We start from the raw sequence: 144,179 nt of genomic DNA, 5'->3' as shown, positions 1-144,179 counted from the left end.
CAACACAGTGAGACTCTGTCTCTACAAAAAAATTTTAAAATTAGCTAGGTGTGGTAGCTCACATTAGTAGTCCTAGCTACCCAGGAGGCTGAGGTAGGAGGACCCAGGAGTTCAATGTTACAGTGAGCTATGATCATGCCACTGCACTCCAGCCTGGGCAACAGAGTGAGACTCTGTCACTAAAAACACTTTAAAAATAAATAAATTTAAAAATACATAAATAAATGAAATCATAACTTATTTATTTATTAGAGATGGGGAGTTCATTCTGTCACCCAGGCTGGAATGCAGTGGCATGATCATAGCTCACTGCAGCCTCCAACTCTTGGGCTCAAAAGACCCTCCTGACTCAGCCTTCTGAGTCTCTGAGATGAGCCACCACAGGGCTATAAAAGTTGTTTTAAAGGTGAAGATTTTGCACACCAAGTACCAGTCAAGATTTTGACTCCAGTGACATAATATAACATAGATTTTTATTTTTAATTGCACAAAGAGACACCAAGCCTTTCAAGTATCAAACAACTATCTTTGCAAACTTTTTTTTTTTTAAATGCTATCTTTGTATTTTCTATTCATAATGCACAAACTTTTCTGCTCACAGCTGACTTAATCATCTTCCTGTGTTAGTATGTTTAAGAAGGCAGTCTTGGTGGCTTGCGCCTGTAACCCCAGAGACTCCAGACGTTGAGGCGGTAGAATTGCTAGACACCAGTGCAAGACACCATCTCTATAAAAAATTTTAAAAATTAACCAGGCAGGCCGGGCGCGGTGGCTCACGCCTGTAATCCTAGCACTCTGGGAGGCCGAGGCGGGTGGATCGCTCAAGGTCAGGAGTTCGAGACCAGCCTGAGCAAGAGTGAGACCCCGTCTCTACTAAAAATAGAAAGAAATTATATGGACAACTAAAATATATATAGAAAAAATTAGCCGGGCATGGTGGCGCATGCCTGTAGTCCTAGCTACTCGGGAGGCTGAGGCAGTAGGATCGCTTGAGCCCAGGAGTTTGAGGTTGCTGTGAGCTAGGCTGACGCCACGGCACTCACTCTAGCCAGGGCAACAAAGCAAGACTCTGTCTCAAAAAAAAAAAAAAATTAACCAGGCATGGTGGTGCGCTTCTGTAACCCCAGATACAGATACTCAGAGGCTGAGGCAGGAGGATGGCTGGAGCCCAGGAATTTGGGGCTGCAGTGAGCCAGCCTGGGTGACAGACTGAGATCTCATCTCTTTAAAAAAAAAAAAAAAAGTCCCATTATATATTGTTGGTTAAAGAAATTTGAAAGGCCAGCGCAGTGGCTCACGCCTGTAATCCTAACACTCTGGGAGGCCGAGGCGGGAGGATAGCTCGAGGTCAGGAGTTTGAGACCAGCCTGAGCAAGAGTGAGACCCTGTCTCTACTAAAAAAAATAGAAAGAAATTATATGGACAGCTAAAAAAATATACATAGAAAAATTAGCCAGGCATGGTGGCACATGCCTGTAGTCCCAGCTACTCGGGAGGCTGAGGCAGAAGGACTGCTTGAGCCCAGGAGTTTGAGGCTGCTGTGAGCTAGGCTGATGCCACGGTACTCTAGTTCAGGAAACAGAGCAAGACTCTGTCTCAAAAAAAAAAAGAAATTTGAAGAGAAACGGTGCCTAAAAGTGCAGTTTATGTCCTTTTGAAAAGATGTATAAGTGCATGTTCTTGTATACCTTCTTCTATAGCACTTTTTTTGAAAGACTATTTTTTTATTTCAAAATATTAAGGGAATATAAATGTTTTTGTTACATGGCATGAGTCAGGGCTATAAACGTGCCCATCACCCTATAGGACTTTTTAACAGATGTACTTTTATTTTTATTTAATGACTTGAGTTCATTCCCTTAATTTAAGTACCTTGGCAATTATGAGCTTTATACCAACACCATATTAAGGAAATTCTTTTGAAGAAAGTTTTCTGATTATTGTCAAACTTCATAAATGATTAAACTTAATTTTTACATATAAAAATGTCTAAAAGGATAATATGATCAAGAGCATATAAATTGTACATTGCCATAGGAACTTGCATGATTAAATTACACATAAAAGCATATTGTTTGCCAGGTATGGTGGCTCATGTCTGTAATCCCAACACTTTGGGAGGCTGAGGTGGGAGGATTGCTTGAGGCCAGAGTTCAAGACCAGCCTGAGCAATATAGTGAGACCCCCATTTCTACAAAAAAAAAAAAAGCATATTATTTTCTACTTTTAACTCAAATAGAGCTTATAAGAAACAAACAAAAGCTATTAGACTTTAGCTCGTACTATGGTCTGACTGAGTCAAATACCCAAAGCCCTCAGCAATCTGATTTTCAACCCCTTTCTGCAAATGGCTCTGCTCTGCCAGTAGAGGGCACCATGTGCATACTGGGCAGAGAGGGCCAAAGGCTTATTATTGAGTACAAAAACCCAAAGAAACCAGTTTGCACATGATTTCTTTCTCTTGGAAGGAGTAGCCCAGCAGTGTGGGTGTGAGTGAAGACTGGAACTGGAGGGTAGGTTGCTACAGCAATTATGCAGAACTTCAAGCTTTCTTACGCCACCCCTTGGCAGTTCAGCATCCAGAAGAGCCTGAGTTCAGACTTGGCCTAAGGGGGTCACAAAGTATAATTATAATCAAATGGTTGTTTTTAGAGGTTGGTTACTGGCAAAATGAAGAAGAGTGAGAGCTTAAGGAGGGTCTTTTGTGTTTTTTGTTTTGTTTGTTTGTTTGTTTGTTTTTGAGACAGCGTCTCATTCTGCTGCACTGGGTAGAGTGCAGTGGTGTCATCATAGTTCACTGCAACCTCCAGCTCCTCGGCTCAAGCGATCCTCCTGCCTCAGCCTCCCTACAGGCACACTCCACTGCACCTGACTTTTTTTTTTTTTTTTTTTTTTTAAGTAGAGACAGGGTCTCGCTCTTGCTCAGGCTGGTCTGGAACTCCTGAGCTCAAACAATCCGTCCACCTCGGCCTCCCAGACTGCTAGGATTACAGGCGTGAGCCACCGTGCCCAGCCGAGGGTCTTTTGTGTTTGAGGCAGTCCTTGTAGCAAAAATCAGACCAAGCTTACAATCAAGAGACCTAGTTCTATTCTTAGTTATATCAATTCCTGAGTTACTTTGTACAAACGATTAATAACAGGGAAAACCAAGTTCGATCGGTTCAACACATTAGAAGCTTTGCTTTGGCTTTTATTACACATGCTTAAATAAGAATTACTCATAGTTTTAGACTTTCCTGTCATAATTATGGAAATTTATATTTCTACTCAAGTAGTCATTAAATATTTGATTTGGAAAAATATATTCGCACTCTTGTGCATAGTGTGTTTAAAGATTTAATCCCAGCTAACATTTATTTTAACTATGTAATGTTAACATAATTCAGATTAACCTAACTAATTTTTAATCTAGCAAAGAACAGATAGCAATGGCCGAGGTTATTGCAGAAACTTGAAAAATTGTGTGTATTTCATTTAAGATTTGAGACTCTCCTAAGAGCAAGTAAAATACCCAGCTTTCCAGAGGCAGAATTTTATATGGAAAAAAAAGATATACAATGTAGAATTGTTCAAAATGTTAGAAACAATATGCATGAAGTGGCTCCTGTATACTCAATAAATGGTCTCTTATTCTGCTTTTTAATAACATTATTTTGGAGCGATGGCTGCGGTTGAAGTAACTCCCTGTGGCTCATAAGTCTAACCTGAAAACAACAGAGCCATCTCCTGTTTAGGTTCCCTGCAATGTCGTATCTGTAAGGAACCAAATCCTGCCACGAAGGATAACGAAGAGGTTACACAGGTTTTAACTCTGGGTCTCACTGAGGCAGCAACAAAGGAATTTCGTTGCACAACACAGAGCAAATCTTCATAAACATCCTCCTTAGAGAACACCCACCTCTCCTTTTCTACACAAGTCAGGTAGTTGCCTTAAAACACTCACCATTCCAGTCTTCCTCTCAGTTTTCTTGCTCCCTATTCTTTTCTTTCCTTGGGTTGTTCCTTGTCCTTGCTTCTGTAGATTAGTAATTCGGCTCTCTGAAAAGAGATACTTTTCAAAACGATGTTTGCTTTTATTGGATTAGACACCAACCAAATTATTGACTGAATTTGTCATTATCTGGCTAAACTACATTATCAAAATCACAAGTAGTTTCAGAAACCTCTCTGACCTAGAAAGAGATCAACAAGTCCAAATCTCATATTTTACAGATCAGAAAGCTGAGACCCAGAGAGGGTAACTGGATTGTCCAAGTTTCCTTGATTAGTTACAAAGCTGGGATCAGAATCTGGATCCATTGATCCCAGCCTGCTTTGGCCTTTAGTGCACACTGCCTTGAGCTAAGTTTTTAGTTATAGCATTTGCATTGTAATGAGGTCTTCCTTAATGCAAGAAAAGCTAGCATCTTAAAACAAAAATAAAATGTTCTTTCATAGGATTTTCTTTTCCCTTCACAGTTATGGAACAACTTTTCTGCCCATGTAGAGAATAAATAATCAATATTAAATAAAGCATTTATTAATTGTGAACATGTTTCATCTAAATGATAAACTGTAAATATAGTGTATATATTTTTATAAAAGGTAATTTTGAAAATATATTGAGAAAATCATATGTAGGTAACATTACACTAGTTGACTCAAAATATAACTATAGATCTTTTTTAAAATTGAGATTTATCTAATCATCTCCATTTCTTTGATAGAGACATAAAGAACTTTTTATCTTCTTTACCATCTCTGGTTTTGTATGCAGACGAAGCACAAGTCTTTACGAGAAATACTAACTTCTGAGTAGAACATATTTTTCAGCACTATTACGGGCAATAGCAGTACAAAGATGAGTAAGTCATTCTCTTGAGTACCTCAGTGTAGTAGAATAACCTCGCCATACTCCTAATTATTGAAACCATCAAATCAACCAAAATGTCATCCTCCTCCCTAGCATCTTCTAAGTAATTCCACCAGAAATGGTTCAAGTTTTTTTTTCCCCAAAGGGTGAAGAAAAATCTACTTTAATAATACCTCTACTTTATGAAACACAGCAATATGACACATTTCCATCTTATCAAAGTATTACTGCATGGAATCACTTATCTTGACTTTCCTGACAGCATGCCTAAGATACCCACAGAAATAAACAGTTGTTGAAAATATTCTTTATCATCACAGCAAAAGGCCGAATGGGCACGTTCCTTCACTGGAAAAAAAAATGTGTGTGTGTGTGTGTATGTGTGTGTGTGCATATATATATATATATATATATATATATATGGATTGAAAATATTTATGGAAGAAAGTCAATAAAAAACAACAATACTAGCTGAGCAAGAGCGAGACCCCATCTCTACTAAAAATAGAAAGAAATTATCTGGCCAACTAAAAATATATATAGAAAAAATTAGCTGGGCATGGTGGTGCATGCCTGTAGTCCCAGCTACTTGGGAGGCTGAGGCAGTAGGATTGCTTGAGCCCAGGAGTTTGAGGTTGCTGTGAGCTAGGCTGATGCCACGGCACGCTAGCTCAGGAAACAGAACGAGACTCTGTCTCAAAAAAAGAAGAAAAGGAAAAAAAAAAAAACACAACAATACAACAATAAAAAATAATGCAAATTTAAAAATACAGTATAACTATTTATATAGCATTTACATTGTTTTAAGTATTATAAGTAATCTAGAGATTATTTAAAGTATAAGGGAGGATATATGTAGGTTTTATGAAAATACTGGGCCATTTTATATCAGAGACTTAGGCATCTGCAAATTTTGGTATCTGTGGGGAGTCCTGAAACCAATCCCTTGCAGATAGCAAGGAAGGACTGGTTGTCTGCTCCAGGTAAGTATTATCATCTGCAAACTGAGTCCAGGATGGTATCATGGTTTTTGGTGTGATTAACAAGGAAAAAAAGATACTTGCAAAAATAGCTCAACTGTGGTTGTCTTTATCTGCAGACAAACGAGACCAGTCATGAATCTTTGCAACCTAAGTTTGGTTTAAATTAAGAAAATGTGTGGTGGTAAACCACGTACATTTAAGCATAGAGGTTGAATACTAATATTTTTTACTTATTACATTGGCAAAGATTTTAAAAGCTAACTCCCCATGTTAGTGAGGACCCTGGGAAATTTGCTCTCTAACACCCACTGGTGGGAATGTATATTGTCATAACCTTGCTGGAAGGCTATTTGGCAGTGGATATCGAAAGCTTTGACACTAGAAAATAGTCATGACCTTTGAGTCAACAACTTTGCTTTTAAGAATTTGCTTATGACAACAATCAGAGTTAGGGAAAAAGGAGGTTAATACCACATGACTTATAATAACAAAAAAACTGAAGAACACTTAAGTACCCAACAACAGGGGGTTGGTCAACTAAATCATGGTATAAGCAAGGGTTGGAATACTATGCAGCTGCTAAAAATATTATTAAATAAGATTTAGTGGTATAAGAAAATGTGATGTATTTTAAGAAAAAGAATATACACACAAACACATAGAATCTATATAAACATATTTTAAAAGCTGTAAAGAATATATAACAAAAACTTCACAGTCATTCTCCCTGAATGGATATATGATAAATAGTATTTATTTTCTTCTCTGTATTTTTCTGGACTTTCTAAGTTTTCTATAATAAACATGTAGTACTTTTATAATTAGCAAAAATATGAATATATTTCTTTTCTTTTAAAACCAGGCCTTTCTCAGTTGATTGCGCAAATGTGATAAAGACATACATTTAGGAGAAAATATGCAACAGTGCTTCAATGTGTTCATATCACACTTGCATACAAATAGTTGTATGCAAACTATTTTGTCAAGCCTCAAGTACATCCCTGGTCTTGGAGCTCAGCACAGTTTCCTTGCCTTTGGCAGAATGCAATCCAAAAAGGAGCACCTCAGTGGGCTGTCCCTGAGCCATGAAACCTTCCAGAATCCTGTTAGCATAGTAGAAAGGCCAATTCCCCACTGAACAGGCAGATGGTGAAACATCCCCTTGGCTCTTGTACATCTAGCCATGTGGGTGCAGACACAGCTGAAAAAAGGCAAGCAAGCTCTCCAAGGCTAGGCAAAATTAGTCCTCTCTCAAGGGACTGCTGTGCCATGCCAGCTGGTATTTCCTGCGATGCCCCCAGGCCAATCCAAGGGTGGGTAATGGGCAAAAAACAATAGGGCTTAACCTGAAGGCCTGAGTATCCCAACCAGTGAGGAGCTAGCTGGGCTTTGAATATTGTGAATACACTGTCAGCAAGTAACAAGTCTTTCAGGAAGCAAAGAATTCCATGTGACAGCAAAGTGGAAAGAGGCCTTGACCAGGAGCGCTGGGTTATGGTTACTTCTCACATGCCGCCCTCTTTGAATTTCAGTTCCTTCTTCTATAAAATACTGGGGGTGGTATAGGGAGTAGCTGGATGAAATGAGCTATAAAGTTGCTTCTAGCCTTCAAAACCTTTATAATGATTTATAATGAAGTTATACAATATACATTTCAGTCACTAAAAATTTACTCAGTACCTGTTGTACCTGGCCAGGAGGAGCCAGGTAAACAAAACACTGTGCCTACAACCCACAAGACTCACAGTCCAAAGCATCGAAAAACTTCCTGGTTCTGATATGTATAATTATCCACTCTACCAGTTATATAAGAGAATGTTTTTTATCAAAATCGAATTTTCTCTGTTGCCAGTAAAGCTAATTCCACTATTAGTGAGAAATGTGTATACTGTATACTGGGAGGTAGTATAGTTTTGGGTTAAAATCATGAGTTATAGAATCAGAGAGTCCCAGTTAAATCTTAGCCCCACCATTTTCTAACTGAGTGACCTTGAAAAAATTATTTGAATTCTCTCAGCTTCAGTTTCCTCATCTGTAAAAGGGGAATAATATTAGTACCCCATGTCCTGGAACTATAGTAGGGAGTAAATGACCTGAGTTATTTACAATAAGCTCTCAGTAAATCATTGTTATCTGTTGTTAATATAGAAAGTGTAAAAATAATTTTAATATCAGTTTTAAAACAAGCACAAAATCTTGGAATGTCAGATTGAAAAAAAAAAGACCTCAGAAATAATTTCATTTCAATCCTCTCATTTTACATAAGGAAATCATTACTCAGAAAGGATGAGTAGGGCCCAGGCATCCCTAAGAGCTATTTTATTTTTTTAGACCCTAATAATTAATTAAGAAATATAATGTGCTTTTCTGAGAAACTAAAAAAATATATTTTATAAATCATGTGGCAATTATTTCAATCACTACTATTATTTTGAATTGTCTATTTCCTGCTTACTGAAATTTGACTGCCATTTCCGAAAGTCTTTCCAAGAAGAATCTAGCACTTTGGCTAAATAGCCCAATTGACCTTGCCCCAGCTTCACAAAACTCAAATTGTGATTGATCCAAGTAGGCTCAGAATTGCCCTCCCAGTGCAAACGTGCCACTCATACGTTTTCCCCTCTTGCTTTTTCTAGCCACTTTTGGCTAGTCAGAAAAAATAATTTCAAGTTTGTTTCATTGACTCCAATCAGACAAAAATATCGTTTCTAGAAATCAAGACTGTGGATATACAACAGTGTCTGGAGAGCAATAAGAAAGGAGAAGGAAATGGAACTCATAGAAGTTACAGAGAAAGGGAACTAACATTTATCCCATGCTTTCTACGTGCCCAGGGACTCACTCAATCCTCACAACAACCCTGTGAGTTCGAGATGACTATCCCCATTTCAGGTAAAAAAAAAAAAACGGAGGGTCAGAGAGCAACTTGCCTGCAGTTGCACAGCCAGGAAATGATGGAGTTGGAATTTGAACCCAGGCCAGTCGGTTTCCAAACTCTTTCCATTAAGTCGGCCGTGCTCCAACCCACAGTCTTAATGACAATCGAATTGATAGAGAACCTCTTGGAGCAAAAAATATATTTTAAAAAATAGTTCCTATAAAACGATTTAGTCACATATTTGGAGAGAAGAGATCCATTATGCAATTCACTAAAATGTGTTGAATGTCTAGTGAGTGTTACCAAAGCACTGAATTTCAACCGTCAAGACTCATCCCCAGTATCATAAGTAATGCTCTAGTCCTTCCTAACATGGTTTTCTTATATTATGTGTTATGATTCTTGTATTGTCAGAAAAGAGGGTGAAACTTAACAGATGAAGATGAAGACAGGATTATACGCATTTTATTTCTATAAGAACTTTTCTCTACATCCAATCTCTTTGTAATCAATTGATTCATTTTTCATGGCCTTTTGGAGAGTGAAGGTTTTGTGTTCTCCTTCACCTCCCTCCCCTGGCTTTTTTTCAAAGCATTTTTCCAGTCCACTTACAGTTCAGAACAGATGTAGATTCTGGCCTGCTCCCAGAATCTTGCTGCTAAATCATGACTCCACCATTCCCCATGGACTGAGTAGTGCCGAAGTAGAAAATGACTTCAATCCACAGCAGAATCTGTGTTGCTGCCAATCCAATTTAAGCCCAAAGGAGTCAATCTTATTTGCAGCACTTTTTTTCATTTCCAGTTCAAGCTGAGAATATATAGTACATCATATTTTGATGATTTATGAAGTATATCTTAAGGCTTCTCTCTCCCTCACTGGCCCACATTGTCATTTGTCAATTCCCCAGACTTGAAGAGCAGCAAAGGAGCAAAGCCTTCAGCAAATCTGAGACACAATAGATAAACAATATCTAGACGTGGCTGCCATGCAAAAAAACCATGAACTCAAAGAGAAAATAAAATGAGTCTTTAAAAAAAATAACTGCAAATCACTTAAATGTGAATAAAATTTTGAGCATATGACTGAGAAGATTAATGCAACATAACTTTGGGTTACTCACGTATACTAATGTCAGCTGGATCATTTCCCCATCACTGATGAGTACAGGAAACTGTATTGTGTTGATAAAGAGCAGATGAGAGAAGTGATGGCTGTGGGTAACTCAGCCCTTTATTACAGTAAAAGCTACTCCAGAAAACCCCAGGCTCAAAATACTGCAACATGCAATGGCAGGAACACAAAGGGAACAGAACATGCTGTTACAAACTTCAATTTCAGGAATATTTAAAGAATATCCACCATGAAATGGCCTTGACTGGGTGTAGCTTAACGTCTTCATTATAGATAAAGCAGAAGCACCAAGTATCCTCATGACAAATTTGGGGGCTCCCAGAACCTGTCTATTCAGGGTTCTTTTTTTCACTTGCTTAAATATATTTAGGTTCTTTGAGCTATGACATTCCCCCAGATAAGCTTACTAACTTCATTCATTTATTCATTCACCAAATATGTGCTGAGCTCTTCCTATGGGTCAGTCATTGTCCACGGCATTGGACGTAGAGTGTTGAACAAGGAAGACAAGGTCCTTGCTATTATGAAGCAATTAATCCAGAATCACACTTATATCCCCAACAAGCAAATTTTAAACGTGTGATTTATTTCGTCAGTGTAGAAAATGCTCAGTACTTACAAATGATATTTCAGAGTGAATGTGTTTTACTACCAATTTCAAGATTTTTCTTCTCCAAAGGATCCTTTCATTTTTTTAAGCTGCAAAACAAATAGTCTTGAATGATATTAAAAACAAGCAATGAAAACTTGGAACTTTTAGAAGAGCTATTTATTGCTATAAAACTGTGCAAAGCTTACCCTACCCTAAAAATCTCTGTAGAACAAAAATGTAACAATCCAAAAGGACACACATTCACCAAGAGTGCAGTTCATTAGTCTTTAATGTACATAAGTCTAAAGAAATAACTTGTTAGTTTCTATTAACGTTTGATGAACTTTGACAAATTAGCACAAAGGATTAGATCAAGTGAATTATCTGAACAGGAGGTCTAAGCAAATAACAAAAATTAAATATAACAAAAGATATTGGACTAAGGTCTATCCTCTTTATAGAGGAGGAAATAGACTTTCAAGAGGTAAAGCAACTGGCTCTAAAACACAGAATTAGGGTAAAGGGCAGGAGGTCATGAGGAAGGCAAAGGTGGGAGTGAGATCTATAACTAACAATGGTGACCACCAGATTTCAGCACTTCATCAGTACAGGCTCACTTCCTCCACATGGGGAAAAAGTTAAAAAGAAAAAAAATACATAGGGAAAGTAGCTGGGAGCCAAGCCTCAGCTGGGAACAACAGGAAGCAGCAGCACGTTGAGTGTCACTGTGGCCACTTCAAATGGCAGAAGGTGAGGAACCAGCATAGTCGGCAAATATAAATGGATGTATGTACACAAGAGGACAGAAATCAGGACAACGGTCTCTGAAGCTGCAATAATGAATAAGACATAGGGAACTCTATTCTAGCAAACTGAATTTAGAAGAGGACACAGACTTATTACACTACCTGAGAAAAGGGGATAAGAGTCAAAATGATGAACACAGTGAGCCCAGGAGAGGTAGGTGATTAATTCAGTTGAAGAAACTAAGAAATTTCACCCCAAAATATGACTCCTTGGTATAAAGAATTTTTTGAATTAAAGGCCCTTAGAGATCAAATGGCCCTTGGAAGGGGCTTTACTTCTAACTGCATAACCAAGACCAACCCATCAAATGAACAATGGACTTCCCTTCCCTGTTATCTTTCTGTATTGCCGCAAGAAAATCAAGAATGCAAACAGACCTGGCCCAAATCATTTTAAACATAATCCCTGTCTCTCAGGTTAATTTACAAGTCAATCTGTTTCCCCCCATTCATTTATTCTCCCAAGTATCTATTCATCCTCCCTAGCAACCATTTATTGCCCTTAAACAGAATTACCTGTATTCCTCATCTCCTCCCCTCTCTGAAAGGATGGTATAAAAATATCTGGATCCCACTGGGATATTGAGTAACACTTTGTGATTCTCCCCACGTGCAAGTTAAAAAACCTCTTTCTTTTGTTAATCTTAACTGTGAGTTAATCTTTCAGCAAACTTTCGCTGGAAAGGAAAACTTCCCCTTACCCATACACAGTCAAATAACATAGGTATCATAAAGGAGGGATTTTGCTCTGTGTACTCAAGTATATACACAGGAGTTTCCCAAGTAAACAAGTGGGGAAAGATCATAGCATGCCAACTTGGAAAACAGCAAGTCCCAAGGTAATGAACTAAAATCATGTATTATGGCTAAAGCTTAAATATCAAGGGGGAAAATCGGTAGATGAGTCTAGATGTAACAGAGGGAACAGCCTGCTTTACAAGTTGTCTCTTTAAAACTCCCCCCACTCTTTTTGGGAATTAAAACCTACATCCCTACCTGAGGCCAGTAATCAGAGGGGCAGGGAAATGTCCTTTTTTCTTTGTGCCAGGCTCAACGAATTATCTGGGCAGAGGTCATGAGATTGTTTCGCTGGAGATGGGACGGATCAGAACCATCAACTATGCTTAAACAGCAATAGCAATAGTGTGAAGCTGAAAACCCTCCTTTTAGAAGCTCTGCATTTCTGCTTATATTTAGAAAAATGGTACTTTAAGACTCGAGTCTGCCATGTCCCTCATTTGCTGGCAAATTAATAAACCTCCCTTTCCTTCTCCTCAAACACTTGTCCTAGTTCTTCTGATGCGGCCTCAGGGACAAGTGCTGACCTTTTGGTAACATGGAGAAGTAGGTAAGGGTTTTGGGCATTATTCTGAGAAAAACCAGTGAAGCATTTTGTTTTGTTGGTGTAACTTCCTCTTGAAAATCATTTTAAGCTTACAGGAAAGTTACAACTATAAAAAAGATTACATAGAACACCCACGTACAATTTACCTATTGTTAACATTGTCTTCCATTTGATTCTCATTCATTCTCTCTCTCTCCCCCATATAATACATATATACATATAAAATTTTTTGAACTTTTTGAGAGTAAATCACATACAGCCACTGAAGTGATTTCATTAGTGGGAGAACGTTATTAGACTTGTATTTTAGAACAATCACCCTCATGGAAGTAGGAAGATCCTGAGGAATATATATCAGAGGTCTGGAAGTAAAATAATGAAGCCTGGCCAGCTGGCTCATGCCTGGAGTCCCAGCCACTTGGGAGGCTGAGGCAGGAGGATAGTTTCAGCCCAGGAGTTCAAGGCTGCAGTAAGCTAGGATCGTGCCATGCTAGGACCGTGCACTGTACTCTATCCTGGGTGACAGAGCAAGACCCCATTTTTAAAAAAAAAAAAAAAAGACAGTAAAATAATGAGAGATCAAATGAAAATTGCCTCTGTGGGGATGAGGAGAAGAGAGTACACTGAAAAGAGAAATAAGCATTGCCAATTGGACGTGGTATCTGTGGGACACTGGAGAAAAGAGTGGAACCTGGGTTTTGGGACTGGATAACAGAGTGGCTGGAGGCCCTGCCACGACATAGAATAATGATAACACAACAAGAATATGAGTAGTTTATATATAAAGAATGCTAATTATATGCTGGGCACTGTTCCAAATGCTCTATGTGTATTCATATAACCCTCAAATAAATCCCAGGAGGTTACTTCTTTTATTAACTTCATTTTACAGATGAGAAAAAAAGATATTTCGAGGGGAAAGAGGATGGAATCAGTTTTTGAGATGGTAAGCATACCTTCTCTTTCTAGAAGCTCCCCCCCAAAAAGCAAGAAAAATGTGGGACCATGGGTCAAGGATTGTCTTAGAAAATCTGGACCATTTAACTTTTATCACATCAGGAGATAGCTTGACATTTTATATATAATTTTATATGCCTGTAATGCTGGAGATTATGTGGATATTATATTAATTAATACAGCTTTAGCTCACTCAGCAGAAAACTAAACCTAAAATACCAAAGATTAAGAGCTACTTTCAATCACGGATTTCTCTCAAATGATGCAAGGCAAAATTAGGTATGGAAATGGCAAATCAATTTTATTCCTATTTTAATTTTCAAAATAGTTAAAAAAAAAAAAAAAATCACTGAGATGAAAATCAGCGTCTCCCAGGCGCCCCCTTGTGGCTTGGATTAATGATTCCCAAGTTTATCTGATGGACAGAATTTACCTGGAGAACTTTATGAAAATAGTTGCCAAGGCTGCAAGCACATATTATCAGAGCAGGGTAGGAAGAGATCTATATATGGCTGAAAGCTCTCCCAAGTGATTTTGATGACCAGCCACTCTGAAAATCTGCAGCTTAAAAATTCTTTTTTTTCTGAAACAATTTCGGAAACAAAGTTTTTAGAACCATAAAAAAAATTAGGGATCATTTTGTCTCGTTGTTACATTTTACATGTGAAAAAACTGAAATCAAAGACATGAAATGGCATGCCCAAGTCACAGAGAATGTAAATGTCAAAACCAAGAGCAGAACCTAATGTCTCCTGGTCCTCAATTCAGCATGATTAATTGGAACAGTGCTGTCCATTCCAATCTATCTCCACATGTCTATCCCTGAACTCACTGAGAGTTCGGCAATGTCCCCGACCCCCTACCTCACCTCTGACTGAGGAGAGCACAGACAATGTTGCCAACAGATATTCTTTGGAGGTACATTTTTTTCCTTTCTAATATTTGGCATACCTTAAAGATTGATTTTAAGGAAGCACAGGGAAATAAGCAGGAGAAAGTGCACCATATAGGACAAGCCTCTCGAATAAGTTGTATCCCTTCTCTTCTCCAAGATTTGCCCATAACCAATCTTGGGGAAGTGCTGAGCAGGGAGGACTCCCTACAAATATCAAAGTATTGATAAGGAAACCCCCCATCTATTACTTAGCACAGCAGCCACCTGAGACCCCCACCCTTCATGGAAGACCCACATTAGCATAATACTAACCTAACACCTGGCACATCAGCATAACACTAAACCTATTATCTGGCACATCGGCATAACACTAAACCTATTACCTGGTGCAGAAACTAACCTAACCTATTACCTGGCGGGCATTAGTCACCTGAGACCCCCACCCCCTGGCTCACCCCAACTTAATAAAAGTGGGAAAAATCGGGTAGACGGGGCTCAGAATTTGGTGGCGAGACCCCTCTGAGCCCGCCGGCGAATAAACCTTGATTCTCCGACTCTCCGTGTGCCGCTCGGTTTGTCCTCGGGACCACTCGCTGTCATTCCACATTAAACTTTCATTCATTTGGGACTTGAAATTTGAAAGGGCATCTGAAAACACAGCTCCCCAGGGAGGGGAATGAGGAAGGTATAACAGGAAAAACCACCTTCCAGTCTGCCCCTAGGCAAGGATTAGTTGACAATCTGCAGAAAGATGGACTTAAGGCCTGAGTTAGGTTCTGAATGATGAAAGGAATTTGGAAAGTAGAGAAATAGGCCCGACATCATTTGTCTACCTCACCATTTCGCAAGCTCTAGTTCTATTTATCCCCAACATAATTATATTTCTGAGATTCCTTTGGGTTCTTGGCCTCTGATCTCTTTCAGTGCCCACATCTACTTTGAGAAATTCAGAGTTCACCTAAACTTTGCTTTCTTAGAAGTCAGACCAGCAGCGTGGATATCCCCTGGGAGCATGTTTAAAAAGCAGAAACTTGGGGCCCCACCCCAGACCTACTGAAGTAGAATTCGCATTTTAACAACATCCCCAAGTGATTCATGTGCCCATTAAGGTTTGAGAATCACCACTCTAAAAAATAAATTTCAGAATCTTGTGGCTGAGTAAGATACAAAAGGTTACCTAGGCCAATTCAGAGTTTTTTCAACTGTATTGAAATCAAGAGTTTCATGGAATGTTTCCGTGATTCCAAGAAGCACCATTATGTTTTGCTGAAGTTTTGCTGAATGTCTAAATGTTTTAAGTTGGGAGATTATATCAGAACCCAGTTTCTTCTCTTTCTTTAAATCACACGCTTAACTTCACCTATGGGAGTACATTTGTTTCCAAATGAAACCAGAGAACTAGATAGAAAACAGTGCAAGCATTGTCATTTGAAGTAGAAAATAAATGGCAGTGGCTCTCAGAATGTAAGAGATATGTGGACTTCAGCAAATTACTTGGTTTTCTCAAGTATTAATCACTACATCGATAAGATGGAGACGATACTGTCTGGCCTGTGTATCTCCCAAGAATGTTAAAGGAGCAAAAGAGTTCCCAGTCTCTGCAGATGGCACTGCTGACTACCAAGTGGCTCAGATCAGAAACGTGGGGGCCATCCCGACTTCCCACATCAAGTCCATCCCCAATTATTACCAAGCTTATCACGTCACTCAAAGCCTTTTTTCTAACTAAAGGAAGAAGCCAAGGCACAAAATATAATTTTAAAGAGTTTACTTGAGCCCAGGTGAGGAGAGCTGCCCAGGACACACTTCCCAGCTGTCTTGGGGAGTGCTCTGGTGGCCTTTGTTACAAGCAAGTTTTTAAAATCAAAGGGGAACTAAGATTGGGCTGATACAAAGTTGTTTGACAGGAATTCTTGTTGGCTTACAGAAGTAACATCGGTTAGTGTTTGGCTATCCACTGTCGAACTACAGGGTCTGAGTTACGCTGTGTCCAGCATATGGCATTTTATGGCTACTGTCCTCAGTTGGTCTAGGCCCCACACAGCAAGTGGCTTCAAGAGGTAATTATTTAGCTCAAGGTGGTGGTGAGATATGATTGCAGTCACATTTTAAATGCCTGTCTGGGCCCTATAATTTAAAGGGACTCACATTCCCCAGATAAAAAGTTTCTTCTCTTTCTCACCTTCCAGTTTATTCTCTTTCTCACCTTCCATTTCTTTTATCCTCGCTGCCACTACTCTGGACCAAGCCACCAACATATTTCACCTAAACCATGGCCTCCTTTGTTGACTCCTGCCTCTATTACCCTTCAAATCATCATTTAGCTTGAAACCAGGGGATTTTTTGAAAAATAATAATAATAATAATAATTTTGGTCACAAAATTCCCCTACCTCAAATTCTTTAATGGCTTTCCACGAAATACCCTTAGGTAAAAGACCCAAATCATGGTTTGACTCTGACTTCTGCCTTCAGATCTGGCCCTTAACACCTTCTCTGTGATCTCCTCTCTCCCCACCTTCTAGTTATATCGTTGTTGAAAATCAGGATTCATAGAACATAATCAGGAAACAACTGAAGGAAACCAAAGTATGCTACCCCCAAATATACTTCTTTGTCATGTTTTGATATGGTTATTCAGAGAGGTTGCAGACAGAGGAATCGCTCTGAAAAGCTGTTCTTTTGTGGGAGAGATTTGCATCTGTAGAGGAAATCTACATTAGTGAGGTAAACAGCAGATGCAAATAGGCTTTCTCTGAGGTCCCCCGTTATCTGCTTTTTCCAGGTGTAGGAAAGATTAACTCACAGGAAAAGCAGTCTAAAAGTCTGACACTTTAAAAGGCTGATAGAGAAGTTTACCACAGGCTACCCCTCTGATCTTTCTGAGGGCCACTGCCTATGATGCTTCATTTGCATAATAAGCCTGCTTTTGCTCACTGACTTTCCTCTCCTTCCCTCCCCTAACCTGCACCTGGGCTCCAAGCCTCTATTCCTTTCTGTACAGCACAAAAACTTTAGTCATCTGGCTCCTCTTTGAGTCTCATGTTTCGAGGACACCTGTGTCCATGTGCACATTAATGAATGTTTGTAGTTTTTTCCCATTAATCTGTCTATTGTCAATTTGTTTTATAGACCCAAATTATCGAATCTTGAGAAAGGGAAGGGAAGAAAATTCCCTTCACTTCTACATAACCTAATATCTGTCTTCCACTGTCTCTTTAACCCTTCATGTGACAGTTTCTTCTCTGATGCTTGGATGAAGATGCCAGCTGTTTCAATAGCTTTTTGGTTCCTTTTTGGGTAATAGAAAATATTATAGTCATTTCCAGTGGCAAGCATATTTCCAGTTCAATATTTTCAAATATCTAATCCCCATAGCAAAAAAAAAAATAATAATCAAAAGAGTAAATAGACAGACTACAGAATGGGAGAAAATATTCACAAACTATGTATTCCACAAAGGACTAATATCCGGACTCTAAAAGGAACTCAAACTATTCACCAAGAAAAAAAAATTAAAAAGTGGGCAAATTACATGAATAGGCATTTTTCAGAAGAAGATATGCAAGTGGCCAATAAACATGAAAAAAATGATCAAATCATTAATCATCAGGGAAATGCAAATTAAAACCACAATGAGATACCATCTCACTCCAATTTGAATGACCAGTATAAAGAAGTCAAAAAAACAATAGATGTTGGTACAGATGTGGTGAAAAGGGAAAACTTATACATTGTTGGTGGGAATATAAATCAGTACAACCTCTTTGGAGATCAGTATGGAGATTCCTCAAACAATAAAAAGTAGACCTACCATTTGATCCTGCAATCCCACTACTGGGTATTTATCCAGAGGAAAAGAAATCATTATATATCAAAAAGATACCTGCACTTGTATGTTTATCTTGCAAAATTCACAATTCATAATCACAAAGATATGGAATCAACCTAAATGCCCATCAACTGATGAATTGATAAAGAAAATGTTGTATATCTATACCATGGATATAGATATACTACATACACACACACACACACACACACACACACTACTCAGCAATAAGAAAGAATGAAATAACATCTTTGGCAGCAACTTGGGTGGAACTGGAGGCCGTTATCCTAAGTGAAGTAACTCAGGAACAGAAAAATAAATGCTGCTTGTTCAAGTGGGGGGTAACCTGTGGCTACCCAGGACACACAGAGTAGTATATTGGACATTGGAGATTCACAGACGAGAGGTAGGCAGGGAGTGATGGACAAAAAATTACCTATGGGGTACAATGTATACTACTCGGGTGATGTGTACACCAAAAGCCCAGACTCCACCATTATACAATATGTATATGTAATGAAATTTAACTTGTACCCCTTAAATCTATTAAAATGAAAAAAGGAAAATAAAATACCTAGTTCCATGTAACCATCAAAACACAAAACTTGATTTCAAGTTAAATTGTGCTCCAAAGAGGTAGGTATGGCCCCATTCTCCCACTTGGTGACCCCACCTTCCTCAACCCCCTCCATACCTCCATCATGCCAAATCTGGCTTCTGACTTCACCAGAGGTTGAAGCAGAGGAAGAGAGGGGAGGTAAAGAAAGGATTAAAGTTCTCTTTTGGCTGACATACCCATAAGATGCCATGCCAAATGTAATTGTCAAGCCACCCCTACTTCTGGCTTCTCTCCTGACTCTTCAGATGCAGATGACTCCAGCCATTTTGCCTGTGGTCTTTTAATGCATGAGTTGACATCAGTGCACCATGTCCCCAAACTCCTCAGGATACATATCAAATTATCCTACTGGTCCCATTGAAGTCTTTTGCTCTTGTTTTGAGGAAAGTGTAGGACCCCATCCCTTTCTTCCTTGGAGGTGTTGGAAGAAACAGCTCTCTCTCCCAAAAATCATCCCTACAAATCTTTCTTACATTTCCATTCTCTCAACCTTTTTATATCCTTATGTGCCTTAGGGATTCACAAGTTGTGTAACATAACAACTTTCTAGACACCTACCTACCTTGAAATTATTATAGGATAGTCTGTCTTGGAACTCATTTCCATTTCTGATCTCTTGCTCCTGTTTAGGTCAATGCTTGTATTTTCACATTGTGTTGCATGGGATGTTTGTTGATTTCTCAAACACACCACATTCTCACTGACTCCTGGGCTTTCAAACATGGTGTCTCTTCTTGGAACACTTATCCCACCCCATTTCCCTTCATTTGGCTCGTGGATACTCATGCATCTCCAACTCCTCATCCACATTGTGGATAGAAAAGAGTTGAGAGAGTGAAAATAAAGAGAGGATTTGTAGGCCAAAAATATGAACTGGTATTTACTGCATAGCTGAGGAAATAAGAAAAACCAATCAACACATGAAAATCTAATTAATTATGTAGAAACTGCAAGTAAAAACTATGAGACACCATTTCCACCCACCATACTGGCAAACATGAGAAAATGTGACAATATCAAATGTTGGGAGGAATATATATATATATATATATGATTAACTATTGCTGGTAGCAGTATAAATTGGTCCCAAACTCTTTAGAAAACAATTTGTCATTACCTCTTCAAGGTGAATATGTGCATATTCTATTACTCAGCAATTCACTTCCAGCATATACCTGGAGAAACATTTATACATGTGTGTCAGGAGACATGTACAAGAATGTTCATTGTATCACTGTGATGGTCAAAAACTAGAAAGAATCAAAGTGCCCATTGGCAGAGTGGGCAATAGATCATGGTACATTCATACAGTGGGATACTATACCGAAGCAAAAAACAAAGGAACCACAGTTCTATGAAACAAAATGCATAAATCTCAGGAACCTAATGTTAAATAGAAGAATATTTGCAGTGTAATATCTTATGTATAAAGTTCAAAAGCAAAGTTAATATATTTTGGAGATATATATATATATATATATATGTATATATATATATATATATATACACACACAGAGATGTAATAAAACCACAACTAGAAGCAGAGGAAAGACAAACAAAAAATTTAGGATAGTGTTTTTTTCTGGGTCAAGAGGTATAGTGAAGAAATGATACACATATTCATATGATGGACATATGAGTGTTTGTTTTATTCTTTATAATGTATCTATATTTTATACATATCATATATATAAATGACATTCATAAATGGTTTTATATGTATGAAATATTTGGCAAAATTTAAAAAGTGGGGGTTTAGTTATTTCGCCTTTTATTATCAAATGTTTCCACCATAATCAATATTCTCTGTTATCTCAAGGTACCAATGGGGCCTGTGATTCTTGAATGTCAACCCATTTCAAGGTCACCATCTGAGCCTCAGTTCAGAGGAACCATTCTGCCCATGTACCAAGTCCAGCAGTAGACAGTGCAGGAAGTTGGGAGGACAAGAACCAGGTTCTAATCCTGGCTTTGCCATTTACCAGCTGTAAGATCGGAAGAATCTTGGCCTCAGTTTTCTCGCCTACAAAATGAGAGTAACAACTCCAACTTCACAGGGTTGTTGTGAGGATTAACTGAGGTAAACATGCACCACGTACTTGGGACATAGAAAGTACTCAGAACATGTTAATTTCCTTCCCTATCATGAAAGATACAGGTAAGTATGTGTGTTCAAAATGCTATAGAACTATCGTCGTTATTTACAAACCAAATTTAAGCCTGTGCACTATTTAACTCATTGTTTCATTCAACAGAAATTCATTAAATGGTTACTATGTGCCAGGTTGATGATAGATCAGTAGCTTCAACTTTACAGATGAAAAATGGTGTCTTCTCTAACCTCAGGGCTAGACCCAATGACAAGATTTCTGACCCAAGCTTTGCACTACATAAGAATGAAGTCACAGAGACTTAGGCTTTATGCAAGTAATATGTTTAATAAATAATGACAATATGACCCTTGGCGCCAGTTTGGTACTTAAGGCCATTCATACTCCCTGCCATCTGCTGAATCATTGCTAAGCTGGGAAACATGAGTTCCTAAAGCTACCTGGAAGGCTGGTTATGTCACCTCTGGTTGAAATGGATCCTGAAATATATGTCATCCCCTGGGTAGGGAGGAAACTTTTAAATCCTGGGAAGTGAGATATTATTTTGTTCCAGTTTACAAAAAAGATCTATTAGACTTCATTCCCAGAAACTGTCTCCTGAATGACTTAAGGCAGGGCTAAGGAAACAGAAAGCATATTTTTAATTGATTCCTTCTTTGATCTGAGCTCCAAGTCACCTAATAAATTTTTAAATTTCCAAAGAGCTAGTTGCATTCAGAGTGACTCCAAAAAAGATGTTCTAATTTTGGATGTCACAGGTGTCAGTGCCATAAATCATTACAAGCAAAATTGCTGCTTTGACTAATTGTGAGCTATAGGAAAGGATGTCCTCTTTGTCCTCCTCATTTGCTTTCTCCTTCTTCACTTTATTGAGTATCAGTTCTCAAAATTAGGGATATGAATCCAATCTATCCTCTCATTAATAATTCAGATGTTAGGTCACAGAAGTACCATAGGGTTTTAGAGCTGGCAACTGGAGCTCAGAGTTGCTGCATGCATTGCTCAAGGTCACATGTCTTAGTTCAGTGGTTCTCAAACTGTAGTGTGCATCAGTCACCTGGAGGACTTGTTAAAACCCAGATCGCTGGGCCTCATCCCTGAAGTTTCTGGTTCAGTAGATATGGAATGGAGCCTGAGAATCTGCATGGCTAGGGAATTTCCAGGTGTTTCTGTTGCTTCTGGTGTAGTAGCCACACTTTGAGAATGACTGTCTTAGTTAATTGTAGGACAACGTGTGGAAGCCAACCCTCAAGTAGTGCAGTACTTTTTTCAAGAGGACCCTTTTCTAGGGTATAGATTTTATGCTAAAGCTATGGAAGCCATATGTGCACTTTTATAATAGGAAGGATTTCTCCTCCTCCAGGCCTCCTGAAAGGGGAGGATTTCATTGAGAGTAGAGCTAAAAGCAGCAGCTTTGGAATCAGACAGATCTGGGTAAGGAATTAGGTAGTCCACAGTTTAGCTTTGTGACTTTGAGCAAGTTACTTAATTTATTTGAATTCCAGTTTCTTCATCTATAAATTAGGAATTATTAGTTCTGAAGATTTGAGACTTCTGAAGAATAGTCCAAGAACTATTTGACGTAGTGTTAGAAGATTGTAAGCGTCACACTAATAGAGCATCTAATTTAGCTTCTTCACTTTTCAGATGTGGAAACCAGGGAAAGTAAGCGTCTTAGCCAAGATCTCATGGTATATGGCAGAATGAGGACAAGAACCAGGTCTTTTAAAGAGTTTTGTTTTGTTTTAATCCTTCACATTATATGAATATTTTCAAACTAGACACTTCAAAACTACATATTTTGATAGTGGAAGTACCTTCATGTGGCAAGACAGAAATGTAGGTTTATGACAAGTGTTTTGGAGAGCCATCTTAGCTATCTTGCAATTTAATCTAATTTTCAAAATACCATTCCTTATACAATGTTGGGACACAGTATTAGTAGGAAGATAAAAAATTTATTCTGCTCACCCCTAATTAATAAAAGAAAACTTATAGGAAGTAAATTGATTTTATTTTTCTTTACGGTAAATTTTCAAAAAAGAGTCTTTCTTTTGTCATAATAGTATCTTGTAAAAGGCGTATGGCTATTTATAGAATTCTTGATTACGCTGTTACAAATGATTACGTTTGAGAAAGAAGAGATTAGTAGATGGGAAATCAATTTCCACAAGAAGGAGAAAAGAGTTTTAAATGGTTGCTAAAATGAAAGTAAATGTTTGAGAGGAAAAAATACAGCTCAAAGGATTCACCAAAGTTGTACTTGTACTTGTTTGGAAAATATAAAAATTAGAGTGTTTTAGAGGCAGCTAAAGGCCCTCATCTAGTAGACATGGCCCCTGGGGTGGTGAGGTGTGGAGAGATTTGCTGAACTGCAGCAAATCTAACGGCGGAGGAGAGATAGAGCTCAGGACTTCTCAACTTCAGGTCAGTGCTTTCGGTACTGTGACTAGCTCATCTTCCTCATTTTAGTTTTTGAGTTTCATATTTTGGAGAAGTGAGGAAATAAAGGGTGGTCAGTGGGTTTTGGTTTTGTTTTGTTTTTTAGACACAGGGTCTTACTTTGTCACTCAGGCTCGAGTGCAGTGTGGGATGATCATAGTTTAAACTCATGGGCTCAAGCGATCCTCTTGCCTCAGCCTTCTGAGTAGCTGGGATTGTAGGTGCACACCACCAAGTCTGGCTAAACTTTTTTTTTTTTTTGGTAGACTCAAGGTGTCACTGTGTTGCCCAAACTGGCTCAAACTCCTGGCCTCAAGCTATCCTCCTGCCTCAGGCATGAGCCACTGTGCCCACCAAGGGTCAGTGTTATATTTTAAGAGACCACGGTATGTTTTGATGCTTCCTTGTTATTTGTCTTGATATGAGCCAGCCGTTTTATACCTGTTAAAGGAAAACAATTATCCATATACTTGTTAAAGATGGTAAGGCAGACTAAATTCAAGAAGGGCTGTGGTGATAGGTGCAGGGACCACTATACCAGGGACTCACGGCAGGGGAGAGAGAATGGACCCAACTCCAGCAAGGACAAGCAGGGATTTATAACCAAGGAGCAGAGTGCCAATCAGTAAATAGAAAATTACTAAGAGGGAACATCAAGTAGAGGAAGTTTCTGGCTAAACTCACTTGATAGGATTATTGCTGGATGCAGGCCAGAGCGGTAAGATATCAAGGTGATCAGACACCAAGGGTGAGGGGGTTTCAATAAGCTGATTTAGCAGAATTCTTCCTCAAACTGGATTCTACAAGGATAGAGAGGGGGCCCCAAGATTAGGCCTCGTCTAGCAGAGAACTCAGAGGAGACTGACTGAAGTTTTGGTCAAAGGAGACAGTCTTTGTCACATGTAAGTCAACGTTTGGTTTATAGTAAGATTAGGACTGATGAGTTATTTTATAAAGTTACTTTGATCCAAGGAACTTAAAGCTCTTACTTATTCTGAGAAGAAATATATTCATTAAATGGCCACTAGCTGGCTAAATAGACAAGGAAGAGACCTCTTTACACAACTATTTAATTACCCATTTGAAGCTTCAGTATCTACATTTATTCAGTGATTTAGACTCTCTTATATGGCAGGGATTTTCAATTGCCTTGGAAGGACATACTTGGGTGTAACATGAAAAAGAAGGGGCGCATTCGCAGGTCAAGGGCAGAGAATTGTGCGTATCAGGAGCCTATGTTACCTATCCAGCACCTGATAATTAGCAATTCCTCAATGGGCTGGTGTTGTCCCAGGGAGACAATGGAACATCCCTTCAAAAAGCCAATTTGATCCTGGTCAAAATTTGCAAATGTGTATGTCTTTCCTCTGATGATTTCCAGCTCATTTTAATTAGTCCTGAAAATCTGAAAATAAATTATTTTGAAGTGATGACATAAATTATGCATGAGTGTCAATTGAATATTCAAGTATAATGAGTTTATAGAATACAAGAGAGTGTTTCTTTTGAGATGTTGCAATACTGCCATTGTTAGGTTCAGGGCCCAGCTGATTGCTTATAGGAAGCCTTTGTGTAAATTTGAAAAAGGCACCCCCTCTGAGTAATGCAGCCCTATCGGTACATGATTTGGCAAATAGAGCTTGGGCTGGATCTCAGCTCTGTTTTGTCCCATTGGCTAGGTGCGTTTGCGTAATGCACAAACTGCACTTCCTTACATTGCAGCCCCAGTTGCTTTTGGAAATGTGTGCCAGCAAAAAATGTAAAGGTCTGAAGTGCTTGCGTTGGTTGCTAGAGAGTACCTTTGAAATATGTAAAAGTGATTGGCTCCTTCTCTTACTCCAGCACAGAATTTATTTGCAAGAGATTGTCAGTTAAGCTCTAAAATTCCATGAAAGCAGATGGAGACTTCATGATATAGAATTGAGATCTTGTTTTAGCAAGTATGTTCCCTGAAGAGGCATAGCTGGTGGGCCACCCTTCCCAAGCCAGAGCAAACAACCAACACCAGAAATTTATATTTTTGGCACCAGAATTGCCTCATTTTCTACCTGTTGCAGTGATACAGCAAGAGGAAAACTATAGTGTATTGGGTGTCGAGCTAAAACCCTTTACACCCACCTAGACAAACTGGAACTTAGGGGTAGTAGATGTTAGCAGTAAAAAGCGTATGCATTTTAATGTCCACGTTCCCTCCTAGAACCACTGCCTTACAGTGCCATGGCCGTGGGCGCAAGAATCTGTTACAGAAACCTAACACTGAATTTCTGGTTCCAGGAAAAAATGGAATAGATACCCATCTTTCTAGTCCTTCTACTAAGTACAGCTAAAGGCCCTGGATATTGTATATAAAATGAGTATAAGAAGTTTCTAAAAGGCGGAGAAAAGATGGGCTTGGCTAGCAATTTCAGGACCAAAGGAATGACATGACAACATGGGTTTTCTCCTTGCTTTATGTATCCCCGACTGAGTGCCAGAGAAGCAGGCAGTTTGAAAATGTTGACAGGTACAGACAAAAAAGCCCCAATCAAGTTCAGCTCTCTCTAGCTACAGGACAAGAAAAGGGGCAGCCTAAACAATCAACAGATCAGGCCGGGCGCGGTGGCTCACGCCTGTAATCCTAGCACTCTGGGAGGCCGAGATGGGCGGATCGTTTGAGCTCAGGAGTTCGAAACCAGCCTGAGCAAGAGCGAGACCCCATCTCTACTAAAAATAGAAAGAAATTATATGGACAGCTAAAAATATATATAGAAAAAATTAGCCGGGCATGGTGGTGCATGCCTGTAGTCCCAGCTACTCGGGAGGCTGAGACAGGAGGATCCCTTGAGCTCAGGAGTTTGAGGTTGCTGTGAGCTAGGCTGACGCCACGGCACTCACTCTAGCCTGGGCAACAAAGTGAGACTCTGTCTCAAAAAAAAAAAAAAAAAAAAAACAGATCAAAGAAATAACATACAGAATGGGAGAATATATTTGCAAACTGTGCATTTCATAAGGTGTTAATATCTAAAATATATAAGGAACTCAAATGACTCAACTGCAAAAAAAACCAAATAACCTAATTTTTAAAATGTGCAAAAGACTTGAATAGGTATTTCTCAAAAGAAGACACACAAATGGCCCACCAATATATTTAAAAAATGCTCAGCATCACTAATCATCAAAGAAATACAGATCAAAGCTTCAATGAAGTATCACCACACTTCACTTAGAATGGCTACTATCCAAAACTTAAAAGACAGAGGGGCACAGTGGCTCACACCTACAATCCTAGAACTCCTGGAGGCCAAGGCAGGAGGATTACTTGAGCTCAGGAGCTCAAGATAAGCCTGAGCAAGAGTGAGACCTCATCTACCAAAAAAAGTGTAAGTATATATATATTTATCATTTAAAATTGTTTTTTTTTTTTTGAGACAGAGTCTCACTCTGTTGCCCAGGCTAGAGTGAGTGCCGTGGCGTCAGCCTAGCTCACAGCAACCTCAAACTCCTGAGCTCAGGCGATCCTCCTGTCTCAGCCTCCCGAGTAGCTGGGACTACAGGCATGCACCACCATGCCCGGCTAATTTTTTCTATATATATTTTTAGCTGTCCATATAATTTCTTTCTATTTTTAGTAGAGATGGGGTCTCGCTCTTGCTCAGGCTGGTCTCGAACTCCTGAGCTCAAACGATCCGCCCACCTCGGCCTCCCAGAGTGCTAGGATTACAGGCGTGAGCCACCGCGCCCGGCCTAAAATTGTTTAACAATCAAGTGAAAATAAAATTCAGAGTTATTATTTTAACCAAATACAATAACCACATATGCCATTAATTCCATCTAGAAATAAGACCAGCTTCTTTGCCAGCTTCTAGAATTAAATAACCCAAAGAGATGAGACTCCTCTTACAAACTTGAATATTTGTCGATGTGTTATAAGCAAAGAATGTTGTTAATTTTCTCATAAAAGTGACACATGAAAAGTACTTGTTTAAAAATTAAATACACAAAATAAAACAAAACAAAAACAAAAGGAAAAATGCTAGTTGGTTTATAAAAGTGTTTATCAAAACATTATCTCCTTTAGTCCTCGTAGTAATGCACAAGATGACATTGATCTTTTCTTTCTGGAGAAGAACAAAGAGACTCAGAAAAATGGAGGATTATGCTGGATTCCTCTGAGATGGAGCAGTCACACAATTGACACAAATCTGATATCCTTTTTTCTCATAAAGCGTACAAACGTCATCTCATTATGAGGTCTTAGTTTCCAGTTTATTGGGGGGCGGGGAGGATATCACCTGATTTTATTTTAATCAAAGTAAATTTTTCTGTTGAATGACATAGATTATAAATGAGACTATGTAGTGTTCCAGAATAAGTATTTTCATCACAAAGTTAAGTCATGTTCAATATTTAATAGCTTTAAAGTTTGCTCTTCTTAATTACTTTCCTCAATTTAACAAATGTTTGTTACTGCTGGGTGCGGTAGCTCACGCCTGTAATCCTAGCACTCTAGGAAGCTTGAGGCCAGGACTTCGAGACCAGCCCTAGCAAGAGCAAGACCCCTGTCTCCACAAAAAATAGAAAAAAAAATTAGCCAGGCATGGTAGCACATGCCTGTAGTCCCATCTACTCAGGAGGCTGAGGCAGGAGGATCCCTTCAGCCCAGGAGTTTGAGGTTGCAGTGAGCTACGATGACGCCACTGCATTCCAACTTAGGAGACAGTCTCACAGTCAAACCAAATATTTGTTACTATGTTCCAGGCACAAGAATAGTTCCTGTTCTTGAGGAATGAGTCTCAGTAATCAGAGCTTTAATGGGTGTTTCACAGCCTTTAAATAATATTCATTAACTTTTTTCCTCCTGAACCACAAAAATCAACTACTCATTATGTGATCCTCAGTTTAGTATTCAGAGTACTCCTAAGTACTTTCAACCAGAGGCCTGATGAACAGTTAACTCCTAGCAAATCTTTGTACAAAATGGTGTAACACCTTTTGGGAACGTACATAGTTTCCTTACCCTTTTTCCGTGGCCAGTCATAATGGCCCAACTAGAAATTGTCTGAGCAAGAATATATCAATCCATTAATGTCCTCTCCCCCAAGAATCAAAAAATCAAAACATCATCGCTTTACTATGTCTATTTCTTCTTCTTCCTTTTTTTTTTTCTTTTTCCTTCTCTTCTCCCATACAAATGAGCTTCACCACTTAGTATTTTCCAGATGTTTCCCTCCTCTGCCCCACTCCCCTACCCCATTTGATGACAGGACTTTTGAGCACAGGCTGTAATCCTCAGGGTATGTGCAAAAGCCTTTCAGCATGGGTTCAGCTGGTTTCTCATCTTGTTCACAAGAGAGTCTGGAAAAGCCTTTAGTCCCTTCTGAGACAAGGTGACCTGAATGTGATGAGGTTGCGTCAGTTAGATTTGAATTTGATTTTATTTTGTGGCATTTTTTTCAGAATCTCTTACTTTTCTGAAGTTATGTTTTAAAATGCTAAGGCTTGGGCATGGCCAATTGTGTTTGAATTAAAAATAAGATGTAAATCGATGTCATGTTGGACAGGATAGTAAAAAGGGAATGTCCTTGCATGTCCTCTTTATTTGTCAACCGAGTTGAAGTTTGGCAACAGAAGAAAATGTATTCTTTTGGCAATGTGCCTACCACATGCTTCTTAGACATGCTTTTTAGGGGGCCAAAAATTCAATCAGTTAATTTAAATAAACAAAATCTGACTAGCCCCACCCTACCCAACACAGCTGTGTTAGAGCAGATTGGACCCTGTTTAACTTCATGATGAATCAACAAATCAATTAGTTATTTCCTGATACCAGAGATTTCACTTTTCACCATGACATAATACACATAGGTTATTTAGTGGTTGATGATTAGTTTTATTTTTCAAGTTAGAATGACATAACAGCTTGCCAAAATTATCTATTATAGACTTAGCAGAGCAAATTTTGAATGGGATATAAAAGAGGGAGGGAGAAGGGGAGAAAGGAAGGGAGAGAGGGGTAAAATCGAGAGGCTAAAGACAAAACACATATTTTTTCATTTGTGGAAAGGAGAGGAAACAGCTATAGAGAATAATATAGAGCCGAAGCCAAAACTTCCTAGATATTAATTAAGTTCCTTGGCTGGGCGAGGTGGCTCACACCTGGGAGGCTGAGGCAGGAGGATTGCTTGAGCTCAGGAGTTCAAGATCAGCCTGAGCAAGAACAAGATCCTGTCTCTATTAAAAACAGAAAAAATTTGCTGGGCATGGTGGTGCATGTCTGTAGTCCCAGCTACTCCGGAGGCTGAGGCAGGAGGATCACTTGGGCCCAGGAGTTTGAGGTTGCTGTGAGCTATGCTGATGCCACGGCACTCTAGCCTGGGCAACAGAGTGAGACTTGTCTCAAAGAGAAAACCAAAAAACAAAAAAACAAATTATGTTCCTTTAGGAGCAAAAATGTTTCCTTTTTCATTCTTATTGAAAAGCCCACTCCTTTCTTGATATGCAAGTAAAATAGCTGACTAATCCAAATACAAAATAAATCAATACACTTGCACATAACATCAAAGGGAAAACATTCAAGAGCCTGCCTGCAACATTTTTGCATAAGCCCATTCCTCTCCAGCTCCTCTACAATCATGATATTATATTAGATTGGTACAAAAGTAATTGCAGTTTTAGCATTGTTGAAATTTCCCCTTTGATATTGGAATACGTTGTTATATAAATGTGGTTATGTTATACATCATTTTAATGTGCATTTCTTGCTTTATGTTGTTTTGCTAATGACTTATTACTTGCTGTTTATTTTATATTTATTATAGACGATGGAAATGATTTTAGACATAAAACAAATTCAAGTGATTTTCCTTTTTCTTTTTTTTTTTTGAGACAGAGTCTCACTCTGTTGCCCAGGCTAGAGTGCTGTGATGTCAGCCTAGCTCACAGCAACTTGCAACTCTCAGGCTCAAGCGATCCTCCTACCTCAGTCTCTGGAGTAGCTGGGACTACAGACATGCCCAGCTAATTTTTTCTGTTTTTAGTAGAGAGAGGGTTTCCTCTTGCTCAGGCTGGTCTCCAACTCTTGAGCTCAAGCGATCCTCCTGCCTCGGCCTTCCAGAGAGTTAGGATTACAGGTGTGAGCCACCACACCCGGCCTAGATGTCCTATATTATATCTAGCAACTCTACCTCCAGGCAGGAAGCCAGGACAATTGTAGGGCTCATTTCAATTGTTTTTCTTCTCTGAGAAGTCAAAATCTTGAACATGTTGTGATTCCAATGTCTGAAAATGGTTGTTTCATGTATATGGTACAGTTTTCTAGTTGTTTACAGTGGGAGGGTAATTCTATACCAGTTACTTCTTCTTGGCTAGAAACAGAAGCCCATAGTGCATCTTTAAATTTAAAGCAAGCAAGATAACACAAATATAGGACAGCCGGCCTAATCTGGAATTGTTCAGGGAATCATTTTAAAAAATAGCAAATGTGTCACTTCTACTCATCCTGGAGTATGCTACATTGTGTGAAAAAAACCTAAATTATAATTCAGAGCATCTGCCTTTCATTCAGTGTTCTTACTGGAAATCACTATTTCTCTTCTGCTTTATGGTCTTAAACAGACTTGAAATGTACCTCAGTTTCAGCCGCTCTGGAGAAGGCAGCTCCTTTGGGAAGCCACAGAGGTCCTGCAGTGTGAATTCTGTGCACTTCACACATCCTGTATTGTTAGAAAGAGCATCTTAAAAATATTTTCAAAAGTTACGAAATGTTATACAGGCATCTTCAGAGGGCAGAGTTCATTTTATTTACATAGATAAGTACAATGATGGCTCACAAATCTTGAGGAATTCAAATAGTGTTCATTATACAAAAGTTGCATAGCATGGTAGGAAGAACTCATGACTAGTGAGAATGAGAAGGCAACTATTATTTGTTGAGTATCTGCTATATGCCAAGTGTTACACATTCAGTGGTGTACTGGAGCTGGCCCGTGCTGGCTCATATGGGATTGTGAGAGGCAATTGTTAAATTGTCAGGAATCTTGCCAGCTGGTTGTTAAACCATTGGTAGCTTGAAATTGGCCACAGGAAGAATATTTACACCATGAAAATAATCAAATATTACAAATAGGGGCTTCTCCATCAACTCCAAGAGCCTATTATTAAATATTTACCAGCACACCATTGTAATCACATTTTTCATTATATTTTATCCTCCAAACAACTCTACAAGGTGTGTATTAGAAGGCAAAGTTTAAAGAGAGAGAAAAAGACTCAGACTCATAAGTAATAAGTCCAAGTTTACCCAAAGAACAGTAACAAAAGCAATTGTGTATAACTTCTTATCTTTTCTATGTAACACTCCTATACCTTTACCCAGGATGCTTAAGCTTTAACATTGCCTTAACATTGAATGTATGATCTTGGACCAATACTCCACCACTCTGGATTGCTATTTCATCCATAAAGTTGGGAACACTGAATTACTTAATCCCTAAGGTCTCTTTTTGGAATAATAGTCTCTGTTGTCTTCCAATTCTACCTCTCCCTACAATAGCAGAGACACTAGTGAGCCCCTATATCAAGTGGCTGCTAGAAAAAGGAGTTGTATTGCTGAGGTCCCTCTGGAGCTTAAAACTATGATGTCACCAAATTTGCTTTGTTCAAATGTTCAACATCAAGGAGCTGCAATAAAGAGAATGTGTGTAGTAGGAAGATTTATTATTTGACAGAGTACAACAGTAACCTACTGTAAAATTAACTATCTCATTTTTCTCCATCTTAGACTTGAGAGTTATTCACCACCACTCTGATCCCAGAAGGATAAACAAGCCTTTATGTCATTGATGGTCTTATCCCTGAGGACAACTATGTACACCTTTGTTGTCAAATGATCATTATGGAGATTAAATTAAAAGTGGAAAAAAATCAACCAGGAGAGGTGGCTCACGCCTGTAATCCCAGAACTTTGGGAGGTGGAGGCAAGAGGAATGGTTGAGGCCAAAAGTTTGGGACCAGCCTGAGCAAGAGTGAGACACTGACTTTACTACAAATAGAAAAATTAGGTGGGAGTGGTGGTGCATGCCTGTAGTCCCAGCTACTTGGGTGGCTGAGGCAGGAGGATTGCTGGAGCACAGGGGTTTGAAGTTGCAGAGAGCTATGATGGATGACACCACTGTACTCCAGACTGGGTAACAGAGTGAGACTCTGTCTTAAAAAAAAAAAAGTGTTAGAAAATGAAGGAGTACTTCAAAGATAAAAGAGGGGAATAATCCCATTTTAGAGAATAGATATATTCCTAAAAACTGGGAGAAGAGTTACAGGCTTATAAGTTTCAGAAGACTGAATTATTTATGGGTTGCTTACAGGAAAGACTGCAGGGCTATCTATATAGAACCTCTATATAGAACCTATATAAAGTACTGAGTGCTTTGGCCTTAGCAACTCAGCAATGTTTCTGATAATGTGGCATCAAAAGAATAGAGCCACTAGTCCAACCACCAGCCTTTGAGTGGATTGAGCAGTGATTTCTGAAATAACCATAGACAGACGATCAGGACCTCCTTATTTTCTTTAGCTTAGGAGGAGAGGAGTGAGTTCTTCATCGGTTGTTACATTCGGTCCTCCATATTTGTGGGTTCCACATCTGTGGATTCAGCCAATCACAGATGGAGAATATTCAGAAAAAAAAAATTCCACGGAGTTACTAAAAGTAAAACTTTGAATTTGCCACATGGTGTGTACTATGTTGAATCCACATGAATGATGTAGGCACATGAATGAATGTATAGACATTGTATTAGATCTTACATGTAAGCTAGAGATGATTTAAAGTATGCAGGGGGATGTGCATAGGTTATATGCATATACTATGCCGTTTTCTATAAGGGATTTGAGCATCATGGGTTTTGTTATCTGCAGAGGGTCCTGAAACTAGTCCCCCACAGATTCCAAAGAATGACTGTATTTAACTTTGGTGATTGGGCCTCCAACCACATTTAATCTGGTTGACATGGGGAAATGTATACCCGTGATATACAAATGATATAATTCACACTTTCCAAATATTATAAGCAAAGAGATTCCATGATTATACCTCTGTGTCAGGGTGGGGAAAAATAATGATCCTAAAAACTAGCATCATAATTCTTTCTAGGGAGTGTTCTAGTTCAGATCTTCCAAGAAGCAGATGGAGTTACATATGCAAGAGATTTACTGGGGAGAGGGTGAGATGTGAAAGATAAATGGGGAGGGCGGAGTAGGCAGGGTGAGCCTGCAGATTGTGGGGAAGGTCTAACATCTGTGAAAGGAGACCAGAAGGGAGAAATCGTAGGGTGGGCCTCAGACTGCAACACAGTTCTGAGAAAATCTGGCCGTGTCGATGGGGAGTCTCTGAGCAGAGACCCCATGAAAGTCCTGGAGGGAAGTTCCCTGTCAGGGAAGAATAGCCCACTCTAGTAGGCTCACTATGTGCACTCGCCAGCTGGGAGCAGCCGTGGGAAGCACAGTCCCAATGTGAATGCCACCGTGGAAAGCTCTGGCTGCTGGAAGCTGTCAGTCAACTTTGCTCCCACAGCAGGTTCTCTTGAAGGGAGGTCGGTGGGGGGGGGGGGGGGGGGCACCTCCATGCCTGCTATGTTTTTAGAAGTTTATGTTTTTTAAAAAAATACCATGACGCACTGTTTTAGGGTGCAAAGTGAGACCCTGAGGCATGAGCCCATCTGGGAGAAGGAAGCAAAAGACATGCTAAAATTTTCACCTTGATAGGATCAGAAATTTGGGAGCAAATTCATGAATAAGGGAGAGGCAGGTTGAACAATATGGCAAGAAATGGCCAAGGGACTTTTACAACAGGGCTATCTAATATTCAGAGTTAAATTTTTTGTGTCCTAATATAACCCTTTCTATCACTCCAAACCTTCAAAATCTGACATATGTACAAACACCTCACGGGGGACAGGTGGGAGAGAAAGAAAGAGAGAGAGACAGAAAGAGAGAGAGAGACAGAGAGAAAATAAAGGCTGTGTTCTCTCTGGGTCAACAAGATACAAAAAACAGGGACATTGTACATGGAAAAGAAAGACAATTCATAAGTGAATTCAGTCTGTAGAAACAGGAGTTCAGAGCCAGAGGTGGTCACTAGAGAGCATAATTACCCAGAAATTCATGGAAACCTTGGGGAGGGCATTGGAAATTCCAGAATGTGCAATGAAAGCATTGGACCAATTCTGTCTAGTTCTGCTGGGGTCCAGGCAGATTGACTGTAACTTTAAGGCCTTCGTGCCTATCCACTGCCAACCCACAGAGGTGTGTGGAGATGTGAAATAGTGGTAAGAATACATAAGAGAAGCCAGGAAGTGACTTGGCTTCCCAGGGTTTTCCTCTGTCTTCTGTGCAATTGTTAGTGTAAGCTCCATAATGTCTCTTTTCTTCATCTCTGTACCTCCTCTATAGCATGTAATGGTTTCCATGGTCTATCACATAGAATCCCACACTTCAGACTTGGAAGGGAAGAAATTGCATAATTTTTAAAGTACTATACATTATTTTTTATTATTTTTCTCCATTTACTTCATTCTGCAAATTCTTTGTTTTAAATCTAGCTGATTGCAGGGCACTGTGGCTCACACCTGTAATCCTACCACTCTGGGAGGCGGAAGCAGGAGGATCTCTTGAGGTCAGGAGTTCAAGACCAGCCTGAGCAAAAACAAGACCCCATCTATATAAAAAATGGAAATTTTAGCCGGGCATGGTAGCAAGTGTCTATGGTAGCAAGTGTCTATGGTCCTAGCCACTCCGGAGGCTGAGGCAGGAGGATCAATCACTTGAGCCCAGGAGTTTGAGGTTGCAGTGAGCTACGATGATGCCATTGCACTCTAGCCAGGGTGAGCCAGACTCTGTCTCAAAAAAAATCTAGCTGACCTATTAGCACTGCTCTTATAAATAGCCACCTGCCTTAGACCTGGAATGCCTTTTCTCTTCACTTATTCCAATTTCAACTGGTGTGTTGAAGCGTTCCCCCACGGATTAATAATTATAGTAATAATAATCTGTATGAAGAATTCTAAATTCTTCACGTGTATTATCTTATCAAGTCTTTTTTTTGAGACAGAGTCTCACTCTGTTGCCTGGGCTAGAGTGCCGTGGCATCAGCCTAACTCACAGCAACCTCAAACTCTTGGGCTCAAGCTATCCTCCTGCCTCAGCCTCCCAAGTAGCTGGGACTACAGGCATGCGCCACCATGCCTGGATAATTTTTAATTTTTTTTGTAAAGATGGGGTCTCACTCTTGCTCAGGCTGCTCTCAAACTCCTGACCTCAAGTGATCCTGCCTCCAGCCTCCCAGAGTGCTAGGATTACAAGTGTGAGCCACCAAGCCTGGCCTCTTATCAAGTTTTTGAAAAGACCCAGTAAAGTAGGGAGGTAAGTATTATATTGCAACCACTTACAGACGAAGATATTGAAGTTTAGAGAGGATTATATAAAGCCACACAATTAGTAAGTGGTAGAGCCAGAATTTGAGTCCAGATATTTCTCATTCCAGAAGCCTCCCTCTCTTTCTAACATACTGCTTTTCTAAGGTTCCTTCCATGTAGGCCTAAATAGTCCATAATTCAATAGACTCTGGGACTTACAAATATGTTTTAAGCAATGGCAGTATCTTTTTAGGGATCCCCCAGGAGTAGACCCCTGTGACAAAGATTTGAATGCAAATAACGGCATGCCTTGAAGATATTGCGGGCTCAGTGTCAGAATACCACAATAAAGGGAGTTAACACAATTTTTTTTGTTTTCCAGTGTGTAGAAAAGTTATGTTTATACTACAACATACTCTATTAAGTCTGCAATAGCATGTCTAAGAAAGCAATGTACATACCTCAATTAAAAAGACCTTACTAGAAAACAACAACAAAAAAAGACCTTATTGCTAAAAAATGCTAATGACTATTTGAGCTGAAAGAGCTCAAGAAATTTCGCCCCAAAATATAACTCTTTGGAATAAGGAGTATTTTGAATTGCAGACCCCTTGAGATCAACAAAGCATTCCAGGGGGCTTTCCCTCTATCTGCATAAACTGGACTGACCAGTCAAAAGATCAAAGGGAGCAATTGGCTTCCCTTCCTCTCCCTGTTATCTCAGTTTATTGCAGAATGCAACTAGACCAGGCCCAAGTCATTTAAAATATAATACCCGTCTCTCAGGTTAATTTACATTGTCAATTTGCATTGACTTGTAAATTTGCCCCCATCCATTCATCCTACCCCCTAGCAAACTCTTTTACCCCGAAACAGAATTACCTATACTCCTCATTTCCCTCCCTCCCCTCTAAAAGGACTGTATAAAAATACCTTAACTTCATTGGGATATTGGGTTAGCACTCAGGGATTCTCCCCACGCGCATGGTAAATAGACCTTTCTCTTATTAATCTGCCTTATTGTGAGTTGATCTTTCAGCAAAGTTTTGCGGGAAAGGGCAATTTTCCCCTCACCCCTACAGAGCCTTCAGGGAGTCACAGTGTTTTTGCTGGCGGAGGGTCTTGTCTTGATGTTGATGGCTGCTTCCTGACCAGGGTGGTGGCTGCTGAAAGAAAGAAGCCTGTGAGCACTGAAGTGGTGGGGGTGAGAGCACAGGAGGAGGCACCAAAACATCGTACTGGATGCATCAATGGAACAGCGTACACACAGTCATCACACTTGCTTTTCTCTAATAATAATGATTAGAATTGAATATAGCTTTACAGTTTAAGAGCCCTTGCACATATACCATCTTGTAGGATTTATCACAGAGCACTTTGATGCAAGCAGCATTATGAAAATGGAAAAGTCAGAGATAAAAATAACTTGGCCATTTGTATTGAACACTCTCTGGGATGTATACATTTTGTCTCCTCCATGAGGATTTCCTATAAATTCAAAAGTTCTTCTTTTCTTATATATAATAAGTTGATTATTCTAAGTTCCAGTCTTCCTTATTTTGGGAATCGGCAGAGAGATTTTTTTGGTGGGGCAGGCATGGAGTAGGGAAATTTAGGAGCTGTGGCTGATGAAGGACATTTTTAAACCTTAATCTAAAACTCTCTTTTTTAGAACTATACAAGCTACAGTAGCATTTTACAACTTTGTTACAAAATAAAAGGAGATACTAGCTGCTGGAATCAAAAAACCTAAACCACATGCAGATTAAGTTAAACAATAAAATTTGTTCACTTATACATATTTTATATGACATCACGTAGTAGAAGGAATATTTTTTCATGAAGTAGTTTTTTTGTTTGTTTGTTTTTGAGACAGTCTTGCTCTGTCACCCCCGGTAGAGTGCAGTGGCATCATCATAGCTCACTGCAACCTCAAACTCCCTGGATCAAGAGATCCTCCTGCCTCAGTTTCCTATGTAGCTCAGACTAATGTGCTTGGCACCACGCCTGGCTAATTTTTCTATTTTTAGTAGACATGGGGTCTCACTCTTGCTCAGGCTGGATGAAGTAGCTTAAATCAAAGTGCTTTTCCTCCTCTCTTCTCCAAGGTCTGCCGAGATGAACTTATTTCAACGAAGCCATTACTGAGAAGTATTGGGAGAGCTCCAGAAAAGTCAGAAGTAGGAGATTTTATATTTATTAGTTTGTGTTGTAGTGGAGCTGAAAAATCACTTTAAAGGGATTTGCTTTTATGGTTTGTATTGCTGTTTTAAAAAACCCTCCCATCTAAATCCATTGATTCCTAGTTAATGCAAAAGAGTAACCCTACAGTCACTTTAGAATGAGAAAACAAATACAGATTTTGATAGGAACTTGGTCAAGGTGTAGAGTTTCATGTATGTCATATTTTTGTGTCATCATAAAGAGAAATATATTATGCTAAGAAATTAAAGTGTTTACACTTTTAAATCTTCCTTAAAAGGGATTAAATCTTATAAACATGCCAGGTTATTACATTTTTTTTTTTTTTTTTGGAGACAGAGTCTCACTCTGTTGCCCTGGCTAGAGTGCCGTGGCGTCAGCCTAGCTCACAGCAACCTCAAACTCCTGGGCTCAAGCAATCCTCCTGCCTCAGCCTTCCGAGTAGCTGGGACTACAGGCATGTGCCACCATGCCCAGCTAACTTTTTCTATATATTTTTAGTTGTCCAGCTAATTTCTTTCTTTTTTTTTTTTTTTGAGACAGAGTCTCACTCTGTTGCCCAGGCTAGAGTGAGTGCCGTGGCGTCAGCCTAGCTCACAGCAACCTCAAACTCCTGGGCTCAAGCGATCCTCCTGTCTCAGCCTCCCGAGTAGCTGGGACTACAGGCATGCACCACCATGCCCGGCTAATTTTTTCTATATATATTTTTAGCTGTCCATATAATTTCTTTCTATTTTTAGTAGAGATGGGGTCTCGCTCTTGCTCAGGCTGGTCTCGAACTCCTGAGCTCACACGATCCGCCCACCTCGGCCTCCCAGAGTGCTAGGATTACAGGCGTGAGCCACCGCGCCCGGCCTTCTTTCTATTTTTAGTAGAGACAGGGTCTCGCTCTTGCTCAGGCTGGTCTTGAACTCCTGAACTCGAGCGATCCTCCCGTGTAAGCCACCTCGCTGGCCGGTTATTACATTTTTAAAGTTAAACATCAGGCCAGGCCGGGCGCGGTGGCTCACGCCTGTAATCCTAGCACTCTGGGAGGCCGAGGTGGGCGGATCGTTTGAGCTCAGGAGTTCGAGTCCAGCCTGAGCAAGAGCGAGACCCCATCTCTACTAAAAATAGAAAGAAATTATATGGACAGCTAAAAATATATATAGAAAAAAATTAGCCGGGCATGGTGGCGCATGCCTGTAGTCCCAGCTACTCGGGAGGCTGAGACAGGAGGATCCCTTGAGCTCAGGAGTTTGAGGTTGCTGTGAGCTAGGCTGACGCCACGGCACTCACTCTAGCCTGGGCAACAGAGTGAGACTCTGTCTCAAAAAAAAAAAAAAAAAAAAAAAAAAAAAAAAAAAAAAAAAAAAAAAAAAAACATCAGGCCAGGAAGGGTGCAGTTCACACCTGTAATGCTAGCACTTTGGGAGGCCAAGGTGGGAAGATTGCTTGAGGCCAGGAGTTTGAGACCAGCCTGAGCAAGAGCAAGAGCAACAGCAAGACCCTGTCTCTACAAAAAATAGAAAAATTAGCCAATGGTGATGTTGTGTGCCTATAGTCCCAGCTACGTGAGAGGTTGAGGCAGGAGTTTGAGGTTGCAGTGAGCTATGATGATGCCGCCACCGCACTCTAGTCCAGGTGACAGATAGAGACTCTGTCTCAAAAAACAAAAAACAAAAACAAAAAGCTTAACATGAAACCTCTAATGAACTAAATTTGAATAATTAATTATTATGTAAGTGGAGAAACATTGAGATTGAAAAATGTATTGAAGATTTTTTTTTTTATTTTTAAAGAAAAGTGAGCAGTAAGGATTTGCCACTAAAGATTAAATCTTTCTGAAGCCACGGGATTTTCCTTTCAGCTGTTCCATTGTTGTTTGTCTTAGCTCGCCTCCAGCTTTTCTAGTTTAAGCATCAAAACTAAGAGCACAAAGGCAGCATGTTTGGGGACAATAGGACACATTTGGAGCCAAAGTGTCATGAGAACAGGGCAGGACTGATTTTTTTCTGGTGTTGACAAAAGGTGCATTTGCTCTCATTTGCTGTGGTTCATCCAGCTGCGCCAGCTTCCTGGAGAACCATCGCTGTAAGTCACTGCAGACAGTAACTTTTAGTTTCTTTAGATTCTGCCAGTCATATACAATACATAAATATAATACATGTTGGGTCCGGAGCTGAGAGGCAGACACGCGAATAATACATATGGTACATATATGGCCAAAGTAAGAAATGGGCCAACTTTAATCACAGAGTTCCACAGACTGAAGAGTGTTCACTGGTAAATTGGCACATTATCAAAAATAAAAACTCCCTAAAAATTATCTAAAAATTAAGCCAGGTGTGAGTAGTCCCAGCTATTACTTGGGAGGGTGAGGCAGGAGTACCACTAGACTTTGAGTCCAGCCTGGGCAACATAACGAGACCGTGTTTCTTAGAAAGAAAGAAAAGAAAAGAAAGAAAAAGAAAAAAAGCAATTCATAGCCTGACACTCTTCATTGCTAGGCACAAATCTACCTACAAAACATACATAATCCCTTAAATGTTAATATGCCTTTAGAGCACTGTTTGTATTCCCATTTAGGATTACTATTTAATCATCACAGTAAGCCTGGATCCAAGGTTAACAGAAAGGATACTATCACTATCTACCTTTAATTTGTAATGAAACTGTGGCTCAGAGATTGTCTAAGATTTCAAAAGCTAACCTTCCTCTCCCCTTGTACTGTTAATTTTGCTAGTTTTTTCTCTAATATAATAATTTGAAGACACACAAGGAAAATATAAAATCACAGCTTTGCATGATGAGGCTGTGCTATTGACTTAAAGCTTTCAAATTAAGAAAAAAGAAAAAGTCTTACCTCTTTGGAACATTTTCTTCCGTTATATTAATTCAATTGTCAGGAAGCTTTTAGTTACCAAGGGAAGGGTAAAGAGATAAAAAGGAAAGACACATTCTCTGCCTTTCAGAGTTTCTAGTCTAACAGAAAAGGTACCAGATAGCTTCTAGGAAGACAGATCCAACGCAGAGGGCCTGCGTTTCTGGGGATCTTCTTCCTTTACAACACTCTGCATGGCACTAAAGAACTACCTAGAACCAGTAGGATTAAAAGGGATAACGTATACAGTACAAGCTCTCAGTGTCTCACTCCAAGTCTTAGGAGTGAGGCTTTGGACCTGGCACAGTGGCTCATGCCTTTAAATCTAGCACTCACCTGTAATCCTAGCACTCTGGGAGGTCAGGAATTCAAGACCAGCCTGAGCAAGAGGGAGACCCCGTCTCTATTAAAAATAGAAAAATTAGCCATGAGTGGTGGTGCGCAACTGTAGTCTCAGCTACTCAGGAGGCTGAGGAAGGATTGCTTGAGCCCAGGAGTTTGAGGTTACAGTGACCTATGATGACACCACTGCACTCTACTCCGGGCAACTGAGTGAGACTCTGTCTCAAAACAAACAAACAAAGAAAAAAAAAAAAAGAAAAAAGAAAAAAAAAAAGAATGAGGTTTGAGTGGATGACTCCTCAGGAAACACTGGGAAGGATCTAAAAGACTGGTGCAGCCACACAGCTATTGTTAGGTTTTCCTTATGTCCTCTTACATTCTTTTATAAGAATATCGCTTGAGAAGGAGTGTTGCTTTTTTGCCTAGGCTGAAGTGCACTGGTATGATAATAGTTCACTGTAACATCAAACTCCTGGGCTCAAGTGATCCTTCCACCTCAGCCTCCTGAGTAGCTGGGCCTATAGGCCTGCACCATCATGCCCAGCTAATTTTTAAAATATTTTTGGTACTGACAGGGTCTCGATAAACTCCTGGCCTCTAGTGATCCTCCTCCCTTAGCCTCCCAACGTGCTGGGATTACAGGCATGAACTGCCACACCCAGGCTTTTAAAATATTCTTTAAATCATTATTTTTTGCTTATTTCTTTTAGGCATACCCTGGCTTCTCTGAAGCACAAAAATTCAGAGTCCACATGTGACCAAAACAGGGGTTGTAGCATTGAAGAAAGCTGAAGAGAGAAGACTAATTCCTAGTCCTATTCTCATCAATATAGCCTGTTTCCAGCATTTCAAAAAATAGTTCCACACTATTTATTCATATTGATGACTCTTTTTTTTTTTTTTTTTTTGAGACAGAGTCTCACTCTGTTGCCCAGACTAGAGTGAGTACCCTGGAATCAGCCTAACTCACAGAAACCTCACTCAAACTCCTGGGCTCAAGCGATCCTCCTGCCTCAGCATCCCAAATAGCTAGGACTATAGGTGTGTGCCACCACGCCATATATATATATATATATATATATATATATATATATATATATATTTTTTTTTTTTTTTTTTCAGTTGCCTGGCTAATTTCTTTCTATTTTTGGTAGAGACAGGGTCTTGCTCTTGCTCAGGCTGGTCTCCTAACTTCTGACCTCAAGCGATCCTCCCACCTCGGCCTCCCAGAGTGCTAGGATTACAGGAGTGAGCCACGGCGCCCGACCAATGATGACTCTTAAACCGTGCTAAGCTCAAGGCTGGTTGATGCATACTACCACTTCGTATGTTCCTCCACAATTTCTAGATTGGTGATGAGTCATTTAGAAGCCACTGTTTCAACACTGCCAAAATCTGGGAATGCTATGTTAATCTGTTTCTTGAAAATTCGTGACTTAAAAAAAAAAATAGAAGTCAATAGCAGTAACATTCCACCAGAGAAGCAGACTCCTGGGCAGCTAGTAACTGATTCTTACCTCAGAGTAAGGTAGTTTTGGTCTTGGCTGTCTGGCTATAGCTCATAGCATAGCCATTCAGGGCATTAAGCAGAGCTATTTTACTCTTAATTTAGGCATAATTTAATAAATTCAATTATCTGGTTTCCTAGATCATCTGAGTAGAAACACACAAACAGCAAGTTAAAGTATAAGAAACAAACAGTGAATAGTGACAGTTAATAGGGTAAACGGGCAACAAAGGAGATTGGAAAACAAACATAAGAACCTAAAAAAAGCAAAGCAGCCTGAGGCTCATTAACATAAGAGCAGATGTAATGCCATAACCTTCGAGATGAGAGCACCAGGACAGGAGAGAAAAGAAAAAGTATCTGGAGAAATAATTGCAGAAAACGTCACAATTTTATTAAAAAACAACCACCTACATATCCAGGAAGCCCAATGAACTCCAAGAGTAAATGCAGAGAGACCCACAGACAGACATATTCATAGTATAAACGCTGAAAGTCAAAGACAAGGAGAAATCTTGAAATCAGCGTAAGAAAAATTTAGAAGGGAACCTCATTAAGATTAATATCTAATTTCTCATTGAAAACAATAAAAGCCAGAAGGCAGTGGGAAAATACATTCAAAATGTTCAAAGATGCGCAACGAAGAATCTTATATACAGCAAAGCTCTCTTTCAAAAATGAGGGCAAAATAAAGACTTTCTCAGATAAAACAGAATTTGTTGCTAGCAGACTCATTTTACAAGAAAAACTAAAGGAAGTTCTTCAGGCTGAAAGCAATTGACCCTACGGTAATATGAATTGCAGGAATATGCAGGAATAGACAACATCAATAAAGGTAATTATGTAACTATAAATGCATATTTCTTCATTTCTCCTCTTAACTGATTTACAAACCGATTTCATAAAGTATGTATATAGTGTATTGTTCTATAACACATAGAAATGTAATATATGTGCAATATATTTGCCAATAATAGCACATATGAAGCGAGTACAAGCAAAGCTGTAATGGGCTAAAGAAATTACTACAGATAGTAAAGTAATAATTATAACAATGTATTGTTGAGTTTGTAACATTAATGGATGTAATACGTAGGCATTGCCTAGAAAACACATTAGACCTGGAGCCCATTCTACTAAGTGAAGTATCACAAGAATGGAAAAACATGTACTCACCATCAAATTGGCATTAACTGATCAACACCTAAGTGCACATACAGTAATAACATTCATCGGGTGTCGGGCAGGTGGGAGGGGGGAGGAGGGCATGGGTATACACACCCGTAATCGGCGCGGTGAGCACCATCTGGGGGATGGACATAACCTAAACATTTGTACCCCCATATTATGCTGAAATAAAAAAATAAAATAAAATAAAATAAAATAAAACAAATGTGAACATGATTGCCAAAAAAGAAAATGTTAGACCTGGTACTCAATAAGGGTAAGTTTCAGATATTATCCAATTGTTAGACTCTCTGTCAAAACAAAACAAAATTAAAAACTCTATGTCACCCATATACATGAAATTCTCCTCTTTGGCTACTTGTATTTGCTGCTCTAAGCCAGGCTAAAAACACATTTGAGAGTCACTTGCCCTTCACCTATTCTGGAGTCTCATGATTTCAGAAGCCCAGAAGCCAGTTTCTAAGAGTAAAAACCAGTAGACAGTGAAGAACCAGTTCTTTTTCCTTCTTAAGTCACGTAAAATAACAGCAAAACAAAAGATACCTAAGAAATAATACCTCATCCATAATCCTGTTACCTCAACACAATAATTTTTTCCATTTATTTCCTTTTGCTTTTATTCCATAGGCATTCACATTTCATTTAAAAATTTTTTTTCAAGCCGGGTGCGGTGGCTCACGCCTGTAATCCTAGCACTCTGGGAGGCCGAGGTGGGTGGATCACTCGAGGTCAGGAGTTCAAGACCAGCCTGAGCAACAGCAAGACCCCGTCTCTACTAAAAATAGAAAGAAATTATCTGGCCAACTAAAAAAATATATATACAAAAAATTAGCTGGGCATGGTGGTGCATGCCTGTAGTCCCAGCTACTCGGGAGGCTGAGGCAGTAGGATTGCTTAAGCCCAGGAGTTTGAGGTTGCTGTGAGCTAGGCTGACGGCACGGCACTCACTCTAGCCCGGGCAACAGAGCAAGCCTCTGTCTCAAAAAAAAAAAATTAAAAAAAAAAAAAATTTTTTTTTCACATTTCATTTTAGAGGTGTAATCATTTATACTTTTTTAAAACTACTATATCAAATGCTTTTGCAAGTTTAATTATCATTCTTGATAGCACCACATGTATTCAGGGATATATAAAGTATTTTCTTGTGTCTCTCTCCCTCCAGCCCATTCTATTTTCTAGTGATGGACGTAGAAGGCCTGGAGCACACAATTCCACATTTAAAAGAGCCCCTAGAATTCCAAAATCTCTAATTTTGGTGAAGTAATATAGATGGTTCCATGGTCTCTGACTTTACCAAAGTTATTACGTATTTAAATAAAAACACAAGTTTCATCTGAATAAGATTAATAACAGAATGCACATTAGAACCTTTGATTTATAGTCCATGAATCCACCATACTCAATAGGTAATTTGGAAAGGAGCAGTACATTAAAAAAATTTTGACTCAGATGCTCCTATAGCCATAAACCTGCTACCCTCCCTATTTCAATTCAATAACTGCCTTAAGCAGTTGTTTTGGGGGGAAAAATTTCAAATTCTGAATTAATCAAGTGGTATAGTGGCTGAAAATTATATTTTATCAGTAGATAAAAGAATAATTTAAAACCAGCATTTCCTATTTTTCTAATGTAAGAATCTCGCACACTATTAAAACTTTTCCCTTGCTGTTGTGAAAATGAGGATTAAAAATTAAGGCTGAGCACAGTGGGTCACACCTTTAATACAAGCACTTTGGGAGGCAAAGGCTAGTTTGAGGCCAGCCTGAGCAAGTGAGCACCAGTATGAGCAAGAGACCCAGTCTCTACAAAAAATAGAAACATTGGCCAAGCATGGTGGCACATGCCTGTAGTCCCAGCTATCTGGGAGGCTGAGGCAGGAGGATCATTTGAGTCCAGGGGTTTGAGGTTGCAGTGAGCTATCATGATGCCACTGCCCTCTAGTCCGAGAGACAGAGCAGACCCTGTCTCAAAATAAATAAATAATTTTTTTCATATTAAAACTTAAGAAATGTTATAATTGCACTGTGGAAATTTAGTACATAGCCCACAAGAGGAAATAAAGAGAAGAAGTAAAATCATTTCAAGTCCATCTGGCTTCATATGTAAGAACGAGTTTAACAGCTTTCATGTCATTGACATTTGCAAAGACTCTATTCTTTACTTAAAAACAAAACAAAACTCTAATGTCAAGTGGGTCATTTCCAGGATAGAGGTGTTTGTTTCCTTCCTTAGCATTACTCATCCAACTAGTCAGTCAGAGGCACAATCCATTTGGAGATGTGGCACACAAATGCCGTCTATGTTCATTCTCCAAGTTATAACTCAAAACCTAATTCCAAGTATCATATGCATAAATTGTTACTTTTTTGGTTACTGGATATTTGGGGTGTACATTATCAGAATATAACACACTATCAAAGTGTTTGAATACATTGCTTATTTTAAACCAAAGCAACACATTAAAAGCCAATTAGTAATAACTACTTTGATGCTTTTTTCACTGTAATTGCTTCGTCTCTGTACGTTACAATTTGTAGTAAATGGGCTGCTGAAATAAATACTCAACTGTTTATTCATGTGACCATGTTATTACCATCTTCACTAGGTTTGTGTTTGTTTGTTATTTTTTTTTGAGAGTCAACCTGGTTGGAGTGCAATGGCATCATCATAGCTCACTGCAACCTCAAACTCCTGGCCTCAAGCGATCCTCCTGCACTTGCCACCACACCAGCTAATTATAATTATTTTATTTTTATTTTTGCTTAGGTTGGTCTTGAACTCCTGAGCTCAAGGGATCCTCTGGCCTCCACCTCCCATAGTGCTAGGATTACAGGAATGACCCACTGTACCCTATCCCTCACTAAGTTTTAACACAAGTAAAATGCTTTTAGTGTGCCTAGTAAAATGAATCAGTGTTAACTACTTTAAATATACCAGTTTACTATTCAATGAATAAGCAACAAGGAAGAATCCAGAAATTATTGGAAAAATAAACAAGATTATGCTGTATTATAATTCAAAAGGATCACTGGTGTATTACTGAAGATAAATCTGGTAAAGAAAAGATAATGGGATATAGTGCCACTGTTGACAACTAATAGACCTTGAGAAAGTCACTTCTCTTCTTTGTTTCTACACCTGTAAAATGAACGGATTAGGCTGTACCATCTCTAAAGTTTTTAAAACTTATGTTTATCTGATTTTCCTTAATTGATGAAAAACTGCTCTTAAGGTTTTATCATATAGAGTATCTAAATAGGCGTATCACCATTGACATGCCAATTGCTGTCAGTCTACAATTTCTCAAATTCATGTATCAAGTCTCTATATTTATAGAAAAAATATACAAGAAAAAAAATCTGTTGAATTCTATTCCTAGGTAGGATACAGAACTGGTTAAATCTGTAAAAGTGTGAAGATGATAAACTAGTTTATGAAACTTCTTACGTACCATTCTTTTTTTTGTACTTGCAGGATGTGGCAGGAGCTATGTACACTGCTGACCATTTTCTGAGGATTCATGTTACCATTCAGGTTGTACCAAGTTAATATGCACAAAAAGCCAAATATCAGAACAAGCTATCTGGGGCTACTCTAGCCAAGCTTAAAAATTGATAGGAGCCATTGCCTGTGAGTATGGCTAAGAGATTTTCATATTACATTAGAAATGTAAGGGATTATATTACTCAATTGGTTCCACTGCCTCATTTCTAGTTGAGGAATCTGAGGTCCTGAGAAATGACCTGCCCAAGGTTGCAGATCTAATTAGCGTCAGCTGAGAAAAAAAGCCTAGCTCCGACTGCCAAATCAATTCTTCTACAGTATATGGTTTCCAAAAACCCATAAGGCAAGTGATGCTCTGAGTAAGTAGGAGAAATCTGAATGGAATATAAAATCTTGGCCGGGCGCGGTGGCTCACACCTGTAATCCTAGCACTCTGGGAGGCCGAGGCGGGTGGATCGCTCGAGGTCAGGAGTTCAAGACCAGCCTGAGCAAGAGCGAGACCCCCATCTCTACTAAAAATAGAAAGACATACGGACAACTAAAAATCTATATAGAAAAAATTAGCCGGGCATAGTGGCGCATGCCTGTAGTCCCAGCTACTCGGGAGGCTGAGGCAGTAGGATCGCTTAAGCCCAGGAGTCTGAGGTTGCTGTGAGCTAAGCTGACGCCACGGCACTCACTCTAGCCTGGGCAACAAAGCGAGACTCTGTCTCAACAACAACAACAAAAAAAATCTTAACATGACCTCATACACAATACAACTAGTTTAATCTCCCATTTAAATCTGGAACTTCTTCTGCGGCACCTATGACAGATGTCAGCTTCTGCTCCACTTCCAGTGGTAAGATATTAATCCTTAGAAGGCAATCCCTTTTCTTGACGGACAAATAATCACAAAGTTCTTTCTTGTATTGAGCTCTCATCTGCTATTTTGTAACTTTCACCTAGCTCTGCTCTGAGAGAATAATTGTATATTCCTCTCAAATATTTAAAAAAACAGTTATCATTCCTTTGTCACATCCTTCATCTAGGCTTTGGGTTTCAGTTTATGGGCCCTTTTCCAACTTGGTAAAACACCTCAGAATTTGCTCTAATTTGTAAATATCTTTTCATTGTATCCTGCAATGATACTATTTATTGCAGATGTGGTTTGACCAGCATTTTGTACATTGACATTATTTCCCCATGATGTATTTTTCAGCACCCTAAGATTAGATCAGTTGCTAAACAGTTGGCTTATTTCTAGCAAGCCATTAATAAGATCTCCAGATTTTTTTCATCTATACTTGACAGTTTCACATTTCTATCAATGACTTTCAGTTGTTTCAAGGATAAAGATCAGGTCCATGATGCCACCCAGTTTTTTTTTTTCCCCCCAGACAGTCTCACTCTGTTGTCTGGGCTAGAATGCCATGGTATCAGTGTAGCTCACAGAACCTCAAACTCCTGGGCTCAAGTGATCCTCCCGCTTCAGCCTCCCCAGTAGCTGGGACCACAGGAATGTGCCATCACACCCAGCTAACTTTTTTTCCTAATTTTAGTTGCCCGGGTAATTGTTTTCTATTTTTTAGCAGAGACAGGGTCTCACTGTTGCTCAGGCTGGTCTCAAACTCCTTATCTCAAGCAAGCCTCCCACCTCAGGCTCCCAGGGTGCTAGGATTACAGTGTGAGTTGCCTTGCCAGGCCTGACGCCACCTATTACTGTGCTCCTAATTAGCTTGCACCAGCAGCATCCCTATGCCAACCTTTCCCTTTGACCTCTGATCAGTCTTCATGCATTTCAAACACACCTTCCTTCCTATAGGCTTCCATATACTATTCATTCTTTTCAGCCAGGAATGTTTCCTCTGAACCACCCAGATGTAGCCAGTTTTTAGTCATCCTGCAAAGCTCAGTTCAAATACCACTTTCTGGGGTACTATTCCTTGCCCTGCCCCCATGTTCCCCATCCAAATGTACTTTTTACCTGTTTGCAGGCTGAAGGCCCTTATCAAAATAGTAATATTTGTACAATGAGGTGTCTGTCTGTCTCCCTCCCTTTTACAGCTACACTGTAAAATCTAAGGGGACATGGTTTATGTCTGTCTTTACACCTAGCACAGGGTTTTGTATGATTCAGACATTCAATAACTACATGTTGAATAAATAAATACTAATTAGCATAATCAATATATACATTTCCCTAGGTAATCAAAGAAAACATTTAGGTAAGCCCTGGATTGTATGCTGTACAAAGAATAAACTGTATAGGTTACAAGACAATCTTAAAAAGAAAAACCTCTTCAATAGAAATGATGATAAAATTTGGGAAACTTTAAAGTCAGGCATGGTGGCACACACTTATACCTATAATCCTACCTACTTGGGAGGCTGAGGTGGGAGTATCCCTTGAGTCCCAGGAGTTTGAATATAGCCCTGGGCAACCCCAGGAGACTCTGTATCTCAAAATAAAAAAAATAATAAATAAAAATAAAAGAAAATTAGAAAACTTTAGCACTATGTCCTATGAAGATGAATGGTAACTTTTTTCACTCTTTCTAGAGTCAGGGAAGGATGCGTGGAAGAAAGCAAACAAACACAGCTGAGTGGTATATTTGTTGTTTTACTGTTAATTTGACACATCTGAACCAAAGCATTCACAATACTTGATATACTTTGAAGAGAATCATATACTATAGTCTTAGACATAACCACAGAACAAGCAGAACAATTAAAACTACATAAGGCCTTAAAATATATCCACAGTGTGTATTATTTCAATATTCATTCATGTACAAATTAGACTACATACCGTTAATTTTATTTTTATTTTTCTTTCATTGTTTTATTCAGGCAGGGTTCATTCAAGGAAAGGCAACTTAGTTTTTGTGTGTGTGTGTGTGTGTGAGCTTTGTTTTTTACTATATTGGTTAATATAAAAGTTATGAATTAAATGTTTTCCTATCTCCTGTATCCAGGAGTGAATCCATGTAATTCTCAGATAGTAATTCAAAACAATAGTTCCTATTCTTAAAAATAGCCAAAGTGAAAAGGGACCAAATAGCCAGTCTGTTTGTGGTCTTGAAGAGCAACTAATGGACTTCCAGGTTTTAATATAATGAAGACTACTGCGATTCCATGAGGATAGTCGAAATTTCAAAGAACATTGCATATAAAAATCATTCTTGAAGCTCTAAATACCTTTTAAATAACCAAAATGAAAATTTTAAGTAGTTGCCTCACAGTACCAAACTTATAAATCAAAACTAGTTAAAAGTCAGTGCTATCACAGACTTCTCATTTACAAGGTAGCTAATTGGTAAATTAAGAGATGAGCATAAAAATTAAGACTTACATCATTTTTGGGGGGATAAATGTATAATAACCAGTGAATACAGAAAATCCAATGTATATTACAATAAAATAACCATTTAAACCTTTATCCCTGTACAACAGGGTTTAGGTTAACTCTAGTGAACTTGGATGTTTTTAATTTTTTTTTACAGTTTATTCTGAGTACTTGAATTGCTTTAGATATACAGCTTTTTTTCCAAAAGAATATTACATTTGTATACCAGGATAAGATTTATTTGAGATGTTTTAAAAATATTTATAAATTTGTTTCTAATATGCAAAAGCATCTGGCAATACTTTTACAGCACTTGATTTTATAGAATTAAAATTTCATACAGTACTCATTTTGATGTTTAAAAAAAACTTCACAGAAAAAATATAAATTACACAGCCTGACTGCATGATACTGTTATTTCCAGTTCCAGTTCTGGTAATTAAAACCTTCATTAAGTCTGTTAACAAATCATTACCTGTACATTTATGAAGGCAACTGACATGATTTGCAAACAAAACCTTCAGGTTTTATGTTATTTACCAAAGAGTGCAGTTCAGCAAGAAAAGAAAACCCAGTATGCAAATTTACAGAATATTTTACAAATTTACCAGTTCCTGTGACACAAACTGTTTCAACCTTTCAAGGTACTGTCCATAAAGTTCGACATCATTGTGACCTGCTCCTTCAACCCATAGAGGCTCCACAGGTCTTTGGCAACGCTCAAACAATGCAAGGCCATGTGAAAAGTCAATGACTTCATCTTCAGTCCCATGAATTATTAACACTGGGGAGGTTATCTTAGAGATTTTGTCAATGCTGTAGGGAAAAAGGAAGGGGAAAAAATTCAATAAATTAACTATGTAAAGGAACATAAAACAAATTTTCTTGTGCTATATTAGATAATTCAGACATCACGACTGTATGAATCAGTTCAGAAGGGATGATGCCTCTTGGATTTCCAGTAAGATTCAAAAGTTGCCATTTATATACTCCTTATCTTAAGATTATCTGTTCTGGTGGAAACATTCAACGCTGTCACTACTGCACACCTTTCTACAATGTTGACTTTTAGCATGGAAAAACTTAGGTTTCAAGAAGAGGAAACTAAAGACCACATCACTTTCTGTACTTATTACATTTCTTTCTCTCTCCTATGAAAATGACAGCAAAACGTTTTGTTTTTTTTGTTCTTGTTTGAGTATATAAACATAAAAACGGAGAAATTCTGGAGCTGGAAAGCAGATGAATGTGTGAGAACTGATTAAAGGATAGAAGAAAACACAATTTTAAGCAGGTAGAAGGTAAAGAACCAACCTAATCTATACCGAAGAATACTCCAGAAGGCTAAGGAATTGCCATGGAGATGAAGGCAGGTTGTTTTTTTTTTTTTTTTTTGGAGACAGGGTCTCTATCTGGAGTGCAAGTGGTGTGACTACAGCTCACTTCAACTTTCAACTTCTGGGCTCAAGCAATCCTCCAGCCTCAGCCTCACCAGTAGCTAGAGTACAGGCATGTGCTACCACACCTGGCTAATTTTAAATTCTTTGTAGAGACAGGATCTTGCTATGTTGCCCAGGCTGGTCTTAAACTCTTGGCCTCAAGCAATCCTCTCACATCAGCCTCCCAAACCGCTGGGATCATAGGCATGAGCTACTGTGCCCGGCCCCTTCTGCCTCTTTTAGAGCTGGGTAACTGCCCTTCCTCAGACTGGGGATGTATGTGGACTAGGAGATTGCCAGACTTTATGGCAGGTGTATCACAGAGACCACGGAAACACAAACTTACTGGCTGCTATGAACCCACATTCCCTACTTGGCTCCTAGAATGCTGGTAGCCAGGCTTTCATCCTCCAAAAGGGAGCTTTAGAAAGAGCGTTCTTTGGAGATTATATCAGATCAGCTCTTTAGCCCCTCACTCTTACATATGAACAGAAAACCAAGAATTCCCAGACTTCAGAGGAGAATACTTCAGATAAGACAGAGATCAAAACAAACAATTTTTAAAAATGCAACTTGGAGGAAACTACACAGAGAAGAAACCTTACAAACAAACAACTCTTTAAGAATCCTGAGAGAGAGATAAGATATTATAAACACAAAATGAGAATGAAATCTTGAAAAGAAGAAAATCATCAATGAAATCATTTAAGTCTGCATTTGGTAAGAAAAAATACTTGGGTATACTATCTACAATTACAATAAAACCTAAGTAAAAAATAAAAATATATAATTTTTGATGCTACTGCATGCTGGCCGGGGCAACAAAGCGAGACCTTGTCTCAAAATATGTATAAATGTATGTATAAAAATTTTTTCAAATAGTTTATTGTTAATGTTGCTCTACTGATGTCCCAGAAATGAAAGAGGGTGGTAGACAGAGATATAAGTTGGCAACAGTATCACCTCAAATACTTCGCTATCATTGCTACCATTCAGCTAGATAGAAAGAGTAATACATACACTATGTATGTAATCATAATAATACATTATGATTATTTAAAACACTATGTAAACCAACCCCCAAACAAGAAATTCTTTGTATTGCTGCCAATTGGGGAAAGTAAAGAAGACTGAAATCTGCCAGCTTCTCTTTTCTTGCCTTCTCCTTCTTTCAGAAAAGGCCACCAATTTTTTCCCAACTATGACAAGGAGCAGGTGGAAATTACTGCCTGTTTTGAGAAGCATGAAGGACAAGTAGCTGCCTTTGTTTTAAATCCATCTAATACAGTATGTTTGCAGACTTTGTACCAGCAACACTTACTCTAATTAAAGACTCAACTTCGTTGTAATTAATGTTTTATAAATTAGATATCATTAATTAGATATTATTCACTCCTTTTCCCTTCTACCTGTTTCTCTCTCCTCCAGTATTATGTGTCTCACTGAATGGTACCCATCATCCATTAGCAGCTCAAGGCAAACCTGGGAGTCATATTCAAGTTTTCTCTTTCGTATCCCTAATCCAGTCTGACATTCAGTTCTGTCAATTTTATTTCTGAAATTCATCACCTTGATTCCAATACTAGTGCAGTGGCATAAAGCCCTTAGCACTTTTCATCTGAATTAACATTGCTCAAATATTTCAGCCTCATGACTGGTCAGCTGCATTATGGAAAAAAAATTCCTTCAAAAATTCTTGGTATATAACTATTTTGAATATTGTTACTTACTTTGGGAATGCATCAAAACAGTATGTCTTCTTGGTATCAGGAAAAGCAACTCGCATTCCTGAGGTCAAAGGAGAATGAAGAATAACAGCAGCACTCTCATACCGAGCAGCAAGGTCCACAGATGGTACTGTCCCTATACTTTGGCCATATATAATCACATTTTCAGGGCGAATGCCATATCTACAAAGTTTAGAAGTTAAAGAAAAAAAGAAAGTTGGAGTGGTATGAAATGTTCCATTATGCCTAAGGATCTGATCTTAGAATGAGACAATGGCAACTAATTTATACTTAAAATTAAGTTTTTTTCATCATCATTTTTAATATTACAATAAGATCTATATTCTCAGCTTATTTTATGTGTTTCAATTTTATCTTAGAAAAATAATTGCTGAGGTGTTTTAAAATTTCAATCACAAATAATGAATTTATTAAATCATTTATTATGCTATAGTAATTCCACCTAGCATACTGTTGACTAAGTTTGGAATACATTATATCACTAATATTTTAATGAACTGATATTGAATGGATATGTAATGTTTCTTTTCCATTAAATATAACAAGTTTATTTCTCCAGACATCAAGAGTGGCTCATTTAATTTCTTAAACCGGTCATTCTGATGAAATGCTACATACAGTTACAGCATGGAATAAATGTGTATAGTTTTATTCAAGAGCAAATTACTATTTTTCTTGAAATTTGTCTTTGCTTAGATGCAGAAATAGACTAATGACTGAAAAGATGAATAAGAATTCCAAATGCCATATGGTTCAGTTATTTATGATTAGACTTCACGCTAAAACCTTGAGAGTACTGTTTTACCCCCTTTAAAATGGTTGCAGATTTAAATGTATGAGTTCATTGATTCAATAAATATTTATTGGGTACCTATTATGTTCAAGGAATTACTTGTCTACAGTGTAACTGTCCCAAACATAAACTACTGCAAGCGTAATAAGTGAGGTGCTACAGGAACTAATGAATGTGGGGTTAAAGGTTGTAGTGACAATAAATACACCCTTCCACGTAGAAGGCAGACAGCAGTCACTTCTGGCAGCTAACAGCCATTTGCACATCTTCTAGTCTTTTGGAAAGGTAAAAGAGCTTTCTGAGAATTTGAACATTCACCAGGAAAATGCAAGGCAAACTGTCCGTGTGTTCTCTTCCAGGGCACAAGACTATTTCAACCATACAGGTAGCAACATACAGTTTCTTCCAACCCTACATAAGCATTGGGTATGACCCAGATGGGAAGCTCCAGACTGACTCTAAATGTTAGTAAACTCAGAAAAGCTTTTTTCTTTACAGCTGATCTAGTTGTACATACTTCATGGGAATGAAGAAATTAGGAGAATGAACATTTGTGGCATAACCACAACTCTTGTGGCTGCACTATTGCTGTCAGCTGAATAGCATTGTTGGTGACAACTAAGGGATTTGGGCTAAAGCTAGCAATGACAAGGCTATAGGGTAAAGTAACAGGGGTAGCTGCCAATTAAGCACCTGAGGACTCACAAGAATAACAATTTCACTTCAATAGTAAGAGTTAGAAAGAACTTTAAAGACCATTTAATCTACTCCAGCTGCTTAATGAGCAGATGTTCAAAGTCATAGTAAGTTAGTGACAGATCTATAATTAGAACTTTATAACTCAGGTATACTGACTCCCAGGGCAGTGTGTTTTCCATTACAGCACACAGAGGAGGAAGATCAAGGACTGAGAGGAAGTGGCACAGTGAATACCAGGCCCTTAATTTTCTGTTTTCCTGAAAAGGACATCATTCAAATACTTGGTTCATTACTTATTTTCCCCTTCCTGGTTACTTAAGTTTTAACTTCTTACTTTTATTAAGTAATGGAAATAAGAGGCAAGTATTCTAATTACATACCTTTTATTAGATGACAGAATTCCAGAAGTAGAAAGGATTTGAGATCACTGAACTCAACTTCTTCATTACATAGAGGCTCAGAGAAGTTAAATAAATTTCCCCAAACTACCTACACTTAACTCTAACTCTTCCAACTGTGTTTAGGGTTCAACCTAAGGGAAAATATAATTCTAAGATTCTAAAATATAAGTGCTAAAAGTGTATGTGGGATTATTTATGTATCTGTCCTTGTTCCCTATTAATACTGGTCAAATATGTTTTAAAAAGATTGATCAAGACAGGAAATCATTTTAGAAAGTTTCCTTCGAACTAATATCTGACAAGATTAAAAAAGAAAAAATAGTAAAGCTGACCACTTAAAGAAGAATTTTCTTTTATACACAGACAAAGAACGCTGAACTGAATACTAATGTTTTCAGTAAAGGGATCCTTTTGTGTTACTCAGAAGCACTAATAAGGCTTTCTGTTTTAACTTAGCACCCTTTAAAACCATATTATTCCACTGAAGTTATACTTTGAAAGTGTAAACTTTATGGTATCTGAATCATATCTTAATAAAGCTATTATTTTAAAAACACTACAATACTTTCTGACTATTATACCTCATTCAAGTGACTCTGAAAGTGACTGACTCTGAAAAGTGGGTACTCATTTTTTGTTAAAGGCCTGATGGAACTGATATCAGTATACCTGAAGATGATTTTGATTTAAAGCTGTTTTTAACTGATAAATTAAACAATAATTTTACTACCCTCCCCGTGAACGCTTTACCTATTGCCACATAACTTTATTATATTTCTTGGAGGGAAAAATAGTTTTAAAGACACTTTCTTCTTCTTAAAAAAACAAACAAACAAACAAACAAAAACCCCCACAACTATGCCTATTAATAGAAATGAGGAGGTTCTCCCTAAGTGGAATCATTAATATTTAAACATTAAATTAGAAACACTGAGCCTTCTTTGTCCTCTAGCTTAAATCTAAAATATTCTGGAAGTCAGACAGATTATTGACATAATATGAAAAATAACTTATACTAAGGTATCTATGTATTGTACACTAACCTATTAAGAAAATACAGTAAAGTCTACCATATTGTGATTTTTGAAGAAAAATTTATAAGTATCTTGGTGATGAGAAAGGCTTAATGCAATTTCTAGTTCCCCAAAATGCACTGTTATATCAAAGAATAATTGACATAGTAATAAAATTTTCTTAAACAATTTGTCATAACAGTACTTTTGTTTCTTACTTGAGATCATCTCCCCAAATGTTAGGCATTCAGAATGTAAAGGAATATCTCACTTCTACACAATGAATTCAATTTTAAAAATTGTTCCAATAAGGTGTTTCTAGGTTATACCTTCCAAGAGATAATTATATAAAATAATGTAAATCCTGGCTTAGGATTTTAATAGAAAGCAATCCAGCCCCTTACACTTAAGTAAATGATTAGCTAAATCACTGTTTTCTCTTGTTCCCCTGAAATGCTGCAACTTTGTTTTTTTTTTTTTTTTTTTTTTTTGTTGAGACAGAGTCTCACTTTGTTGCCCAGGCTAGAGTGAGTGCCGTGGCGTCAGCTTAGCTCACAGCAACCTCAGACTCCTCGGCTTAAGCGATCCTACTGCCTCAGCCTCCCGAGTAGCTGGGACTACAGGCATGCGCCACCATGCCCGGCTAATTTTTTCTATATAGATTTTTAGTTGTCCATATAATGTCTTTCTATTTTTAGTAGAGACGGGGTCTCACTCAGGCTGGTCTCGAACTCCTGACCTTGAGCGATCCACCCGCCTCGGCCTCCCAGAGTGCTAGGATTACAGGCGTGAGCCACCGCGCCCGGCCTGTCATAACAGTACTTTTGTTTCTTACTTGAGATCATCTCCCCAAATGTTAGGCATTCAGAATGTAAAGGAATATCTCACTTCTACACAATGAATTCAATTTTAAAAATTGTTCCATTAAGGTGTTTCTAGGTTATACCTTCCAAGAGATAATTATATAAAATAATGTAAATCCTGGCTTAGGATTTTAATAGAAAGCAATCCAGCCCCTTACACTTAAGTAAATGATTAGCTAAATCACTGTTTTCTCTTGTTCCCCTGAAATGCTGCAACTTTGAATGAACACTTGCATGTCACACTCCAATAAGAAAGTTTGTAAAACCAAACATTTGTCATCAAAGTTTTTAGAAAAAAATCACACATACACACATGTATTAAGGTAGACAAACAAACCTGAAGTGTCTTAACCTTTTTTTGCTATTATGTGAAATTTAAAGTTGCAGTCTAAGAGTTTAGCCATTCTTAAGTATATACTGGTAAGTATAATCTCTATATGGCAGTTTAAGATATGTATAATAAAAGCAGCTTTTATTCTATTCTTTATAAGGATAATTTTAGTTAACTATCATAAGCATGAAAAATAATTTCCAGTCACAATTTACCTTGTCCTTAGAGCAAGCCAAGCAGCTTCAATGTCTGCATAGAGATTCTTCTCTGTTGGTTTCCCAGAACTTGCACCATATCCAGAATAATCATATGAAAATATATTACAATTAATCCGTGATCCTAGTCCTATGTAAAAGCTGCTCATCTGACCAAGATCAACAGCATTTCCATGTGAGAAGAGTAAAGTGTATTTGGCATTGGGTGAGCAACGCACAAACATACAGGCAATTCTATTGCCTTTACTGGTTCTAGTCATGAAACACTCAATAGCATCTTTTTCTCTAGAAGAGTACTGCCAGTCTGCTCGTTCTGACAGATGTAAAGTCCAGCGGCTTCCACTTTCATCACACATCAGTGTGTAAGTTGGATCAGGTGGCAAAAATGCTAATTTTGAAGCAATTTTCCCTGGGCAAGGTGGACAGCAGAAGAGGCAACATAGCTCACTAAACGAAAGATTATTCATCTTCTGAAAAAGAAAATGAGATAGCAAATGTTTTAGTAACTGAGTATGGATTTTGCATTCTCATATATTGATAATAGAAAGTTAAAACAAAGACATGGGTAAATTTTATTGGCGGTCAATGACTACTACTATTATTTCAAGTATCCTTTCAAACACATTTTTGGCATCTTTCTAGAAATATTTTAAATCCTGAGATGATGCAAATACTCCAAACAAGCAGGCATACTCAAATACTGTATAACATGTCTTAAATAGGACTGATTATTACCTCATTTAACAAAAAATGTGAAAAATACAGAGATAATTTTTGCTATTTCTCCACAAATAGCAACACTGAAACCATGAAATATCATTAGTGTAGTCTGTAACTTCTGTATAACTCGGTGAAAATTCTCAGAAGCCCATGGAGAAGCTAGGGTTCAACATGATAAAGTAAAAATATAATAGCATTTATGTAGCATTTACCATTTGTCAGGCATTATGCTAAGTATTCTATGTATATTACTTTGTTTAATCCTCAAAATAACCTTATAGTTGGTTTGAGAAAAGAAACGTGCACAAGGTGAGAAGTGGTGGAGCCAGGATTGGACACCAGGGTCAGTCACTCTGCTACATCACTGGGCTACAGTGTCTCACAGGTTCAAACACTATTGGTCTTAGAAACCTATCATTTTGGCCACAGTGTCAGTGGCCCAAATAACACACAAACCATAAAAATGTACGTATTTGTGCATGTATGAACATAATTATTGCCCAAATTTAAAAGGCTATAATATAAAGTAAAAGCGTTTATTATGGAAAAAAAGGTAAAATCTGCTGAAGGTAAAATTTCTTAAATGTTTGGATGAGAAAGGGCACAAGGTTTAAAATTAGAGGGCGGGGGTGGAATCTCAACTCTACTACTTATTATACTGGCTGTGTGTCCTTGAGCAAACTATTTTGACTCTATTTTTTTTTGTCCATAAACAAACAAGTCCAATGAACCAAGTGGTTGTGATGATGTAGTGAAGGAATATAACACAGTGATGGCCAATAGTTGGCACACCCAAGAATGATCAACTCTCTCCTATGATTTTTCATTAATATTTTAAAAATATCCAGCTCATATTAACTTAGGGACAAAAATAAAGTAATACTTGTTTGCTCTACTGCATTTCCTTCTATCTTGTCCTTTCTTAAACTCCTGTCCCCTTTTGGCAGAATTAGACCACTGCTTAGTTCACAGAGAAGGCATTCAAAACAAACACCTTACAGAGGTTTGGTGGCATTCAATATTCTGGAAAAAAAAATGGCCATCATCATTATGCCAAAAATGAGGGGGGGGAAAAAACACCTCAGGGGAGTGACAAAAGAGTTGAGAAAGGAATGCTCTCTTCACTCACTAGTAGATTAAAATTTATTCTATAATGCTCAATACAAATGTGTTAATTTTCCAGTGTAAACTAATTAGGTAGAAAGAAGTAGCAGAAACAGCAGAGGAAGAGAGAGAAAGAAGTATATGGCATAAGAGTCTTCAAAACATCAGTAAGGGAAGAACAGAAAAACATCTAGGATATTGGGAAATGCTTTTACTTGCTATTCTACCTTCTTACTCCTTTCCAGCCTTCAAAACAAATATAGCCTGAATAAGTTAATGTCTTATTCTGGTTGGAACAAGATTTAGAACAGAAATGACAACTGGGTGTCTTAACTCTAATTGGCTCCCTGAAGTGTTGTGCTGAGAGTGATTCTGAGGGCACGCCCAGATAGGGCTTATCAGACAAAGGATGTGATAAATTAATAATGTCTGCTGCAGAATCTGGCTACAAATTTACTATCCTCCAAAAAGCCTGGTGAAGAAGATGGAAGGGAAGGGAGTTCAAAAGGGTCTGTTCCAAAGAAGGAGATGACCTGGAGAAAGAAGATGAGGTAGAAGGTACACTATATCATCTGTTTAATAATCTGCCTAGGGTTATTTCTCAACCCCAATTACCTCACATGCCATGAAGTGCTGATCCACAACAGCCAATTAAAAGCTTGATTAATAAGTAAACTATGTATGTCTAGACTGTGTTCCTATAATTTACCTTTTAACCAGAAAAACTTTTATATGCTATAATAAACTAGTTTTGGAACAAACCTGGCTGGCTGAACATACATAATGCTGTGGAGATGCTTCTGGGGATGAACACAAAAGCAGCAAAAAGAAGAAAAGTTGCATAGCCAGGGTCTAGTTTAATGAAAAGACAACTTTTTACTTTAATGGTGGCAGAAGAAATCATTTCCACCTCCACTGCCCCCAAAGCCAGATAACTGGGGCCCATGTAATGACAACTTGCAAATTATCACTTTCCTAATAATACGTCTGGTACAAGGCAGCAACATAGACCTACTTTTACAAAAGTAATTATCTCAAAAGGAGTAATCTCTATGGGGGAAAAAAACTAATTGCCTCCTTTTCAGTAAGTTTGAAAAATTTCACAAAAAGTATAAACAGAACAAATAAATCTAAATTTTAGTATGCTCTGAGCAAGTTATCCAGGCAAAATATTTTATTCTTGATTTTAAAATCACTGAAATAGCATGTTTAACTTAGATCATTTCAAGCCCTTGTTCTTATAAAACTCATTGAATATTGATTTTCATTAGGATTCTATATTTAAACAAACAATCTCACAGAGTAAAGATATCATTTACTAGCTATTCCTTGGCAAGAAAATCTGAAGACACAAGGCAGTGAGTAATATTAGGGGGACTATGATAAGACATTTGGGAGTCCACAAAAGCCATAAAGAGACAAAAAATTGAATAATTTATAGCAGAAGAAACAATTTTTACATCAGATAAATAAGGATTTAAAGTAAGCTATAATAAATCCTTTAGAAAAGTGGGTTATGAGAACTTATTAACACCAGTGTCACTAAAGTTGGTATACAACCCTCCCCCCCATACTAAATTGGACTGGGGGGGGGAAACAGCAGCAGCAAGAAAGAGGAGAATACTTAAAGAAAGATGAAGTAGGAAAAGGCATCATAAAGAAAAACCCAATTGGAAATCTCCAGCATAAAAAAAAATCAAGAGTGAGATAAACTGATGAGTTGGGTAGGAGAATAGATAACAGTTGAAAAACACATTAATGAGCTGGAAGGTCAGGTTGAGGAACTTCCAAATATGGAATTTTTGGAGGTGAGGAGATAAAGAAATGGAAAATAAAAAACAAAATGTAATAGATAATGAAGATAGAGGTAAAAATATTGATAATCCATACCAAAGAACTCCCAAGAAAATAATGAGAAAAATAAAACTTTGAACCTAGAATTTTACATAGAGCTAAAATATCTTTTCCTCCCCCAAAACAAGGTCTCTGTCACCCAGGCTAGAGTGCAGTGGCGCAATCATAGCTCACTGTAACCTTGAACTCCTGGGCTCAAGCAATCCTCCTGCCTCAGCCTCCCAAGTTCCACCATACTGGCTAATTTTTAAAAATTTTTTGGAGAGACAGTCTCTCACTATGTTGCCCAGGCTGGTCTCAAACTCCTGGTCTCAAGCAATCCTTCCACCTCAGTCTCCCAAAGTAAGCCACCATGCCTGGCTCATAAAATACCATTTTAATGTGAGGACAAAATAAAGATGTGTGCAGGCATACAATAACTTCCAAGCCTTAACCAAACCAAGAGCCTCTTTGCAAAGCTCTAGCAAGGCAGAAGATAAATAAATCCAGGAGAATTCTATGAGCTAGCTACCTTAGATATGAGAAATAAAGAAGACTAGTTAATATAATGTATTTTTGTGCAAGTAAGCAATACAGGGGAGAAGACCACAAGGTATATAGCCTTAAAAATCCAGAATGAAAACTTTGGAGGATACTGATATGAAGAGGATCAGAGAAGAGTTAGGGAGTATTTAAGAGGTAAAAATGTGCTTGGGGCACCCGACTTGTTCAGAATGATACTGATACTGACAAGCTTGATATGGAAGAAAAACATGAATGTAAGTATGACTCTTAAGGCATTCATAATAGCAAAGAGCATTAACTGAACATTTATTAAGTGCCAGGCACTGTTTTAAAACTTTTCATATATTAACAAACCTTTCAACAATCTTCTGACATAGGGACTATCATTACACCTATTTTACAACTGAGGAAACAGAGGCGCAGAGCAGTAATGTTACTTGCCTAAGGTCACATAGCTGGTAAATGGTGGAACTGGTATGTGGTAGAATGACTCTGTGGCCTAAACTCATAATCACAGTTTTGTGAGTACTCTTTCCACAAAACAAACCAATTTGATCAGACAAGACTGATTATGAGAAACAGATAAATAAGCAAATAAATAAAACATGATACTAAATGAACAAGGAGAATGAGTTATGCAGTTTTAAAAACAAAACATCATGTCAATAAATTAAATAACCTTGACAAAACGCACAAATTTCTTGAGTAATATTAAAGGACAAAATTTGCACAAGAAAAAGGCTAGAATATACAAATAACCATGAGAACTTGAAATGGAAATAAAGATCACCTTTACCTAAAAACATTTTCAAAGAATAGTTAAGTTATTCCAGGAAAAAAAAATGCTGCTCAATAATCACTTTCTGAAGCTATTGTACTATAACCTTTATACCAAAACTTATTAAAGACTGTAAAGAAAACTATAGGTCCATTTCATTGTGAACATGCATGCAAAAACTTTAAATAAAACATTAGAAATATATAAAGTGTATGTAAATACAAAATGATCAAGCAGAAAGACAAGAATTACAACTCTTCCAATGTCAAATCAAAGTAATTTGCCACACTAATGAATAAAAGAAAAATCAAATGGTTTTCTTCATAGATATAGATAAAACAACATGATACATAGGTGATATGATCACCTAGACAGAAAACCCAATAGAATCTACAAAGTATTAAAACTAGTAAGAGCTCTCAGCAATTGTGGCAAATATCTGAACTTAGGGAAAAACAGTACATTTCCATGTTAGCATTAAACAACTAAAAATATAGTAGAAAATAAGACAGCAGCCACAACCAAACTACTTACGAATTAATACAAAATAGAATGTAGAAAATGCTTATGCAGAAAAATCTTAAACCTAAAAAATGGAAAGATGACTTACAACTTAATAGTGTTAAGAATGTTAACTCTCCCCAAATTAGAAGTTCAAAGTAATTCTAATAAAAATTCCAGCAGAAATTTGAGGAACTCAAACCGATCATAAAATTGATATAAAAGTATAAAGATCTATAAGAAATCCAAAAATGAAACTAAGGAAAAAAAAACCACCACTTATAATCAAGAAAAAAATAAAATACTTAGAATTCCCTACGGAGACTGAAGAGGCAGAGATTAGACAAAACAATCTTAAGAAGAAAAATGAAAGTAGAGGATTCATCCTTCCCAATTCCAAAATTCACTACAAAGGCAATAGTAATCAAGATGGCATGGTACTGGCACAACGGTAGACAAATATATCTAAGGAATAGAGCTAAATAGTGTCCAGAAATAAACCCTACCATTTACAGCCAGTTGATTTTTGACAGAGTGCCAAAACGATTCAATGGTGAGAGAAGTCTTTTCAACAAATGGTGATGAGGCAACTTGATATCCACATGCAAAAGAATGAAATTTTACTCCCACTTCACACCATATACAAAAACCAACTCCAAATGGATCAAAGACTAAATGTAAAACCTAAACTATAAAGCTCTTAGAAGAAAATATAGGCATACATTTTTGTGACCTTGGATTAGGAAATTGTTTCTTAGGTATGATGCTGAAAGCACAGCAAAGAAAAACAAAAAGACAAATTGGACTTCAAAATTAAAAACTTTTGTGCTTCAAAGGATACCACCCAGACGGTGAAGACAATTTACCGAATGGGAGAAGATATTTGCAAATCATATGTCTGATGAGAGACTTGTAATTAGAGTATATAAAGAACCCTTACAATTCTGCAATAAAAAGACAACTCAATTAATAAATGGGGAAAGGGATATAAATAGACATTTCTCCAAAGAAAACAGACAAATGGCCAATAAGCATGTGAAAAGATATTCGACATCATCAATCACTGGGGAAATGCAAATCAAAACCACAATTAGATACTACTTCATACCTATGAGGATGGTTATAATCAAAAAGACAGACAATAACAAGTGTTGGTTAGGGTGTGGAGAAACTGGAACACCATACACTGCTCGTGGGAAGAAAAATGGCGCAGCCACTTTAAAAAAACAATCATTTGGCCGGGCGCGGTGGCTCACGCCTGTAATCCTAGCACTCTAGGAGGCCGAGGTGGGCGGATCGTTTGAGCTCAGGAGTTCGAGACCAGCCTGAGCAAGAGCGAGACCCCACCTCTACTAAAAATAGAAAGAAATTATATGGACAGCTAAAAATATATATAGAAAAAATTAGCCGGGCATGGTGGCGCATGCCTGTAGTCCCAGCTACTCGGGAGGCTGAGACAGGAGGATCGCTTGAGCTCAGGAGTTTCAGGTTGCTGTGAGCTAGGCTGACGCCACGGCACTCACTCTAGCCTGGGCAACAGAGTGAGACTCTGTCTCAAAAACAAAACAAAACAAAACAAAACAATCATTTGATCAAGTAATTCTACTCCCAGGAGAAATGAAAACCTATGTCCACACAAACTTTATTCACAACAGCCAAAAATTGAAAACAAACCAAATGTTCATCAACTGATGGATAAACAAAACTGGCACATCCATATAATGGAATATTATTTGGCGATACAAAGGAACGAAGTATTGAGGTATGTTACAACATAGATTAACTTTGGAAAATTTATGCTAAGTGAAAGAAGCCAGTCACAAAAGATCATTTATTGTATGGTTCCATTTATGTGAAATGCCCAGAATAGGCAAATCTATACAGACAGAAAGTAGATTAGAGGTTGTCTAGGGATCCAGGGGAAAGGAGGGATAGAGAGCAATAGCTAAAGGGCAGGGTGTTTCTTTTTGGGGTAACAAAAATGTTCTAAAATTGATTTGAGTGGTGGTTGCACAACTCTGAAAGAGCAAAGGTATATATATGTATTTGCAGGGTAACTGGGAATTTTCTCTCTCAGATATTAAGATACATTACACAAAGTCACAGTAATAAAGACAGACTGGTGCTGGCACAGAAACAAATAGACCAAGTAACACAGCTTATAAATGAACCCATATATGAATGGAAATAGGGTATGACACAGCTGGTTTCTCAAAGCAGTAGGAAAGCACTGATTCTTTAGTAGATTGTCCTGGGAAAACTTACCACGTGGGGTAAAATAGTTGGATCCCTACCTCTCAGCATGTAGAAAGCAAACCCCGGACAAGCAAAGACCTAAAGAGCAAAACTAATAAAACAAACACAACCTCCTCCAAACCTATAAAAGACAAAACATTGGTAGATTTAACATAATTCAAATAAAGGATTTCTTTTCAGTGAAAAATGTGTTGTGAAAGATGATTTTATCACCCAAAACTGTCAGAATTAATATTTAAAATATAAGAAACTTTGGCAAAAACAAGAGAAAAAAACAGGTAACTCAAGAGAACAAATGGGCAAAAGGTACGAATAGGCAATTTACAGAAAGATAAATTCAAATGGCAAACAAGTATACAAAGAAAGGATCAGCTTCACCAACTATCAGAGGAATGCAAGAAATAGTACTTTAAAACCATAAAGAAAAAAACTAGAAAGCTGAGTACTATCAAGTTCTGGTGAGAATGGGCAAAAACAGGAATCTTGGAAGTGGGGTGGGGCAGCCGGCAAAAAACAGAAGAAAAGAAAATAGGAATCTTTGTGAACTGCCTGGTAAGCCATTTTGTTTAGCAATGACCTACAATCCCACTCTTGGGTAAACAGTCCCAAGAAACACTTGCACAGGTCCTTATTAAGGTAATGTATACAAGGCTACTGTCAGCAGCATTATTTGTGCCATGGCCGGAGAAGTAACACAAATTCCATTTCTCAGAAAATCAGTAAGTAAATGTGTTGGATGCAGATAATGGAAAATGATGCAGAATCAGAAGCAATGACTTTGATGTCTAGAGCTTAAAAAAATACAGTTCTGGGGAAAAAAAGGAATAAACTGAGATCTATAATGCCATTAACTACATTACAAAAATAAACATTACATATCTTCAAGGACAAATACATATCTATGGGTATGTATATCACAATGTATGCTTATGGAAGAGGAAATGGGGCTGGAGGTTGAAGGAAAAAAAACAATAAAAAGTAAAACGAGAACAGAGCTTATGCTCATAGACTGATGGTGTGCTATGAACTAGACTAGAAGTTTTGGAAAGCAACCATCACATCTGCTTGCTTACAAATGGATCTCTAGTGCCAAGCAGAGTACCTGATATAGCAGTGTTTCTAATATTTCTTGAATGAATGAGTCAGTAAATTAATAAGATTAATTGAACTCTCTGCACCTAAGAAGCTCCCACAAAAGAAGGGGGAAAAAATCACTACACCTACATGTAAGAAGGAACGCAAAAAATATTTTGTCACTATTACTTAGGTTTTTCATATGGGGACAAAACAGAAGCAGTCAAATAAAAATATATGAACCTAAGGGGGGGAGGTGGAAAAGCACTGCCAGTTATTAAAATCATTCAGTGCAGTATGAAGCACTTTTTGAAAAAGGAATCATGCCAGATACTTACTATTTAGGTAAAGTTACAATTTTTCAACACTAAGATTTTAGATATACTTAGAGAGTAATAGGGCCAATGAGTCACTTGAAAACACCCTAAGAAACATGGGATTTGTTGGTAAATTGAACGAATGCCTTAATAATGGTTAGTTTAGAAAAGTTTAGGTAAGTTTCTCAAATGGGAAAAGCTTACTGGGCAATGCACAAATATTTCTTTCCCATTGGTGAGAAGAGTTGGAAAAAAACAAAAACAAAAACAAAACTTGAAGATGGCAAGCATTTTCCAGAGACATCAAAATAGTCTCAGTCCCAGTGTAAATCATGAACTTATTTTCTAATTAAAAAAAAAATTAGGCAGTAAGGATCAGAAGTGAGGAAATTAGATCTATGATGATATTATAGAAGATGAAAATTAAGGCTGAAGAGCCTATAAGCTCTGCCAAGCAAACTATCTTGGGTCAGAAGTCCTATATATAGTTCAGTGTAGTCCTTTCTAGTACTTTTGCTGTTCCTCAGTTTCTTTATACTACTAGACACTGCACTGTCCAATATAGGTGCTTCTACCTACATACGATTATTTAAATTTAAATTAAATAAAATTAAATATATTCAGTTCTTCAGTCACACTAGCCACATGTGGCTACCAAATTGTACAGCGTAGAATGAACATTCCCTTTACAGCATAAAGTTCTATCCGGCAGTGCTGAACCACAAACTCTGAAACCCAGACAATGCAGAACCAAAGGTTACATGGTTTACATCCATAATAGCTAGCTTCAAATGCTGGAGCGCCTTCCTTCTCTGTCTTTCCATCAAAGTACTTATAGATAATTTTGATAGTCCCTCCAGTTAAACATCAATAAAACACAGAACTAAATGACATTATTTATACAATACTGTTTTAGAAAACGTTATCTTGACAAAAATATTACAACACAGACTTATTTCTAACCGAATTCTAATGTAAAGGCCATTTTATTAAAAATGAGCAATGCAATTCAATTAGGCTATGTATATATTCTAATGCATAGATTTCGTGTACCAAAGGGATTCATGTTCTTGAAAGATTCCCTCCAAGTTGAAGTTGCAGGTAAACCATAAGAAAATGAAAAAACACTTGAGATTATTAGCCAACTAATTTCTGAACATGGCCCCAAACAGTATCTAAATACTTATAATCCTGATGATACACTAGAGCAATGCCCTAACAAGTGAACCAAGTCTTCCTGATTGAGCAGTAGGACAGGTTGTAGATTTTTGCATATGATAATATCACATGTTCCCACAAAACTTTTGGTGACTGGAAATTGCAATTAGCTTAGAACTTTCAAGGTCACACCTCTACCTGTTGCTGGGCATAAGCTATTAATAAACATGAATGCATGTCCACACCACCCACCCCCACATCATCAGCTCTTGGCACTATTTATGAGACTCCAAACCATGCTTTATCCTCAAAATTCACAGAAAAGCTGTCATATTACATTGGTCTAGAAACATTACACAAATATATATTACCTACTCATTTATAAGAGGTAAAATATGTTCCTGAGAACTTTTTAGGGGAATACATACTCAATACCTTTCACATTATAGAACATCCATCCATACCACAATAAAATAATCAAAGTAGTCATAAATTTCAGAAAACTTAAGGATTATAAATGATTAATATAACCTTTTTGAAAAAGAGGCTCCTATTACTGGTTTGAATGTCTAAGATTTATAAAAAAGATTGCAAAACTACTTACAGGTCAACACACATACGAACAACTACCCAATCCTTAATTAGCTATTCTTTAGCAAGTAGTAAATACAATAAGCTGTTCTAATCAAGTAAAAAAAACTATACCAAACAACAACAAAGCTTTTGTTTTCAGTCAACTGAAACTGCTGTAAAACATGAGAGGTAGAGTTAAAACGCAATAATATAAATGGTGATTAACACTACCACTGCATTAAAATAATTAACTAAGCAAGGCACACAATTGGGATTTGATATATTTAAAAAATAACATTGCAATTACAAAAGTATTACAAAACATGGTTTAAAAAAATTCAAACCACATAAAAATTTACAAAATTTAAAAAAAAGTATCCTTATCAGGCTAAAATGAGGATTGGTTAAAAGTCAATTTAAGAATTTAGTTCTCTAGATACTCCCCTCACCTGAAAAGAGTAGAGATTTATGTTAGAAGAACCTTTTCTGAGGAATCAGACTTATCTGTAAGATCTTAAACGATACTGATACAGGAGGTTATAAAGAAAAGTTGAGTGAATAGGAAGGATGTGTGTGACAGTGATGGGAGAGATCCTCTTCCATAAGAGGGATGTCAACAAGTGAGCAGCAGCAATATTGTTATCCAGAGATACGGAAGCAAAACACCAAAAGAACTGTTCAAAAAGCAAATGCCCCTGGGAAGGGATCTATCATTGAGATGGGGGCCAAGGCTTGCCAATTTTTAAAACAAACTTTGTGGAAATATTTGGCTTCCTAACCATGTGCATGTATGAAACTGAGAAAAATAAAAACTACAGATTTCGTCAGCATCTCCACCTCAGCTTCACTCAAAACCTCAGCTTCACTCAGCCAGAAATTACAACTTTGGGTCATTTGTTTTTAATTCTTCTAGTGTTTAGTACTGCACTCATATATTTATCCATTGTTTCTTACAGTACCTTATTATGAAAGATTAAGAGAATTTAATTTCCCCCTTCCCTGTTCATTCTAATTTGTTATTTTTAGGTTTTTTTTTTTTGTGGCAGAGTCCCGCTCTGTCACCCTGGCTAGAGTATCGTGGCGTCAGCCTAGCTCACAGCAACCTCAAACTCCTGGGCTCAAGTGATCCTTCTGCCTCAGCCTCCCAAGTAGCTGGGACTACAGGCATGCACCACCATGCCCGGCTGATTTTTTCTTGTATTTTTAGTTGTCCATATAATTTGTTTCCATTTTTTTTTTAGTAGAGACGGGGTCTCGCTCTTGCTCAGGCTGATTTCGAACTCCTGAGCTCAAACGATCCACCTGCCTCGGCCTCCCAGACTGCTAGGATTACAGGCGTGAACCACCACACCCGGTCTATTTTTAGTTTTTATTGGTTACAACTTTTAAGTATTATAGTTGAACCTCTGTCTTGTTCTAGCAACTTTACTGGCTCACCCATGTAATCATATTCAGTTATTGTTGACTATACAATTACTTTCACATTAAGTTTTATATCATTTGCAGTTTATTATCTATAAAGTTGTTTTATCTACAGGTTGATTTTTAAAATTGAATAAAAATTATTTACAGTATTATTCACTGTCCATCCAAGTAGCATGATAAAACCTAGAGAATGAGTAATTTTATGCCACTAAATTCCAAGTGTCAAGGTCTTTTACACCCTGATAACTGCTCAAAAATAAGGTACATTTTATTAATAGTTTGCTTCATATTTAAACTTCCTGAAGAACTTTAATTTTCCTAGAGTTTTTGCTTTTTCATTATATTTAACATATTCCAACTTATTCTTACAATTTGTGCAACTGAATCTATGTTATTCTTAAAGACATTCTTAGACCCCAGTGAGTTCTGTTTTAATCTGAAACAATTACGTTCTAGGCTAGTTCACACCCCAGCTGTCTACTTACCTAGTATTTCTTTTCATTATATACATCTGTTGCTTCTTAATTACAGGTTTACTTTTTTGGAGATTCTTTTCTGTTTGATTTTGCTGAAATATGTCTCCTAAGCACTCTGCCCTGTCTCTTCCCCAAGGGCCTGGGGAAGTAAACCACATTTTAATGCACACTTTCAAAAAGCTCTTATTTTGATTTCACACTTGGCAAACTAGGCCTGCTTCAGAATTACAGTTGTTTTTTAAAAATTCTCCTTAATGGGGCAGGAGGGAGAAGAAAAAAAAAAAAAATTCTCCTTAAAATGTAAATCATTGGTCCACATCTTCTAACATCCAATGTTGATAAAGATCAGATTTTATTTTCTAAAAGTGATTCTCCTCTTCCCCACAAAATATTTATGAGATTTTCCTTTATCCTTCAGTCTAAAATTTCATGAGATTATTATCTAAATGTGTGTGTGGGGGAGGGCGGTTTTGGTGCGGCAAAGCCTCACTCCACTGCCCTAGGTACAGTGCGCTGGCTTCATCACAACTCACCGCAACCTCAAACTCCTAGGCTAGAGTGATCCTCCTGCCTCAGCCTCCCGAGTAGCTGGGACTACAGGCTACAGGTAGGTGCCACAATGCCCGGCTAACGTTTCTATTTTTTTTTTTTTGGTAGAGACAGGGTCTCAATTCTTGCTCAGGCTGGTCTTGAACTCCTGAGCTCAAGCCTCCTGCCTTGGCCTCCCAGAGTGCTAGGATTACTGGTGGCCACCGTACCCAGCCTTTTCTTCCTTTTTAAGGGTGAATAATATTCTTTTTTCCCCCTTCCACCAGGAGGACCTAGGGAAGGGCTGAATAATATTCTAGAGACAGTGTGTGTGGGTATGTGTTTGTATGAATGGAAAAACACCAAAACAATCAATACAATTCTGCAGCAGACACCAGCTGGGTGTCCACCAACCCAGTCAGTGTCAGATCCCACAGGTTGAGGGCTCAGTCCCACAAGATTGTTCCCCACTACTGATGCTAATTGAAAGTCTCGGATTGTTTTACTTGCGCTTCTAACCCACAGGCTATAAATTGGGGTTCCCATGACCTGCTCCTCAGGTTCTACTAATTTGTCAGAGTGGCTCACAGACTTAGAGAAACATATTTACCGTATATTACAAAAGATACAGATGAAGAGATACACAAGGCAAGGCATGTGGGAAGGGGGCACCACCCTCCAGGAACCTCCGCATGTTTAGCTATCCCCAAACTCTCCAAATCCAGTTGCTTCACTAAGTAGGCGACGGTTGATTAGATTAACGGCCATTGGTCATCTACTTAACATTCAGCTCCTCTGCCCTCCACCCAGAGGTTGGAGGGTGGGACTGAAAGCCTCAAACCTTTAATCCTGCCTGGGTGTTTCCAGCTGACCAGCCCCTATCCTGTAACTACTGAGGGGCAGCTAGCCAGTCAACTCATTAGCATACAAAAAGATCTCACTTTGGAGAGTCTGAGGCTTTTAGGACTTGTAGGCCAAGAACTGTACATGAAGACTACACATATAGTTCATAACAGCACAATATACCACATTTTGCTTGTCATAATGCTATGAATACAGTCAACAAATATTTGTTCCAGTCATTTTTCTTGGGAGGAAACAATGTTTTGAAAAGTATAAAACTATTTTTAGTTTTACTTTAATGTAAATTTCCTTTTTTTTTTTTTTTTTTTTTTTTTTTTTAGAGTTTTGCTCTGTTGCCCAAGCCGGAGTACAGTGGCGCTATTGTAGCTCACTGCAACCTTGAACTCCTGGGCCCAATGGATCCTCCCACCTCAGCCTCCTGAGTAGCCAGGATTATAGGTGTGAGCCACCCTGCTCTATGAATATAGATGTATTTTGTTTGAATTACTTCTTACTTTTCAACAATTAAAAACAAAATGAAGGGATGCTATATCTAAACAACTTGTATATACATATAAAGCTGAATACTTCATACTAAAATTTAAGCCTGAATTAAAGATACTTTAAATTTTAATATAATATATCGAACATTAAAATTACATAAGCAGTCAAGTATTCAAGTTTCTAATATAAAACCCTCATATATCTCATTTAAAAATCCAAACATATACCACACAAATTCTCTAAAATTTGAAATTTTTAGAATTTTTTATCTGTAATACTCAGTGCATTGTTATAAAAAAATTAAATTGCAGTCTGTACATGTTTTTAAAAGATACATTCTAAAAGCATGGAAATGCAAATTAAGTTCCCTTTTAAAAGGAACTAGAGTTCTTGAGCTTAAAAATGTTTCCTCCTCTTGATTGTACAATTAACCAACTGAACCACTTTTTAAATCACCAACTATTTGTTAACCATAAGGAAATGTTTGTTCCTATTCATTCTGAACCATATCACACACCCCTCTCCACTGCACACTTAAATTCAAGTATACCTACCACCTCACAATGGCTACCACACAAATGTCACTCAAAAGCCAGTGTTAGCTAAGGTGAAATTTGTCAAGACAAATCAAACAGTATTATTACTGACTTTTGGCATTGAAGAATCTAAATTTTCAGGTTTAAAATTTTGCTAGGTTAGAAAAGCCAGGCTAGTGTTGTATATTTACCAAAACACACTTATGTAGAGTTAATAGGTCTTGTTCCAAAGACTTTAACACCCCTATGAGAGATAGATGCCATTATGCCCCTGGCCTCCTGCCCCATTTATAGATGAGGAAACAGAGGCATACAGAAGTTTAACTTCTGAAAGATCATGATGCCAGTGAATGGTGAAGCCAGGATTCATATTTGGCAGTTTTGGTGGAGAGTCCAAGCTTTTAATCACTGAGTTAGATTAGTATGTGGGAATGAAACATTTTGCTCCTATGTGAACATGAAAACATGGTATAGTGAGTCCAATGGAAAAAGAAATATTAACAATGAAAGAATTTCCTACATTTCATATGCAAAAAAATTCCCAATATTGGATTTTTAAAAAAGAAGGGATAACTATTCAGGATACATAAGAAGATATATTTGGGTACAGAATAAGTTGCTTTGGCTATTAAATCACAAAAAAAAGAAGCAAAACCTGGACTGGCAACTATAAATTTAGTTTTGCTGCTCTCTTCTGAAGATTCTAAAGTGTAATTTTAAATGAAAAAATTAATATACAATGGTCTTCAAATGTGTGAAGATTCTAGGAAGTTTTTGAAGATATACTTCAATAGTGTCAAATTTCTATTTTATAAAATGTATCTGAAATGGACCAACTGCTCTCAAAAGTGGCATCAGTTTGTATAACACCTATACAACCAACCCATGGGGATTTATCGTTTGAATTAACTTTGATATCTTAATGAATATAGGTTATACTATGTTGGGATGCTGATGAACAGCACTGAATCTAGAAATCAATCTGGGAAGAACTGAAATCTTTAGTCTTTGGATTCCTAAACAAGATCTCTCCCTATATATATCTTTTTAAAAATCCCATTTTATAATTCTTTGATGAAGTATAGAAATGCTACAGATTTTTGTATACAACGATTCTGTAAATTTTTATATACTCAATTACTTTTTCTTGCTTTACCGTACTGGCATGTACACTGCGAATAAGTGCTTGGTCTTAACGATGAAACAGTGACAGCATTCTTTTTAAGGATAACCATTCCTATAGAATTTTTATGGATAGCCTTTAGAAATTAAGAGTTTCCTTTTTTCATCTAGTTTTCTAAGAGTTTTAATAGGGTAAATTTCATAAAACAAACCTACTTTGGTGATAATACATATTTTTTTATACATTGCTAGGCTCACTCTAATATTTTGAATAGGATTTTTGCATTCGTATTCATGATTGAGAATGACCTTTAATTATTCTCTTTCATACCTCTGGTTTTTGTATGAAGGTACACTAGCCTTATAAATTTATTTGGGTACAGTGTTGTCTCTTTCTATGCCGAAGAGAAATCAGTTACATGTTCTTATAGGCAATAATTAAATTTACTATATTTTTCCCTAAGGATTTTCTGTGCTGTTGTATGTTGCTGCCTATTTTTTCCCCTCTAATTTAACTCTTTAAAAAAACTACTGTAGTAGCTGTTCCAATCAAGTCAGAGAAATGGAAGATATCTCACAAAACAACTAACATAATGAATCTTAACTGCACAGAAACTATTAATATAATGAATCTTAACTCAGCAATGCTTGATATTCAATATACTTTTTGGAGTTTATGGATTTAATAATCAGTTTCAACTAGTGGAGGACAAATGCACAGGTCTATGCCTGCAATAACGTTTATAATGGAAATCTCATCTCACAGGGTTGCTTTGAAAATTGAGTGAAATAAGCAAGACCTAATATAATACAAATCTGAAATTCAAGCTGAGAAGTTATTGCAGGAATGAGTAAGAACTTAGGTTCTATCAGCCATTGGTAACAGACTTCTACCTCAAAGCTTTAAATCTGGCTGTGAATGATTTGTTTCTATGAAAGCTTGGCAGTCTCCTTGGGGTATGTATTAATTAATGTGGACATGGGAGTGTACAGTGGTGTTGGTGGCACATAAAAAAACTGGAATCTGAGCCAGTTTAGAGCCCTCCAATAACTCTTTTCCAGGGGAGATGAAGGTACGTACATGTAGCCATGCTACTCTATCTCAGGGAGTATTTCAGGATTCTACATTTTCCCCTTTTTGGGAAACTTCTTCCTCTAGTCTGATATTTTTGGTATCTGTTCTGTTGTCTTCTGTCTGGATATTCCCTTCAATTCTGAGGGTTTGGCCACATGGTTTAACTGACTTTCAAATGACCCTCAGCTCCATGCTGCAAAGTACATAAATCACATACCCCACCCCTACATGAAATCCAGACTTCTACTTGGGTAGGGATGGAGAAAAAGAGAATGATACACGGAGGGCACTGGACAGAGAGCCAGGTAAACTAGCTGTCTAGTATACCTTGGTTAGAGTGGAAGTTAGTCACCAGTCTGGGAACCACTAGATCCACTGACCCTGTGTGGCTTGTAGCTGAAGAGGATCAGAAGTCAACATATATTCTTACGGGCAGGAAGTATGATCACAATTCTGCTTGTACTTCAGGGTGAGAGGCCATTTAAAAAAGGACAGGCCACCTAAAATGCCTCAGTTTTAACCAGGAAATTGCCCAGGATGGCTGGGTCCAAGTCCATCCTTTCATGTTTCATTGCTGACTTTTCATCTCTCTGAGAATAGCTTCTCCCGGAATAACTAGGAACCATGGACATGGCAGTCTCCTGAGCACTGGGAAGTTTTGTACACCTTGTGCTAATTCAGTGGGCCTAGTCACAGAAAGGCTAACATTTATCACTGTTCAACAAGCTATCATTATGGTGAGTGGTAGTGGGTGGATAAGTGCATACATATGCTACATAGGAAATATGCCCTAGAGGTCTGCGAGGGGCCTTGAGGAGAAGCATGTATTTATGCTGCTCCCCTTCCTGTTTTTTAGTGAGTGCTGAGGCTGAGTAGAAATCATCAATCCCATGATTATGTAGTGCTTGGAAGTTCTATCCTCTATTTCCCCACTATATCAGCAGTATATTAATGGGTTTTAGAGGTTGTCATCAGGGAGGTGTTCTTAGATCTGGAAGCCAAGAAGTTACAATCCTTTAAGTACTTTGACTCGACCAGTACTTACAACCCTAAGTCCTATATTCTGGTCAAATGTGTAATACATAATATATTGTTTCTCAGGCCTGAGTTATATCTTTACACCTTATTCTGAAGCTTCTTCTGCCTTTTGTAGAATACCAATGCAGAGAATCTCTGCTTCACTGACCTTTATTTATTTATAGACAGGGTCCTTTTTTTTTTTTTTTTTTTTTTTTTGAGATAGAGTCTCACTCTGTCACCTGGGCTAGAGTGCTGTAGCATCAGCCTAGTTCACAGCAACCTTCAAACTCCTGGGCTCAAGCAATCAATCCTCCTGCCTCAGCCTCTCAAGTAGCTGGGACTACAGGCCTATGCCACCACACCTGGCTAATTCTTTCTATTTTATAGTTCCCCAGCTAATTTCTTTCTACTGTTTAGTGGAGATGGAGTCTCACTTTTGCTGAGGCTGTTCTTGAACTCCTGACCTCAAGCAATCTTCCCGCCTTGGCTTCCCAGAGTGCTAGGATTACAGGCCTGAGTCACACCATTCCCGGTGCCTACAGGGTCTTGCTATTGCCTGGGCTAGAGTGCAGTGGCCTCATCGTCATCATAGCTTACTGCAACTTCAAACTCCTGGCCTCAAACAATCCTTCCCCTCTTGGCATCCCAAAGTGCTGGGGGATTATAGGCAAGAGCCACCTTGCCCGGCCATCCACTGATCTTAATCAAGTGACAACTTAGGAATTGTTCTCATTGCTGCTTATTTTGCCCTTTTATACCAGCTTTGAGTGGTCTGAGTGTCAATGAAACTAAATCTAGAAGTGGATGGAGACTACAACCCAGTATAGATCTTCGTGAGAGAAAAGTATTTAGGTTACCTTTCTTTGTAAAAGTCTGTGCAATTTGAAGAATGTACCACGATCTTCAGCCTCTGTAATGCCACTTTGTCAATGTTCTAATGCTTAATAAACTTTCTTATTAATATGGAATATTTAATAATTATTAACATCCTCTACCCGAAAATGGTAATGTATCAGGATAGTGTAATACTGTATATTGCTCTCTTATGTGACTTTGGACAAACCTTTATCTGAATGGTTCTGAGCTAGGTACTATTTAATGAACTCCATGCAAAACCAGTTAATGTGCCGTGCCAACAGCTTGAGGTCAAACCTAAAAATCACCTTAGACAGCAACAGAACTATTAAGGATATCTGGTTTAAGGAGAACCCCTGAAACTACATGCAAAAAATTGGGACGAAGAATCCAAAACATTTAATAATAAGAATGAGCTGGAAATTTCTGAAAACTCTGGAGGTTCTTGGGTTAAGGTGTGTTACATTTTCACTTATGCTTCTTGAACCTTATCACTCACCCAATCTAGAACACCCAAAATAGAGGTATTTGGGAAACTTAAAGAATCCTTCCTTTTTGCACCTATCTGATTTGTGGTTAAGATGAGTATCTCCAGTGATGTAGCCAGGCATTTCTGTTACAAAAGAAAGAAAACTGCATCTTCATCTACACATATTTTGATTCTGTAAATGCTCATTCTCTCCCCAACTTCACTGTTATATGATTAACATCCTCAGCTCTAGATTAGGAATTTCTACTTTGTACTCCTGGCTTCAATTTATTTTTTTCCCATTTGGCATTGCACAAAATCCAGTGTATAAATTTGGCAGCAGATTTCTTATTCCTGTCCTGGGAATATGTCTTCACATGGGCACTTCACATGGGTAGTTCTGTCATCTACCAAGTGGAGGTTCGAGGAAACTTGGTCAAGATATACTTCTAAAAAACACACCTTGAGTCCTTACTGGAGGTAGACTTACAGATACTGGGGAAGGGAGAGGGTAGAAATTTCAGACTGTGAATAAAGGAGATGCCAGATTTTTAGAGTAAGGCTTCCAGTTTTTCCTAGTGGAAAAGCTGTTAAAAAGGTCCTAAGATTATCATGACAATGTCAATCAAAGAAACAGAAATATGTACATTTCTCTTCTCTCAAGACACAAACACACAAATCTTCCTTAGGACAGAGGACTACCCCTCCCCCATTTTTCCTTAAAGGCAAATGACAGAATTAAAAGGAAAAAATGGGATAAATGGATAATAGAAAAAAAAATCTATCAAATCCATGTATACATTTTCCAGTTGGTACAAAAAGGATCCTTTTTCTGAGCTAAAGCAGCTGACTTTGGTTAGGAAACGTCATGTATCTATCTCTCTGCTAGCAGCCTTGGGGCTGATTATACAGAAAACTTCTTAGGAATAAGGTTCAAGATGGTCAGTTGTAAGCACTCAAGAGGAAGTAGGGAACAATAATATCGTTAGGTTTCTAGTGGAAGACACAAGAATTTATTAGAAAGAATTTTAGTTGCCAACTAATGGCTAACAAATTGATCTGTCCCCTTTTTACCTAAAGATTAACCCAAGAGGCCAGGGTCATGCCTGTAATCCTAGCACTCTGGGAAGCCGAGGCTGGAGGATCGCTCAAGGTCAGGAGTTCGAGACCAGCCTGAGCAAGAGCGAGACCCCCGTCTCTACCAAAAATAGAAAGAAATGATTTGGACAGCTAAAAAAATATATATATGTAAAAATTAGCCGAGCATGGTGGCATATGCCTGTAGTCCCAGCTACTCGGGAGGCTGAGGCAGAAGGATTGCTTGAGCCCAGGAGTTTTGAGGTTGCTGTGAGCTAGGCTGACACCACGGCACTCTAGCCTGGGAAACAGAGTGAGACTCTGTCTCAAAAAAAAAAGATTAACCCAAGAAAATATATACATCTCTCCCTCCCTGTAAGTAGCAGCTCCAAGAATAAGCTATAAAATTAATTAATAACAGTTGACTTAGAGGGTTTCAACCATTCCATATAATTAAACATCTTGTAAACTTGTTCTACGTAAGATATAAAGTTATCCTGCAAGGCAAAAATTATCTCCTAATTATATTCCTCTTATCTATATCCTTTTCCATATACTACAATTAATACTTTTTTATTAATGATATAGGGGGATTATGGCATTTATGCAGTCTCAATATAAATATGATATTCTTTAGCTCTGTTTATAAGATGTTGCAATGTGTCAGTCAATCCTCACTAATAGGGCCTTCAGTTTGCCCACAGTTCGGCTATCTATATAAACTGCCATCATCAACCACTTCCTTTTCCTCTGGCTGCCAGCTGCTTTCCCTTAATCATTTGCATCTGCAATAAGGGTTTGAAGAAATACCACTACTCTTAGAAGATATGTAACAAACACTTGTCATTTGTGCTTAATACCTTTCCCAGTCACTTGGGCCTCAACAAATGTACATTTTACCAAAATTTCTTCAAACATGAAAACTTTGCTTTTTGCATGCATTTTCTTCAGTAGTGTGTAACAAGAACTAAAACTAATCATTTCAAAGAACAGTCTAATTTTAATTACCTAAATAATAAATTAAAATGCCTAATTAAAGAAAATAAGGACAACATATTTAACAAATTGGGAGTTAGTTAATTCTTCAAGACCTTGGATAAATCCTTTAACTGGACTTAGACTCACATTAGAATTTCATAGTACTGATGACTTAAGCAGAGCCCAGTGACTCAGTAACTTATGTACTATTGAAGAATTTTATGTGTTTACATTAAAATTTCAAATTTAAGGTTTTGAAATAGTGACCCAGACAGACACACAGTTCAACCTGCTTCATGGTGGTATGTCAAACACATACTACTAAGAAAATAGAAAATTAATAAGTGCCAGTCAACATTTATATTGCAAAATGTATAAACCACATGCTTCAGTTAAACATCAATACTTGACTACATTTAAAAGCAACTGTTCCTCCAAATTTCCAAGTTCTCCAAATTAGTAACAAATATAAAGACAATTGTGATCTACTAGATATTTCAGTTGATAAGAATTTTGTTTTATAGTCTGCTTTTAAAAGATGCAAGTAGCAAGAATATAAGCAAATACTGTGTGTGGTTTTTTTTTTTTTTTTTTTTTTTTTTATAGAGACAACTACTACAGTAGTTCTGAAAAATAGTTTAGTCAAAGCTGACAGAAAACTTTTCTGAAGCTGTATGCCAGGTACTGCAACTGCAAAAGAGTAGGATGGAGGGAAGGGGAATGAATAGAGGTTTGTAAAAATGGTTGAGGCAAATCCATTATTTGAGCTTCAACCTTTAGTGTTTTGTTGGTAGTTCACATGTCCAGGGTATTTCTGGTGTAAACACTTTCGTGGAATGAGGAAGAAATCAAGCATTTAAGGTATGTAGCCCATTCATCCTTACAAAGATCATCCACTGAGTTACTATACATTATTTTACATACTATTTTAGACATGGATGTCACAGACATATAAAATCACCAAAGACACTCATCTAATAATTTTTTGTATTGCACACAATTTTTACCTTTTGAAGAAATCCTGTTTCACATTCTGTATACTTCATTTTTATAAAATACAGGAATAGTGAAAAGAGTACCAGCCTAGGAGTTTGGAAATTTAGGTTCTAGATATAATCCTATTTAAATGGGCTCTTATGCCCCTAATTGCCTCCATTTCAATATGAAAAGAATGAACTATGCGAACATATTAAACCTTCCCTCCCTTTCCTCTGTAAACTATTCTGTTGGCATCATATCCTATGTTAACATTATCTTTATACAACTAGATATGGTTCTCTTCCTTTCCTTGCCCCTACAGAAAAAAGAAATCTAATTCCACATTCCATTAGAAATACTGTGAATATTTAAAAAGCCTCTACACATGATATTTCTAAAAAAGGGTAAATCCTTTGGGAGCCCTACTAAAAAGAAGCCAAAACAGTATTACACATGCAGGAAATTTTCACTGACCTCAATATCTTAAAAGTCTAAAACCAAAAAAAGAGAGTTCAATTGGAAATTCTTTCAGTTTCTATCATTTTTAAATGTAGATGAGAACACATGTAATTTAGGTTACCTTTTCTACCCTTTTTGTAGTAGTCCCTGACTTTGAGAAATGAAAGCACTAACCAGGATTATACAGAATAAGACAACAGAAGGAACAACTCAAAGTGTGTGAGTAAACAAACAAATGCAAAAATATCTCAGAGTAAATGTGAATTTCCTCCATTGGTATGCTCTTCTGACCTATAATTTCTTCCCTGGATGTGCTACAAACATCTCTTGCTTAAGAACTCCTTGATGGGCCAGGCGCGGTGGCTCACATCTGTAATGCTAGCCCTCTGGCAGACCAAGGCAGGAGGATTGCTCACGAGGTCAGGGGTTCGAGACCAGCCTGAGCAAGAGTGAGACCCCTGTTTCTACTAAAAATAGAAAGAAATGATCTGGACAGCTAAAAATATATAGAAAAAATTAGCCGGGCATGGTGGCACATGCCTGTAGTCCCAGCTACTTGGGAGGCTGAGGCAGAAGGATTGCTTGAGCCCAGGAGTTTGAGGTTGCTGTGAGCTAGGCTGATGCCACGGCACTCTGGCCTGGGCAACAGAGCGAGACTCTGTCTCAAAAAAAAAAAAAAAACTTCTTCTTGATGGCTTCCATCTGTCCTTGTAATAAAATAAAAATTCTCCACAGGTCCTTGAAGGCCTTGCATGAACTGGCCTTTGCTTACCTAGTCAATCTTATCTTGATACTTTCCCAGTTTCTTTTTCTTTTCTTTTCTTTTTTTTTTTTTTTGAGACAGAGTCTCACTCTGTTGCCCTGGCTAGAGTGGTGTGGCATCAGCCTAGCTCACAGAAACCTCAAACTCCTGGGCTCAAGCAATCCTTCTGCCTCAACCTCCCGAGTAGCTGGGACTACAGGCATGCGTCACCAAGCCCAGTACTTTTTTCTATATATCTTTAGTTGTCCAGCTAATTTCTATTTTTAGTAGAGATGGGGTCTCATCTTTGCTCTGGCTGGTCTCGAGCTCCTGAGCTCAAACTCTGCCCGCCTCGTCCTCCAGGAGTGCTAGGATTACAGACATGCCCAGCCTTCCCAGTATCATTACCATAGTTGCCGTCTCACTAAGCATCTTTCAATACTTTGAAAGCATGGCACTGTTTCTACATCAGGGTTTGCACAACACATAAGCTTTCCTCCCTTTCTACCTGACTTCTCATGATTTCAGTCTCAAATGCCATACTGTCAAAGAGATTTTCTGAACTCCAAATCTACATTAGGTTACTCTTTTTCATAGCACTCAGTTCTTTCCCTTTATAGATGAAAGTTGTGATCCTTGCCATGTATATACCTATGAACTTACTTGATTAATGTTGATTGTCTTTGCTAGACTTAAAGCTCTATGAGTTCAGCGGCCATGTGTTTTTTTTGTTTACAGCATTATATGGGCAGCACCTGATCAAGAATAATCTATTAGTTAAATGAAAGAGAAAAGAGTCAATAAGAACTTGAAGTTATACTTAAAAATCTGACAGAATATAAATTGAGATATTACTAAATATAATTTTTAAAGCTTTTTTTGTTTGTTTTGGACTGGAATGCACAATAGTAATGTAACTTATGGCTTGAATCTTCCTGGAAACTGATAATGAAATTGTATTTCTATTTATATTGTACTCTATGCATTAAAAAAAACACCTTTGATATAGTTAAAATCCATAAGGCAGGCCTCAATCTTCTCATCTGTAAACTCTGCAGAGTTGCTGTGAAGACTAAATGAGAGAACATTTAAATTCCTGGCATACTAGATGCAGAAAAGTATATTCTTTTACTTGAAACAGGCAGCTATGTATCTGATAATCTCTTTCTGGACCCCAGAAACCAATCGAATCCTGATTGCCTTTCCGCTCCTGGGAAGTTTTCTCACTCTCTCATGACTAATCCCTCCATTACCTCTAGCATCTTTAGAGATGCTGCCCCATCGGTTATCCTACCTGTAAATCTGTTTCCTGTATCCTCAGCCTCTCCTGCTCTATTGGTTCCATATTCAAGATTTCTCTTTTAAAAAAATAAAAGTATATGTATCTATATCTAGATTCTACAAACTATATCTGAAGTCCTTCAGAACCAACCTTCTTTTTACTTCCCAGTATTCCCTATCAGGCCCCAGATGAATTGTAATCTAGCATTTATCATCAATTTGTTGATCTATTTAGGATCACAGACAACTTTTTAAAATTTCTAAGTGTAACAGGTAGTTTTCAATCTTCAACTTTAACATGATCACTTTGTAGCATTTAAACATCATTGTCTGTTCCTTCCTTCTTGAAACTAACCTTCAACCTTGGTTTTTCTGATAATCTCTTCAAAGGTATTTATTTATTTTTTACAAAATGGTCTTCGTTTCCTCTTTTTATTTTACCCAAACCCAAGGCTTTCAGTACCACTTATACACTAATGTTACCTAAATCTAAAATTCTAAATCTCTAAGATTTAAACTGTAGGGCGTGAATATCTCCATCTGCATTTCCCTCCCTCCCCCACTTTTCCTCCCTTTCCTTTTACCCCTCTTAATTCCCCCTCGTTCAATCATGGCTTATTTCCTATGCCTCTCTCTCCAATCATCTCAGATACATCTTAGCTCAACCACTTCATGGAATGTATAAAATCACTCAATGATATTTACCTCATATCCCTCTAATCCACATTATACACTGCTGCCAGATGATGTCACCTTCCTGTTTAAAATCTTCCAATGGGCCTTACAAACCTTTTGAATAAGTCTAAATTTGTTGGTATATTATTAATATTACATATGATCCTCCCACCCTCTTAGCTTCCTGGTCTCTAGTTTTATTTCTGAGCACTTCTCTATTCATTTATTCTACTGACCATGCTGTTCCCCTCCCTGAGTTGTTTTTTTTTTTTTTTTTGCTTCTATGCTTTAGCACAGACTGTTCCCTCTGTTAGTAACCCCCCCCCCCAATTTTAATCACCCCTCTTCAAATAAATAAAACAACTTTTACTGGATTTTTTTTAAGCCTCTAGTTAAGCTTTACTTCCTTTGGGGGGTGGAGGGGAATCTACCCTGCACTATGCCCATGACTGATGTAGATAATCTCAGTGAAAACTTTTGTTTTGTTTTTTGTGTGCATACGCATATATGAGGTTATGAAGCAAAGTGTCTTTCTTACGGATTCTAACAAATAAAAAATGGAAAGCGATTACCCTAGAAGTTTGTATCAGAATGTCCTTTATGTATGTAAAGTCCTTACTGCCATTACCTTATTGCCCTAAATCTTTATTTGATTAATAAAAGAGACACTGAGGTCCCTCAAAAAGCTTGGAACAAAATATAGTGTTTCAGATATAAGCTTGACAACACAAGTTACTAAACAACATTATTTTATTTGCAAGTAACTGATGTGCAGTGAATAATTGTCACTTCTGGGGATGGGTATGGCAGACCTAGAGAGTAAAAAATTATTAGGACACAAAGCAGGATATCAACCAGAACAAAATATCTATGGCTATGATGGGCTCTAAAAAGAAAAAAAATAAAAGAAAAAATATCTAGGTCACAATCTGCAGATGGCATTTTGGGAAAAAGTTTATTATATGAATTACCTAATTGATTTTAATTTTCAAAACACACTTAAGAATAATCTAAATCAGACGCTAAACAAGTTTGTTACAATTGATAAATTGATAATGCATTTCATTTTTGTTTCTGCATGCACTTGTTTACTTGGGACTGGAATGGAGACTTGACAATATACCAAGTTAATGAGGTTATTTCAACCTTCCTTCTTCCTTCTGACCTACATTAAACATATACTATTTATTTCCTTAATCCTATTCTTTTAATGTGACTACCTCCTCAAAATAAATCTTAAATACTCCAAACAGCCATAATGAAAACAATTTCTTTACCTGTATGTAGTATTTTTCTTTAAATTGTAAAGTCCACTAACTTTATTGACAATTCCAATATCATTTTCTCAGATACTCTAAGAAGCTTCATGGGGGAAAACTGAAAATAAAGTCATAGCTAGAATTATTGCTTGTTTGCTAATGATCTTCCACAGGCTATGATCTAACAATGTAACACACAGGTTATGTGCGGTGTTTTTTTTTTTGTTTTTTTTTTTTGCTTTTACTTTAAAGAGAGTCAATTTTGGCAATATTACAGAAGGAAAAAAAGCAGCATAGGGAAATGTAACCAAATGTAATCAGATTTGATCCAAATTCTCTTTGATTTTGTGTCACTTTATGTAAGTTATTAGCAGCTTTAGTTCCTTCAAGTGCAAGATGACACATATCCACTGCCTTCATCACAAATGTGAATTAAAATAAACTTTTAAGGCTCACCCCCACACCGGCTGACTGAATGGACCCCCCCTCGTGGCCAAAGGAATATCCTAAAACTAAATTGCCTGCCAGGAGTAGGGAGGTCAGACATGCCTCACCACGCCCCTCTCCCTTCTTGGGGACATCCTTTGTAACCCATTAACAAGCCTAAGGGTATGCAAGACAAACCTACAGGCCCTCAATTTACACAACAAATCTATGTCCGGTGGCTTATCTCTGATAAACAGCAACTATGTTAAAACATTCTAAGCCTTCAGACAAAGTTTCCTGTCTTTAAACAATTACAAGTCAAAGTATCTTTAAACCCACCTGTAACCTGTAAGCCCCCTCGAGATGGCCCACCTTTTCGGGCCAAACCAATGTATGATTCCCACGTATTGATTTATGACTTTACCTGTAACCCTTGTCTCCCTGAAATGTATATAACCAAACTGTAACCCAGCCACAGCGAGTCTACTTACTCAAGGCCTCTTGGGCGTGGCTCCGGGTCATGGTCCTCAAATTAGGCCCAGAATAAATCTCTTTAAAATTATTTTACAGAGTTTGGCTTTTTTCCGTTGACACAAAGATGATGTGTGGTGATTAATAAGCTAATGCCTATAATACAACCTGAAGCTCTGGCATAAAGACACTATAAATACAAAACACTTTCTCAACAAATCCCCATGAGATAATGTTCAAATGAAAAAGTGTTCAGAGGTTGTCTACAAATGACTATAAGTTAATGAAATGTATTACTGCACTGACTGGTTGTTCCCATCAATATATTAGAATAGGTGATAAACAATTATCAAATAATGACACAGATAATTATAAACTGTAATAAATGCTATGGAAATAAAGTACAGAGTGCTATATGAGAACAAAGGGGGGGGGCAGGAGGTAGGCACTTTTACTTGTTTTATCTTTTAATCTTAATAATACTTTTCTCAGGTTATCATCCTTTTACACATGAGGAAATCAAGACTTCAGGTTAATTTAATTAACTTGTCAAGGTTCACACAACTTATAAGTGGGAGAGCCAGGAAGACAGGTTTACTTTAAGGACTGTATTCTGTCTACTATGCCTGGATTTTGCTAATATCTACATAACTAATACCCTCACTGACTACATATCTCTGCTCATTCTTGCCTACTCAATAAGGCCTATCTGTCACACTATTTAATAGGTCAAACTACCTCCTTTCATCCCCTTGCCCTTCTCTATTATTTTTATTCCATACATTCAAATACTATTTAAATTTAGTCTGAAATTCTACTATTATCACTTAAAAAATCCTAGCCATAATAGAAAGCGATAAAAAGACATATAAAACAAACTGGGGAAATGTGGAAGATGCAGATGATGATCAAGGATAAGTATTTAAGAGTGCCTGCTCACATTCTATGATGCTTTAAAGACGGAATATGAGACACAGATGAAACATAAGTATCGGAGTACTCTAAAGCAGTGGTTCCCAAAACTTTTAGATTTCAAAAACCAGTTAAATTAAAAAGGGAAAAAGTTGAAATGACAGAGTTGGCAGATTCTAATTTTGCTACAATGAGATTGAGAACTAAATACAATTACTATAACCATAATTTCATCAGAATATCTTAACATTAAAAAGACATAAATTATAGTATAAAGGACAGTTATTTTTATTGAGTAAATTTAGATTCACAAGTACCTTATTATATAAATAGTTCCATGTAAATTTAAGATCCAAATGTTAAATGTAATACTTTAAGAAGATGCTCTAAAAGAATCTTTATAACCCCAGTATAGAGAAGGCTTTCTTGAAAAAGCACAGATCATAAAAGAATGATAAATGTGACATTAAAATCAAAACCTTCTAGTCACTAAAAGATACCATATTTGAAGTGAAAAAGCATGCTAAAGACATTTTCAAAGTCTACCAAGTATTGTCATAAACAATACATAATTGTTTATACGTCAGTAAGAACAAGACAATCCCATAGAAAAACTAAACAGGCAATTCATAGAAAAAGAATATGAAAGCCAATAAATAAATGAAAGTATTCTCTGGGGAGATGCAAATAAAAACTACAATGAGGTACCGTTTCATATTCCTCAGAATGGCAAAAATTAAGAAGTCTAAAATATCTATCTGGAAGGTAGAAAAACAGACCCTCTCATCCATAACTGGTACACTTTGTAGAGAAAATTGGCAGTTATCTAATAAAGCTAAATAAGCTCACACCCTATGGGTTTAGCAATCTACTACCAGATTTACAATTCGGGGCAATTTTTCTCAGTAGCAGCTTTTGGGCTGTTATAATGAATGAGAGGCAGTACTAAATAGAGGCCAGGGATGCCAGGCACTCTTCCTGAATAAAGATAATGTTGCTCCATCTCCCATGACTTTTGAATATTCTGTTGGACATTCATACAGAGGAATAAGAAGAGGAAAAAAGAATCACCAAGGTCAGATACTTCTAAACAGTAAAGACTATTTGTATTGTTTTAGCACAGACGATGACTTCTAAGAATGCAACCTTAGGTAAAGAGGGACGATTGAACATTTGTACTTGTTTAAACTTTACTAAGAATAGTTTGTTATTTCAGAAAATCATTTTTCACCAACAGAGCCACTATTGGTATCTGAATGGCCAATTCAACATACCTGTGTCAGCCTGTAGCTACTGTATTGATGGTAATACTACCACATAGGTGCAAAGTGTCTACAACTATTTCTTCTAGTAGTGCTTCTTAGATTTTAATGCGTACATCAATCACCTGGGAATCTTGTTGAACTACGGCATCTGAGTTAGTGGGATAAGGCCTGAGGTCCAGCATTTCTAAAAAGCTCCCAAGTGATTCTGATGTTGCTGGCTACACACTTGGTAGCAAAACTTGAGTGTAATCTTGAGCTCAAGCACTTAAACAGTGAAATACATATTACTTTATTATAAATTCTCACATTTTAGTAACATATATAAGAAAATTCCTTATAGCACCATTTAATAGCAAATAATTAAAAACAACTAAAATGACCATTAACAGAAATGTGATCTAGTTACATAATGGAGCATATACCATACAGCAGCAAAAATAAACTACAACTACCTAAATAAACATAGATAAATCTTGGTCACGTTGAATGAGGAAAGCAAGCTACAGAAAGATATGAACATATTTAGCCTTAAAACAATCAAAACAAAATTATGTAATATTCATGGATATAAAGGTATGTAGTTAAGTATGAACACATTGACATAGGAAGAATGCATGTCAATTTTGGGTTACTCATTGGAAATGGGGAACCTAGAAAACAGGATTTAAGAGGGGTACAAGTTAAAGGAAACTTCCTTATGATTTTTTTTTTTTTTTAAAACTTAATTCTAAAAAAAAACGTGTCATCCTTGCGCAGGGGCCATGCTAATCTTCTCTGTATCGTTACAATTTTTAGTATATGTGCTGCCGAAGCGAGCACATGATTTGTTGTTTTATTCCTTCAACTGGGTGATGGGTACCTGGATACTCATTATATACTGTATGTCGCCAATATTTATATTGCTGTATTATTTCTCATTTCACCTGGATCAAAAAAACTGTTGGGCATAGACAGGCGTTTGAAAAACACTACTTCAAAGCAAAGGATTCAGGACTAGAAATCAGAAGATCCAGGTTCAAGCCTCACTTCTGCTTCTTATTGTTTGTTTAGCTTTAGGCAATTCAAATAATTAACTCCTCTGAGTTTTATTTATGTCATGTGTAAAAATGCCATAAAATCACTTATCCTCTCCAATTCACAAGGCTGGATTTGGCAGGCAAATAGGGTAATGTATGTGAGAAATTTTTAACAGGGTAGGAAAGGTAAGCGTGATTTTGAGAATTAAGAGCAAAACCTTGAATAGATTCAAAGATCTACCAGTAAATAAACCAAACAATTCCATAAACTATTTTCTTGTCATCACTGATTCTAAAGATACAACATCAAACTTAACATAGAAGAAATTGTATCAATTCCTAAATGATGGCATATGAACAGGTATTCTCCCTAACTATGTTCTTTATGCTAATTCTTAACCAAAGAATTGAAATTCATAATACAAGAACAAAATAAGAGCAGTGCATTAAAGAGTGTTCTTACTTAAATAAATCAATGTCACACAACCAGAGTAACTGTTGCTTATATGGTTCTCTCTGCCCTTTCTATAAAGTGAGCAGGTGGTACATTTTATTAGTCCTATGTTACAGAGGGAGAAACTGACTCAGATGTGGGATAGCATGCCTGAAGTTGCAGACCAATTCAGTGACAGAACTTGGAACAGACACTAATTGCCTAGGTTTTGTGTGTTCATTAAGCTACGAAAAACATTATTTTACCATGATGCTTTATGGTGATTTCGTTTGTCCCTGGAAATAAGAAAATTCTTTGTTAGTTAGTTGTCATTTAATAAACATTTCAAAATGGGCAAAGATACTCAAGGAAACAAGCCACTCATCAACTAGAGTACTGCACACCAAGGGACAAAATTAAAACTGCCTAGCCTGCTAAAAATTTAATCCTATCCTTGCCAATTAACCTTATTACTACTAGAGTAGGAGAAAAGAGAGGTCAAAATATGGATGAGGGTGCTATTTATTTCCTCTTGAATTTCATATAATATGGCAATTATTGCACAGAAATTTTTTATTTTTATCTCTTTATGTTACAGGGTAGGGGATCTAGCTTTTATAAGTTAAAAAAATGATCACTTCTGGTGTTCTTTAAGTAATGCCATTACCCCTACTCCGCAAGTAAAAACTTACCAACATGCAAGGACTTGGGCAGCACCAAATTAGAACACTGGCCATCATAGTTTTCAAAATATTGGGTATGATTAGATATATTACTCAAGTGAGTTCATGCTATAAACATATGAGGAGAAACTATTTAGGGAGAAAAGTTTCTTTTATTGTAAATTCCCCTGTTAATGTAATCAGATGAATGTTATCACAACGTGACTTTCTACTCAGACTCCCTGGGTAGTTCTAAATGTTAACACAAGATCTCCAAAATTCTTTTTATTTATTGGTGGCTTAAAAACAAATCGATAAATCATCTCATGGCGCAAACATTATATATTACAAAATGTATTAAATAGGAACACCTTTTATGAACATCCAAAATTTAAAGGTCACCCTCTCTCTATCCCGTTATTCATTTTTTTTGCTTACCAAATCCACCTCGCACTGACTTAAAAGCATCATCTAAAAAAAAAGAAAAATACTGTTCTGGCCGGGGCAGAATTCTCACCATGGATCAAAGTTCTGAACATTTAAAAAAAAAAAAAAAGCCAAGGTTAAACAAAGTCTTTCTCCTTTACGAAAGCCTCCACACAGTACAATCTAATTTGACGTAACTTTCTTGTTTCGGGGTTACATACAATTCCAAAGAGAACCTCTAATTTTCCAATTCAAAAAAGACTCCTGATGAGGCTACCTACCTTAGAGTTGAAAACAGATAGGATTAAAGTTCAACCATTTAAGAAAAAGAAGCCTAAGACAGCCCGACCGGAATGCACAAATCACCGGGCTCGGTAAAGATTCAATCTAAAATCGAGGCGGGCACAGATAAGGACATTCAGGAGAAAGCTTTTAGGCATCCGTGAATCTCACAGTAAGCCACAGGGGAATGTGAACCTGACCACCCACCTTTCCGTCCACCGGGAGAAAAGCCAAAGGAAGTGAAAGGGGACCCTTCCCAACGAGGAGGACCAAATACCTTTCCAGTGTGTCCGTCGGTCGGACTCTCCCCGCCCCCAGACTCCCGCAGCCTCACGAACCGCAGGGACCCTACTGCCCCTTCACCGAACCACCAGAGAATCCTCTCAAAAATACAGACCCGATCGCAAGCGGCTCCTGTGCCTCTTCTTTGCGCGGACAGGGATCCCGGTCACCAACAACAAAGACGCCTCCCGCTCCCCTCCCCCCGCCCGGCCGGGGCTCTTCCCTCCCGCGCTGCGGCTCGGGGCCTAGCGCCCCCTTCCCCAGCCCGGCCGCGGCCGCAGCGCCCCCGGCCCGCGAGGCCCCACGCACCTGCACCTGAGTGGCCCAGCCCGAGGCGCCCAGCAGAAAGGGTCTGAAGAAAGCCTCTGCCGGCGCGCTGTCCTCCACAAGACGCGACTCGCGCTCCCACCGCCGGATTCTCCTCGCCTGCTGACCGGCCCAGCCGGGGAAGGGGGACGAGCGCTGCAGTCCCCAGCGCGCGGACGAAAAAGGACGGCGGCGCCCGAGTGGGCCCGGCTCGCACTCTCGAGTCTCGCCTCGCGCCGGCCCTGCTCCTCCACACGAGCTCGCGTTCTGCTGACTAACGGCCCCGGCACAAGGCGCTGGAGCGGCTGCCGCCGCCGTCGGCTGCTCTCGGGCCTCACGTCCCGCGCGGCCGTGGTCGCAGCAGCCACCGCCGCCACCTCCCTTTCTGGCACTGCAGACACCACCCAGACCCAGCCAAGTCTTTCTTCTCTTTAATCCTCCTTTCTTTGCTCCTCCTCAGCCGGCCAGACGCGGGATTTACTCCCGTAGCGGGAGGGAGACCGGAGGGAAACCGAGGGGGCGAGCAGAGTTCCCACTATGCCAGGAGTTGGTCACTGACTGGAGGAAGGTGCCAACGCTGACCCGGGCTCCAGCCTGCGAGCGGGCGGGGGGAGGGACCGAGTCCAGACTCGCCCGATTTCCACCAACCACAAGCCGCCCAGCAGAGTCCCTAGAGCTCCGGGCTCCGGGAGAGGCTGAGCTGATTAGGCAGGAGGCGGGGATTGCGGGAAAGAAGAGCCAATAGGAGCAAAGACTCCCCGCCCCTCCGCCTTGATGGACTGTCGTGTTCGGACCAATGGAGGAATTCTCATTTCGAAGAAAGCGGGGCTTGTTTGCCAGATTTGAGAAGGAGGCTGCGCGGAGGGGGAGGGGTCGAGGCCGGGCCGCGTGGAGTAGCCTGGACGAAGTGCAGGGAAGGCAGGAGGGTGTCCTTTGACTTCCCAGAGGAATCACGTGGGCTGGCCGGGGGCGGGGACGGACAGGCTGGATAAGTTCCTTCCGGGTCATTGACAGAAGCGGCAACGTTTCGGGGTAATTTGTTGCTTTTCATAGCGTATTTTTGCCTGGACCCGGAGCGGGGTGGCTGTGGTTTTGGCTATGAGTTCCCAGAAAGGCAACGTGGCTCGTTCCAGGCCTCAGAAGCACCAGAATACGTTTAGCTTCAAAAATGACAAGTTTGATAAGAGTGTTCAGACCAAGGTAGGAACTTGCCTGTTGCACTGTCTCTGACTTCAGGAAGGAATGATTCTTTGGAGGGGGGGATAGAGGAAATGAGAGGAGCTGGCGAGGGCGAGTGTGGACCGCAGCCCAGAGTTAGTCTTGGCTGCAGTGCAACTCTCTAAAATGTTATTCCCACGCCCTTTCTTTGACCTGAATATGTTGTCTCCTCGTAAATGTATTTGATAGTCAACACACTTATTGCTCAAGGAATGAACGGAACCCTCATCAAACCTAAGGTGCAAATGGGGAAACTGAGTCGTTGAACTCTCCCATCTGGATCATGTATTAGCAATAGGAAAACGAGGATTATGACACAAGTGTCTCTTTCAAATTTTACACCAAGTTTATGCGGCCACTAGGTTTGTAGGGAAACTGTGAATGATAAAGCGTTCTTAGCCTCAGTGTCCTCGCCAACATAATGGGAATTTGTTTCTTTTGTAAGATTGTTTTGGACATCAAATTATTTGATTAATATAAAAATGGGTTTTTTTGTTTCAAAATATTAAGGGAGTAGAAATGTTTTAGGTTTCACTTTTGTAATGCTTGAGTCCCCGCTATAGGTGTGCCCATCATCCAAATAGTGTTCATTGTAGCCATTAGGTAGATTTTGTCCCTCTCTTCTTCCCCTCCCCCCCACTGATTTCCACTGAGTTTTACTCCCTCTGTGCACATGTGTGCTCATCGGTTAGTTCCAACTTAATAGTGTGTACATGTGGTTGTTTTTCTATTCTTAAAATGTTTATTTTGCTATAAGTCATTTGCTTCTTCAGCAGGATTTCTGTAAACTGGGGGGAAATTCAGAATTGTATGGATAGCCAGAGGACCTGGGTTGTATACAACTGCTAATTTTGCTGTGGATATCTCTCCCTGCCCCAACAGCTGTATGGAGAGGAGATAATTGAGGACAAGGGCATATTTGGGGGCTAGCATCACAGAGGATAAACTGAAGATCAGATTTACTAGGGGGTGTGGCTTGAGTTATTTAATATTTAATTTCTTTGAGCCTTAGGTCTGGGTCATAATAGGTGTTCAACAAGTGATTAATTTCCCAACATTGATGAAGAAAGCAAAATAGTCTGTTTAAGATAACCTGTGGTCTGCTTTCTTTTCCTTTCCTCTTTCTTTATTCACTTACTCTACAAATATTTAATAAGCACCTTCTATGCGCAAGACCTTATGCTCATAGGTATCCTGTGTTGAGAAGAGTTGACTCTGCCATCATGAAGCTTATGGTTTTCTGGATCATATGGACAATAAATAAGCAGAAAGCTATAATTACAAATTGGGATAAATGTTGGTAAAGGGCAAGACATAAGATTTTGACGAACATTTAATTCTGATTGTTTTCATAAAGCAGTTTTAATAAGTATTTAATTACAGTATAGCTATTGCTAGACTTCTTATACTTGCATATTTCATTGTACATTTTCTAGACCCCATCTTTATGCCTATTCTTTATACTGGAAAGCTGTTTTATTCTGTGGCATCTAACAAAGCAGTGATAAGAAATGCCTGGTTCTCTGTAACTCCCCTTAAAGGATGGTAGTAACTGTTGACTACTTGTACTTCATTATGTGGTAGGGGTTTTGCGTGGTAGTTTCCCTTTTTCCCCTGCCAAGCAGTTTGTTAGGACTTCATTGCAATTTGAAGTTGGATAATGACAGTTTTGGGGGGAAGTTTATTTAGGTAAAGCACCCATTCTCAAAAGGACGCAGATGATAGCTATCTTCATGTACTTTAATATATTCTAGAAGAGGAGAGAAGCTTGTCTTGTGGCTTTCCAAATGGCCAAACTTGGACCAAGAGGGTCAAAGTAACAAAGATGAGTTTCAGCTCAATATGAAGGAATTGTCTAACAGTGAAGGAGGGTGCCCTAGGATTTTGTTAACCTCCCCTTCACTGGGGTTACTTAAAAGAGGCTGCTATTGGTCAGCAATGCCCTCAAATGACTTTTGGGTTTTGGGAGGGATGGACATGGGAATAGGTTTGAATCTTTTCTAGTTATTTGGTAGTAAAATATTGATTCTGTCAAGGCAGCCTTGTTTCCCTTACTGGAAAAGCAGTGATGTGTAATGAAAAGAACATTGGACTAAAAGAATCATATTTTAGCCCTGGTTCTCTTGTTTTTCCTTTGTGATATCAAGCAACTTACCTATAGCTTTTAACCTACCATACTGGGTTAATGCTATCTTTTGTCTTACTTTCCTCTCAGGATCACTGTAGGGATCATTACAAAAATAGGGATAAAAAATAGGGATACAAATGTGAACTAAGAATGAAGGATGTGATAATATATGTGGACCTGCAGTTGATCAAAGCCTAAAAAAATTAATTGGGAAAGAAATTTGTACTTGTTGAAGAATATTAAAACAATAGAAAAGTGTATAAAGTACGGCATAAAAGTGAAAGTGTCTGTTCCCAGTCCTAATCCTGTTCAAATGTGGTCATTGTTAACAGTTTGATGAATATGTTTCTAGATATCTATTTCTAGATACAGTGCATATGTAATAAAATAAATTTTTTTCCTTCTCATTCAGTAAAATGGGTGTGTCAAAACATAGAGATTAAGCTCATTCTTTTTAATGGCTGTATAATAATATTACATAAATGTAGAGTAACTTATTTAAATTATTTTCCTCTTAGTAAACATTTGAATTGTTTTCAGTTTTTCACTACGCCAAAAAGGCTGCTGTGAAATTCTTGTATTCGTGTATTTAGTCCACAACTATTATCGGTACCAAACATTGTTAGATACTCAAGGTTAGGGCTGAGCAAAATATACATTCACAGCCTTAATTGAAGCTTACAGTTTGGTGGGAGAAGTGACAGGCATTAATCAAATAATATTTGAAATATGTCAATAGCAGTGGCAATAAGAAATATGAAAACAAAAGTCTAGGAAGCCCTGAGAGTATTTGGCAGGAAGTCTTGATTAATTTGGAGCGTTAAGGAAGGCTATCCTGAAATCTGAAGGATGGGTAGCATTTAACTAAATGAAATGGGAAAAAGCATATATCATCCTCCTGAGGATGCTGCTTTTTTTGTGTGTATAGTCAGCTTTTTTTTTTCTGGCCTTTCTCAAAGTGTATTTCTTAGAGCCCCAGGGTCACATGATCTTTTTCATAGGGCAGGAGTAAATTTCATGATCAAATCACTTTGGAAATACTGTGTATCAGATCTCACTTTTAGGAGGAATCATAGTGTACGCTGGCATAAAGCAGTGTTTTGCAGTTTAAAAAATTTTTTAACCAAAACTTGCTTGGCTGTGGAAGTTTTTGGTTTACATAATGCCTATTGAACTAATTTATCGTGAAACACACTCATTTTTGGAAACTGTCTTCATCTTGATATGGAGATGGAAAAAGGAAGTCTGTGGCTATACTCTCTAAATAGTTTTAGAGATAATAGTTTTATTAATACAGGTTGAATATTCCTTATCCAAAATGATTGGGATCAGAAATGTTTCAGATTTTTTTAGATTTTGGAATATTTACATTATACCAGTTCAGCATCCCTCATCTGAAATCTGAAATGTTCCCATGAGCATTTCCTTTGAGCATCATATTGGTGTTCAAAAAGTTTTGGATTTTGGATTAGGGATACTCAACCTGTTATAGCTAGTAGTTGGGTACTTACATGTGTTAGGCACTAATGTGTGCTTGATATAGGTGATTTCATTTGATCTTCAAAATAACCCTAAGATAAATGCTATAATTATTCCATTTTACATGTTGGGAAATTAGGGCTTTAGAGGTGAATGATGTGCCCAAGGTTACATAACTGGCACGTGGCTGTTCATTGATTGGGTGAGGTCTATGTGAGGAGACTTTAAAGGACGAGTAAATCAAAATCACACATACACAATATGTGTGATTTTTTTAAAATACTGTATTTTTGTGTGTAATAGAAGCAATCTGACACCAAATTAGAGTCAGAACAGAGATGAATGAGCTTTATTGCCACTGCTCCTAAACATTGCCTGTTTGAAATGTTCTAGCCAGAGTCTCTCATCATGAGGTATGGTCCCTGGAGTGTCATATGCCACAAATATGGGCCAGTTGAGATGGATCTCACGTCATCAGCCAGGTCTCTGTAGCAGAGGCTCTTTTTGCTCACTTAATGTGAAAGCAGATACTACTTCAGTCTGGTCTCTCAGCTCTTGATTTAGGCAGAAAGCTGTCTTAAGTTTAAAGTTAAGTGGATAAATGATTGCATTTATCCAGCAGAACTGGATTCTGTGTTTACAGGCACTTTTATTCACAGTAGCCAAAAATGGAGAAAACGCTAGAATATCAATCAAAAGGGAAATGTATAAGCAGATTGTGACTAATGCATGCAATGGAATGCTACTCCGCAATTTAAAAAAAAATGATTCAATAAAAAAAATCATTGATAACATACAAAAATGTGGGTGAATCTCAAAAACATTATGTGGTGGGAAAGAAGTCAGATACTAAAGAACATATTGTGTGATTTCATCGTAAAAATCAGCACTGTCTGCCGGGCGCGGTGGCTCAAGCCTGTAATCCTAGCATTCTGGGAGGCCGAGGCAGGTGGATCGCTCAAGGTCAGGAGTTCGAGAACAGCCTGAGCAAGAGCGAGACCCCCGTCTCTACTAAAAATAGAAAGAAATTATCTGGCCAACAAAAAATATATGTAGAAAAAAAAATTAGCCGGGCGTGGTGGCGCATGCCTGTAGTCCCAGCTACTCGGGAGGCTGAGGCAGTAGGATCGCTTAAGCCCAGGAGTTTGAGGTTGCTGTGAGCTAGGCTGACACCACGGCACTCACTCTAGCCCGGGCAACAGAGCAAGACTCTGTCTCAAAAAAAAAAAAAAAAAAAATCAGCACTGTAGTTGCCTTGGCTGGTGAGGGATTGGCTAGAAGGGGCATGAGGAAATTTTCTGGGGTGATGGAAGTGGTGAAGATCACGAGAGTACAGACATTTATCCAAACTTTTTGAATTGTACATTTAAGGCCTGTCCATGACATTAATGTAAATTTTACCTCAATTAAAAATAAATATTACAGCAGAAGGACTGATTAACCGCTCAGTGTTGTGAAGTTCCGTTTTTGTTTGTTTGCTTTTTGTTTTGGGAAAGTTACTGGAACACTACCTATATCGGTCCTTTTTTAGAAGAAAACTATTTTATGCCCCAGAAATAAAACAAAAACAGGTTGACATTCTAACAGATATTGAATATGTTAGTTAACCAGAAGTCAAAATAATTCTAATAATTGTCTTTTAATCTTTTCCCTTTTTTTTTTTTTTTGAGACGCTTTGTTGCCCTGGGTAGAGTGCAGTGGCGTCAGCCTAGTTCACAGCAACCTCAAACTCTTGGGCTTATGGGATCCTCCTGCCTCGGCCTCCAGAGTAGCTGGAGCTACAGGCGTGCACCACCATGCTGGGCTAATTTTTTCCATTTTTAATGGAGACGGCGTCTCATTCTTGCTCAGGGTGGTCTTGAACTCCTGAGCTCAAGAGATTCTCCCGCCTTGACCTCTCAAGGTGCTAGGATTACAGACATTAGTCACTGGCCTCTTTTCCCTTTTGGCAAGCCTTTATTTACAAACTCTAGTCCTGATACTTGAGCATATTTCTCTCTGTAAGAGGAATAGAGATGATCATTATAAAGTGTATTTTATGTGTAAGTTACACAGCGCGGATACTGATTTTTTTCACAGTTCCACTCCAGGATAGAGTCATAATCCTAATTTAGTTGGACATTGCAAAATGAATGAATAAACTTTGCTGTGGCAAAACCTCACTGTACTTTTTGTGAGACTCATTTCATCCAGGTAACTTGGAATCAGATGTTATAGGATCGGTACCCTATCTCTCCAGCCCAGAGATGCTGAGCTTTAGGGAATAGTCCCAGATTGGTTTATGTAATCCGTACTGTGAGTAAGTTCAGTGTGAATGATGAAGTCTCAGTCATGGGAATAAATATCATTTCTCAATCAATGGATGTCAGTAAATAAGGGATTGCCATTAAGCGGGTAGCCACTGAGCAAAGCAGTTAGCCAGATACAGAATCCACTAAAGTTTCGATATGACCATTTCTGGCATTCTAGATAGAAATCCTTCTAGTGTTATAGAGGTGACTCCCTTTGATATTTTTCCAAATTGGGAAATGTTCTTTGATATGTTTCTTGGTGCTGTCTATTAAATGTCTTTATGTTAAATGTATCCCTCACCTCCTGCCATTGATTTGTTTTAAATTCAACATATTGTTTTAAAAGACAAGGTGACTTAATTTATGGTGTGCTAGGCATTATGATATACATAAGAATATTATATCTAAGAAAAGTCATAGTGCTAGTGAAGCTCTTTACTTTTACCTTGCGCTCTTTTCAGTGTTTTGAAGTATTATATTCTATCCTATTACTTACCTTTTGTTTTCTCTCCTTCCTTTCACACAAAATAATTTCATCCATGCTTGGGGATATTCCATATACTTAGATTCCCAAGTTGCTTCTACTTGGAGCCAATAAAGCAATTCTGCATATTTCTTAATATTGAGGTCTGATATAATTGTTTTTCTGCATTCATCATACATTTTAGACATTTTCTTTTATGTATAATGAATGACAACTGAAATTAATTAATTTGGCTTGATTTAACCTATTGTGTTAGGGAATAGTACTATATTGTTGGATTAATTATGAAATTTTATAATCATATTGTCAACATTTGTTTCTACATAAAGTTAAATACTGCACTTTTAGAAACAAAATATTCTCAGAAATCTTCATCCAGGTAAATCCGTTCACCTGAGAGAAAGTCATAATTTATATGAATTCTCCCCCAAATGTGCCTTTTTCCTTTTAGAGAAACACAGTAGTAGGGAGTGACAGTTGGACAGAGAACTCAGGGCTGAGAGTTACAGGCAGTGGCATTTGCTATTTTAAGCCTCAGGACTCTCCACACCTGCAGAAGTGTTATTGTGAGGTCACAGGCAGGTGTACAGTGAATCCGCCTTGTCCTCAAAACACCCCTGCTGCCAGCTCACTTCATCCTCAATTGTTGTTGCCCTTTTTCTCACCATTGACTTTTGTGAAAGGAAGAAATGAAATCAGAAGGAAATAGAGGAATAGCTAAAGTGCCTAAGATTCCTTTCTTAGATTTTCTTTATCACTCCAGGCCAAGTAGCACTTAAATGTATTGAATGAATTAAATAAACATTCCTTTTCTGAACTTGTCTGATGTGTGGAACTCACTGTCCATGAAGGTAATTACCATTAGGATTCTTTAGTTGCTAACTTAAGCAGAAAGGGAATTTATTGGAAAGATACTGAGCTACTCTCATGAAGCTTGTAAAGGGCGTTTGTTTACTTGTTTTGGTTGATTATTTTAGTGTCCAAGATTCCCAGGTCAGCCATCATTAGTGTGAAATCTTATCCAGGTTCCATTTGCTTTGTTTAAGTATCCTCGTCTGATGCAATCTTCTAACCTTTCAAAGCCCCCTCCCTTAACACTTCCACTTTACCTTCTGAAATTTATAGTCTCTTGTCATTAGAGACATAGTGTTGAAATTTTTTTTTCTTTCACTTTCTTACCCTACCTGACTATTCCTGGAAATATTGCTTTCCTGTAGTCCTCTTAAGTGATGATGTATTTTTACCCCACATCTTCACCCCTCTCCCCTATGTAGAACTCTTTCTTCCATTGCTCCATTAGTCCATTTCTCCTCACTCAGAAACTCTTATTATGCTGTCAGACTATAATACTCTCTAGATCTGTACTAACCTCCTCATTATTAGCACCTGGCTCATTGCCTTTCCACAGTTCCTGTCATAAACTTAGTAATTGCTGGGTACACATGGATAATCCATCCAACATCTAACCTCTCCGTTTTTAGGCCTCCCACCCCTGCAGTCTACTCTGTGGTCAAACCCTAAACTTTCTCATTGCTAGTAACTTATCCTACTTATAAACTTAAAAAAGCAAAACAAAACAAAAAAAACTGAACACCATCTATTTATCTAGTTTCCTTATCCCTCAAGTAATTATTTCTTTTTAACTCTGTTGGGTGCTCCTGTCCACTAACCTTTCTAGTTTTCACTATACCTCATTCATGTCCTTGTTTCCCTCCCTGTCTAGCGTGGAGTCCAGGTTCTATGAATATAACTGCTCTTTTGTGTATACCTCAGCTACCTTGTCCTTCTTTCCCTCTGTGGTGCTCACCTGACAGAATCCTAATCTTCCTTAGACATCCAGCTTTCTATTATTCCACCACCACATCTACCAGACTACCTCATCTGTACCCATATATTCTACCTTAAAATTACAATAGATGAAATGCTTGTCCCTCCCTAAAGCTAGCCCCTCCTCTTGCACCCCAGAGCTCATCCTCTCTGTCTACCTAAGGACTTGAAGGCATAAGGCTCCTTAGCTGTCCATGTTCTCTTGCATCATCAATCTTTCCTTCTCTAATGGGTTATTACAATTTTTTAACCACCCCGCCATAGAACCTATGTTCTTTTCTAGCTACCATCCTATTTCTTTCTTCCTCTTTGTAGACTAAAAGCCTCTCGTTCTCCACTTCTTTACCTCTCATTTCCATTCCTATCCAGATAATTTTTGTACCCACCATTCTGCTAAAACTACTCTAGTCAAGGTCATTGATCTCTGTGCTGTGAATTCCTTGGTTAATAATGCTCAGTGGTTTTACATGATAATGATGTGTCGATATAGGCTCATCAGTAGTAACAAATGTAGCACTGGTGGAGGATGTTGATAATGGGGGGAGATCTGCATGTGTTGGGGCTGGGGGTACTTTCCTCACAATTTTGCTGTGAACCTAAAACTTCTCTAAAAAATAAAGTCCATTAGAAAAAGAATGCTCAGTCCTTATCTTACTCAATTTACTCAGCAGCATTTGCCTCTTAAACACTGTCTTGAAATAATTTCTTCATTCAGCTGAGTCCATGGCTTTAAATACCATCTTTATGCTTATGACTTCCAGATCTCAAGCCCCAGCTGAAACTCTCCTGAACCGCAGTGGTATATTTAACTACCCACTTGACCTTTTTCTTGGATTTCTAAAGGGCATCTCAACCATAACATGGCAAAGAAAGAATTCTTACTTTTTCCCTCTGAACCCTTTTCCTCCTGCAGTGTCCTCTAACTTCATAAATGACTCCACCACCTCAGTTCCTCAAGCCAAAAATATAAGAATCATCCTTGACTCTTGGCTTTTACTCACATTTCATGTTTCAGTTCATCAGCAAAAGTGAACTGTTACATTATTTTAATTTTCATAGCCTTCTCATTACTTTCTGACATATTGTTTATTTATTTTATTTAGAGCTCACCTTAGAATATAATATCCCTAAAGGCAAGAATTTGTTTTGTATCCTCAATACCCAGACTAGGGGTTGGTACATAGGAAGTATTCAGTAAGTAGTTGGTGACTGAATAAACCAAATATTTATAACAGTGTACTAAATGATGTAACAAGAGTAGTACCATAATAATTCAGAAATAAAGGGAGAGAAAAAGAATAATTGCTAAAGTGTTATCCCCAAAGAGATAATAGACCTTGGGGATGAGGAGTCAAGGAGAAGTAGAAGTTGAATGAAATCAGATAGAGAATGAGTGCGTGAGTTTGTAGGTTGTGGGTCAGGAAGTTGAATGAGTTTAATGTGAAAACAAAACAAACCGAAAATGATCAGGTAAAATTGTTATGCTGGGACTTCTTTCTAATTCACCTTTGAGAGAAAAATTTCTGACACATTGACGTTTCCTCAATAAAGTTTGAGTGCATGAATAAAAATACTTAAAGGGCAAGAATGGATTAAGAGTCTGTGAAGTTTTTTTTTTCAGTGATTATTCCAAAACAAGATTATAGACAGGTGTTTATGCTTATTGCCACAATGAATTTATTACACTAAGTGGTGGCAAAAGCATAAGAACGAAAGCCTCTCTTATGTAATAGGCTCTCTAGGTAGAAGACTGTAATTGACTAAGACCTTCTTACCAAAAAGGATGGCTGAATGGATTGATCTTAAACTGTGAGTTAAAAATTCCAATACCATCAATTTAGGCCATCATTCTTGTAAGTAGACATGTATTATAGTTGGTTTATCTGTTTTTATTTGAAGAATGAAAACATTTTGAAGTGTATGCATTGGGTAGAAAAAAATTCCTGTTTTTGTCAGATTTCACTTGGGAATTTTTGGGTTTTTTTGTCCAAAAGAATCAAGCTCATGTTCAAGACCATGTCTATCATGGCAACATAGTGTGGTAAAAAGATCTTGATTTTGTAGTAAAAAAATTTAGGTCAAATTCTCTGCTATTTACTGGGTGTGTGATCTTGGCCAAATTATTAATAATTAATCTCTCAGAGTCTAGGTGGCTTTAGCTGTATTGTCAGGGTTCAGTAAGGTTTATGAAAATGCTCACATGGTACCTGACATGTAGTGTTCACCATTTTATAAATGTTAGTCCATTCCTTCATCTTCTTAGATGTTTGTCATGCTCACATGCTATTGCCTCAGCTATGCCTTTCCTGGTGAATCCTGTCTGGAATGTCTCTCTCCTTCCCTATGGTATTTATTGCCCTCACCATACATGTGGTATATGTCATATTAGTGATTACAGTTGATGTCTGACCTCTTTCTGTTTCTCACACACATACACAAATACTATTCATATCTCAGAGACAAGGACTCAAGCATTTTTAAACTTCTCATGGTATATAATATGTACCCAGCAGCAGCAATTCTGTGAGATGGCATGAAAGAATGGAAATCAAGGAGTTCTTATTGACATTGTACATTAGATTATTGATCTTTGTTAATTCACCTGGCTATATTGAGCATCTAGCCCCTGTTATGTACCAAGCACTGACAAAACATAAGTATGATATGAAGTCTTCATTCAGGAATCTCAGTCTAATAACTAATTTTAAAAGTGGAAAAAAGGTAAACATGGAGCATTTTCATTTAATAAACTTGTTAACGTATAACAGACATAAAGAAATGTGTTGTTGTTGTTTGTTGTTTGTTTGGTTTTTTTTTTGAGACAGAGTCTCATTCTGTTGCCCAGGCTAGAGTGCCGTGGCATCAGCCTAGCTCACAGCAACCTCAAACTCCTTGGCTCAAACAATCCTCCTGCCTCAGCCTCCGAGTAGCTGGTACTATAGGCACGTGCCACCATGCTCGGCTAATTTTTTTCTATATATATTTTTAGTTGGCCAGATAATTTCTTTCTATTTTTAGTAGAGATGAGGTCTGGCTCTTGCTCAGGCTGGTCTCGAACTCCTGAGCTCAAATGATCCTCCCGCATCAGCCTCCCAGATTGCTAGGATTACAGGCGTGAGCCACCGTGCCCAGCCGAAATGTGTATTGATCATAACACAGTTCAGTGAATTTTCACACAGTGAACACAGTTGTATAACCATCACCCAGATCAAGAGAATGTCACCAACTTCTCTTAGTCAATACTGTTTCTTTTTGTCAAGTGTAACATTTTCCTGAGAAATGTGAAATTTTTTAAAATAACCTTTAAGTCACAGCTTTTGGGGGACAGATAAAGGTACCCAGATGACCAGCCTCTCTTTTCAGAAATGGTATAAGTGGATGTAAGAAAGTACCCTGACATATCATCTTAACTATTTGAATATACAATACAATTTCAGATACTCCGTCTTTGGGCCAAAAGAAATCAGTGTGATTTGATTTTTCTGACAGTGATTAATTTGGTCCCTGTAGGATTTTGGGCTTCTAAAAATATCAGGAGTGAACTTGGACTTTCCCATAGCTTTGGAGCTGATTATCTCAACCTCAATCCTAATTCTTTTCTCATTTATCTGCTTATTCATGAGGCTAAATGACATTTTTAGAACTTTATGGTAAATATTGCCTTTGATATTTCACCAGGTTTATTTCTAGTTGGAATAGTTGGGATTACATTCTAAAGTAAGTATAATTATTCAAATTGTCCTTTTGGAACTAAGTTGTATGACAGGTTTTTTGTTCTTGTTATTTTTATTTTTTCAGAGTGATATGTCAAAAAGGAGGTATTTCTTGTAGGTGATGGAGCTATGTATGTATAATAATTTCCAAGTGGTGGCCCATCAGCAGTATGATTCTATTATAACTTGATATTAATCAAATGGTTTCGAAGGTCATTTGATATTATAGGCCTTTCACAACAACATGGATATGAAATACCAAACTAAGCTAGGGATTATTTAAAATACTTTATTGTTCTGTGAAGATTTATATATTATAAAATGCTCAGCCCTCTCCTACCAGGTGGCTGACCTGTTTGTTTTAAAATTACTCATGTTCCTGAAGTCATCAATTTGAGTAATATATTTGACATAATGGTATATACTTGTACATGTGAATGTTCAGTATACCATCATTAACCTTTATCACAAGACACTATAGTAATATGATGTCATGTTTCCTGTAAACTTGAGTGACATGATAATGCTGGATGTAGTTTTTAATGAAGTTAGAATAGTCATAGGGGATAAGTTGTCATTTATAATCTATATAAAAGAATATTATGGTTACTTTTACATTTGCAATGCGGTTGCTTGAATTCAAACTCATTATTGTTGAAACATTGGCAGTTCTTTGACCCTTGTATAATGATTTCAAGGTCAGCTGTTTCTTAGTATGTTTAAACAAAAATTACTGGCTTCATGTGGTAGTTAATTCTAATTTTAAGGGTTCTCTGAGAACACATTTATAAAGGCCTTCTTTTTGCTGCCCAGTAAGAAAAATCAGTCAAATTTTACTAAGTTTTCTAATTCAAAATAGCTTACTGAAAACATGCACTTATCTTACTTTTCCCCCAAAATGTCAATGAAAAGATAAAAGAAAAAAATACCCAAAAAAACACCATGATATTAAAAAGCTGAAAAAGGTGCTGTTAGCAGAAAAAAGCATTAAGGAGAGCAGCACAAAGACAGGCCCCTTCTCTGAAGGGAGATAGTGAACTCCCTTGTCTACTCAGACTCTTATCTTGGGAGAAATAGAAGGGGTAGAATTCTGAAAAACCGAACATATACCTGAAGGGGACTGTTTTAACCCTGCCAGTGGCTTCTGACAAAGGCCAGATCATTTATAAGAAATGAGCAAGCTGTTTCCTTATATATCTGAATGTGGAGACCCTTGTAACACATACATCGAGTGGTTAAACAAAAATAAAAGTAATATAAGTCCTATCTTTATAGGAAAAGGAAATTTAAGTTATAAAGTAGCTAGGATTAAACTGATGCAACTAAACAATATATGAATCTCCGATACAGTGTGGGTGGAAGTCAAGATTTCTTCAGCACAACTCTAGAATAATGTCAAGATAAAGTCAGAACAACTGTCTAAAAGTGGGGAAATGCTAAGAGAGAATGAGCAGTATACCTGATCACTTTTGGTCTTGGAGCTTAACAAAGGAACTGTACTTCGAAACAACATGCTTTCTGTATATACTGAAACAAAAGCTATTAATTTTTATTCTATCAACCAGAGCCAGGGATTATATAATTAATATCTGAATTCACTTCCAGGGCAATAGTGATTCCCAGTTCTGTTTTAGTGACCCATTCTGTATCTAATGCTGATTAATCTCTGCCAGTATTGTCCAATAGGCATTTGTGTGATGATGTAAATATTCCATATCAGTGTTATCCAGTATAGTAACCAATAATAGCCACATGTATCTATTGAGCACTAGAAATGTGACCAATGCAACCGAGGAATTTAATTTTAATTTTATTGAATTTTTATTCCATTTAAATAGCCACATGTGGATAGTGGCTACCATACTGGAGAGTGCAGATCTAAGCCCTTGTTTATAAAATACAAGCAGACTACTAAGCAGCACTAAACTTTTTAAGAAAACCAAAACCATGAATTGCGACTGGAAACTTTTCCTCTCACGTCAAGAGAGGTAATATAAGATATAGAAGAAAACTTTTAAAAAGTGTAATTAAATCCTTAACAAATCCTAAATTGTATCCTTAATGATTCAAAAAGCTTTGAAAATCCATAAAACAAGCATAGACTGCTGTTAAAAAAAAAAAAAAAAAGAGTCCTGTGACCTTTTTAAAAACTGCCACTGTAGCTGCAGAAATGTAAAGTAAACATCTTAATAGGATGACTACATGGGACAAAGCTAAAGACTAAATTAGTGATTTGGGAGATCAAGCCAATGGATTTGTCTAAAACCTAGTCTAAAAGGCCAAAGTGAAAAAATTATGAAATGAAATTTGGGATATGGAGGATCAACCTAAGAAAACCAGTCTGTGTCTAAAGGAAATTCAGAAGGCGAGGAAGAAATGATAAAAAGTAAAGAAAAAAACCAGAATTTCCCTCGAAGTTTAAGGAAATCTTAGGCCTTTAGGTGGAAGGGTTCTGACGAGTGCTTTGCAGGAATATTGTAGAAAAAAAGATGTTACCTAGACATATCATGGTGATAGTGTTGAACTCCAATGATAGAAATTCCTACCAGTTTTCACAGAGAAAAAGTTTACCCATAAAGCAATCATAATCTTGTAGGCATCATATATCTCATCTGTCACTTATAAAAAGTAGGGCAAAATGTACAAAGTACTGTACAGGAATATTTTGAATTTAGAGTTCTTTATAGAGCTATGGTATGGCTTGGATATCAGGGCAAAAAGAATCCTCCAGAATAAAAGTTTGTTTAAAAAAAAAATGTATATACTTAGGGAAATACTCCAGAATATAAGAAGACATGTGCTAAAAGAAACATTAAGGAACCAAGAATCTAGTAAAACTGAGTTAACTTAAATAATGATTTATTTAAATGATTTAATGATTAAATATGACTGTGAATTTAATGTTGTTATATAGAATTATAAAATAGAAGAGGTAGATCTTTTGAAAGAGAAAAAAAATCTAGATCCATAGTTCTAGATTTCAACTAAATCTGGAACTTAAAAATAAATGGAAGCTAAAGATAATAGTTTTCTTTGGGGAGTGGTGCAGAAGCCATAGAGAAGAAAAATCAGTATTGCCATCAAAATTTTAAAGTTTGGGTGCCTATACTGTGCTTGGTATTGTTTGCATTGCTGCTAGGCAATGTAAAGATGAAAATAAGACCTCGTTCTAGCCTTCATGGTGTCGATACTAGCTGGGGAGATAAGACCAGTGTACAAGAAACAGTAGTGAGCAAACTAGTGATTTTACTAAGCCATTCTCATAGTAAAAAGCTTATGATTAAAAATAACTGAATTAAAGTCTTGAAATGAATTTCTATTTCAATTAGTAAAAAGTTGACCTGCACTATTATTCATATAACCTAGCATTAAAACATAGAATTTCTCCTGTCTGTAAAAGCAGTTATCTGAATCACCTTATTCTCTATCCCTTATCATGTCACTTGTATTTCAGGAAAGGCTGAAACACAGTGGCCTGTGGGAATATCTGCACAGGCTGTCAATTAGCCTTGGATCTATGGCGACTCCCCTTCAATTCAAATCCTTCTGAAGGCTCAGTTTGAAGAAACCAGCAAGTTAATTTTTTATTTTTAAACAACATTTTAACTCTAAAAATATATCAAATATATCACTTGCTCTTCAGATTTACTTCATGCCCATTACTTTTGTCTCTGCAACTAGACTTTAAGCACCATGAAGAAGGGACTGTAAATCAAAAATCTTCTGAATCTTTGAGTTGCCTAGCATAGTGCTAAGTGCATATTAGCTCATACTTTTTTTAATTGTTCCTGTATACAACAAAGAGATGGTCATAATACATGCTGTGCTTAATGCAAACCTGTGACACATTTTATAGTTTGATATGTTGGAAGGAGTCCTAAACTTGGAGTTAGGGCAACACCAGGAGCATAGACTCCTTTGACTCCTCGTGTGGCTACTGAGTCACTCTTTATATAACTTTGGGAGAGTTGTTTTAACTCTCTGTAAGTTAGAATAACAATAACAATGCAACTTTCTTCCTTCCAGACAGGGATGATTTGAGAATAAAGTGAAAAAAAAGGATAGGACAAATTCAAATTTTAGAAAAACTATAGAAGTAAAATGTAAGTAGTGTTCTGTTATAGGTGATTTGCATTCTTTGCTGAGAATATGTCTGAATTTTATCTCTTAGCTTTTTATATTCTTGTTATCAAAAACATCTTTGTGCTCTTTCTCTTTTGTAAGAATGAGAAAATGCTCTCAACTGAAGTTAGGTAAGTCACATGTAAATACTGAACTTTAAGCTAAACAAATCGTGGTACAAACTTAATTTTTTCCTACAGTGACTTGACTCCTGATAATGTAAATAGGTTATTCTTATGACATATTAATAAGACCAGAGCAAAGCAACAATCTTTGAAGAGGTTAACTAGCATTAAGGTGGTAATTGTCCTCTTATATCTGCCCCCAAGTAATTGACTTACAATGTAGATTTATTTTAAAAGGCAAAGTCATTTGATTTGTAGACATTACCTATTACTATGTTTGAAAGACTTAAATACATAAATCAGTAAAACACGTTATTAGGAGGAAATATCATTCTTCTTTTTTGTTTAATACATGCTAAACAATAGTCGATCAGTAGTTTGTCTCTTTTAAGATCACTAACTTGGGGCATACCTTACCGGTTGGACAAGATCTCCAGTTGTGACTAACTTTTAATGAGTGCTTATAAAAACATGTGTGTTGCCTCATGACACTGCACAATTGTGCTTGAGTGGAGCCTTTTGCATTCCAGTTGAATTGTACATAGGTTGGCCCATATTGCTCACCATGTAGTTACCCTTCGTTGTTTAGATCTCAGAGTATTGAAAATCTGTGAACAATGTGACAGAAAAGTAAATCCTCCTCTCTTGGAAAATTCTTTAGCAAAGATACTGTTTTCTTCTCTAAATGAATTATTCCACCTTTGGAATTTTGTTTTGTGACTATACAAATAATGTATAATACCATAAGGTTACCTTAAGAACAAGCCAGCAGGTTTGGCCCTTTGCAAAGCAGTTAATATACCCATGTTAAAATAAGTCAAAACACTACATCAATTGAATGTATGCTCTGCAAAATTGTGTGTGTGTTTTCTTTTAATACTTAGAAGATCTGGAAAGCTATAGGAGAACACTTTGCACTTGCAACTTAATAGCGTGCCCTAAACTTGAAGGCATCTTTTTATGGGTTCTGTTTCTGCTGTTCCTGATTAATTTTGTGACCTCAAGCAAATCTCTTAATTCTCTGAGCCTTGGGTTTCTCATCTGCAAAATGAGGATAATTATGCTTACTCCTAGCCACAGGAATGTAGTAAAAATAGCAGGGAGCATTTTTATAAAGGATTAGACATGTGGTTTATAGATTTATGGTAGCAGTCTTTTATATAAAAATTATATAGTTTCCTATTATTTTTATAATGAAAACCAAAAAGAACTATTTTATAATAAACTGTAAATAAATAATTCTTCCCTAAGAATGCTTTTGTCTAGACACCAGACCAAAGTACAGCCATGTCCAATGCACATCACTTGAAGTCTTCAATCACTTGAAGACTTGAGTAAGCAAAAGAACATTGACCACAAACGTGAACAACAAAGCAGGGAGCTAAAAGGTAAAGATAGTAGAATATCTCTTGAGAAAATAGAAGCACATGAATATAGCTGTATTTCCTTTCATTTTGGTATAGATATCCCTTTTGGAAGATAATATATCGAGATCTCTCTTCCCTGTCCTTTTCCAAAATACTCATTACTCTGGTATTAATTAAGATATACCATTTTCTGTATATGATCATGAGGGTATGGATATGTGAACAGTAGAGATAGAAACAAAGATTAAGAATCACTGATCTAGAAATTACCCACACTTCCTAGCATGTTCCTAATTTTAGTATCCCTAACTAATTGAGATTTGGTCTGACATTTGAACTTAAACTAAGGCAGGGTTAGGACAAAAAGAAGAGTAAAGAAGAAGGAATAGTTTTCCAGCCTTTGGCATGTTTAGATTTGGCTTAAATTTCAGGGATAGAAATACAGGGTCAGAAACTACTGATATACATTCTACTTTTTTCTGACCATGAGAAACTCAGTCCAGAAAACAGTTTCTGTACATACAGTACAGTACTAGTGTCAAACTATGTCTGAATTAAGGGACTTTAGGCATACAGAGTGGGAATCTGGGAAGAATTACATTTGGGGGTGATACCTTCTGATATACCATTTTGGAAATGCTTCTTATGTTATAGCTCTTCTGGATTCCTGATTTATGCCTCTAACACATCTTTTCTTGTCAGTTCAGAGATTATTCTGGAGACTTTCAGATATTTCTTGTTACTCTAGCATGCAAACAATCTAGTCTGTAAACATTGTATGTTTCAAAGATTTCTTTAAGTCACTTGTTTGGAGATCAAAATTCATCTTCCCAAAGAATTGATGCTCTCAATGGTGAAACTAAAAGTCAGTCTGAGATTTAGTTTTTAAAAGAGGTAGTGTGGAATAGTGGGGCAGAATGTAAAATTTGAAGTCAGAGGCCATGATCTTGAGCTCTGGTTGTAGTACTTGATAGGTGTATAATCTTAGGCAGATTTTTAAACCTGTCTGGATTTGTTTCTTTGTGTATAAAATGGAAATAGTACACTAACCAGTGTTATTTCAACTATAATAATCATAATTTTCTTCCTAAAGAAAAGCAGTATTTTATTTAATAGTAGTATTCCCAGTAACAGAGGTGAGGTAGGGAATGTGTTCTTCTAGAAATGTCACCTTGCTTTAGCTGTCTAAAACTTCGGTGTGCTTAAGAATCATCTGGAAAGCTTGTTTAAAATGCAGAATCCCAGGTGCCAGACATTCTCAATCAGTATATCTTGGGGTTGGGTCCAGGAATCAGCATTCTTAACAAGCCTCACAGGTGATTCCGATGTGCATAGTCCTCAAATCACACATGAAACTACTCTGGTAATTTCCTTCTCCTGTATTTGATACTCAGATCTAATGCTCTAGTCTCTATAAGTAGATTTCCAAGGCTCACACTTTCTCAGTTTGTGCGTTTGGGTCTACCTTGGGAAGGGGAGAAGGGAAGGCAGGGATTGTTATCATAGAAGCTCACCCTGTCTGAGCTCTTTCTTGGCATTAATCATACGGTGCTCTAGAGTAGTCCCCATCCATTACCCACAGGTAGTCTACATGTGATCTGTGCAACAGAAATTCCTGAGTTACAAAATCACAATCTCAGGGAGTGGGGCCTGGAAATCTGATTTTTAGTTTTCTCTTCTGTTGGGTCTGATGTACAGTGGAGTTTGAGAAGTGGCTTAAAAGTTGCTCTTCCATGACTTTTGCCCCAACTCTATACTAGTCTTTTTTTCCCTCTAACCATTTACTGAATCTAGATCATTTCTTCATCTTTACGATGTCCCACGTATGTGCCCATCTTTCTAACTTTACTGCCACAACCAAATTTACTGTTTTAGTATATCATTTCTTGATTACTACAGCAACCTCCTGATTGGTCTCCATACTTCCCTCTAGTCTTGTCTTGTCTTGAATTACTGCTTAAGACTATATCCAGTGAGATCCCTTCCCTGCTTAAGGGTCTAAATTCTTTAGCTTGGACACAAGTTCTCTTATAATTTAGCTCATCTAACTATTGTCTTCACACCCTGTTTTTCAGCCCTTCCTAATGGCTTCACTTTTCCAAAAGGGTCATATACTTTCTCATGCTTCCATGAGGCCTTCCTTGTGTACTGGCACTTGGACTTTGTCAGGTAGAGGATGGTCCCAAAGCATCCATTGTTTATCTCTGTTATAGCATTAGTAGTTTCCACACTGCTATACTTGTCTCTTTATTTGCCTTCTTACTAGCTCAAGGGCAAGGACTTTACCTCTTTTTTTATTAAGACTTGTATCCGTACGTATCTGATATATGCCTAGCCAGCAGAAGATGTTCTATACATCTTCTATATTGATTGTAGAGTGGGATGAGAAGTATCACAAAGGGCTTGAAGGGTTGCTTGGAAAGCAAAGCTGGAATTTGAATGAAGAATTAAACTTCATGACACACATATGGGGTGGGAGGAAGGAGGTGCATTGTAGGCAGAACAAATGAATGGAGCAAAGACTTAGGAGGAGGCGGAGTCCAGTAACACCAGACTTGTTTATTTGGGAGCGCTTAGGTGCATAGGGAAGAAAAACAGATGATAGGACCAGAAAGCATTGTTTAGAGATCAAACTCCCCACCCTCACAAAAATAGCCATGTTGCAATAAAAATTGTGGCATATTAAAATATATATATTTTCTAATATTCATAGCACACTCTCTTGAATTGGAACAAAATGGAGAGAATTAAAAATCTTCATACTAAAGTTCTTTGTTCAAACTTTTAAAGTGGCAGTATGTTTATCAACGTTTAATTAGAATGTTTCAGAAATATTTGTTGAAATACAGGAACCAACTTATTTTAATTTCCTTAAAAGTAATTGAGTAAAATATATTTTGGAAAATAAAATAGCTTAAATAGGTTTTTTCTAGTGCTTGAAAAAGGTACTGTCACAGCATGTTTTTGCCTGTAGGCAGATACGGCTCCACTTAAGTGTCTGTATTAAGTTTGTCAGGGAAAATCTGGGTCGTTTGCTTGGCTGCTCAAATAAATCAGTAATTTATACATAAACTCTATCTGCATAATTGTGACTGACAATAGCTTTACTGGCTTTTGAGAGAATAGTTCTCTGTTTGGGATGATCAGAACTCATTTTATATTCAGTCTTTGGATAAAAATGCGATTGTTCAGTTTTGCAGATGTCGTTTGTTAAAGATTACAGCAGCAACAAGGAAAATAGGAGGAGAGAATCAAATATTATTTCTTGACAAGAAAAAGCTTATGTTGTAAGTATATTGAACAAGAGGAGCATTTTGAGTATTTCTAGTATATATTTTTACTTCTCTCAGTTTGTAATTAGTGTTTTAAGAACCTGTGATGAATATAGAGTGAATGAGAGGACGATGGATGAGACTTCAGGGAAGAATATTAACTATTTTAGCTCACAGTCCAGATATACCTCATTTTATCTTAGTAAAGGTATCTTTTAATTAAATTTTTATATGTTAAATCAAATATTGGTTACTGAAATATTAATGTATTTGATATATATGTCTATCAAGTATTTTAGGGTAATATTTTGCTTGAAGGAGACTTGGACTGAAATTTTTGTGAAGAATTCTTAAAAATGTTGATTCCTAATCTCTAATTAGCTATGTTAAACAACGTAGTTTCTCAAAAAGAGGTATACCTGTAGTAACTTTAATTTTATATTTTTCCTTAAATGACAGTAAAACCCATTTTACTACTAGAACTCATTTCAAAAGTATTTGAGCTTTGTATGATTAGCTCATTTTGTGAAATAATAAAGTACATAAAAATAGTAAGACTCACTAACTTGTCCAAATAAGGTTTCTGAGGGCAGTAGACATTCAAATCATTACTTCACATCACATTTAAAAAGGATTTGTAGGTTTGGAAGTTTTAAGTGAGTGGAAGTTAGTATTCCTATCCTGGATCATACAGTAGTAGTATTCTGTCTGTAGTAAATGTAATAATAAGTTGATTATACCAAGAATTTTTTTTAAATTCCTTTTTCAAAAGAGAAAATGACAATGTCATCTATTCTTTTAAAAATCTTAACTGCCAGGATAAAAATGCAAAGCAAGTTTTTTTAGATAATATTAGGAAACATTTCCTTCAGTATCCAAATAATTATGTACACTAATTCTATTATAAATTTAGCCTTTTTTTTTTTTTAATGTAAGTCAGTTGAGTTGAGGAATTTGCACAGATTTGGGACTTCTTGTCTACTTTATTGTAGATAATAGCAACAATAAATTCTTATAAAATAGAAGTACTATAGTCATTTTGTAATGATTTCTGTATTGGTAGATTGGCAGATAAAACAAGAACATGAACTGTGTTTTTTTCCTCTTATTCATAGATGTAAACTTATTCCAGAGAAGCTAAGTACAGTCGTATGTACTTATTTGATTCAAGAAAGGGACAGGCCGGGCGCGGTGGCTCACGCCTGTAATCCTAGCACTCTGGGAGGCCGGGGTGGGAGGATCGTTTGAGCTCAGGAGTTCGAAACCAGCCTGAGCAAGGGCAAGGCCCTGTCTCTACTAACAAATAGAAAGAAATTAGCTGGACAACTGAAAATATATAGAAAAAATTAGCCGGGCATGGTAACATATGCCCGTAGTCCCAGCTACTTGGGAGGCTGAGGCAAAAGGACTGCTTGAGCCCAGGAGTTTGAGGTTGTTGTGAGCTAGGCTGACGCCACGGCACTCTAGCCAGGGTGACAGAGCAGGACTCTGCCTCAAAAAAAAAAAAAAAAGAAAGGGACAAATATTCTATGCTATGTGATAAAATTCAACTGTCTAATAAGAAATAGGTTTAGTAAATGATATTATTGCACTGGAAGATTATAATGCAGCCAATAGAAACCTGCTTTAAATATGTAGATGTTAATGTGGAAAAATTAATGGTAAAAAGTTATAAAACAACATGTGTGGAAAAAAAGAAATTTATGTAAATAAGTATGATTGAAATGCTGGAAAATACAGAATCTTTGAGTGATAGGACTTGTCTTTTTTCTGTACTGCATTTTTATGAAATTTCTACAGTGTGAATATATGTTTATATATACACATGTATAATTAATATATAATCTATGCATATATTGTATAATATATAATATAATTTAGTAAATATGGAAATACTTATATTATTTTAAATTCATGAAATTAATCTGTAGAATTATTTTTCATCTATAAAAATAAATTCTTTTTCTTTTTTTTTTTTTTTTTTGAGACAGAGTCTCACTTTGTTGCCCAGGCTAGAGTGAGTGCCGTGGCGTCAGCCTAGCTCACAGCAACCTCAAACTCCTGGGCTCAAGCGATCCTCCTGCCTCAGCCTCCCGAGTAGCTGGGACTACAGGCATGCGCCACTATGCCCGGCTAATTTTTCTATATATATTTTTTTAGTTGTCCATATAATTTCTTTCTATTTTTAGTAGAGACGGGGTCTCGCTCTTGCTCAGGCTGGTCTCGAACTCCTGACCTTGAGCGATCCACCCGCCTCGGCCTCCCAGAGTGCTAGGATTACAGGCGTGAGCCACCGCGCCCGGCCTAAAAATAAATTCTTGTCATAAGAAAATCATACAATATAGTTAACATGCAGTAAAAAGAATATACATTAAAGGGAAAGAATAATTGCAAAACCAAGCAGCAGGGAGATAAACAATGTTGTACAAAAAAGATTTTCTGTGTGAAGTTTGAACATTGTACTTTCCATTGTCCCATTCATATTTATGTACATATAAAGTTGACTCTTAAGAGTCTTCTGTAAATATGATCACATCACAGGCTAGCTACAGCTGTAAGAAATTGAGAATTATAGTTAGCATAAATTATTTTCTGGATGTGTGAAGAGAAAAACAGTACTTTTAAACATTTAAAAATATAAATTTGACCTTACTCTACAAGATTTTTAAAAAGTACTCTAGTGTTCTTCTAAAATATGTGGGTTTTTGTTTTTGTTTTTTTTTTGAGACAGAGTCTCACTCTGTTGCCTGGGCTAGAGTGCCATGGCATCAGCCTAGCTCACAGCAACCTCAAACTCCTGGGCCCAAGTGATGCTTTTGCCTCAGCCTCCCGAGTAGCTGGAACTATAGATGCTCACCACCATGCCCAGCTAATATTTTTTTCTATTTTAGTAGAGATGGTGGTCTTGCTCTTGCTCTGGTTGGTGTAAACTCAGCAATCCTCCCACCTCGGCCTCCTAGAGTGCTAGGATTACAGGCGTGAGCCACTGAGCCCACCTGTAAAGTATATAAGATCTTTACCTATTTTAAGTCCTTTTAACCCTTGCATATCAATTCTCTAGTAACTGAGAACCAAAACAGACAAAACTAAAACCAGACGAAGACATTATCAGAAAAAACCCCAAAGTATTATGGACAAATATCACTCATGAACATATACATAAAAATCCTCAAGAAAATATTAGCATATGGAACTCATCAATAAATAAAAAGCATAATACATTACAAATAAGTGGGGTTTATCCAATGGAATGTTCATGGATTGAAAGATTCAATATTGTTAAGATGTCAGTTCTCCCCAAAACTGACTTATAGTTTCAGTGTAATCCTAATCAAAATCATAGCAAATTTTTTGTTGAAATCAACAGATTCTAAAATTTATATGGAAAAATAAAGAAATTAGAATAGTCAAACAATTTTGGTGGGAAAAAAAAAAGTTGGAGGACTCACAGTACTGATTTCAAGACTTTTTCACAAAGCTATAGAAATTAGGACAAGGCCAGGAACGGTGGCTCACGCCTGTAATCCTAGCACTCTGGGAGGCCGAGGCGGGTGGATCACTCGAGGTCAGGAGTTCGAGACCAGCCTGAGAAGAGCGAGACCCCCATCTCTACTAAAAATAGAAAGAAATTATCTGGCCAACTAAAATATATACAGAAAAAATTAGCCGGGCATGGTGGTACCTGCCTGTAGTCCCAGCTACTCAGGAGGCTGAGGCGGAAGGATTGTTTGAGCCCAGGAGTTTGAGGTTGCTGTGAGCTAAACTGACGCCACGGCACTCACTCTAGCCTGGGCAACAAAGCAAGACTCTGTCTCAAAAAAAAAAAAAAGAAAGAAAGAAATTAGGACAGAGTGGTACTGGTGAAAGAAAAGATGCAGATTAATGTGACAGAATATTGAATACAAAAATAGACCCACATATACTTAATTTTTGAGAAAGGTACAAAGGCATTTCAATGGTGCTAGAACAATGGTACATCCATATATAATTTAAAAGGAATTTCCACCCATATTCTGCACCATGTACAAAAGTTAACTCAAAATGGATTATGGACTAACCTAAAATTACTAAACTTCCAGAAGAAATCGTAGATGAAAGCCAGGCACAGTGGCTCACACCTATAATCCTAGCACTCTGGGAGGCCGAGGCGGGAGGATCACTTGAGCTCAGGAGTTCAAGACCAACCTGAGCAAGAGTGAGACTCTGTCTCTACTAAAAATTAAAAAAGTAGCCGGGTGTCGTGATCTGCACCTGTAATCCCAGCTACTCAGGAGGCTGAGGCAGGAAGAGCACTTGACCCCAGGAGTTTGAGGTTGCAGTGAGCTATGATGATGCCACTGCACTCTACCCAGGAGACAGAACGAGATTCTGTCTCAAAAAAAAAAAAAGAAAAGAAAAGAAAAGAAAACAGGTGAAGATCTTTGTGATTCTTCAAAGATTTGTTAGATTTGAGACAAAAACTATGGTTTGTAAAAGAAAAAAATTCACAAATTGTTCCCTCTTTGAAATTCAAAAGATCTGCTCTTACAAAAATACTGTTAAGATAATGGAAATAAAAGCACAGATTGGGAGAATATATTTGCAAAACACATATCTGATAAAGGGCTACTATCCATAACATATATAGAACTCTCACATCTCAATAGTAAAAAAATGAACCATCCAATTAAAAAATGGGCAAAAGACTTGAATAGACACTTCACCAAAGAAAATACACAATGGCAAGTAGGCACATTGAAAAGATGTTTAACATTATTAATTATTAGAGAAATGCAAATGAAAATCAATGAGATAACACTACATACGTACATGAATGGTGAAAACAAAAAATAAAACTTTAAGTGCTGGAAAGGATGTAGGAAAACTGGATCTTCATACATGGCTGATGGAATGCAAAATGATACAGCAACTTTGAAAAACTGTTGGTTTCTCGTAAAATTAAGCATTAAATTATGTAGGCCAACAATACCATTCCTAGGAATTAACCCAAGATAAATAAAAATATCTCCACACAAAAACTTATATGCAAATATTTATTAGCAGCCCCGAGCTAGAAACAACTCAAAATGTTCTTTAATTGGTGAATGAAGGAACATTATTCATTCATTTTGATCTAGGAACCGTTCTAGATCAAAAGAGAGAGAGAACAGCTAAACAATACTGATTTGATCCTGATTCATACAGTGGAATCCTATTCACCAGTAGAAAGGAATGAGCTACTTCAAATGGCCATATACTTTATCATTCCATTTATATGACATTCTGGAAAAGGCAAAACTACAGGAGCAGATTAAAAGTCAGTGTTACCTGGGGGTTAGTAGAGGGGATTGACAATGGAGGAGCATGAGGGAACTTTTTGGAGTGATGGAAATGTCCTGTAGTTTGATTGTCAGATTCCTAGAACAGATATACCTAAAATGAGCAAATTTTATTGTATATATAGTATACCTGAAAACTGACTTAAGCTGGCAATCTTTTTTTTTTTTTAATTAATGTAGAAAGAGTAGAATTAGAGTTAGCATTCTTCATCTCTTAGTAAAATGATTGATTCCGGCAAGGATCATGAATGGATGCTAAAACCATGAGGTGGTATGTTATTTTGGATATTGTGGAATAGTCTATTAACATAGCCTCCATAGATTATTGTAATCTTTATAATTTTAAGAGATCTGTATCACACCACCCTAATCAATCCCACCCTGATTAAGTTATCAAATTCAGTATTGCTGACTAGGTGAGAACTAGAACATTATGTTTCCTGACTTGGAAACAGCAGCAGCAGCATCACCTATAAACTATTCTGATCAAAAAAATATTTAACCTGGATATAATTAAGCCTGTAAACCTAACTTCCATTTTAAAGGACATATAGGAAATAAAGTAATGAGTTAAATCACAGCAAGAGAAAACAACCAGATAAATCCAGAATGTGAGATATTCTCTAAAATAACTTGCCTGGTATCTTCAAAAACATCCGTGTAATGGAGGATAAGAGAGGGGGAAGGGACCATTCTAGAGCAAAAGAGAGAACAGCTGAACAATATAGATTTGATCCTGACTTAGGGAGGGGGGAAGAAGAGCTCTGAAAAGCCATTTTGGGAGAAGTTGAGAAAATTTCAGTGTAGACTGAGTACATTGGGTGACATTAAGGAGATATTTTTCATTTTTCTTAGGTGTGATAACAGTATTGAGGTTAGAAAGTCTTTATTTCTTTTATTTAACAGTATTGTGGAGAAAGTCTTTATTTCTAGGATATGATGAGTATTAAGAGGTGAATGTCAGTAACTTATTTTAAGTGTACTCATACACATGAAAAGCAAAAAGGTAAAATGTTAACGATTGTCTCTTGGGAGTGTGTATATTGTTGTGTATTAATATTATTGTTTTAACTTTTTTCTGCAAGTTTGACATTTCTCATAATAGAAGGGCATGTTTTTAGAGCTTAGTTGAGAGAAATAGTATTTACTGAAGATGACCTTATGATGTGCAGTGCATTCCTGTAGATCCTATGACTATCAGGGGTAGTACTCCTAAGAATAACTTTTTTACTGCCCTCTGAGCATTTGAACAGTGGCCTACATTGAGAACCAGGGTAGAAGACAGTTCTGTGAAATGCTTTGCTATAGAAGGATGTTTTTGAGAACATTGCTTACTGTATCACGTGTGTGGGAAAGATGAAACTTTGGGTTTCTTTTTTTATTATGTTTTTTAATTTTGGGTTTCAGTAACAGAATAATTGTGCTGCTTCTGAGAAACTGGATTTTTAGTATATTACAGACATTGAGTTATGTTTTTTTGGCTGCTGGAAAGGTGAGATCTCGTTGTAGCCCCTGTCTAACCAGCACACTTCCCAGCTGCCCTCTGTCTGCTTTGTAATTTTCCCTGCCTGTCCTTATTTTTCTCTCATTCTGATTCCTTCATCTACTTTTTTGGTTATGTTTTGTGAGATACTTCATGTCCAACAATGTTCTAGCCATATTAAAAGGATTTAAAATAATGTAGTTTATATGAAAGTCACAGCCTAAAAGATTTTCACATCATTACTATTAGTCATAGAAGTTCTTGCCCCCAAATCCAGAGATTTTTTTATCCTCTACCTAAATTTAAAATCAGGGAATATTTGTAGAAAATTAGAAAGTATATACTTTTAAATATAATTAAATAAGGTATAAAATTTTCTATTTTTCTAGGTAACATTGTTATAGCTAGAGTAAAATACCTTGTTTTGGGGGAAGAAGTAATGCAGAGGAAAGAACAAGGCCGGTTTATGGAAATGGATTTTCAGTTTCCTTTTTTTGTTGTTGAGACAGAGCCTTGCTGTGTTGCCCTGGGTGGAGTGCAGCCGAGTCATGATAGCTCACTGCAGCCTCAAGCTCCTAGGCTCAAGCAATACTCCTGCCTGAGACTCCCAAGTGGCTGGGACTACAGACATACACCACCATACCTGGCAAATTTTTCTATTTTTAGTAGAGATGGGGTCTCACTCTTGCTCAGGCTGGTCTCAAACTCCTGAGCTCAAGCGATCCACCCAACTTCCTAGAGTGCTAGGATTAGAGGCATGAGCCACTGTACCCAGCAGTTGGAATTGACATTTTTCTATGAGAATTTCATTTTTTTAATTCTATTTTTTTTAATTAAGGGAAGTAAAATATGCCATTGTTTTGCTCTTGGAGTTTCTGAAAGAATTATTTTTCAGCATCAGCATGTTGATACAGATGTCATATTTACAATTTGCTCTTGCTACCTTCTTTGAAGTCCTTCCTCACCCAATTTCTGTCTGGGATTGCTGTATTACATTACCAAAGATGTATTATTTGACAACAAAATGCTTAAAGCAGGCCAACAACAATTACTCTCAAATATATGTTGTATGAATGAATGATGGCTACTACATTTTTAAGACATTATGTATATATTAGGTAGGAGTATATTTTGATGTATCTTAAGTGTATTTTAACTTGAAAAAGTATTCAAAGTTTTCTTTGTTAGGTGCTTCCTAAATTCAGTGAACTCTTCCATGGAAGATTTTTTTTTTCTTTAAAAATCTGGAAAGTAACTTACAGCACTAAATGATCTTTAAAGAGTTTTCTACTTATAAAACTAATTTTTGATTTTATATTTGGCCATACTTAAATCCTAACCTTAATAACCTATGATTTTCTACTATAAGGGATGTACTAAAATTAATTGCCAAAACGGAGTTAGTTGTAAACATAGGTGTGAGTAAGGTATGATTGTCATCTCCTTTGCCCCCGGCGGAAGGATTCCTAGAACTAGGATTTAGCTTTCTTTGCTCACATCTCAGGAATTCACTTCTATTTGCCAAAATATAGTAAAACAAGGTATACACTTTTCTTTCTGTACCGATTTTTATGTGAAAAGTACTATTCATTCTCATTCTTACCCTGATTCATTTCTTAACACATAAAAATCAAGTTTAATTTTACAGTAGTGCCTATTAGTCATGTGAACTCTGTACAGCATCTCCATTTATACCGCTTCACCCATCACTCACAGGACAAGTTCTCACAAAGACCTGTTTTGTTCTACTGTCGATCCACCCTAAAGAAACCAGTTTCCAAACTATGCACAGCTTTGTAAATCAAGATGAACTGGTCAGAAATTGGATACGGAAACAAACAAGGAACCAAAAAATGCTGCCTAGTTAACAAGCAGAATGTATTATATATAATAAAAATTGCCAGTAATGAAGTAAATGTTCAACTGTCTAAGAATTCTGATTAGAAAGTTTATATCACATTCATATTGTAATCATATAGTTCAAAGTCATTAGTTTTTTTTCTTATTATTGTTAGAGTTAAGAAAATATAAGTAATGCTTTTAGTAAGATATTCTGTGCAACAGAGAACAGTTAAAACAAATGATAAACTGGGAATTTTGGTGCTGTGTTTCTTAGCCAGGCCTGTGTGTGATGACCAGGCACCAAGGATGAGAGGAAGAGGAGTTTGGTGTGTAGGTACAGATTCCCTTCTTTCTGGAAACAGTTGGTGGACCAGAGTAAGGAAGAAATATAATGACATGCAGAACTTACTTTCCCAGAGACATTATTTCAGGAAGGAAGGAATACACCCAGACACAATTCATAAGTAACAGAATATATTTTCCACTACAGAGTTAAACTCAAGTATAATATATTTGCAGCTTAATTTATGGATTTTGAGACTACCCCTGAAATATTAATATTTTCTCTTTGAATAAATGTTTTGTCAAATATTTTATCTTGTTTAGAATTTTCATGAATATCAAGCACTGTTCAAAAATTTTCTTTTCTTTCAAGATGATTTTGTCTAAACATTGTGCTTTTAACTTACTATCAAATAGCCTTCCAAAGAGTCTGCATCTTTGTGACATTTCTTTCTCCCCTTGAGAAATTGTTAATTAAAAAAGGAAACAAAAGAAGCAAAAAAAATTTAAAATGTCCTCTACTCATTATTCCAACAATAGGTAAAGACCAAGCTTCCATAGCCTAATTAGAGAACTCTGAATACTCTGCGAAAATAAAATACTGAATCAAATGAGTATGTTACAAAATATAAAACTGTTGCATAGAATACAGGACACATTGAAATTTTTCCTATCCTCCTTTCCCAACACATTTTGTGAAGAAAATTGTAATAAAAACATTTTTCCCCTCATAAAGCCTTTTCCCACCCCTCATATTCACGTGCACATATATATTTTTTATTTTGAAGAAACCACATTAGTAAGGGGGAACTTTTCTAAAACACTGTCTTTATATGAGAGTACTAAAGGATTAAACTGAATAATGAAATGCCTTCTTGCTTCCAGCTTCTCCCTGGCACTCCTTCCTCAAATTTCAGTTTCTGCTCTCCCCTACAGAGTGACAATTCAGGACTATCTGATTTCCCAGTTTAATTTCAACTCACTGATAGGATTTGAATTGTTGAAATGATAGTCTTAACATAGGAGCTAGGTTTTCTTTTTTATTATTACATTTTTAGTGAGGTATAATTTATATACAGTAAAATTCATATATCTTAAATGTACAGTTTGAATTTTAACAAATATATAAATTAAAATCAAGGAGGAGGACGTTCTCAAAATGTATCTGCCAAGAGGTTAAAAAGTTTTCTAGATGATTCTGAGCTACACCCAGTTAAGAACCATTCATTGCCTTTGTAAAGACCAAATTGAGTAATGTACATAAAAATACATAACATACCATAAAATGTTATACAGATTAAAGTTAGGTTATTATTTTTTTAAATCTTGAATTTCTCATGTGCTTTCTTATGGGGTTTGCAATGCTGCCTCACCAGTGAAATTCTCAATGTGTTTTTTCTATTTGTTTTAAGAAAATTAATGCAAAACTTCATGATGGAGTATGTCAGCGCTGTAAAGAAGTTCTTGAATGGCGTGTAAAATACAGCAAATACAAACCATTATCAAAACCTAAAAAATGGTGAGTTCAGTGTTTTAATTACCTTACTAGTAATGTATGTGTCATAGTTTGTTATTTCATTTCCTCGTTTTCAAAATTATAGCCAAATATTAAAGTAAATAAAGAAAAAATTCCATTCTCCCATGTAGAATTTCACCTTGCATGCTGAACCTTGGTTTGTGAAGGCAGACGGATTGCAAAAGTAGACTCAAGGGCCCTTTTGTTACAACAGAGGGGTCCCTTCGTCATTCTGTGGCGAAAGTATCTTGCTCTTACTCTATAAACTTATATCTTGCTCTTACTCTATAAACCTATCTTATCCTTCCTCAGTAAACTTCGTTTCATACTTAAAAAAAGAAAAGTAAATTCAAGACAGGCATGGTGGCCAACGCCTGTAATCCTAGTACTCTGGAAGGCCAATGTGTGAGGATTCCTTGAGGTCAGGAGTTTAAGATCAGCATGAGCAAGAGCTGAGACCCTGTCTCTACAAGAAAAAGAAAAATTAGCCAGGTGTAGTGGCAGGTGCCTGTAGTCCCAGCTACTCAGGAGGCTGAGGCAGGAGGATCACTTGAGCCCAGGAGTTGGAGGTTGCAGTGAACTATGATGATGCCACTGCACTCTAGCCAGGGCAACAGAGGGAGACTCAAAAAACAAAAAAACTAGATTCAACATTCCCTGCATCATTCTTCCATAAATAAATAATGCAGCATTTTTATAGAACCCATTTATAAAAGGTGGGTTGGGACCAAGAGGAAACAGTTTTGTAAAATTCTATCTCCCACTGACGAGGTAACATTATTTACCATAGATTGTCTTTACCAGTTCCTAAAAGGGGTCTGACTTTTTAATTCAACTCATGAAGATTACTAAAATGGCTTAGGTTGAGTATCATAAATGAATCATTAGATTGACAATTTACAATTTCATTCATTTGGAGATTTAGGTCGAAATGAAAAGATACTAGACTTTGTTTCTGATTCCTCATTTCCTAACCCTTCTACAATTCTGAGGTTCTCTTACATCATGATCCTTATATGCATCTCCTGTACAGCTTCCTAATATCCTCTAGCTCAGCAAAATAAGGACAATATTTGAGGGTAATTGCTGCATGAAAGAGAAAGTGATCATCTTGAGTAAAAATTAGCATTGTTCCTTTTACACTATGAGATTTAATTTGGTAATCTATATAGTACATAAAATTTGCTCATTGTTGCTTTGTTTTCCTTTTAGCTATTCAGTAGTTGCATCTTCTTTGGGTATATTCCCTCTTCCTATGGGAAGAAATTTTACTTAAAGCAGCAGTCCCCAACCTTTTTGGCATCAGGGACCAGTTTCATGGAAGACAATTTTTCCACAGGAGACAATTTTTCTGCAGAGCAATGGGGAGCAGCTGTAAATACAGATGAAGCTTCACTTGCTCTCCATGGAGCTCTGTGGCCCAGTCGCAAACAGGCCTGGGCCCAGTAGTAGTCAGCGGCCCAGGAGTTGGAGACTGCAGACTTAAAGTTTAGAAAGTCAGTCTAAATAGATATAACCTTTGGTGTTTATTTCTATTGAAAAATTCTCAGCCTTTTGACAAATCTAAAACTCAAGGTATAATTTGTTTATATCAGAATATTTAATAGTTTTCCATGTTTTAATTTGGACAGTTTATTTTTTTGCCTAAGGTGCTGCTTTTTATTTTATTTATTTTCTTGAGACTGGGTCTTGCTCTGTAACCCAGGCTGGAGTGCAGTGGCATGATTATAACTCACTGCAGCCTTCCTCCTGCCTCAGCCTCCCAAAGTGCTTGGATTACAGGCATGAGCCACCATACCCAGCCTGCTCATGTCTTTTGATCTTAAGGCCAGTATCTGCTAGACACCAAATGGCATAATCATTATTAGAACTAAATAAAAGGTTTCAGACTTTAAGATTATTGATATATGTAATAATTACGGTTCAGGACAAGTCTAAGCCTTTTTGTATAAAACTTTCCCTTTCAGGTGCCTTGCTTTTGACATTTGAAAAAGAAACTCAAAGGTAAATTAAAACCATTCATTACCATTCCTGGTCAGTCTCAAGTCATTCATGAACACAGTAGATACTGTGGATATGGAACTGAAATATTTGAAAGGCAAGAGGTCTTCTAAAATGATCCTGGTCAGTAATGCCTAGGAAAGAAATAAATTTTAAAAATGTATAAAATGATTTCTGTAACTCCTTAAGAAAGAAGGAATCTTGGTATTTTTATACTTAAACCCCGTTTATAGACATTTACATTTTTTTCCAGGTACTAGAAATGCAAATGGTTAAAAGATTTTGTCCCTTTCTTCAAGCTGTGCAAGGCCTGAATGAAATGCGTTCTTTTCTTAATTCTGGGCTCAGAGGGATTAAACTTCTTACCCAAGACAAAAGTAAAGCAGATGGAGTTAAGATTCAAATGCAAATTAACGGATTCCAAGACCTTGTTTTCCTACTCTCTCAGTGTGATTTCTCAGGATTGTTATTATTCAGTCAAAAAGTCTTTGTCTCCTCTTCTCCTGAACCTAATGCTTCATTAATTTTTACAAATGTCACCTGTCTTGTATGTGGAAGCTGTCTACTGCTGATTACCGGATTTACTGCTCAGTACCAACCTGCTTTTTAATACATGTATCTGTGGAAAGACAAATAGGTTTTGCTTTTAGGTCCTGAAATGCCTAAACTGGTACCTAGAATCTTCTTTTGCCTTTTGTTTCAGGTAACCAAGCAACCTTTTTCTCCTATTAATTTAGAAGTGTGGTAGGTAGTCTAACATATGTTAGACTCTCTAGCCTGCTTCTTTTCTCTTTCTCTTTCTACCCATTTAAAAAAAAATGACCAGCAATATAATAATGTTAGCTCATGTTTAACATCATCATAGTAGTAGAAGAACAAAGGAAAAGCTGTTATAAAAAACAGCAACAGGCTACAAACAGATTGGGATTTCAGCTTAGAACTGCCCCTGTGAGTTCTCTATCTCAGTGGTTCTCAACTGAGGGAGGAGGGTTAGGGGTAGATTTTGTACCCTAGAGACATTTGGCAATGTCTGGAGACATTTTTGATTGTCATGCCTAGGGTCATCAGGAAGGGGTGCTACTGACACATAGTTGAAAGAGGCCAGGGATGCTGCTAAACACCCTGCAGTACACAGGATAGCCTGCCACAATAAAGAAATATCCATCCCAACATGTCAAGAGTGTCTTGGTTGAAAACCCCAGCTCTTTGTGAAGTAGATGGATACTCACAGAGCCAAGGCACTGAAACATCCTGTATCTTAGTTTAGTGGTTTTCAAACTCTTCAGCTATAGAATTCTTTAATAAAACAAAAGCTTATCAGAAGTCCCATGAATACAACAGGCTAAATCAGAACTACCCTAAATGGGGAGAAGGGAGCCCAGACCTTAAATGCTGTGAGATGAATGTTCATTGATAGTAGATTTCATCATAAAAGTATTTCAAGTGAAGAGGGAGAGAACTGATATATCCTGCCTTGGAACCAACATTGCTCTAGAGATGTCTAGCCTAACAGTTTCATTTCCTGTGGGTGCTCTATGCATAAAAATCTGTTTCTTTTTCATTAAATATTTTCATTAAACAAAGTCCTTCCCCTGGTCCTCATATCCAGGTATTTAGCACCTCCTGATTGGTAATTTTTAATTTATTGCCTCAATTTTTATTCCCACTGACTGTCCTGGTACAGCCTTTATCTCTTAATACTTAATTGCATTGAATAAATAAATTCTCTTCTCCCTTTTAAAATCATCTTTGCATCCTCATGTCACCTCTATTCAAATACCTCTGTTGGTCCAGAGTTGAATAAACCAGTGGGCTTTTTTTTTTTTTTTTTAAAGAGACTTATTTTACATAAATTGTTTCTAGGGCTCCCGTGGTGAAGGGTGGGACTCCAGCAGCAGGAGTCTAAGTAGAGCTTTGTTTCCAGTTCTGCTTTTATCTGTACTATGTCTACGGTAGTGGAGGGCAGGAGGGCGGTAGTGGAGGGCAGGAGGGCGGAAGGCAGGTTGAGGGCTTGTTTCTCTAAACTGTAGGGGGAGAAAAGGCGATAACCATTTGGGACAAGTTAAGATAGAGGAGGATGAGATGTTGCTAAACAGATCATGCAACCATGTGGCTGCCTCCATAACCATGTGCTTGCTCTCTCTTTACCAGAGAGCTTTTTTCTAACCAAATTAGCAAAACCAAGACCTTGAAGGTAATCTTTTATAACCAACCCCTTTCTCTTTTAACCCCTATTTTTAAAAGGAAAAAGTTCAGGCCGGGCGCGGTGGCTCACGCCTGTAATCCTAGCACTCTGGGAGGCCGAGGCGGGTGGATTGCTCAAGGTCAGGAGTTCGAGACCAGCCTGAGCAAGAGTGAGACCCCGTCTCTACTAAAAATAGAAACACATTATATGGACACCTAAAAATCTATTTAGAAAAAATTAGCCGGGCATAGTGGCGCATGCCTGTAGTCCCAGCTACTCGGGAGGCTGAGGCAGTAGGATCGCTTAAGCCCAGGAGTTTGAGGTTGCTGTGAGCTAGGCTGACGCCACGGCACTCACTCTAGCCTGGGCAACAAAGTGAGACTCTGTCTCAACAAAAAAAAAAAAAAAAAAAGGAAAAAGTTCTATATCCCTAAAATTGTACTTAATGAAGAGTACCACTGTCCTCATTTTTCAGAGAAAACAAATTAGTGTACAGAGAGCACCAGACATATCTACCAGCCTATAGTTAAAGTCATGATGGTGCCTTGTACTCATTCCTTGGCACGAGATTATTATATTTGTCTATCAGTTGGTATTCATTACGTGTATTTGTTCATTGAGCAAACACTGTGACATAAGTCTCCTTAACCAGCTGTAATCACAATTTAGATAGGTCATATTAAAAGAAAAACTTTACACAAATTAAATTTAACAGAGTTTGATTAAGCAAAGAATGATTCAAGAATCAGGCAGCCTCCAGAACCAGAATAGGTTCAGCGACTCTGGGGCTGCGGCATGGTCAGATAAGATTTATGGACAGGAAAAGGAAAGTGACTGTACAGAAAAATGGAAGTGAAGTTCAGAAACAGCTGGATTGCACTTGCCTTATTTGAACCTGCTTTGAACAGTTGGCTGACTGTGGTTGGCTGAGACTTGGTTACTTGTTACAGGAGTAGGTTATGATTTATTTATACATCACGTTAGGTTATGGTTAACTATATACAGAGAAACCTTTAGGCCATACTTAAAATATGTACGGAGGCCGCTTTAGAGCCAAACTTAACAGTAGATTCCATCTGTAACCATCCAAGCTATAGTTACTTTCAGTGCTTAGAAACTGAGCATACCGCTCACTAAGAGATACCTGAGGAATAATATGTGCCATATGCAGTGATTGGTCTAAATTGAGTCCTTGATCACCACATAATCTGAATTATAGCATTTGAATGAAGATCCATGATTTCAATGGCTAATTCTACACTCTGCCATATTTTAAACACCTTGACTTGCGTCCATTTTGATGTATTGTAAAAATCAATGAAAAGGAAAAATGACATTTTTTTAAATGAATTACTGTGTAAAAAATTTTTGCATAATTTTCCTTCTTCAAAGGATATATATATTTCAGGACATCTGAAAATTAAATGCTTTATGGTGAAACTTGCTAATAAAACAACTGTCTAAATGCTAATAAGCATTGGTGCTTATCACAATTGATAATTGGAGTGGAAATGGAAAAGTCTTATATCTCATAATATGAGTGGAGCATCCCAAATCTGAAATCCAAAGTGCTCCAAAGTCTGAGACTTTTTGAGTGCCAACATGATGCTCAAAGGAAATGCTCATTGGAGCATTTCAGATTTTGGATTTTTGGATTTGGGTTGCTCAACTGTAAGTATAATGAAAATATTCCAAAATCTGAAAAAATTCAAAATACTTCTGGTCCCAAGCATTTAGGATAAAGGATACTCAACCAGTAATAACATCATAGCCAGAGAAGATGCTTGATGTGGTGATATTTTCTATAGGGAAATGGCTAAAGAGTAATGAACAAGGTTGAGTGCCTTAAGGATAGACCATATGGCAGAAAGAAACAGTATAGACTATAAAAGGTCTTAGTAAAAATTGGATATTTAATTTAGGTGTTTAGTGCCTAAGGACTGATTTTATAGTTTTATTTTTACCACTTAAACTAATGTAGCAATTGGATTGTTTATTCAGTTGATAGATTTTCAGTCCCTTTCCCAATCCTGCCCATGTTTCAGCCATCATTTTTGTTATTAAGGTTATTAGACTAAGTGGAAATAGAAGGTAAAGTTCATACCAGTTATATTCATTACATTTTACAAAGTTCATTGGCTAAAAGAGAAGGATTGGAATTTTTAAGCATTGAATTAAATTTTGCACCAGACTGCATGTGAGAGTCTAATCAATCCCATTGAAATAAATACATTACTAGATATAATTACCTTAAATACATTACCAGACAGTGAAAATTTGATTACTTACTGCTGCAAAGAATGTAATAAATTAGGAAGAAAAAAATTTGTTTTAAAACACAACAGGAGAAAGGGATCTTTAATAATTAAATCTTCATTATCAGCCTATTCCTCTCTCTAAATGCATAGATGCGTATGTACCTGTGTGTAGTTTATTTGAAAATTCAGGTAAGTTTGTGATGGCAGAGGTTATTACGATGAAGATAGTCAGACAATATATGCTATCTGCCAGAATCCATACACAATTAAAAGATAGTAAAGACTTCAACTGTGGTTCAGGTCTTTTTCTTCTCCTTCCTGCTCCCACCCTCCATAAACGTGGTAAAGATCTACTATAAACAGGTGAGGAAGCTCTGCAGTCGAGTGCTTCCCCCCCCCCCCCCTCATAATACAGCATGACTTCCAAGAATAAGGATTAGGAATGGCATGGCAGAGAATATGTCTTAGATCAATAAAGTACATTTAGTGAGGGCTGTCCTCTGGGATGTAGATATAGCTTTGATATTATATAACCAACAACTCTTCCTGATATTTTGCAAATGCTATTTTACTTGTACTGTTTAAGCTCTGAAATGATGTATCCTTTCCAATTTGCATTTTAAGTATCAAAGGTAGAAGCCAGAACGCTAAGAAATTTCTTAAAATTAGAAATTATATTCTGTTGGTGGGAATTGTGAGAATTATTGCTGGAATTCATCAGAGAATTTTCAGGAAGCTGATGCAGTTTGTATTAATAGAAGCAGGCTAAAAGGAAAGGGAAAGATTGCAAGTACTTCCAGCTGGCTTTAGGAGGTTACATATAGCTAGATTTAACTTTAACCCTGGAGCTTAATGAGTTTTTCTGTTTTCTGATTGCATCTTAATCAAGTGGATAATTAAGATGTTTATGTTGAACTTAACATTTTCAAAGCTCTGTCCCATACATTGGATTCTAATTATAACTCTGTAGAGGTAGGAACTGCCGATAAGGAAGTGAGTGGTCTCAGAAAAATTAGGTGACTTATCCTTTCACAGCTATTAAGCAGCAGATTCAAAACTAGAATCCAGATTTTTTTTCATAATCTCTCATTCCTGGCTTTTATATTAATGTCACATCCCTAAGGTTTGACACAAAGCCATCCACCACTTAAACAATTCCTATATCCTAAATTAACCAAAACAAAGTTTTTACTTGAAGAATGAAAATATACGTGTTAGAAAACCTTGTTTTCTATAACCAAGTTTTCCGTAACCTACAAGAGCCACAAAACTGGACTGGATTTGAAAGATAATTTACTGTAATTCATTTGTTTTATTAGAAACAAAATTATCTATAGGGAAGAGTCCAGGGTAATGATGGGGGATATTACCCCAAGAATAGCTCTTAATTTCTGAACATAAAAAAGTTTGCTAGGGATGACAGATAAGGAACTTGGTTCAATTTGCAATTATTTTAAATAGCATCCTCAATGTACAAGGCACTGTGCTGTATATTATGGAAGATACCAAGATGAATCTCTGACACCCAGAAATTTATAGTCTATTAGGAGAGATGGGTCCACAAATAACACTTGGGCAGGTTACAAGAAGTGCTAGGTATAATAAGTAAAAGAGGAAAGAGACCCAGAGGATATAGATGAGACTGCAAAGGAGTAATAAAGTGAAAACAAGAGAGAGAGGTCTAGAAAAGACATAAATTAAAGGTAAAAAGTGGTATAAATAATGTTTATAGGAAACCCTGTGAGGAGGGCACCAGGGGATGGAGGGAAGATGAACAAGAATCCTCTGTTTCCTTTCATGGACAATACAGATAATCACAAGCTGTCTTTAAATGTCTTTTGGTTCCACATAAATTGTCATTTGTTCATTCATTTGCTCTTGTTGTATTTTCTTTCCTCTCATTACATAACCTTTGGTGGTCCATGAACATTAATCAAAGTTGCTTATCAAAAGGAGGTTTTGGTCTCTTTCAAATATATATTAATACATTCAATGAAGAGAAAAGACTTGGAATTTTGGTTTAGTGTCTGGATTTCTAGCCTTAAAAAACTGGTTTTTTGTTCTTTTATCAAACAAAAGTAAACAGTGTCATATTCTATAGTTTCATCAGTCCCTCCATGTGTACCAGTGTGTGACTATGCACATTGGCCTCTTTGCCTGTTCTTTTTAGTTGCAGTATTTCTTATAATAGGCTGAGGCTCTGAAGGTTAATCAGTGATAAGAGAATTGTGTCACCACATTCCAGAAGTATTAAAATGTCCTACAGTAGAGTTTTAGTCCTAGATAGCTCTTCACATCACATTGTAGTATATGGTGACTATAAACTGTGGCTTTATTCTTGCTTAAGGACCTTGGTCTTAATATTTTTGAAGGTGAAAGTCAAGAGTTTTTGTTGCTTCCATCAATTGTTCACCAGTGCATGAAGACCACTTTTGAACATTGATTGGTACAGCAAGCTTTGATTTAAAATTGGCTGCCCTAAAGTACTGAATAATTTTTATTTTCTCTTTTTTTCTAAACTATTTTTGGTCACGTGAATATTTTGTACTCTTTTAAGAATTATGCTAATCCAGTCTTCTATCACAATAAGACAAGGTAGTATAACCACTCCATTTACTTTCAAACACATAATCTAGGGACACAAGGAAGTGAATTTTAATTTCTTATACTCAGGGTACTTGAAATGTGAGGATGTTGTCTTGTTTCCTTAAAAGAGTTTTATAAATAGCATATGATGTAATCCCATAGCATGGTTTTGGAATCTTCCTATGCGGAACATAGATTACTTAGGGCCACTGTAGGAAATGTGACTTTATGAAACTCTATCAATGTTGAGTTTCTGTTATTTATACACCAAGGGTGGAGTACCACAGCTCACTGTTTACGAAAGCACCTAGTCATCACATATGTGAGATTACTACGCGTGGAGCTGAATTATGGTAAAGGTTAAAGTGTAATAACCAGAAAGTGAAGGCAGTGCCAGAAAAGTTATAGCAGAATAAAGTAAAGCCTTTTATCTCTAGCAAATACTTACCTGTTTTATGTCAGTCCCAGCGGAAGACCCTAAGAGGGTAGAAGAGAAATTTTATCTCCCTTACACAAATCTTCCAAATATTGGCATGTTTAATTATATAAAAACTTAATGTTGCCATCACAACAGCATCATCAAAAAGTGTTAAGCGTTTTTTGGTGTTTAACTGAGTTTGTAGAGATGATGAAAACAGTGGTGACTATTAATAGTATAATTTGGTGCCACTGTCTTTGTTCATGCTAAGGTGCCAGCACTTTTAGTACCCATTATAAAGAATGAGACTCAGAGAAGTTTAAGGTGACTTTCAAAGATTCTAAGGCAAGGACAGGTTAAGGCTGGGCTAGAAATCTAGGTCTCTAGTTTACCAATTCAGTGTTCTTTCCCTACTATTTTATTTTCAAAATATTTTCTAATGCTTACAGTGATTCATTGAAAACTTTATTCTGTCCGTGATTTTCATCCTTAAATATATAGTGAACATTTATTATCTTTTAATTAGTTTTCTTTTCTGTGTTTTTCATTGTTAAAAATAAATATGGTAGCATTTTTTAAAAGTGTGTTGCTGTCTCCTTTATCAGTAAACATGAAAACAATGACCTGTGTTTTTATTTGACTACAGTTTCCACTGAAATGATTAGTTGAGGTATATACACGGTCAAGATTGCTTGATTGGTTGTTTCTGGGAATTGTATTCCATAGAGAAATGAAAAGAAAGCAAAACTATCATTATTGTAATATCTCTGAAGTTTTCTTATCAATGGACTTATAAATATTTAAGATGTAGCCATTTTCAGGGGAAATTAGGACAAGTTTATATTTAGGTGAATTTGAAGTTTTTCCCTACCACTGTAAGGAAAAAGTTTGAATTTTTCCCCTGAGGGTTCAATACTTTGAGTCTATAAAACAAACTGATAATACACAGAGTAACAGGAAAAAAAGGCATACAAATTTGAAGACGTGCACATATACGCGTGGGAGTCATATAAAATATAGAAGAAACGTAAAAGCAAGATGGTTGATGCTTTTATACCATCTTAAGGTTACAAAAAGAATAGGGGACTCAGAGCGTGGCATAGCAGGTTATGGTATCGAGACAGGTTCTGAGGGGAAGAAGAGGAGAAATCTGCCTGACAAAGGTGGTCCGGTTTATGCAGATGAAACCTCACAGGTAGCAGCCCCGCTGAGCCTGTGATTAACATTTCTGTCAGACCTTTAAAAGTGTCAGACTCCCGGTTAATGTTAATCTTTCCTGGATCCGGACTAGGGGGGCTTCTGAGAAAGCCTGTTTGCATCTGTTGTTTACTTCACTTTATTTCCTCTACAGCTGCAAATCTCCCTCACAAAAGACAGCTTTGCAGGGCTACTTCTGTTTGCCTGCTTTCTGAACTGCCATCTCAAAATATGTCAAAGAAGTCTATTTTGGGGTGAAATATTTTTATTTCCTTCACCATGAATTTTATAAGAAAAAAATACACCCAAGAGTGGTTAAAGAATGTATAGATATTTTTTAAAGGTGTTTGAAGATACTTCATAAGTTTTATGACAACTTGGAATACATATCTCTTATCATTAAAATAATATCTAAATCATTCTCATACTTAAGATCAAGATTCTTTGGATTGGTAAATGTACTATTAAGGTGAAAAAAATGCAGATCCTATTGCTTCCAGACCTCCTTTCACTCCAATCCCCATCAGGGCATAAAGCCTGGATTAAGAGTTTTAAAAAAGAAGGCACACTAAGATGCCACTTTTGTGACAGAGGAACTAGAAGGTTGTAGAGTTCTAATATTTGTGTAGTTCACGTTTTCATAAATATATTTTACATTTATAAAAAGGAAAAATGTCATTTTAAGTGCATATATGTGTGTATCCTTGCCCTGCTATAAGAAAGGTATGTTTATATTCAGAGCTACTAGCCTAACAAAACTTAATTGATTTTCAGAAGAATTTAAATTTGAAAAGAGTGTAATTGCTTTCAGCAGTAGAATTCTTTATGTTCTCCAATTGTCCATTATAGTCTCAACCAGCAACAGCAACACTGGAATGCCCCTACTTGAATATCAAGTCCAGTATTACTTTGATGTAGGTCAAGAGTTCTCAAATGATTGTGTGCATAAGAATTTCTAGAGGAGTTTAACAGATTCTTGAGACCCATCCCCCAAATTCTGGATATGTAAATAATGTGTGAATCTGAGGAATCTGCATTTTAATAAGCTATGCTGGTGTTTGACTCTTAATTAAGAATCATTGTTCTTTTGACTAGGTGGGCTAGAGAATGCAGAATCAAGATCTTTTGACTCTAGATTCCAAAACAAGGTATCCCATATTAAGCCTACTTTACATGTAAATGTTAGCACCAACAGTTCTGTGAATACAGTTTTATCTGTATATTAGCAGTTGGAATACTTATGATTTGTTTACCTCAGGGGTCTAGATTTGAACAAAATATTCATAGAAATGAAAACATATTCTGATTTCCTTGAAGACTCAGGTGAATGTAATCAAGACAGACATTCTTTATCATTATTTTAAAACTTTAAAACATTGAAGCCGAAAAGCATTGTCAAAATTTTCCTAATCCGTTTGGATTATTGGAACTTTATTTGCATGTATTCTAATGGTATAAACATTTAAATCTTTTTATCGTAGAGTAATTAAGTACAGCATTTTGGAATGCTAAAACACAAACACAAACATATCAAAAAAAAATTGGTAACTATTTTCACTTTGAGCAGATATCAGAGGTTTTTTGGGTTTTTTTAATTCTAATTTATTTTTCCCAGTCAGGGCTCTTGAGGTATAATTTACATACAGTAAAATTCACCCTTTGTAGTACACAGTTTCATGAGTTTTGGCAAATGTGTACAGTTGTGAGACCAACATCACAATCAAGATACAGAACATTTCCATTACCCCAGATGTTCCTTCATGTCACTCTGTAGTCACTCCTCCCCCACTCCCAGCCCCTATCAAACACTGATCTGTTTTCTTTCCCTATACTTTTGCTTTTTCCAGAATGTCAACTATATGCAATCATAGAGTATGTAGTGTTTTGATTCTGGCTTCTTTAGCTTAACATAATGAATTTGAGATCATCCCTGTTGTGTGAATCAGTTGTTAAGTCTGCTTTATTGCTGAGTAGTGTTTCATTGTAAGGATGTACCACACATCATCCATCCACTCACTAGTTGATGGACATTTAGGTTTTGCTAGTTTTGAACAATTATGAATTATGCTGCCATAAACATTCATGTACAGTGTTTTGTGTGAATGTGTTTTTATCTTTCTTGAGTAAATATATATGCTAAGACTGTTTATAGGAGACTTACAAGCTGTTTTCCAAAGTGGTTGTACCTTTTGCATTCTTACCAGCAGTGTATGGAAGTTTCAGATGTTCTGCATCCTCAACAACACTTAAGATTATAAAGCTTCTATTTTTTGTTTTCATGTTTTTGTTTTGTTCTATTTTAGCCATAAATGAATAGGGGTATCTCATTGTAACTTTAATTTGCATTTCTCTGTCCAGTGATGGTAAGCATCTTTTAATGTGCTCATTTTGCATCCCTGTTTCCTCTTTGGTGACATCTCTGTTCAGATTTTTAGCTCATATTTTTATTTAATTGTTTTGTTTTCTTGAGTTTAAAATATTTTGTATATTATGGGTACAAATCAGATAATATGTTTTGCAAATGTTTTCTGCCAACCTGTGGCTTGTTTTTTCATTCCCTTATAGTGTTTTGGAAGAGGAAAAATTTTTTGTTTTGATGAAGGTCCATCTAATAAATAATGATTTATTTATTTATTTAAATAATCGCGCTCACTGCCCAATGCACACAGAAGCCATTACTATGTGGCACTTGCTTTTGAGAAAAGAAAGACGTTATTGCAAACACAGACAGCAAGAAGACAGGAGTGGCCTCAAATCTGTCTCCCCAATTTGGGATCTGGGGCAAGTTTATGGGCTCCCAGGGCAAGGGAAAAGATTTGGCTTGGCCGGGATCTGATTAGAGGGCTTCAAATTTGACCACTTACAGTAAGGAACGTGGAGGAGGATTTTAGTCCCAGATCTTCCAGGTCAGGGACCTCTTGCTTCTGAAGAAGTTCGAGCCTTCAGGTTCCAGTCATGTCCCAGTCTTCTTGATTCTGAGGGGGTAGGAATTGTTGGCTCTGGGTGTTGTTAGAGATCAAAGCTTTTTCTACTGTGTGTGCCCAGGCTACATGACTCACAGTTTTTCTCTGTTGTGCCTACAAGGTAACTCAACATTTTATTATCAACAGACTAGGCCCAGTTTGGGCTGGTCCCTTGATTAAACATGGATCATGTTTTGTTATTGTAATAAGAAATCTTTGCCTAGCTGAGGGTCACAAATAGTTATCTCCTATATTTTCTCCTAGAATTTGTATAATTCTTGGTTTTATATTTGAGTTTATAATCCATTATCTGTTAATTTTAGGGATACTCAGTTGTTCCAACATCACTTGTTGAAAAGACTAGCTTTTCTCTATTCAATTACCTTTAAGATGTCTTGAAAAACAGTTGATTATATATGTGTGGGTCTATTTCTGGACTCTTCTGTCCCATTGATCTCTCTGTCCCTTCACCAATATCACACTACCTTGATTTCTGCAGTTCTGTGTTAAGTATTGAAATCACTTCGTGAGAATCCTCCAACCTTGTTTTTCTTTTTCAAAATTGTTCTGGCTCCTACACTGTCTTTACTTTTTCTTAGAACTTTTAGAATCAGCTTGTCAATTTGTACAGAAAGCCATTGGTCATTGCTAGAAACAGAAATACAGTTTATTTTTGTTTACTGACCCTATATATTGTGACTTTATTAAACTTGCTTTTTATTTCTAGTACTTTTTTTGTAGATTCTTTAGGATTGTCTACATAGACAATGATTTTTTTTCCTAAATAAAGGCAGTTTTATTTATTCTTTCCAATCTGTGTGACCTTTTCTTTTCCTGGTTTTATTGTACTGCTTAGGACTGCCATTATGATGCTGAAAAGGAGTGGTGAAAGCAGGTATTCTTGCCCTGTTCCTGATTTTATCGGGAAGGTGTTCAGTTTCTTGTCATTAAGTATGATGATATTAGTTGTAGTTTCTTTGTAGATACCTTTTATTAGATTGAGTATATTTCTTTCAATTCATAGTTTACTGAGAGTTGTTAAATATAATAAATGGATGTCAAATTTTGTTAAAAGCTTTTTTCACATCTTTTGAGATTCATCATATGGTTTTTCTTCCTTAGAACATTGTTTTGTGAATTTCTTTTATTGATTTTTGTATATTGAAACAGCTTTGTATTCTCAGAATAAATCCCACTTGGCTAAGAAATTTATATATATTGCTAGATTTTTATACATTACTAGATATGATTTGCTAAAATTTTATGAGAGATTTTTACATCTATGTTACTAGAGATACTGGTCTGTAGTTTGTCTTTTTTTTAATCTTGGTATTAGGGCCTCATCAAATAAGGTGTAAAATGGTCCTCCCTATTAGATTTTCAGGAAGGGTTAGTGTAGAATTAGTATTATTTCTTAAATTTTTGATAGAATTCATCAGTGAAGCTATTTGGGCCTGGAGTTTTCATGGTTTTTAAACTGTGATTAAATTTTTCTTTAATAGATAGAGGAGTGTTTATGTTATCTATTTCTTCTTGAATGGGTTTTGATATTCTATCTTTCAAAAAATGTGTCCATTTCAACAGAGTTGTTGGATTTATGTACATAGAGTTGATGATTAAAACTTTTCTTCTTCACTTGATGTTAGCCAAAGGCTAAGGCCAAGTGAGAAGCGATAAAATTGTCTTAGTATTTTAATGTCTGTTAAAACTAGAGTGCTGTCTCTCTTTTATTCCTGCTGTTGGTTATTTATGTCCTCTCTTTTTATCTGGATCAGTTTGGCCATGTGTTTATTAATTATATTGATCTTTTCAAAGAGCCTGCTTTTGGTTTCATTGATTTTTCTCTATTTTCATGTTTTCAGTATCATTCATCTCTGTTCTTATCATGATTGCTCCCTTCGTTTTCTTTACTTTCAGTTTAATTTGCTCTTCTTTTCTACTTTCTAAAGGTGGAAATTAAGGTAATTTTTCTTGTTTAATGCAATTTTTTTAATTATATAAATTTCCTGAGGACTTATTTAGCTTCATTTTGTAAATTTTGAGATATTTTCATTGTCGTTCAAAATATTTTCTAATTTTTCTTGCGAATTCCTGTTTGACCTATAAGTTATCTAGAAGTGTTTTGTTTAATCTCTAAATATTTGGACATTTTCCAGATATTTTTCTGTTATTAATTTTTAGTTCATTTCAGCGTGTCAAGAAGATATATACCTTATTTAAATTTCAGGTTATTGGGTTTTTCTTTTCTTTTTTTCCTTTTTTTTTTTTTTTTTCTAATTTGTGGAAGTTGATCATATGACCCAGTATAGTCTAATAGTCTATCTTGGAGAATGTTCTATCTGTATTTGAAGAGAACGTATTGCTCTTGTTGTATGGAGTGTTCTATAAATTTCAATTTAGTTGATTGGTAATCTTCATACAGTGTGAGTACTTCACAATCCTTATAGTATACTTCCAGTTGTTCTCTGCTAATTTTGTATTATTGCTGTCATACATTTTACTTTTTACATATTTTGTAAATTTATAATATTTCTACTATTTTGGCTTTAGGCTATCAATTCTATACTGTTGATTTGTACATTTATCCTTAAGTCAGTACTACACAGTCTGAATTACTATAGGTTTGTAGTATGTTTTGAAATGAGGGGGTCTGGATCCTCCCATTTTATTCTTCCTTTTCAAGATTGTTTTGGCTATCCCGGGTCCCTAGAATTTGTGTATGAACTTTAGGGTCAGCTTGCTAATTTCTGCAAAAAATATCAGCTGAAATTTTAATAGAGAGTGCATGGAATCTGTAGGTCAGTGGGGGGAGTATTGCTGTCTTACAATGTTGTCTTCCAATCCGTAAGCATGGCATATCTTTCCTTATAGTTAGGTCTTTAGTTTCTCTCAAGAGGTGTTGTAGTTTTCAGCGTATTGGTCTTGCACTTCTTTTGTTGAGTCTACTCCTAAGTATTTTGTTCTTTTTTGGATTGTATTTTGGTAGTATATAGAAATACAATTGATTTTTGTATATTGATCTTGTTTTAACACATTTTTACCTTTTAGTGTCATACACTTTAACAGAGCTCTAAGAAAGTAGGTAAATATCCAGTACTATTATTTTGCAACTGTAAACTTTTATCTCGAAATGCTATATAACTAATTTTAAAAGGGACGTAAGACAAATACCTGAGTTTAAAATCTAGGAGTTTTGAATTTTAGGCTTTTCACCTATGCATTTAGTCACACCCTTTATCAAACAAATCTTAAGTAATTAGTAAAAATTAATATTTAATTTTCTTTTTCACTTTTAGTGTCAAATGTTTACAAAAGACAGTGAAAGATTCTTATCACATAATGTGCAGACCATGTGCCTGTGAACTTGAAGTTTGCGCAAAATGTGGAAAGAAAGAAGACATTGTTATTCCGTGAGTATTTCCTTTTATGTTTGGATTTTACTCTTAGTAATTGATATATGAATTTTCTTTTAATGAGATGTTTAGTAACTCTTAGTCTTAAGTTGCAGTATATCTGAAATGTAGACTTTTTTCTAACAGGAAAAAGTCATAATTATTTGTTAAATTTTTCTATCATTATAATAAAACTTTATATTTTTGAGAAAATAAAATATCCATGAGATTCACATTCATTACAAAAGAATTACTTGTTATAACAACTTTGACACATTGACTGTCACACTAGAAAAAAACATTTTTCCTTGGGGTCACAGTGTTTTATTACGAAAATAGAATAAAAACGTCTAAAACAAAACGATCCTTTCTAATTTAATGAAAAATTTAATGAAAAATGAAATTTATTGACTTCTATTCATTTAATCCATGTTTTTAGAATTAAATTGTGGATATTAATTCTAACAATAAGAATATCAACAAGTAAGATTTTCACAAACCAACTGCAGGGTTTTGCCCAGGTTTTGCTTCTTGAGGCCCTGGGCTCAAAACTAACGTGAGTTAAATACAACTCACGTGGCAGTTAATGTGTTAATGTACACATGTATTAATTACTTTGAGCCTACTTTAGTGACAATAATATTATAATTGGTTGGATCTTGAGATAGTGTTCAAAGATTTTTTTCTCTATACTTATTTCATTAGGCTCCTGTTAATCGAGAAATATAGTGTGGTAAAAGTCTTTTCAATCTACATAGTTAAGTAATGAAAACTTGGGAAGTAATTAGAAGGTTTGTTTGTTTTTTGTTTTTTGTTTTTTCCATCTTTAGGTTTAATGAAGAACCAGATAAAACAGAAAATATTGGAAATAATCAAAGTTCCAACCATAGAAGAAACTGCAGAAGAAATGAAGAAAGTGATGATAATTTAGATTTTGATATTGATTTAGAGGACACAGAAGATACCAAGTGAATTAATATCACTATATTAAAAGTCAGTTTGAGAAAGTGAAATTCTGACCAACTTTTGACTTTGAGTGGTTCACAAGTACTACAAAATCCTAATGATACAATCAGAAAAAGCTATAAAAAATAGGCAAAATTTATACATGAACAATGTAAATTGTGTGTGATATTTGAATAATTATAAAACTTTCAGCCAGAATTTTCTTATAACAAATTTTTAAGTTGCATGTGCTAGAATATCTGCCAAAATGAATATTGCAGTTCATGGGAATTATTTAGAAGTATGTATCACCTAATATCAAACTAAGCAACATTCAGGATTGATGGTTATATGAGAGCTACCTCATGTAAAAATAAGATGACATTATTATATTGCCAACCTCAAAAATTAGTCCTTGGTAAATACCTTTTGATAGAGTGTTCTCAAGTAAAGGACTCACATAGCAAAAGTCCCCTTACTTATATTTGTTTGTTATGCAGCAGAAGCATTTTATTTTTTATAATAATGTTTAACAAGTGTATTGCAATTTTTCTTTAAAAGTATTTTTATATACCATATTGCATTGTTTTTACCTTTTTTCTTTTGTAAAAGATGCATACAGAAAAACTGCATAGAATGTATATGTATAGTTTCATAAATAATTATAAAGGAAATTTTGTTCATTTACACCCAGGTACAGAAACTGCCCGCACCAGAAATCCTCCCAAGGCTCACTCTCAGCAAAAGTTCATCCTTCTTCCCAGAGTTACCACTCTTCTGAATTTTGCTAATTGTTTTCTTTATTTTTTTTACCAACTTTGTTTGTATTCCTAAATAACATAAATTATCTTTGTCTGCTTTGGGAACCCTTTCCTACTTTTTTATTTTGAGAAATCTCAAACCCACAGAAAAGTAGGAAAATAATTCAGTGAACTTTTGCATATCGTTCACCTAGATTTTCAATTGTTAACATTTTACCACGTTTTCTTTATATCTGAATAGATGGATATATATGTATATTTTATTTGCTGAATCATTGAAAAATAAGTGGCAAGCACTGGTTTTAAACTTTGTATGAACAAATTTATACTATACATGCTATTTTGTGTCTCCTTTTTTTCATTGTTATAAAATTTGTGGGATTGATCCATGATGCAAGAGCTGTAATTTGTTCATTTTACATTACTGTGTATTGTGAATTATTCCATGTATTTACTTACCATAGTTTATTTTTTCTAATGTTGAGAGACATTTGAGTTATCTCAAATTTTTCTTATTGCAAACAATACTGGTATGAACATTGTTATGTGTGCCTCTTGGTACACATGTGTGCATTTCTGTGAGGTATATTGCAGTGGTAGAGGGAATCAGGTATATGTATCTTCAGTTTTACTATATATTAATAATATGAAACTTTTTCCAGAGGTACTTTTTCCCTTCCTCATAGCAATGTTTTAGCGTTTTAGTGCTTTGCATTCTTTCTAACACTTCGTTGGTATCTGACTGTAAGATTCCTGCCAATGTGATATGTGTGCTACAGCATCTCTTTGTCTTATTAATTTATATTTCTCTAATTACTAATAGGCTTGAGCCCCTTTTTATGTTTATTGAGTGTTTTATTTATGGTAATAGATGATATTAAGGAATAATTTTTGTTAAGTATAACAGTTTTTTTAGAAATGCATACTGAAATATTTAGGGGTGTAATGTCAATTTACTTTAAAATATTTTAGCATAAAAAAGTAAAGACACAGATAACATTTCAGTGACATCAAAAAATGTTACCTAGGAATAAATCAAAAAGTGCTGAAGAACTCTGTCAACAAAAATATAAAATCTTATCAAGACATTAAAGGAAACAGACAAAAATAAATA

General features: G+C 37.0%; 2 protein-coding genes and 1 non-coding gene across 3 annotated transcripts; 1 reads left to right on the top strand and 2 right to left on the bottom strand.

The window, feature by feature from the left end:
- Positions 1-51,057: 51,057 nt before the first annotated feature.
- ABHD17B (abhydrolase domain containing 17B, depalmitoylase) lies at positions 51,058-92,458 on the bottom strand. The gene is made up of 4 exons (XM_069474123.1): positions 91,896-92,458; positions 58,271-58,740; positions 53,938-54,117; positions 51,058-51,584 (listed from the first exon to the last, which is right to left on the bottom strand). The coding sequence occupies exons 2-4, from the start codon at positions 58,735-58,737 to the stop codon at positions 51,365-51,367; spliced, it is 867 nt and encodes a 288-aa protein (XP_069330224.1). The 5' UTR covers positions 58,738-58,740; positions 91,896-92,458; the 3' UTR covers positions 51,058-51,364.
- Positions 89,201-89,304, bottom strand: LOC138388814 (U6 spliceosomal RNA). Its single transcript, XR_011234300.1, has one exon. It is a non-coding gene; the product is annotated as a U6 spliceosomal RNA (small nuclear RNA).
- A 532-nt stretch (positions 92,459-92,990) lies between the features above and the next one.
- On the top strand, positions 92,991-142,488 carry C7H9orf85 (chromosome 7 C9orf85 homolog). Its single transcript, XM_069474121.1, has 4 exons — positions 92,991-93,092; positions 124,256-124,362; positions 141,264-141,377; positions 142,190-142,488. The coding sequence occupies exons 1-4, from the start codon at positions 92,991-92,993 to the stop codon at positions 142,329-142,331; spliced, it is 465 nt and encodes a 154-aa protein (XP_069330222.1). The 3' UTR covers positions 142,332-142,488.
- The last annotated feature ends 1,691 nt before the right edge of the window (positions 142,489-144,179 follow it).

This window comes from Eulemur rufifrons, chromosome 7, assembly GCF_041146395.1.
Source record: "Eulemur rufifrons isolate Redbay chromosome 7, OSU_ERuf_1, whole genome shotgun sequence".
NCBI lineage: Eukaryota > Metazoa > Chordata > Mammalia > Primates > Lemuridae > Eulemur > Eulemur rufifrons.
This window is presented reverse-complemented; position numbering and strand designations above follow the sequence as displayed.

Coding starts and splice junctions, on each gene's coding strand:
- ABHD17B (XM_069474123.1), bottom strand. CDS start 58,737: ATGAATAATCTTTCGTTTAGTGAGCTATGTTGCCTCTTCTGCTGTCCA. Junction 54,118..58,270: donor TGGCTTGCTCTAAGGACAAG/GTAAATTGTGAC, acceptor TAAACTTTGTAG/ATATGGCATTCGCCCTGAAA. Junction 51,585..53,937: donor TGTTTTGATGCATTCCCAAA/GTAAGTAACAAT, acceptor TTTTCCCTACAG/CATTGACAAAATCTCTAAGA.
- C7H9orf85 (XM_069474121.1), top strand. CDS start 92,991: ATGAGTTCCCAGAAAGGCAACGTGGCTCGTTCCAGGCCTCAGAAGCAC. Junction 93,093..124,255: donor ATAAGAGTGTTCAGACCAAG/GTAGGAACTTGC, acceptor ATTTGTTTTAAG/AAAATTAATGCAAAACTTCA. Junction 141,378..142,189: donor AAAGAAGACATTGTTATTCC/GTGAGTATTTCC, acceptor TTCCATCTTTAG/GTTTAATGAAGAACCAGATA.